This window comes from Oryctolagus cuniculus, chromosome 6 (genome assembly GCF_051225735.1).
Source record: "Oryctolagus cuniculus isolate XC-2025 breed Fujian yellow rabbit chromosome 6, ASM5122573v1, whole genome shotgun sequence".
Classification (NCBI taxonomy): Eukaryota; Metazoa; Chordata; class Mammalia; order Lagomorpha; family Leporidae; genus Oryctolagus; species Oryctolagus cuniculus.
The window spans coordinates 24,379,123-24,520,204 of record NC_142872.1 but is presented as its reverse complement, the minus strand read 5'-3'; the positions used below and the strand labels follow the sequence as shown (position 1 = coordinate 24,520,204).

Sequence of the window (141,082 nt, the reverse complement as noted above, 5' to 3'; positions counted from 1 at the left end):
GGAGCCTCACCTCTTCACGGGTTGCGTGGGCCTGGGGCTGTTGCAGGCAGGGGGCAGGGAACTCAAGGGACATTGTCCATGGCAATGAGCATCTTCTATGCCCCGGCTCTAAGCCGAAAGCAGGTGGCACGTGAGAAAACGTGGGGCGACAGGGTCCTCACCCTCAAACAACTGCAGCCCAACATGGGCCGTTCACAGCGGGCACACGACCTTAGGCAAGCCCCTCAGCCCCTAGCCTTAGCCCTCATCCCAACAGGGGGACGAGGACGTTCTGTTGAATGACAAGACAGCGGGCAAATGTTTCCAGATGCCACCTGTGAGAGCAGCCCGGCACGGCAGACTGCCTGGCTCCCGACGCAGCCCCACCCCTGGGGGCTGTCCATCCACACACAAGTGAGCCACTCACAGCCTGCTTCAGTGTGCCCGTGGCCCTGGGAACAGTAGCTGCCTGGCAGGGCTGCCCTGGGAAGAAAATCAGCAATCAAAGCAAGCAAGAAAACTCGCAGCCGAAGGCACGAGGCCGATGCCTCCCGGTACCGATGGTCACTGTTCTAGTGTAACAGCAAAGGCAGGCCTGGCCCGTCACCGAGGGAGGGGAGCTGCCTGCTGGCCTGTTCCATGCAGTGTGGTTCCTTCCCTGAGATCCCAGGGGAAGGGCCCTAGCTGGACCTGATGAGGATCTGAGACACCACCCCCTCCCCGGCCAGAAGAGACACCCCAGGTGGGCACTGACAGCCAAGCAGGCATCAGCCAGGCCAAGCCAAAGAGTGAGGATGGCTCTGGGCAGGCAGTGCAGGCAGAGAGAACGGCATGTGCAAAGGTGCAGAGGCTGGGGCGGGGGGGTGGGGGAGGCACTGTGATGAACAGAGCTTGCGCACCAAAAGGCACTGGGATGTCGGCTACTGTGCAAGGACCGGGATGATGGCATTTTGCTCTTTAGTAGACTAGACACAAGCATCGACTGAGACCCCCAAAGCAAGCCTGGTCTGAGCCCTGTGGGGCAATGGCCCAAGGAAGAGCCTGTGCCTGGCTCAGGGATCTTGGGGTCCCCACCCAGACCACAGAGCTCAGGTAGGTTCTGCCCGCTCCAGCCAAGGAGCTCACAGACGTAGCACCCAGTGCCCGTGGGCTCCCAGGGGCCTGCCCTGCACTTGTGGCGGCTCTTCTCTGAGACACACAGCAGCTCACAGACCTGCCCGTGTCCATGCTGACGGGACAGTGCTATCATCGGGCTTGGGGGCAGGCTGCCCACCACGCTGCAGGCGGAGCCCTGGGTGCTCTCTGCCAGGGTCAGGGAGAGCTGGGCCTGGCAGCCAGGTGGATTGCAAGGTGAACAGGGATCTGCTCGAGCCTACTTCCCAGAAGCAGCACCCATCCGGCAGATGGAGCCTGAGTGGCCAGAGTCCGACCCTGGGGCACGACCTACATGGCTGTGGGGAACCAGGACAAACCAGGTGAGCATGACAGCCGGCCCTTCCTTGAAGGCCCCACTTCCCACTCCTGGATCCTGGCCTGCTCCCTGTCACTAACACACTCCATGCCTCAGTTTCCCCACTGGTAAGCAGATTTCCCAACAGCTCCCTCCTCAAGGGGTTGTCTGAGGGTTAAAACACTGGACATCAGGGGCGCAGATGAGCCTAAGACAGCCAGCCCTCAGTAACAGTAACCCACTGGCTTAGCTACTCCAAGGCTTCCATGGAGGGCACGTGAACAGAGAAGCTGTCGTTGGCATCTCCAAGCAACACAGCACACCCAGGATGAACAGAAACAGCCCTGACTGGGCCAGCACTCTGGTGTGGAGGGAAAGCTGCTGCCTGCAGCGCTGGCATCCCATATGGGCATCGGTTCGAGTCCTTGCTGCTTCATTTCCAATCCAGTTTCCTGCTAATGCACCTGGGGGAACAGTAGAAGATGGCCCAAGTCTTTGGGCCCCTGCACCCACATGGGAGACTCAGAAGCAGCTCGTGGCTTCTGGCTTCAGATCAGCACAGCTCTACCCAATACAGCCTTTTGGGGAGTAAACCAGCAGGTGGAAGATTCTCTCTCTCCCTCCCTCCCTTTCTGTAACTCTGCCTTTTAAGTAAATAAATAAATCTAAAAAAAAAAACAAAAAAAAACGCACTGAATACCTACGGTTCACTGGGACTACTCCGAGAACAAGAAAAACAAAATTGCACTCAAAGTTTTGCAAATTTTTTTTTAAAGAGACCTGAGCCAGGCAAACCAGTTGCTCAAGTGCAGTCTGACACTGAAGGCACGTGAGGCAGCAGCAGCACACACAGTACTGCACGGGATGACTGATGACCCACTCGGCCCAGGGCTGGGCCCCCACGGAGTGGGTCCTGGCACACTGCATGCACTCAGCGTCCGGAGCTCCCACGGCTGCGGCTGTGGATCCCCTACGCACACCCACCTGCCCAGCAGGGCACGGGCTTCCCGCCTGTGATTCCCTAGGGCACAGCTTGGGCTCTACCATGACAGTGAGGCCAAAGCACCACCCTCACCCTCTCTGTACCTGTCTCAGGAACAGCAGGGACCCCCTGAGAGGCGAGAAAGAATCCCAGGACCATAGAGGCTGAGCAGCAGAAGCCACACAGCGCTTTGGGGACCACGCCCCCAACATGCACGTTCCTCTCCCCCACCAGGGAGCCTTTTCTTGTTTCTCCGTGGGCACAGGCGCCAGCCCCACCGGGCAGTGCTTGGGAAAATTCAGGTGTCTGCCCCACCCTGCTCCGTACTCCCATGTCCCTCCCCAGAGCAATCTCCAAGGGACTGTCTGCTGGTTGGTCAGACCAGAGCCATCCCCCAGGCCACCCCCAGCAGCTGGACAACGTCCCCTCCCAGGAGAGCCAGCACAGAGCGCCAGGACAGGCCTGCCTCAGTATAGCCAGCTGGGGCCGCTGAGCCACTGCACAGCCCTACGCATGGTCATTATGCCACAGCCCAGGCTGGGCACAGTGGCCAGGAAAAGCCAGCCAAGGGGATGCGTGCATGAAGCCCGGGCCTCCAGGCCAAGCCTGCGACTTGATTCACAGCCCAGGGACTGCGTTCTCTGGTGAACCCTCAGCCCAGGCAGCAGTGACACAGAGCAGGCATTAGAGACCTGTGCCACAGGCCCACAGAGCCAGGTCAGCCTCCTCAGAGCAGACGGGACACCTGCAGGAGGCGCTGGGGACTCAGCAGCCACAACCTGCTGAGACCCTGGGTCCATTTCAGCAACCCAGAGGCTCCTAACGACAGCCTTCCAGCATGGGAAGCCAGCAGCCCCTGGGGCCCCATGGCCCGGCCATGGCCACAGCCAATGCTGCCGTCCTCTCCACGGCCAGGGCCAGGTCATCTGGGCAGAACGAGCACCCTTTGGCTTGAGAGTCTCCACCCTGCAGAGCTGCGTCCCCACCCAGCATCCTCTAGGCTGAGGGTACAAACCCTTGTCATTGGCAAGCAATAGGGAACTGCACCCCGTTGGACAGGCGACTCGAGCCACAGGAAGCCCCCTGTGCAAAGAGCAGAGACCTCTCCCGGCTGCCAGAGCCCACACGGCCCTGAGATGATACTACCCCCTCCCCAACAGCGTGAGCAGAGCAGGCTCACCTAGGCTGACTGGCAGCAAGCCCTGCCCCCACCCCGCCCACGCAGGTCCAGGCCCTCCAGCACCGCATCTGAAATAACCCGTGGTCACCTCCGAAGGATGTCGTGCAGCGAGCCTCACAGAGACCCCCCCAGGCTACCTCTGCTGGGGCCCCCCATGGGGTGCGCTCGCTCTCGGGACTGGGCAAGTTGGCTAGAACGTCAGGCACTTAGCAGGAAGCACAGGGTCCCAGCCTTCAAGGATCGGGCCTGGTTTGCTCACAGCAACAGAAGCGCAAATCCAGCAGCTGGTTCCAAAGGCGTACAGGCAGGAGGGAGTGCACAAAGCCGGCCAAGGGTGCCATGAAGGGTCTGCCTGCCCCGCCCCCACCTGCCAGGGAGGAAGGCAGGTGCAGAGTCGCACATGCACGTGTGCTGCCCACCCCTCAGACATGGTGGGCCTGTACCCCCATAGCCCCCAGGAGGGACAGCAAGGAGCAAGAGGCCTCTGCACCCTGGACCCCTCAGCCCCCAAGCTCTCACCCAGTGTCCAGCCCCTGGCAGCCCTGCGCCCTGCTCTGCATTCCCAGACCCATGCTGTCTGTCACAGCAGCCATGGCCTGGCGGGCACCCCCAGGCTGGGGGCACCAGGGCCACACAGCCTACACTTCCCATTGCCCCCAACCCCAGTGTCCACAGGGCAGCTCTGCTGGGGGGCACCCCCCAGCCCTGGGAGCTCTCTGGGCTGTCACCTCTTGCCTGTGTCCAGGCCACTCCGAGAGCCCAGGCAGCTGCAGAGCCACTGATAGACCCTATTCACTGGAGGTGGCAGCAAAACACCACTGCTCTCTGTGGCCTTGGCAGTCAACGGACCTCCCCAGGGCCTGTGTCTTCTCATCGGTGAGACAATTCCCCCTGTAACCCCTCCACCCTGGACTCCCAACAGGCTCTGAGTTGGGCATGCTCACCTCCACTCTGTGGCCAAAAGTGAGTCGCATGATCTAGAGACAATTCCCCATTTCTGCAGAAGCAGAGCAGATTGAGAACAGCATCCCTTTCGTGGCTCCCAGGCTCAATTGCTCTCCTGAGAGGGAAGGAAAAGGCAGAGCGCTGGCCACGCCCGGGGAAGACCCAGACTCTGGAGCTACACTGCCAGGCACAGAGCAGTCTCTGTCTCACCCTGGCCCAGCAGCCAGCCCTGCGGTGAGGGGCCTGGGCTGCACCCCCTGTTCTAGTCCCACCAGAAGACAGCTGCTAGAACTCCTGGCCTCAGAGCTCACATCTCTAAAATGGGACCCACACCATCTCCTCCCTCCCAGGGCTGTGAGTGCACAGCCCATCCCAGGCCTGCAAGCCGTGCCTGACACCCCACGCCTTCCCGGCCGCATCAGCCCCCACTGCCCCCTCCAAGGGCCAGGGCAGGGGCAGCCACAGGAAGGCTGGCAGCCTCTAGTCCCCTCCCACGGCCAGGGTGAAGTTGCCGCCTCCATACCCAAACCCCACTCCCAGTCCTCATAGCTTTTCTGAGCGTCAGGGTGGACAGAAACAGGGAACTCAGAGGGCAGGGTCGACGCCAGAATTCTAAGTCCCAGAAGGAGCAGGTCTGGGGGCCGGGAGGGCTCCACAGAATGTACCTAGGGTCACCTGAGCTGCAGCAGCTCCCCGACAACAGCCGAGAGCCCTGAGACGGGGAGGGCTGGTCACCTGCCTGAGGTCACACAGCCGCTGAGTGGTAGAGGTGGGACCCCCGGCTCCACACCTGCCTGACTGCCCAGTGAGGCAGAGAGGTGCCAGGGAGCATGTGCACCCAGGGGGACCCCAGGCCCATCTCCAGGTCAGTGTCACCCACTACCACCGCCTGGGAGGAACGGCAGCCCCACTGGCAGGCCCATGCCCCCTGCCAGGGAGGGAGCCAGCCACCTCGCCGGCCTGCTGCCAGCCAAGAGGCTCAGAGCGATGCCACACAGAATCCGGCAGCGGGCAGGGCAGGGTGAAATCCCTCTTTATAGAGTTATTTTTGCTGTGGAATTTTCACTGGCCTGTAAAATATTTTTATATTTATTACACGTTTAACGGGAGCTCCTAGAACCAACAGGGTGTAAATAATGAAAACTAGGGCAGTAAAGGCCCCAATAAACCTCGCACCAGCCCTTTGATGCTCTCTGGCAGCTCCAGTTTCTCCTTCCTCCCAGACCCCGGCCCTGTGCCCTGCAGCAAACCCAGAGGCCCGGGGACCCCCGGAAAGCCCATCCTCAGCTCCCAGAAATCAGGCTCACCCACCGGCAGCTGGGACTGTGCCACTGGAAGAGCCTGCTGCTCATCATGACCAAAAAGCACCTACTGTGTGCTCAGCCGATGCCAGTGCTCATGGGAGGTGGGCCAGGAGAAGACCTCAGTGAGGGCCTCCACCTCCCCTCAAACCTCAGGGCTCCATGACCCCAAGGCAGCCCCACAGAAGAGACGTGCACTGGAACATTGCATTCTGGGTACCCAGAAGTCTTAGGAGGATGCGCTCCATCTGTCAGTACCGACCCTGCAGGCTCTGTGCACCTGCATCCTGGGCTGCACCTGGAATCCATGAGTTTCCCAGAGCCTCCTCCCACTCCCCACGCCCCCCCCCCCCCGGAGACGATCCCCAGGGGAAGCCAGACCTGTGATTCCAGGTGGAATCACAGAGGCACGGAGAGGGGAAGAGACCTGCCCTGATGACAGGTGCCAGCTAACGGCAGAGCCAGGACCAGCCCAGGGCCGAGGACCCTACGCCCAGCGGAAGACATCTGGCTTGAGGCAGGAATCATCTCACCACGTGTCCACAGCAGCTACCCTAACTCTGCCTGCCAAGGACCCCGGTGACCCAAGGCTCAGTCCCCAACAACCCACCCCTCTCCATGCTGGGTCATCTGTCAGCAGCCAAGTCCCAGGCTTCCTCCCCACAGCTGAGCCCAGCCGTCCACCAGCCTGCACACTCCCACACGCAAACCACCCCCAGCCCTGACAGCATCCCCAAGGGATGAGCAGCTCCAGGCTGCCCAGTGAGAGCCCCCTGCCCCTCACCCAACCAAGACACCGAATGGCGGGCCATGCATCTTGGGGGTGGACCGCATAGCGTGTGACTAGCTGTAGGCAAGCTCCCTGCTGTTGCATCTCATCTGTCCCACACAGCCTCCAGGGAACTGACTTCTTAGCTCAAGAGGCAAGACACTGCGTTTGTCCTGAGCAGAGCCCCTGGGGGCCGGCTGTGGCCACCACTGCAGCCCCCCCGCATCCCCCACCTCCAGGGCCGCCCTCCCCAGCACAGCCTCTACCATCCACGCGACCACACAAGGCGCCTGCCCCAGCGGCACTCCATTCCTGCCACCTCCATGCCCGTGCCCCACCCAGACAGGCCACGCAGGCTGAGCTCCAGGGCGGGGCAGGGGCGCTGCAGGCAGACAAGGGTGGGGGCGAAGGCATGAACCCCCACAGTTCTTCAGACACGAGGCTGATGGGAGCGCCTCCTCTCTGGGGACAGATCAGGCGGCAGCTCCTGCCCACAGCTGCTCTGAGGCCAGGAGACTCCTGTCTCTCAACTCCTGATAATTATAGTCCCTGGTGCTCGGTTAACACCCGTGTCATTGCAGGCTGTTGGAACAAGCCGCGTCTGAGCGCAGAAAATTAAACAACAGCCTTCGACAAGTGGCCTGTCCCCCGTGGCACCGCACTCAGCAGGCCAGGGGAGCCGGCACCCCAGGGCGCAGGCAGCAGGCTCCCAGTGGGGTGGGACAGCCCCTGGAAAGAGGGGTACAGAAACTCACAGGGGACACCGGGCAGGCCCCGCCTTCTGCCCTGGAGAGGGGCTTTCTGGATGTCCCCTCCCCTGAGACCACCCACCCAGAGGCAGAGTCTGCCGCTTGGCAAGGTGCGTTTTCAAAGAGGCCTGGGGCTCCAGCCCTGCCCACAGTGGGAGCCAGCACCTGCCCCCCACCCCCACCCCCACATCAGCCACTGCAGGAACCGGCAACAGAGCAAGGGGTGCGGGCCCCTTCTCAGCTTTCTGACCGGGGGAGATGCAGCCCAGGAGAGCAGTGCTGAGCCCCCCAGCGCAGCAGTGGCCAAGGGGACTTCGCCCAGTGCCCTGAGCCAAGCACCAGCCTCCATGGCCCACCCCACGGTCAGTCAACAAACAGTAAAGGTGCCAGCCTCACTGGAGTAACCTGTGGGTAACTCAGCCCCCACATCGAGGACCAGAGGCCGGGCTGACCGAGCCCTGGCACCTGCTCCAAGAGCTGCTGCAGCTCCCCACTTTGTAAGTGTGAAACCTGGGGAGGGAGGCTCTGAGGGGCTAAGAAACTTGTCCAAAGTGGCAGGTACAGGACCAAAAGCCAAGGCTGACTTTTGCAAATCGCAGAGGACATCTGAGGCCAGCGCAGCTCTCTCCGCAGGGCAGCTCCAGAAGCCGCTCAGCCCCTCCCTGTCCCGAGCTGCAGCTGTGGGGCGGGGCGGTAACAGCTCCCCTCAAAGACACGCACTGAGCGGCGTCGCCTCCCGGCAGGCACCAGCAGCAGACACATGGTTCCCACGCTCCCCCTCCGGGCTCCGGCACACTGGAGATATTATTATTATTTATTATTTGCTGAGTGCTGACAGCACGCTGAGCATCAGGCCCCGGACCTAGGCTCTGCCAACACAGCCGGCACGGCCCAGCTCTGCAAAGACCCAGATGCACACCAGGCTTCTCTCCCATCCTCAGCCCAGGAGCCCACAGCCCTCAGCCTCTCCTGAGCGCAGCCCGGGCAGCCCAAGCTCCAGAGGCAGTGCCCACCACCCCAGGAGGTGTACAGGAGGAGTACGGGAGCCACCCCACTGGGCCCTCACTCTCGCCTGCCTGTGTGGCTGCGGCAGGTTCTCCAAGACTCAGGACGGCCCTGCCACCGGCTTCTCCATGCTGGGGCACCTCGCTCACAGTCGTCTCTTCAGGAGAGAGGCCTGGAGGCCACAGCATGGAGGCCAGGGCGAGCAACGGAGGCACAAAGAGTAAAGGCAGCCCCAAAACTCACCTTTACAATAGACAGTGTTAGCAGGAAACGTTTCTAAAAACCAGAACTAATACAAAAACCAGTGACGAGCGGCTGGCCTTGTGGCGCAGTGGGTTAATCTGCTACCTGTAGCACCAGCATCCCATGTAGGCACTGGTTCAAGTCCCAGCTGTTCCTCTTCCTATCCAGTTCTCTGCTAGTATCCTGGGAAAAGCAGGAGGAGGTGGCCCAAGTGTATGGCCCCTGCACCTACACAGAAGACTCAGAAGAAGCTCCTGGCTTTGGTTTGGCCCAGCCCTGGCTGCTGTAGCCATCTGAGGAGCAAACCAGCAATTGGAAGATCTCTCTCTCTCTCTCTCTAAGAAAATAAATATTAAAAAAAAACAATGATGAACAAAATATCAAAATCCTAGATAAAAAAGAGATCGGGGGGCTGGTGCTGTGGCATAGCAGGTAAAGCCGCTGCTTGCAGTGCCAGAATCCCATATGGGCGCCAGTTCAAGTCCCAGCTGCTCCACTTCCCATCCAGCTCTCTGCTATGGCCTGGGAAAGCAGTGGAAGGTGGTCCAAGTCCTTGGGCCCCTGCACCCACGTGGGAGACCCGGAAGAAGCTCCTGACTCCTGGCTTCAGTTCAGCTCAGCTTTGGCCTTTGTGATCATCTGGGGAGTGAACCAGCAGATGGAAGACCCCTCTCTCTCTCTCTGCTTCTTTCTCTCTGTAACTGTGCTTTTCAAATAAATAAATAAATCTTGTTAAAAAAGAGAAGATCAGTGTTACTGATTGTTCCTTTGCCTCGGGCGGCAGTGAGACTGGACACGGCACCTGGGGAGGGCACTCAGAGCATCCTCCACTCCAGAAGCACCTCTTCAACCCTACAGCAATGTCATGGTCAACACCCTGACCCCTTGGTTCCTAGGGACAGGCACTGCCCACCTCGGGGGGCTTCCTGGAGGAGGATGAACACTGAGTTCCCTGGGCCTCTGCCTGCATGTAGGGATAGGACAGGGAGAGGATGTGCCTTCTGGGTGCTTGTGGGCCAAGTTGTTCAACTCCTCTCCCCCTTACTCAAGACTGGGGAACCCCAGGAGCCACTGTCCCCATGCCACCTCGGCCCAGCGCCCTCTGCTGTCATGTGCTCCCCTGGGTCTGCAGGGGACCCGGGACGTGATGTGAAGGGCACAGATAGGGATCTGGAACTCCACGGACCGAGAGTTCAGTGCCACAGCGGGGTCAGGAGACGGGGGCCGCCCTGGCACGGAGGGAAGAGGCACACGCAGGACAGCACAGCAGTGTCCCCGCCCCTCGCACCTCCTGCCCCCACGCAGCAGGGTGCCCTGTGAGGCCAGGGAGCACGTTCCCAGCTTGCAGCCCGGGTCAGACATGCTGAGGGCTCTCTAGAATGAACAGTGAGGGAGTAAACAAAAGCGAACACCCTCCTCCCTGCACACACTCCTGGTGTAGACCCTGGGGGAGCTCCACCTGCTGGGGCCCTCTCCCCACACCGGAATCCTCTGGCAAAGGGTGGAGAGAGAGGGCTCTCCCTCACCTCCGCCCCTCAGATCCACGGGGCCAGGGCTGGACCTGTCCGAGGTGCTGGCCATAGCCCCCAAGCTTTGGCCACCTCCATCAGCAGCGTAGGGGGTAGGGTGGGGGCCAGCACTCCCCAGGGTCCGCAAATCCTTCCTTGCCTTCCTGTCAGGGCTCCCTGCTGCCTGCCGCCTGACACAGCCCTCAGGGATCCAAGCACAGGGCACGGTCACTTCCAGCAGGAAGCTCAGATCTCCCCCGAGAACCACAGGCACCACGAGCGTCCAGGCAGAGGGTCCCCAGGAGCAGGCACGGAAAGCTGCTGGGAGGAGCAGCAAGAACACTGGGGGCTTGGGGCAAGGGGGCGCTCACGCACTGCTTGGTGTTGGGCTCTGAGGCTCCAACCCTGAGCCTTCTGTGCGCCCACTCAATGTTCACCAAACATCTAGCAGTGGCATTCAGCCTAGTGGGACACCCACACCCCACAGCAGGCACTACCCAGGGCTGGCTCCTGACTCCAGTTCCAGCCAACGCAGACCCAGGGAGGCAGCAGAGAGGGCTCAGGGAACAGCGTTCCTACCACGCATCGGGGAGACCTGGGTTGCATTCCTGGTACCTGGCTCTCACCCTGGCCCTGGTCATTGCAGGCATTTGGGAGTGAACATGGGGATGGGATCACTCTCTCTTAAAAACAAAAACCAACCACAGCAACACTTCCTGTGCCCAGGCATTCTCACCCCCATGCCCAGCAGAAGGCTCGCCCACAGTTCTGCAGCCTGCACCCCAGGAAACTTCCCCGGGCGAGGAGCTGCAGGCAGCATCCCAGAGAGAGGCGCAGCCGGGCTTCTCGCCGTGCGCACCCTCCTGCACCAGCGGGCTGCAGATAGCATCAGGAGACACCGGGACCTGTGTAGCACACAGTGATTCACAGCCAGAGACATCCCTCCCGGGGCTCCCGCCGATTATCAGCCCCGCCATCTTCAATTACCAGGCTTGTCACTCATCCCCAGCCATCAGAAGGAAGTGAGTGAGGAGATTAATGTCTTTTTAAAAACTGCTTCCATCCCTTAAAAGGATCCCTGCACGGATGCCATTTACATTTCTAAGAGGAAAGGCAGGAGGAGAAGCAACCGGCACACTCAGCTGCTGCCCAGCCCCTCATCCATCTCTGCCCGCTCCCGTCTCTCCCTAACCCGGGGAGGCCCTTCTGGCTGAGGCCTGGGTGGGCTCAAGACCAACACCTGCATCCCCAGGACCTCTGCAGAGAAAGGCCGTGGAGTCACACACCCAGCAATGCCACAGAGCAGGCTGCCCTGCGGAGAGTCCACTATGGGTTGAATGGTGTCTCCCTACCCCAAAGACAAGTTCAAGTCCTAACCCCACCCAGTACCTGAGAACGTGACCTTTTTGGAAGCAGGGTCATTGAAGATGTCATTATTTAGGAGGAAGTCACACTGGAGGCGGTTGTGCCCTTAACCCAAGGTGTTCAGGGTTTTCGGGAGAAAAAGGGAACTGGGGCACAGACATGCAGAGAAGACAGAGACCCAGGCACACGGGGGGCATCTAACGCTGAGAAAGGTCCCACAGGCTGCCGGTGGCACCCAGAGCAAGCACAGAGGCAGGGGACAGAGAAGCCGAGCCCAAGTCTGCTGCTGGACTCCGGGTCTCCCGAGTTGGACAAGAATCCCCCTGGGGGGTCAGGCCCCCAGGTGGCAGTGCTGATCACAGCAGCCACAGGAAACAAACACCCGGCCCATGGCTGCTCTGACTCCTCCATCCAAGGTGCCTACACTCCAGCCCCAGCGGCGAGCAGCACAGCGAACGGAGCACAGAGGGGCTCCCAGATGGGTCTCGAGACCCAGCCAGGTCCCTGCCTTCATGGAAGTGCTCCAAACGACCCAGGAAGGAATCACTGCCCCCAGTTTTGACCGCCGCCATTGCATCAAAGCGTACGCTGAATGTGTCACCAAGCCAGAAGTCTAACCTCCTGGGAGGGCTTTCCAGATACCACTCAACAGAGCCCTGGACAGGGGGGAGCTGAGGCAATGCCCCAGGGCCCCAGATAAATGCAGGCAGGAGCAGGCACACCCTGGGTCTGTGCCAGCACTGCTGTGTCGGAGCCAATGTGAAAACCAAACCAGTCGATTCGACCACGCCGCACCTGGGCAGGGGCCACCGCATGTCCAGTGCCTAGCAGGGGTCAGACAGGAGACATGGTTCAAACGCATAGAGATGAGTGCAGAGGAGACGCGTGACACCATGCCCCGCTGCCTCACCGGGACAAGCCAGGAAAACCTGTGCCCTCTGAGGGCTCCCCCACCATCCAGGCACCCCACCAGGGATGCCAACAGCCACCAGCACCAGGACAGCAGGTGCGAGGCTGCCTTTCACCTGCCAGGGAGCCATCGCCACCACCACACCTGGCTCGGAGCCTGGCAGCAGTGTGTGAGTAGGGAGCCGGGTGCACAGGCTGATTGCCCAGTGGGTCTGGCTCCCCGGCTGCGTGCGTCCAAACAAGCAATTGGCCTCTCCCGGGCCTCCTCTCCTCATCTGTAAAATGAGCAGGCAAGCTCACTCTTGGGGTGGGGAGAACTGGGTGGGTTAACACAGGGAAAGCGCCGGGTGCAGTGGCTGGCAAGGGTGCAAGCCGATGCTGTTCGCCGTCACTGCTCACGTCCTTCCAACCCCAGGGAAGACACCCTCTCGATGGCCTTGTGAGCGTTCACAGTGGCACTTCTCTGTTTTCAGAGAAGTGAGCCTGTGGCAGGAACACAGCGGAAAGTTCCCGAAGCCCAGCGGGAAAGCAGACACGGCGCACGGAGAAGATGAGCCATGAGACAGTGGCATCCGTGGAGAAGGCTCATCGAACCAAAAGGCATCTGGTGCTGGGGGCTGAATAGGAGTCTCCCAGGTGAGTCCCGCCCAGTCCATAAACCACGAGTGCTGGAATGAGGCAGACACGCATCCCAGGCGAAGGGTCCGAGAATCCAGGTAGGCTCAAGATCAGAGCAGGCAGTGTGCGGGCACTGGTGCAGGGAAGCAGGCCGAGACCACATCGGGGAAAGGTCTTGAACATCACCCCTGGAGGTCTCGGCTTCACGCACGGGCTCTACAAGGCCATGCTTGAGAGGGGGCGACCAGTGAGAGCTGGGTGTACGCAGATGGCTTCCCGCACACAGCAGCCAGGGAGGAGGCCACGGGGCCCCGTCTTCCTCACCAGCTGGGCCCTGCTCTTCGTCTGCCCTTAGATTTTCTCCCTCGGAGAGATGTTCTCAAGTTTGCACTCCCGGCACCCCCACACCCCAGCTATCCTGGTTAGGGACGTGGCGCCTGCAGCTGCCTGCTACCAGGACAGGCCCTTGGCCAAGGCCTTTTGGGAAACTGCTCGTGTCTCCTCGCAAGCCTCTGGCTGACAGATGGAATTAGGCTGAGAGACATTGGGAGCCCCCGATGGCAGGCTGGCTCCGGGAACGCCGCAGGCTCACACAGCAGCACTCAGAGCCCACGGCCCGCTCCTACCCACACCCCCGAGACACCCCCACCCCGCCGCTCTGTCGGTGGACACTGGCGGGGAGAGTTCTTTCCAAATGCAAGCTGCCATGTTCTGTGCCATGGACACTTGAGCTCCCCTCACGGCCCTGTGGCTTACCCAGATGGGCCCCAGGCTGCACTCTGACCTCACCAGCCTGGCACAGATGCTGCCCGCACCACCCTGCCCGTCTGCCTGGCAGCTGGGGCCACACTCGAGGCAGCTGCCCCAGCAGGCACTAAAATTAGGTGACCCATTAGCACCAGGACACAGTGATCATGGGCAGTCACCCACACTGCCTAGGTCATTTCTCTCAGCCCAGGGCTTGAGCCAGAGCAGAACAGGCGTCCCCTCTTGTGCCCAGAGAAGCCAAGTCCAGGAGAGAAGGCAGCGCCCACCGCCCAGAGGGAAAACCTCTGTTGTTTTCTGCACATTTAGTAATTCCTCCTGAGAATGAAAAGGAATACAAGGGCACTTGGAGAAGTTTGTGGGAAAATGGAATCAAAAGCAGGAGTTAATTTTGGTGCAAAAAACTCTTTTTGTGGGCCGGCACTGCAGCTCAATAGGCTAATCCTCCGCCTGCGGCGCCAGCACACCGGGTTCTAGTCCTGGTCGGGGTGCCGGATTCTGTCCCGGTTGCCCCTCTTCCAGGCCAGCTCTCTGCTGTGGCCCGGGAGCACAACGGAGGATGGCCCAAGTGCTTGGGCCCTGCACCCGCATGGGAGACCGGGAGAAGCACCTGGCTCCTGCCTTCGGATCAGCGTGGTGTGCTGGCCGCAGCGCACTAGCCACAGCGGCCATTGGGGGATGAACCAACGGCAAAGGAAGACCTTTCTGTCTCTCTCTCTCTCACTGTCCACTCTGCCTGTCAAAAAAAAAAAAAAAAACTCTTTTTGTAACACATGGAGAGTACATATTATGGAAAAACCATGTGTGCATCTCAGAATTCGGGTGCACCAAAATAAACACTTACTTTTAATTGCGTTTTCCGTGAACTTTTTGTAGCATCCTAGCACATAGCTCTGGTGGAAAATTGCAGCATTCTCTGAAGAGGTGAAAGACCAAGAAATCCCCATGCAACCCCAGAGCTCACCTCACGCACGTCTGATCTGATGCTTTCCCCTCCTTTGAAGAAAACACACCCCACAGACGATCTGTGAAATGCCCCTCTCCCCACGCAGGGTCAGGGTCAAAGCCTGAAACAGTCTTCGCTCACCTGAAATCCAACCGACGTTCCACAGTCCGTGTTACCCACAGGCCGTAATTAAAGCCCTGGAAGGAACACTTCGGCCACTTCCCCTCTGAGCCGGTCTACGTAACGGCGCAGTGAACATCCCAGCGCGTGGGCCCCTGTGATGATGTCTCAGGACGGGTCCCAGGCAGCGGAATGAGTGAGTCACAGGAGAAGCTCCGTGGACGGCCCTCGATACAGCCTGTCTGCTGCGTGCCAGGAAGCCAGGCCCCAGAGCAGCCACCCTGCGGACCTCACCCGCTCCGGCCAGGGCTCCTCGCGGCCACAGGATGCTCATTCTTGGGATAATTTCTCTCCTCGGGAATTTAGTGCCCATAAACCCCGCCTGCTTCGCACTGCAGCCACATGCCTCCCTCCGGTGCAAGGCTGGCCCGCGGTTCCTGTGCCTAAACTCAGCCACAGCATCCACCAGACGCAGCCAGCCCTCAAATCCCAGGCCCAGGGCCTCGGAGCTGCCGGGGCTCCAGTGTATACAGGTCTCAAATTAGGGGTCAAAGTGAAACCCATTGATCGGGGCCTGCAAACATCCCCAAGGACCTCTCCTGCCCCTGCCCCTGTGCCCCGGCTCACCCCGCTGCACACCCCCAGGAAGCAATCCCCTGAGTGGGGCTATCCAGCCCCGCAAGGTTAACTGATGACCCAAATTACAACACCAGGCCTAAGCCAGCAACCCATAAAGCGACTCGGCCAAGAATCAAATTGCCTCTGCATTTCCCTGTAGGCAGCCTCCACCCCAGGCGCAGCGTGCAGCGGCCGTCTCTGGCGTGGAGTCCGCGTCGCTCCCCCGCAAGGCCTGGATGGCACTGCCGTATCGCCCATCATAAATACAGCCCCTCGGCTAAACAAAGCCGACAGCTTTGTGCCAATAACCTTTGAACCACTCAAGCCCAGTGTCAATTGTATTTGTCTTCAGGCAGAGGTTTGCTCTAGACTGTTTGCTAAATCAGAGCTCATCTGCACAGATAACTCAAATATATTACAGGCGGCAGGCAGACACCAGGCAAGGCCTCCCCCGCAGGGCCTCACAGGGGTCTCCACCCCGGCACCTCCCTAGCCACTCAGCAGCTTTGATGAGAAGAGACACTGAGGCCGACGGTGTGGACCGTGCTCCGCGGCCTGCTCCGTGCCGCCCCAGCAAAGTCACCTGCCAGTGGGAAGGCTGTTTCCTTCTGAGCGAAAGGAGAACGGATTCTGACCTGATCTGGAGGGTCCTTCACAATCTAAGCAGGGCACAGGGCAGACCGCCCAGCAAGTGCAGAAATGCAGAATGACTTCCCAGCCTGTCCCAGAGACCAAACCTGAGAGAAGTTCCGCCGGGCGGAATAGCAGCCCCAGTGAGAACACTCACACTTGATTGGCAGGTGGGGGCTCCATACAGACCTGAGAGACTACACAGTCAGTTTTAATGAAATGATACAGCAGAGGCCAGGCCACTCTGTGCTCCAGCAGGGGAAGCCACCAAGCTGCACAAGGCTGGGCTAATTTGTGCCAGTTGCATTTCCTGAGTGCCTGCTGCACACCAAGCCTTGGGCAACAGCGAGAGGGCCCCGGAAGTCAGGGCAGCCGTGCGCTCCCACCGCCCCACCCCTGTCACAGGTTGAGGCCGTCTCAGCCGTGACCCGGAGGCCCCGGGGCCTCTCACTTTGCACTGCCCAACCAGCAGCCTCCTACCTGGCAGGAACCCGGGAACACGGGACGGAGGCTGGGAAGGACCTCTCTCTGCTCCGTCTCTGGGCCGACAGGAGGTATGAGATTTGCATTCAGCTCATGTCCCATGCGCCTCTTTGAAAACAAACGAGACGAACCTCAACAAGGAGAACTGAGGGGTGGAAGAGGGAAAAGCAGCTGCATCTGTGTTGATCTGGCCGGCAGAAGCCCCGGGCAGCGGTAAGACGCCAGGCGCCCAGCACCTGTGAGCACGCACGCCCCATGCCTTCGAAATGGGAACGGTCTGCTTTGCCCAGAGGGTCGACGCCGTGACAGACACCGTGGGGACCCTCACGGCCTTCTGCCTCCCAAACACACTCCACCTGCTGCCAGACTGCACACTGTGCTCCCTCCAGCTTCTGCCCCTGGTCCCCTTTCTACTTGGCTCAGGGACCCCACCAAAGTGCACCTCCTCCACCCCGCCCCGTGCTTGCACGAGGCCATCTCCCTCAAGTTCTGCCAGCTTGGACGTCACCTGGCTGACTGTGGGATGCACCCTCCAGGGCCAGCCCCCCCCCCAAGGTGCCCCATCCCCAGAGATCAGCTCAACCCCCGCCCCCAGCAAGAGGATGGGTGCCTGGGAGGACGCTGGCCAGACCAGGGCCAAGGATGTCACCGCCACTCACCTTCAGGAGCCTGACCCCGTGTGGGGAGGTGGGACGCCCCCGGGCCTCCCCTTCTCATCGGTGCTGGGGGAGGAGGCAGCCAGAGGCAGCCCCGCTCAGTGCCCCGGCCGAGCGGCTGCGCCTGTGCTGAGAAGCAGAGGCGGAAGACATTTATAAATGACCCTCTTAGCTGTTTACGAGACACCTTCTGAGAGAAAGCAGAGGAGGAGAAATAAACTTGAAGTAGGGAGCCCTGGCGGCGTCCGCACCCGGCTTTGATAAGCCCCGCGCCAGCATTGCTCTCCCGTCTTTATGGCCACCTTTACGGCCCTGTGTTTGGGTCTCCTTATCAGGGGCCGGAAGGAGAGAGTGAGCAAGACCCAAGGCGAAGACCCTGCCCCCACCATCCCACGAGTGAGCAGACCCCCACCTCGGCCGCCATCAAGATAACCCTGGTGGCCCTCTGGGCCAGGCAGCCGTCGCTCAGACCCCAGACCTGGGCCGGACCACAGACGCCTGGGCACGGTGGTAAACCTACTGATGTGGACCCTCCTGGGAGCCCTGCGGGGAAGGATGCCGTGTGGAGACAGGTCTGGGGCTGGGGCTGGGGCTGAGGCGCCCCTAAGCCCCGACAGCAGCCCCCACCAGGCCACCAAAGCAGGGGGGGCTAACTCAGGGCCCCTGCCCCAGCACAGCCCTCTGCTCTTCATGGGGGGCGGGGCGGGGGGGGGTGCCATGCCACTCCCTGAACTTGCCAGGATTCTGTGTTGTTAAAAATACATGGGAGGGGTCGGCACTGTGGCGTAGCAGGTAAAGCCGCCGCCTGCAGAGCCAGCATCCCATATGGGCGCCGGTTCAAGTCCCGGCTGCTCCACTTCCGATCCAGCTCTCTGCTGTGGCCTGGGAAAGCAGTAGAAGATGGCCCAAGGCCTTGGATCCCTGCACCCGTGTGGGAGACCCAGAAAAAGCTCCTGGCTCCTGACTTTGGATCGGCGCAGCTCCGCCCATTGCAACCATTTGGGAAGTGCCAGCAGATGGATGACCTCTCTCTCTCTCTCCCTCTCTCTCTCTGCCTCTGCCTCTCTATAGCTCTGCCTTTCAAATAAATAAATAAATATTTTTTTAAAAAGCACATGGGAGGAGCAGGTGTTTTGTGCAGCTGTTAAGATGCCTACGTCCCATACCAGCATGCCTGGGTTCAAGTCCCAGCTCTGCTCCTAATTCCAGATTCCTGCTAATGTGCTCCCTGAGAGGCAACAGGCAATGTCTTAAGTAGGTGGATCCCTGCCACCCACCTGGGAGACCTGGATGGAGCTCCCAAGTCCCAGCTTGAGCGTGGCCCAATCCCGACCATTGAGGGTATTTGGGGAGTAAACCAGTAAGTGGGATCTCCCTCTCTCTCTCTCTTTCTCTCTCTCTCTCTCTCCCTCCCTCCATCCTTCCTCTCCTTCTTCCCTGTCAAATAAATAATGTTTAATTAAAAAAAGAAACCACAGGTGGAGAAGCTCGTGTGCCAGGCAACCCAGCTCTGAATTGCAGCTCTCCTCACTGCCGGAGGCAGCGACTCCCTCCCTCCAAGCCTTGGCTCCGTCATTTGTAAAACGGCCACACACGCATCCCGATCCTGCAAGATGGGACATGCAGAAGGAGCTCAGCACACAGCAGGTGCTTGGACACCGGATGACCGGGAAACAAAGCCGAGAGGCCAAGTGCATTTCCCCGGCCTGGCCATGTCCTGGGAGCCTCAGCCCTGCCCTACACGTGCGGCAAACCCTCCTGGCCTTCTAGCACAGGTCGCTGAGTGTGGGTGAAGACAGTACTCAGAGGCAGAGAAAGGCACAGAGCAGCCCCCGAGGACCTCTCAGTCTACGGCCAAAACCACCCTCCGAATTCAGGCCGCTGTAAGGGCAAAGCTCAGGGACTGTGCCCAGGAAGCAGGGGTGGCCACGGGGAAGGGCAGGGCAGGAAGCTCGAGAAGCTTCTGAGGAGAGGAGTCTCTGGGCTGGGCCTAGAAGAGTATGAGTTTGGGACCTGTGCTGTGGTGCAGTGGGGTAAGCCGCTGCCTGCCGTGAACCCCATATGGGCGCCGGTTCAAGTCCCAGCTGCTCTACTTCTGATCCAGCTCTCTCCTAATGCGCCTGGGAAAGCAGTGGAAGGTGGTCCAAGTACTTGGGCCCCTGTACCTGCCTGAGAGATCCAGATGAATATCCTAGCTCCTGACTTCGGAGCGGCCCAGCTCCAGCCGTTGCGGCCATAGCGGGGCATGAAGAAGCAGACAGAAGACCTCCCTCTCTCTGTGTAACTCTGCCTGTCAAATAAACAAAAAGAACAAGGGGAAGAAGAGGGAGAGGAAGAAGAAGTCTGAGTTGGCCCACTCCCTGCAGAGCCTGTTGGGCAGACAGAATGTCCTCAGTGAGCCCCAGGGAGGGGAGGCAGAGGCGGCCGGCAGCACAGAGCAGAGGCATCAGCTCGCAAGAGCCCGCAGCGCAGGCCGGACGGCCCCAGCCAACGCGGCGGTGCTGGGCACGGGACTGAGGGCCGGTGGAGACGTGGTGCACGGTGCTGGCATGGGGCATCAGCCGAGACGACGGCTGTGGGGAGCTCCTTCTGGTCGACCCAACGAGGGTGGCAGACAGGCAGCTCGGCTGGAAGGCACCCTCGCAGTCTCCTGGGCTGTCCTCCATGAGACCAGGAAGTCTGCCTTCTGCAGCTTGACCGTCCCTGTGGCTGGGCACTGCCCACACTGCCTGTGCTTCCTGCCGTGGGAGCTTCTCAAGGGTAACCAGGGGTAGCACAGTGGACCCCACAGGCGTCATCTTGGGCCTAGACATAGCACCTGCTGCGAGGCGCCCCTGTCCCCTCAGAGGAAGGGGGCAGCTTGGACACGGCCTGTGCTGTCTCTCTCAGACTGCCTCATTCCCCGGCACTTCCGCCCTGCTGCCCCCTGGAACCCCCGATCCTGGCCTGGGGTCTCCCGGGAAGGGCTCCATCTGACTCACAACCCACACCCCCTCTGGCCCCAGGCATGCTTGAACCCCCCTTCAGTGCCAGAGACCTCCCCTTCCTAGGGTCCCCCTAACAGCTCCTGTTGTGCTGCGGGGGGGCCTGTCTTTGACCCCTTCAGGCAGAACTTCAAAGTAGCCATTTTAAATTTCAGTTTTATTCAACGTTTATTTTGAAATAACACAGGCTTGTCGGATAGCACCAGCAAGCCCCCGCGTAGGCCTCACCCCAGGTGCCCCCCGCTGGCTGTGCCTTTGCCGCCTGGCACTCGCACAACACGTGGGGGGCTCTGTCCCTGATCACGTGTACCTGCACCAACCAGCAGCTCGCTCTGCCTCCCGCCACCCTCACAACCACAGCCTCCCCTTCCCACCGTCCCCACCTCCCAACAGCCATGTACCATTCTCTGTGTTTAAATTCTGGCCATTCTGAGCCTGGCCTACAATGGAATCCAGAATATGGCCTTATGGGATGGGCCACGACGCCCTCGAGTGCAGCGAGAAGACGTTGGTGGCCGGTTCCTGCTGGCTGCTCAGCCGCGTGTGGCTCCCGTGGGCCACCCTTTGTCTAAGGTCTCACCTCCATGACAAATAAACCTGCAACAAACACACACGGACAGCGAAGAAGTCACGCGCTTGCCCCGCTGTTAAAGCGACCAGCACACGTCTCGTCCAATGTCGCTGTGTGCACGACCTCACGGTATCTGCATATTTATACCTACTTCCTCCCAAACAGCTTGGATGCAGCTTTTTCTTTCTTTTTTTAGTACTCACAATGACTTTTTTTTTAAATTTTTTTTTGACAGGCAGAGTGGACAGTGAGAGAGAGAGAGAGACAGAGAGAAAGGTCTTCCTTTGCCATTGATTCACCCCCCAATGCAGCTGGCGCAATGCACTGATCTGAAGCCAAGAGTCAGGTGCCTCTCCTGGAAGCCAAGAGTCAGGTGCCTCTCCTGGTCTCCCATGCGGGTGCAGGGCCCAAGCACTTGGGCCATCCTCCACTGCACTCCCAGGCCACAGCAGAGAGCTGGCCTGGAAGAGGGGCAACTGGGACAGAATCCGGCGCCCCAACCAGGACTAGAACCCGGTGTGCCGGCGCCGCAAGGCGGAGGATTAGCCTAGTGAGCCGCAGTGCCGGCCTCAAATCGATCCTTAATTCATTATTATATTTTGATTTTTTTTGAAAAAAGCATATTTGGAATATACCGGGACAGAATCTGGCTCCCCGACCGGGACTAGAACCCAGTGTGCCTGCGCCACAGGCGGAGGATTAGCCTATTGAGCCACAGCGCCAGCCCTCACAATGACTTTTTAACAAGTCAAATCAAGAAGGGAAATGGAGACTGAACTCTAGAGATTTTGCTGTGCAGCTCAAGGGCCACACTGAGCCGAGACAGGGGTCACGGGGCCTTGCCTGCCCCCTTCCTATCCTCCCAGCACCAGCCCCAGTCCAGGCCCCGGAAGAGGGCAGAGCGAAATGGAAGCGTGAGCAGAAAGGGGGGACCCACAGTCTACTCTGTCCCCTCCCCAACAGCTCTGGAGGAAATTTTGCCAGTGTAAAAGTCACCTCCTCCAGGAAGCCTGCTCTGATCCCCAGACCCCACAGTACCACACCTGACACAGGTGAGGTCTGGCAGCCTCCTCACCTCCCTGGAAGAAGTGAGCAGCCATATTTGTCTGGGCTATGGCATCGAGGGAGAGGGGTCGCCTTGTGCCCACAGTGGGAGGCAGCATTGGGCCTGGCTCACCCGGGACCTGCAAATCCAGGTTCCGAAGCCCAGGCCCCAGTGGCCACGCAGCGCTGCCTCCCACAAACTTTGCCCCTGTTGACTTTGGCCAAACTTCCCGGCCCCTAGAGGAAGAGGAAGCTCGGGATGCACAGGCCACATGGATCCCCACCCCCGCCCCGGGCCTGCCCACGGCCCTGCAGGTGACCTGCGCCGGGGGCTAGGAAGGCTGCCAACGGCGTGGTCCAGGCTTAGCCCAGGGGAGGGAACGGGAACGTGCTCTGGCAGAGGCGAGCCGAGGACGAGGCCGGCGCAGCCTTCACGCCCGGGCCGCTCCTCCTTCCTCACTATTTATGGGCCCTTGGAGGCTGCGCTTCCCTTTGTTCTGCCAAACAAGCTTGCTCCTGACTCCCGAGTCAGCCGGGGACTTGGCAAACATTTGTCAAGACTCGTCCCCTCGCTGTGTTTGTCTTCCCGGCAGAGATCTGGGCTCTGTGCACAGACAAGCTTGGCCCCGACCGACCACAGCCCCCGCCCATGGGGCCCCAGGGCCCCACCTGCAGGCATCCCAAGGCGGGGGTGCCCAGCTACCCAGCAGAGGTGCGGCCCCTCCACCTGGCTGAAATGCCACCACCGTCCTCCAAGTCCCACAAGAATCCCTCCCAAGAGCAAGCCGTTTGAGCGTGTTGGGGGGGGGGGTGCTGTGCGGACTCAGATTTGGGGGTGGGGGACGCAGAGAGGACTCAAGGGGAGGTGGGCATGTCCACCGCCAGCTCAGGCCTCAGCGCCAGCCTCAGTGGCAGGGACCGGCCCCACCCTGGGGATCGGACCTGCCCGGATGGTCCCGCCCAGCCCGCAGAGGTCAGCATGCCCTGATCAACGCCGCCAGACAGGTGCCCCCAGAGAGGCACATTCCCCCGGGAGACGCCAGACTCTGTCTTCACTGTGCCAGACAGGAGGCGGACAGGGGCCCGGGACAGAGCAAGGCCCCAGAGGGCAGAGACGGAGCAGAGAGGGCCGAGTCCCTGGGCCTCAGTTTCCCTGTGGACATGGTAGGAACCCAGAGGGGAGTCGCTCACCTTTGGAGGCCACGGATGGGGCTGACCCAGATGCCACAGTGCAGGGGTCAGAGGGCAGGGGCGACCCCAGACTCACAGCCAGGAGCCCAGGCAGAGACCCATCACCTCCGGGGGCCTAACTCTGATCCGATGAGGGTAGGGACAGTCCTCACTTTGCAGATGTGCCGTGAGAACTAAAGGAGCGGATGCACAGGGGTTAGCGAGGCCCAGCGCACACCGGGGAGCCTCATCCTGGCGCTCCGATGCCCTTGCTAACGCTTCTCAAGATCTGGGACTTGTCACTCACCTGGGAAATGGGTGACTCCCACCTCCGGGGGCAAACAGCTGGAGAGGCAAATGCTCAAACAGCAGTGTGCCCTGAGGCCGGCCAGACAGCCAGGTGGTGCTGCCTGCCGATTCCCAAGGCCTGGGCTGGGCATGGGGGTCCCTTCTCAAGGCACCCAACCTACACAGACACCTGGCAGCCCAGTGACGCCCTCCAAGCATGAATATTTATTTAGGGTTTGCAGAGAAGAGGCACATGGAGCACTTGAAGGCACTCTGCAGAGAGAAAGGGACCACAACACCTTGCAGATCCAGGAGGGGCTCCCCCAGCCAGCCCGGGGCTGACCCAGGCTCTGCCAACGGCTGCTGCTGGCACCTGAACATCAGGCCCCCCCACGCACAGCCATCCCAACACCCCAGGGCCCTGCCAGCCAAGCGCTCTTAGAAGGAGGCAGAACTGGGATTCACACCCAGCCTCATGGGTGGTGAGAGCCTTGAGCTTCGGGGAGAATGAGGGCCAGACCCAAGTGCACACAGCACACACCAGGCCTGGTAGTGAGACAGTGCTGGGCGCACGTTCCCAAACCAACCCCACAACTCTGCACCAGAGCCCAGGACTGGCAGCCAGGCAAGCCCTTTGGAAACATGGCCCCGTGCAGCCAGCGTCCCCGGGCTGAAGGGGAGCAGCCCCGCCACGCCGAGGATGCGTGAATATTTCATGGGCAGCTCCCTGCTGGTCTCCAATCATGGTTTCAATTGTCACGAGACAATTCAGAATTTCCAGCTCGGGCTGCCGGGCTGCCATGGGCCAGACAGCCAGCTTGGGCAGAGCAATTACTTTAAAAGCTTCCACCAGAGCTGCTCACGACACCGGCTCCCCCAATTGTGTGTCTGCAGCAGTGGCCACACCCTTCAGCCCCGGAGCGCCCGTCTCCCTACACAGGAAGCAGACATCCTGAGGGCTGCTGGGCACAAGGAGCGGAAAGTGCAGGAGACGGACGAGGGCTACCGGTGGGTGGGTAAACTGAGGCCCCCCCAAGGGAGCAGCTCCACAAAGGCAGGGGTCGTAGCTTCTCCCCTTCACATTTCCTGCGCCTGACTCACGGTGCACGCGTGGACAGGCAGATGGCCTGACGGATGGAGACACTGAGTGACACTGCAGGAACCTCTCACCTCACCTGCTCGGATCCATGGCCAGACCGCCCGCTGGTCTACCTCTGCATCAGCTCCTCTGCCTTTGGGCCACACTCCCGCTCTCCTCCCAATCTCCCCCTCTGGTATCTGGTTCCAACTTTACTCCCCAGCTTTCTCAGCCTCCATGCTCTGTCTTCTCACTTGCCCCCAGTAGCCACCCTGCCTTGCTGTGTCAAGTACACCTGTTCGGGTGACCTCAGGGCCTTTACACATGCTCTTCTTTGAAGGATGGGTTCCCGGAGGGTAGAAAAACTTCTCCAGGAGATCCCTCAGTCTCTTACTCAAGACCCTTCAACGCAAGGGCGCAGGTGCCCTTTTCAGCACTGTGTTCCAAATATAGCTATGGTGTGTGTGTGTGTGCGTGTGTGTGCGTGTCTGCCTAATTGGTTCAGCCAAAACGGGCAGGAGCCGTCCATCTCTGCACCTCTGCAATCACAGGCACAAAACATGCACTCTGTAAACTAAGAGGCCGGCAGACGAGGGTCCCAGGCCAGGGCTCTTTTCACTATTCTGTGCAGATGGTAACAGGACCACAATAATAAAAATAATAATAAAATTCTTGTGATGCCCACAGGGCTTCTCATTTTGCTTCGGCTGCCAGGAATCCCAGAGTGCAACAGAACACTTCTCAAAGATCTTACTTGATCCTACGGGGTCCTCTCAACTGTTAGAGCTTCCACCTCCCTCCTCCTGGCAGATGGAAAAGGGAGTGCAGCCAGTCGCTCCCCTGCCACGCGGGTCCCCCTAAGAGCACGGCCTCCCTCAGAGCTTCTGGGAGCTGCTGGGAGCCCTCCAGCTGGCCCAGCAGAGGCCTGAGGAGCAACCCTCGGGGGCTTCATCCACCCCCAGCAAAGCCAACGCTTCCCCTCATCATCGGGGGTGTCGTCCACACCATCAGCACCCTCCTGCACGCCGAGCACCCAGCCCTCAGCCTCACGCCTTCATGGGGGGGTGCTTCAGAAACCAGCCTGCACCCCGCCTCAGAGACCTTGCTCCAGCGGCCCCTGGGATTCTTGGGGCAGTGTGGCCACTCTTCTGTCCCATGACTGTGACCAGTGATCCTGCCCCATGCTTGTGGGGTGGAGCCGGTGACCCCAGCCAACCACAGCCCTAAGCACTCTTCTCCACAAAGGGGTTGTCCAGGAATGGGAGTGTAAGTTGTACCCAGCCAATCAGCACAGGCAAATCCCCCTGCCCACTCTAGGTAGAGTCCTGCGCTAGGCAAGACAAGGGTCAGCTCTGCTCTCAAGGAGCTTAACCATTGGTCAGCACAACAGGTTTAATCAATCACCATATAAATATTCATTTTAGTAAGAACAATGGGAAAGGACTCTCCTCACTTGCACTGGGTATTGGTATCAGAAACACTGCTTAGAGAATTGTCTGGGTTTTCTGCATCCATGTGGCTGAAGATACATGCCCAATAGGTTCACTGTGAACCTGTGTGACAAGTGCATTTGTCCCAGAGAGTAAAGCTCCTATTAGAAGAAGCCTTTCCCAGGAGCAGTCCGTCGCTTCCCTTCCTGGTGGACGCGACCCCAGCCGTCCTCTCTGATTCCTGATCCCCCTGCCCTCACAGTGAAAATGCTTGTGACCCGAGGTGTCAATACCTAAAGGAGAACCGCGAAATGTTCTTTTTGGAAGATGCAAAAGTAAGGTCGTAAAAGGCATGTTTTGGCCCATACCAGTCACCGAACACCTTCCCGCCTCCCTGATCACGCCCTGCCTACATAGCTCTCCCGCACAGACGCTCCCTAGCAGTACAGCAGGGGAAGGAGACAAGTCCATTCCATCAGAAGAGGGGTCCCTTCCTACCTGACCAGCCAGCACAGCCACCCTGGGGAAGAAGGAAGCAAAAACAAGAGTCAAGCCACCTGGCAGGTGCCTGTGCCCCTTAGCCCAGCTCCACCTGGGGCCAGCCCCTCGGTTCCGTCATCTTGTCTGTGTCTCAAAGAAGGGGATCCCCTGCTCGCCCCATTTACAGATGAGGAAGCTGAGGCTGGGTGAGGCTCTCTGACTTGCCCAGAGCCACACAGCCAGTCCAAGACGCAAAGATCCCAGCTCAGGCCATCAGGTGCCAGAGGCAGGATTTCTTTGCAACCACAGAAGATTCCTTGGGAACAAGAGCAGGCAGAGAATCTCTCTCTTTCTTTCTCTCTCTCTCTCTCTCTCTCTCTCTTTCTCTCTCTCTCTCTCTCTCACACACACACACACACACACAGACAGAGGCACCCGCTGGAAACAAAACCTGGAAAACTGTTAGTGTGCAGGGGTGGGTGAGTCAAAGCCAACCCAGCCAGGCGCCTGTGCAGCCCTCTGTAGGGGGGCACCAGTGGTTGCCTCCATTAAGCCCAAAGATGCCCGAAAGCTCCAGGTCAGAAGCGCCCTGGCTTAGCAGCTCTGGGCAGGGCCACCACCAGGCCACTTTCACTCATAAAACATGGGGGGAGGGGGGTAAGAGAAGGGGGAGGCTGGAATCCCCATGGCGCAGGGCGGTCAGCAGGCTGCACGTGCGCGGGGCAGTCCCTGGGCCAGGTCTGCAAGAAAGGCGCCAGAGACTGGTCCCTTAACCCTTAACGACCCTGTGTGCCCCGAAAGCCCACTGGCTTCCTAAAGCGGTCCCCACTGTTGAGGGTTGCCGGGAGGGACAACGCCACTCCCCTCCAACGGCACGACAGGCTGCAGGGACCCAGGCGAGCTCGGGTCGGCTTTCACCTTCGGAGGTCGGGGCGCGGGTCCTGGGTCTGCTGCCCGGGCCAGGCTGCCCCGGAGGCGCGGATGAGCAAGGAGCCAGGGCGGGCGCGGGGCCGTGCGGTCTCTCTCGCGGCAGCTGTCGGCGAGCACCAGGCGGCGGGGAGGCGCCGCCGCGGACTGCACCTCATGAAACATTCATGCCCGCCGCCTCGCTGCCCTCTCCCGGAACCTTGCGCCCTGGCCGCGGCCCCGGAGCCCGCGGCCGTCGGCGGGCAGGCTGGCCGCTCTGCTCCCCGAGAGTGGCAGGCCACAGCCCGCCTCGCTGTCCCATCCCACAGCCCCCCGCAGCTGCAGGCGCAGACTCGGCGCTTTAGGGAAGCAGGTTCGGCCAACTGGTTTCCCCAACGAGGCTCCGGATGAGTGGCGACGCGGGGGAAGCCGGTGGTCGCGAATGTGAGAAGGGTCGGCTCCCACTTCCCGCTCGGTCCTGCCCATCTCCCAGCGGCCGCCAGCCAGGAACAGGCCTAGGGACCACATGGGTCGAGGCCTCCCGGCCCAAGGATGATCGCTAGAGGGTGTGCAGGCGCGGGCACTGGACAAGAGGCCATGAGCGCCTGAACTCGTGCACTCGGCGCCTTCTTTCCTCCACAGCCCAGGCCCTGAGGAGGGGGCCGGCTGCCCCTCCCCGCACCCCCGTCACACACACCGAAAGCCTGATCTGTCCTCAAACCTCGGTGGCCAACAAGCTCTGCGCAGCGACTCTTCGCTGCCAATAACTTGCAAACCCAGCTGGACCCGCAGGCTGGGCAGAAAGGGGCAAGGTCGACTCTCCAAACCCCAGCTTGGCTGGAACCTGGCCGGACCCCGGGAAACTCCAGCCGGACCCACGCTAGGCCCAGCCCCTCACGTGCCAGGTGGGAAACTGAGCCCCGGAGAGAATGCGCGTCGGGGCTGGGCTGGGATCCACAGCGGCCTCGTCCGCCTGAGGCCGGGCCTCTCCGCAGCGCGCGCAGTCCCCCGGCGCTCCTCGGACTGCTGCCCCGGCCGGCCGCTAGCCGCACGGACCTCAGCCCGCGCCCGGAGGGAGGCCGGGACCCCTGGCCCGTGGGACAGCGCGCCGCCCCCTCCCCGCCGGTCCCGGCCGGCGCCTTCCCCTCCCCCCCCCATTCCCGCCTCCCCGGCCCGTGTCCCCGCCTTCCCCGCAGGCGACGGGCGGCGGCGGCAGGAGGAGCGGGTCGAGCCGAGGCAGCCCCGACCTTGCGCGCTGGGATGTAGCGAACCAGCCGGGGCCGAGGCAGCGCGCACAGCTGGAGACAGAGCTGGATCCGGGGCCCCGGCCGGAGCCGAAACCTGAGCCAGAGTCCGCGGCGGGCGAGCCCAGAGCCGCTGAGCCGCCGACGCAGCGCTGCCCGGGTTGGGTAAGAAACGCCGGGCTCTAGGGGCGCGGGGTCTCCGCGGTGGAGGGGCGTGCGGAGGTGGCGGCCGAGTCCTGCGCTCTTTGATCCCGGCGAGCACGGGGTGCAGCCGGCGGTGCGGAAGGTGCGCGACGCTCGGAAGGTCGGGCGCCCTCGAGGCAGCGCGGGGAGCGCGTTCCTAGCCCGGTGCATGGCCGCAGCTGCCGTCACCCGGAGCCACCTCACCTAAGCAGGGAGCTCACCTTGCGCCTCGGCCCCGGGGCATCCCAAGAGGGCAGCAGCCTCGGGGGCGCGGGCCCGGGCCCCACGACGGGCGCAGCCCTGGAATCCTTCGCAGTCCTTTGCGGCGGCGCGGCGCATAGGGGGCCTCGGGGAGCCGAGGGCAGGCGAGAGGGCGGCCCGGCACTCCGGCTGCGTCCGGGGATGGGGGCCCCAACAGCGGCGGAAGTGCTGGCCCCTCTGCGCGGCTCGGGACTTCTGCCGCGGCTTCGCGTCAAGAGGGTATTTGTCCTAAACGAAACCGCTTCGTTCGTTCGCTCGTTCGGGCAGCGATGCCGCACAACAGCAGCAGACCTCGGCCAGAGCCCGGCTCTCTTCGCCCCGGACCCCGACGCCCGCCGCAGCGCGGGACGGTGCGCCCAGCCCACGGCGGCCTGCCCTCGCCCGCTCGGGTCGGGCTTCACTCTCCCCTGGGAACCCCAGATGCCCTTCACAGAGTCTAATAAAGACATTCCCGCGGCTTCTCCCGGGCTTCGTGGTTAAGGCAAGGTCCCCGCATACCCAGCTGCTGCTCTCGAACGGGGTCTCCGCACGCTGACGGAGACCAGCCCCCGAACAACTCCGCGGCGGCCACACAGAGCCCTGAGGCCGGGAGCGCGGCATTGGGCGCCCCAGGCTGAAACTGCAGCCCCAGAATTTTCTGATTTAGGAATTCTCTGAATCTAAAAATATGCGAGCCCCTTTTTCGGAGAAAACGAAGGCTTGGGTGTTCTCTTGGATTCCCAGTGGGTTCTGAGATCCCACAGGGCCAGAGGGAGGAAACCAGTTTGCTGTCTAGTTGCTGAAAAGGCAGCGCTAGGGCAATGGCGAGGTCCAGCCAGAGCGCAAAGCTGCAGGCAGGAGAGGCACTGGAGAGAACCTGCCCTGTCCCCTGTCCTTTCCCCCTGGCTGCTGGGGGGCTTGGGAGAGAAACAGAGGTGGGCTGGGGCGGGGAGATGCAGAGGCCACAAGGGCTGACCCGGGAGGAGGAGACCCTCCAAGGGCCCTTCTCCCAGGAAAGAAGCTGCCTGTCGTGTGACCCTGGGCTGCCACCCTCCTGGGCTCTCTCCCCTCCAGCACCGCCATTCTCAGGAACCAGATAGTGTCCTGTGGACATGGGGTGAGCAGTGGACCAGGAAGACCTATGGGCCCTGCCAGCGGCTCACAGAGCAGGGGAAAGCACAGAGTCCCCAGCTCCCAGCCCTCGGGCTGTGCCCTGTGGCAGTCACCCTGCTGGAGCCCAGACTGGGAACCCCGAGGGGCGCGAAGCCTCGGACTGGGGCCCTCAGCAGCCTGAAGAGCCCGCTGGGGTTATTCCAGCATCTGCCAGAGCACCCCTGCTCCCCGTCGCCCGGTAACAGCTTGTATTCTGGAAACAAGAGCTTTTATTGGGGAGGGGGCGTTAGATCAGGCACAAGGAGGTAGGTGGTCCCCGCTGTACTCCCAAAACTGGGTTTTCTAGTTTGAACTTCTCCACGGCCTAAGAGGCTTAGGACTGGAATGTCCCGGAGAGTCATGGATGGCCCCGGGGGCAGGCCATGGCACATTCCTTCCTTTTTCCTAAAATCCCTTGGTCCTGGGAGCAAGGATTAGAGTAGGTACCCCCATGGGTGGGGAGCAGGGTGCCCCCATGAGGACCTTCCAATGATCCTTCCCAAATTAAATGACTAAGCCACACTTAGGCACCGCGTCCATTTTCGAGCGAGCCCAGCTTTTCAGAATGGGCCCCTGTGACTCCCTGAACCCCAACGATGGCCCTGGCCCCTCTGCTGAGCCCGGCCAGGACCGTAAACCCCAACCTTCTTGAAAGCGACAGCCATTCCTGGTTTCGTGTGGCCGGAATGGAATGGGCAACATGGTTCCCGCTCCAGTAAGCCCCCTCCTCTCCTCTCCTCTCCTCGTGTCCCCACTGGAGGCCTTAACATCAGGCACAAAGTCTCATGTCAGACAGAGCAACTGAGGCACAGTGCAGGTGAAGCCATGCTTAGGGTCACATGGCAGAGGGGGGACACTGGGCCTCTGCTCTTACTCCTGTGTGTGTGTGTGTTTGTGTGTGTGTGTGTGTGTGAGAGAGAGAGAGAGAGAGAGAGAAAGCACCTACTCTGGGACAGTAGGTGGTGGGTGGATGTAGCTAGGGAAGAAGAGAGAGTCCGGCCAGGTCCCCTCTCCAGCCAAGCCCAGGACCATGCCACAGCCTCCATCAACCATTTCCTTGCCCCTTGGTCCTTCAAGGTTGCCCAAGCCCAGCCGCACAGACACCGCCCACCCCACCCCCACAGGCAGTCTTCACTAGCCTCAACTCTTCTCTGGGGTGCAGGGCCCAGGCCATACAGGGCTTCACCCACAAAGAGCTGAGGGCCTGTCCATCCACACAGGCGGGCATCGAGATTTCCAAATAAAGAGAGTGTTATGCCTGCTTGGAGCACTGCCCAGAAGGCACACAGCAGGTGCTCAATAGCTGCATTAAATTGTACCCACAGTGCCAGAAGCGAGCCCCTCAGACAGAGTAGCTGGAGCTGTTGGGTGTAAGATCCCAGGAGGACTCGCCTCTGTGGGGCCCCTGGGAGTGGAGAGGCTGTGACCCCCACCTCTGGATGCCCAAGGGCGAGCATTTGTGTCTCTGCCGCTGTCCAGAGATGCCCGATGCTCAGCTGGCTTGGAGCACACTGCCTTCCCTGCCAGCCAGCTGTCAGACCAAGTGCACACAAGTGAATGTGTGTGTGCATGGCACACCTGTGTGGGTATGCAGTACCAGTGTGTGCGCCTTCTCTTGGGCACTGCATCCAGGCTGTTCTGCACAGCGCATAAAGGGGCGCTCCCTAACACCTAGATGTAGGGGGCATCTACGGCCAAGAAACGTGGTCAAAGGTTGAGCGGAGGGCAAATGCCTGGCAACCGCGATTGCCCACGTCCTTCTCTCCCTGGCGCAGACTAACTTCACCCTGGGGGTCTCAACTTGCTAGGACAGGGGCCTTCACTGACTCAGACCAGTGGCCAGTGTCCTCCTTCGGAACTCAGCCTTGGAACCTGCCTCCCACGGTTACAGACACTGGGTGACAGTGGGGCAGGCCGTAGGGAGGTGCGCGTGGGGCTAAGGCCTGATTCCACGCTGCCTGCCTGCCTGCCCGTGCCTGCCAGAGGAACTCAGCCTGGTGGCCCGGGGGGCCTCCCTCTGATGGGGGTGGGGACAGGGGGAGGGCTGGAAGGCAGAGCCTGGGGAGCACCCCAGGCGCAGGCACCCACAATCAGCCCCAAGCAGAGGCCCCAGGAGGAAATGCAGACGCCAGGGGCCCTGGGCCCTCAGGGGGGAGCAGTGCCTCCCTACCAGGCTGCTGTCCTGCTTAGCTTCTGCTCCCCTGGGCGACTAGGTCCCGCGGAGCTGCTCAGCAGGTGAGGGGCAGAGGGCAGCCTGGGGTCTGCCTGGGGTCCGAGGAGCGGGGGTCAGGGACGTGCCCTACAACCGAGGCTATGGCCTGTTTGCTCAAGGCGCAGAGGCCTCAGGGCCAGTTAACAATTGTTCAGCGAAATCCTTCGACAAACCTCACTGAGGACACAGGCAGGGAATGCCTCTTGGGAGGTGGGGAGGGTGCGGTCTTTGCCTGTCCCAGAGCCGGCTCCTAGCGCGCTGCTCAGCTCCCACTGTAGGTAAGGAGAGAGAGTCCGGAAGACGCAGGGCTGGGGGATGGCAGTCACCTGGCCTAGCCATCCTGTGCCCCAAGCCTTGGGAAGCACCCTAAGAAGGGCAGAGGCTGCCTGGGCCAAACCGGCAGCTGCCAAGGCCAGGGCCTGGCCCACAAAGGGGCAAAACAAGGGGAGAGGCCAGGAGAGGCTGCCGGGCGCGCCGCGCTCCCGGGGTCTCCTGCCGCACTCTCTGGGCGCCAAGAGCCAACCGAAAACGTTGCGTCTGATTAGAAGCCATCATTTCTATCCCAATCCCGGAAAATTGACTGCGGTGCAGGGAGGGAGGCCGGAGGAGCAGCCTTGGGGGAGAGGGTCCGAGCTAATTAGGAGGCAGCATCCGGGGGCCCATTAGCGCGCAGGCTGCTGTCACTCAGCCGGCTGGGTCCCCCGGAGGAGAGGACCGGGAAGGAGGGGCCGGCGGCCCCCGACGAGGACCCCGCTGGGAGCGGCCCCCCGCCCTGGCGCTGGCTCCGCGGCGCCCGCTCCGCGAGATTCCGCTCGGCGAACACTCACTCGTCCCGGGCTGTGCTCGCCGGGGGCGGGGAACCTCGCGGCGGCCCAGACGGGGGTGGATTCTGTGCCCAGCAGGCCACTGGGGGCCCGAGGTGCGCCCGAGCCGCGCGGGACTGCCAGGCCAGATGCGTCTCTTTTGTGCGGCCGAGGGAGAGCGCGGTGTGTCACCGCGGAAGCAGGGAGAGGCGCGGCGAGGCCGCGGGGGGCGGGGAGCGGCGGGAAGGTGGCTGCGGAGGGAGGGCGCGGACGAGGCAGGGCGGGCGGGAGGGCGCGGCGGCGGGGCGGCTCGGGGCTGGATTCCGCCCGCGCGCCCTCGCCCGCTCGCTCGCGCCCTCCCTCCCCAGCCCCCTCCCACCCGGGCCCACCCCACCCACCACCCCTGGCGCAGGGACTGCTGGAACCTGGCGGTGCGCGCTGTCGCTTTAAGACAGACTCTGCTGGCGCCGTCCGGAGCCTTAGAAACCGGCCCCGGATCGGGAGCCGGAGCCGGAGCCGGAGCCGGGGCCGGGCTGGCGGCGGAGGCCCGAGCGGCGGGAGCGCAGAGCGGAGCGCGGAGCCAGGCGCCCGGTCGCTAGAAGCCGCCGCCGCTGCCGCCGCCGCCTGCCCGGCCCCGCAGTCCCGGGCGGTCCATGGGGCGGGCGCGGCGTCGCTGCGGGCCCGGGCAGCCCTGGGGGGCAGCCGCTTAGGAGCTGCACTCTTGTCCCCGCAGGTCGCAGCCAGGGCGACCGGGCGCACCGAGCCCCGGCCCCTGGAGCGCCCGCCGCGGTCCCCACCTCCATGGACGCCTTCAAGGGGGGTATGAGCCTGGAGCGGCTGCCGGAGGGGCTTCGGCCACCGCCGCCACCGCCGCATGACATGGGACCCGCCTTCCACCTGGCCCGTGCCGCTGACCCCCGCGAGCCGCTCGAGAACTCAGCCAGCGAATCGTCCGACACGGAGCTGCCAGGTAAGCACGGTGCCCACGCGGCGCGCACGGAGCAGCCCGGGCGCGGGGCTCGGGGCGCGGGGCCCGGGGCCTGGCGCCTGACGCCCGCTCCGCACGACCTGGCTCGCTCTCCCCCCCAGGAGCGCCGGGAACTTTCTTTTTTCCTTTTCTCGAGCTGGCCGGGAACGCGGAAATTTACACGCACGCACAGGAAGGTGCTCCCACACGGGAGGCCGACAGATGCGCTAGCCCGTGGTGGAGGGTTTGCGCTGAGCCCCCGAACGCACGGAGAGGGAGGCAGTTGGGTTTGCTCAGAAGAGCGCCGTGGGGTCGCTCGCACTCCGGGAGGCTAGCAGACCGAGGGCACACCCTGGGGGTGACGGACGAGAGAAAGTGCCTGGAGGGGCGGGAAGGGGCAGCCGACGAGAAAGGGCGGGTGGGGAGCACAGTGTGGGCCGGGGCGGGGGGTAGGGGGCACCACCGAAGGAAAGGCACCGAGCGCGGGCCAAGGGGCGAACCCCGAGGAAGGGATCCCTGCCCACGTGTGCGGCCGGGGCCCGGCCTTGGCTCGGGCGCCTCTCCCTGCGCGCCGCTCTTCTGTCCGAGAGCTCGACCTGCGGTCCCAGCCGGGAGCCGGCCGGGCGGGTGTCCGGCGCGGGCAGTGGCTCGGCCAGTCCGCGGTGGATGCCGGCTGCCGGGCGGTCCCCTCTGGCCGGCCCCGCGGGTCGTGGGCACCGCCTCCGCGCTCACGCGTTGCTCCAGGCCGAGGGTCTCCAATCTCTCTTTGCTCCCGCTCTGCATCCCGAAGCGACTCTGCGGGAGGCTCTGTTCTCTTGGCCGAAATGCAGCCCGCGCCGGACGGTGTTTTTTGTGCTCCCGAATTGTGAACGTGGTCTGCGGCTGGCTTTTCTTTTTAAAGTCCAGAGAAACGCGTAGCTAGAGGTTGATTTTTAAAGTCAAATCTATGAGGATGAATGAACTATTCTAACTGTACAGGCGTTTTTTCGATCTTGAAAGAATGAATGCACGAAGTGTAGTTGTCTGGAATTTAAAAGTCTCCACGCAACATTCATCTTGGTGAGATTTTAAAAAGTTTGTCCAAAATGGCGCGTTTCTCCAGGATTTTCTCAAAATCGATTTCAAGCGATATTATTTGGGGATTTTAAATTTTCGAACTAGAATGCTTCTCCGGGATTTAAAATTTATCACTACAAGGGCGTTATTGGGAAGGGCTTAAAAAATCTATCTACAGCAGCACACTGATCAACAGCAACAATAAAAACATCCTCGAGAAACAAACGGTGCGTGCGCCCGCACAGCTCTGCGCTCGGTGGGCGGCGTGTGTGCGCGGGGGCCCGGGCTTCCTCGGCGCGCTCTCTCGGCCCCGTACCTGCCTGTTCTGGAGAACGTGCGGCCCTGTCCACGTTTCCAGGCACAGCGCCATCAGCTTTTCTGCGCTTCTGTGCTTGGGTTTTAAATTCTTTTTCTTTCTGTGCCACCGTTCCTGTGGAGACGGAGAGGCTACAGCCCGAAGTCGCCCGCACAAGAATGTGTCCGGACAGCGGGCTCTGCAGGCCCCGCGGCCGAGGCCTGCGAGTCAGGCCGCTTCCGTGCCCAGCGCGGGCTCCCATGCAGTCCCGGGAGGAAGAGAGCGGCCGGCCTTGAGGCCGCTGCCCCCACTGCTTTCAGACTGGAAAGATCTGCTTCACGAAAGCAGGACTCCCTCAGAGTTAGACCCCCAGAAGCTCTGGGGAAAGAAAGCGCAAATGTTTGCTGCTGACAGCGGCTGCAGGGCCGGCGCCGGGCCGAGCCGCAGGAGCAGGCCCCGCGCGCCGGGAACGCAGGCCCGAGGCTCCGGCGCTCTGAGCCCCGGCGCGCCAGGCCGGACGTGCCTGCTGACGGCCAGCACCCAGCCGGCCCTCTGCTTGGGCACGATTTCCAGGGCCCCCGGCGGGAGGGCGGGCTCGTGGCCGGCGCTTCGGTGGAGCCGGGAACGCGTGCGACCGGGCGTGAGCCTGAGCTGACGCGCGCCCCGTCCTGCCCGCTGCAGAGAAGGAGCGCGGCGGCGAAGCCAAGGGGCCCGCGGACGGCGGTGCGGGCGGCGCGGGCTGCGGCGGCGCGGAGGACCCGGCCAAAAAGAAGAAGCAGCGGCGGCAGCGCACGCACTTCACCAGCCAGCAGCTGCAGGAGCTAGAGGCCACGTTCCAGAGGAACCGCTACCCCGACATGAGCATGCGGGAGGAGATCGCCGTGTGGACCAACCTCACGGAGCCGCGCGTGCGGGTGAGGCGGGGAGCGCGCCGAGGGTGCCGGGCTGCACGGGCGCAGCACCGGAGAGCGCAGGCCCGCACCGGATGCGCACGCTCTCCGCTCCCGAGACCCCACCTTGGGCCCCGGGTCCACCGGCATCTGCCGGGCTCCAGGGCCGCTGGTGGCCCCTCACCACCCACCCCCGGGCTTTACGGCGGCCCCAGGAAGCCCGCCCATGCCCCGTAGGGCCCCGGCCCCGCTGGGATGTTGGGATACCCCGGGCCAGACACTGTGCAGAGGACTCCCTGCCGCTGGGGACCTTGGGAGCCGCTGGCTTCCCCCTTGGAAAACGAAAGGGAAAGGCAGGTCCTGCCTGGCTGCCTCTCGGAGGTTGAAGGAATGTTGCTAGGGTTCAGGGTCTCAAAACAGGGGTCCCATTCTGCACCCAACTTGTCCAACATCGGGATATTATCCTCCTTCCGGGCCGTTCAGCCAGTCCACCGCTGGAGCCTCTGGCCAGTGCCCTCCCGGGGTCAGGTGGCGGAGGCCGCTCTGCGGGCAAAGTAGCCCTCAGAGCCCTTTTGGGCTGGAAGGTGCCGTCCAAGGCCGCACTGTCTCCTCTCTTTTTACCCTTTGGGTTCCCAGTCAATGCCAGGCAGGCTTTCCTGCCGCGGCAGGAAGAGAATCCTTAGAATCATTTCTTCCTGGACGCACAAAGATTGAACCAGATCCCAGGAGCTGGGTTCTAGCCAGACCGGAGTCCCACCTGGCCCCCAGACACCGGGCCACCCCTCCCCTCCGCAGGCCGCGGTGACTCTACAAGTTTATGGAGGAAGAGCTGGGCTGGGACCAGGGAGAGCAGAGGCGCAGGGGTGCTGCAGGCTGGGGGTGGGGGGACTCTGCCCAGGGCTGGACAGGGGCCAGGAGGGCCCGGGCATTCGGTGGGCAGCTGGATGGGTGCGGACCTGGAGAACCGAGCACTGAGAGGTCCTTACCAAACTTCGCAGGAGAAAAGGGGGAGGAGGGATTAGGGCAAAACTGGTAAGAAGCAAAAGGAAATTAAATATTTGCAGAGAAACATATTTGGCATATATTTAGGCAGCAGGAAAGAAATTAAATATTTAAGGGCAAAGCATAAGGATCGAGTATTCAAGAAAAAGAAAGAATCAACTATTTAAGCGTAACACTGAGGGTCAGACATTTGGAAAGAAGGGGAAAAAACTAAATATTTGGAGAAGAATCAAAAGGATCAAAAATGGGGGTACAGCAGAAAATAGACCGTTTGAGTGCATAGAAGGGGGTTCAGATAGGGCGCAGACCGGAGGGAAATCAACATTTGGGAAACGAAAATATCAGAAATTGTCCTTCAAGATGGAAACAGACGGTGTGAGCGAGGAGACATCTAGGGGAGTCGGGGAGCCCTACGTTTCAGTAAGAAAACAACGCCGTTTGCGTTTGCAGGGGAAGAGAATGGATGGCGCATTCGAAGGCACCCAGGGACCCGTTTAGGGGAGAAGGCGGGAGGCGGACTGGCTGGGAGCAAGAGAAGGGTACCGAGTATTTGTTAAAAACAAAAACAAAACCCAGAATGCTCGTTAGGAGGAGAAAATGGACTTAATTCGGGAAAGAGGCTAAAGATCAGGGGGAAAAAAAGAAAAATTTAAAATAAAAAACAAAAACATGTTTTCTCGGGACAGGAAGGAGACCGTCAGGGCGAACAGGCAGGGTGGCGGGTGGAGGCGCGGGGCCCTGACCTGTCTCCCGCCCCTTCCCCAGGTCTGGTTCAAGAACCGGCGAGCCAAGTGGCGGAAGCGCGAGCGCAACCAGCAGCTGGACCTGTGCAAGGGCGGCTACGTGCCGCAGTTCAGCGGCCTGGTGCAGCCCTACGAGGACGTGTACGCCGCCGGCTACTCCTACAACAACTGGGCGGCCAAGAGCCTGGCGCCCGCTCCGCTCTCCACAAAGAGCTTCACGTTCTTCAACTCCATGAGCCCACTGTCGTCGCAGTCCATGTTCTCGGCCCCCAGCTCCATCTCCTCCATGACCATGCCGTCCAGCATGGGCCCCGGCGCCGTGCCCGGCATGCCCAACTCGGGCCTCAACAACATCAACAACCTCACGGGCTCCTCGCTCAACTCGGCCATGTCCCCTGGCGCCTGCCCCTACGGCACCCCCGCCTCGCCCTACAGCGTCTACCGGGACACGTGCAACTCGAGCCTGGCCAGCCTGCGGCTCAAGTCCAAGCAGCACTCGTCGTTCGGCTACGGCGGCCTGCAGGGCCCGGCCTCGGGCCTCAACGCGTGCCAGTACAACAGCTGACCGCCCGGCCGGCCACGCGGGGCGGGCCCGCGCAGGACGCACGCGGGGCCCCGGCCGCCGCCCGCGGACCCCGCACGAGCGCAGCCGCTCCCCACCTGCCCGCCTTCGGGCTGGTTTTGTGTTTGCTTTTCCGGACCCCACTCCGCCCTCCACAAAGAAACAAAAACGAACCAAAAAGACGTCGGAGAAAAGCGCCGCGGAAAAAAAAAAAAAAGAAAAAAATGGATGAGTTGCAATTTCCCTCGGGATGGCGCGGGTGGAGTGCGTTCGTTCACACGGGCCCCGGCGGCCCTCTCCGCGGAGGTAACGCGGCCCGGCAAGCGAACGCGGAGGCCCGGCGGCCAGGAGAGGACGCCCGCGTAGCCCGCGTCCCCGCCGCGCCGGACCCGGACTGAGCGGCTGCGCCCGCGTCTGAGCCCGCGGACTGGACGTGCGGAGCCCGGACACGCCTGAGATCCCCCGGCCGCGCACGAACCAGACGTCCTCTCCGAGCTGGCCGGGCCGAGCGCACCTTAGCTCGATTCGGATCCGAGTTGGAGGGGGCGTTGGGCCGGGGATGACGGTGCCCAGCCCGGGATCGCGCGCTCGCCGCTCAGCTGCTCGCACACGGCCTCGGCGCCCCGCGCGGAACCCTCGCCGGCTGCGCGCTCCGGAGCCGTGTTTTAAGGCCACCAAGCCGCGGCGGGAGGCGAGGGAGGGCTCGTTGCGGAGCGCCCCAGCCCCGAGCTCAGCCGCTGGCCCAGGCCCTCTGCCCCGCTCCCGTGCCTGGAGGTGCCCCCTGTCCCGGCGAACAGCCCCCTCCTCACCGCCCGCCGTGCAAGAGTGGAGCCGGAAGAGCGCGGGGCGCGGCCCCAGGGCCCCGCGCCCACTTTGCACACCCGCTCTCCGGCCCGCGCCCCTGTTTACAGCGCCCCTGTGTATGTCGGACTGACTATAGAATTATAAATCTGTCTATATCGACTTGTCCATGTACGTCTATTAAAACCATAGTCCGAGCGTGCTAAGCACTGCCGAGCCCTGACTGCTTCATTCGGCCGAGGAGGGAGGAAGTGCACAGAAAGGGCACGGGGCCGCCCCCACCCCAAGGGATGGAAATGCCGAGGCAGCCTCCTCTGGAGTCCCCCTACCCCAACTCCCCACCACCGTCCCCGACCTGCTCAGCCCCGGCCCCACCGAGGGCGCCTTGGGCCGCTCAGAGCTCGCTTTGCCCGGTGGGCACCGGCTGAGCCGCTCAGCCTCCCGGCTCTGCGCAGTGCCGCCCCGGCCAGGGCGCCTTCCCCGCCACCCCCAGGCCACGGCACCCTGCACAGGCTGTTGGCGGCGACCCTCAGGGTTCCCAGGGTGCTAGAGCCCTTGCTTGCTGGGAGCACTGGGGTGGGGGTGGGGGTGAGGGACACTGAGAGCCTCCTGAGGCGCGGGGTTGCTCTGTCTCCCGTGGGCGCGCGGCCCTGACAGCTGCGGGGGATATTGGGATATGCCTCTTCCCTTAATGTCCCAGCACGCCGAGATCCCACCCAGGGGCGTGGGACTGTGCCGGGGGAGAGTGTCCGTCACACAGGGCTCACTTCTCACTTCCCTTCCACCCCGGCTCAAGGGGGCGGCTTCGGGCTGCCTCCACCCTCCCTTGGCTTTTGGAAACTACTGAACAAGACCAGCCTGTAAACTGCCTGTAAAATTCTGCTTCCCTTAAGTAAGTCACTTCTAATGGCAAAACAAAATGTTTGCAGCTGCAGTGGGTGAGCAAGGAGGGGCTGGCGTCCTGCTTTAGGATCACCTTGTGATGCGGACTGGCACTGCCCTGAGCCAGCCCCGGGCGGGCGAGCCCTGGCTGGGAGGAGGGCACGGCCACAGGCTCAGTCAGGAGCTAATAGCTGCAGAGCCCTGTGCACACACTCTCCAGCCAGGGCAACACGGCCTCAGAGGTCAGGAGTGTCAGCCCCATTTTGCACAGGGAACTGGGGTCCCCGACTCTTGAACTGAGCCAAGGTCACACGGAGCCCAAGGACTGGAGACTGCAAAGCTCTTCTCACCCCTAGCTGAGGAATGAGGAGGGGTCCTCGCTGCAGGATGGCCCAGACTGTGGGGTTCTGACACGGACAGGGCCAGATACAGACTGGGGGGTGGGGGGGAGGCTGGGCAGGGGGCTGGAGCCAGACCGCCCCTCCCCCCACCGGCTCCAGTCCAGAGCTCCGACCCCTCACTCTCTGGAAACATAAACACAATCACATCTGGACTCAGAGTGCCTCCCCCAGCCTCACACATCTGCCTGGGGGCCCTGGTCTCAGTCGAGGGCAGGAGGCTGGGGAGACCAAGAGGGAAGCGGAGCTGGAAGAGAGTGGGCAGCAGGGAGGCAGCCTCTCCCCAGGGGAAGCGCGGCCGGCCGAGGAGGGGGTTGTACAGTGGAGATGCAGTGTGGCTACAGACAAGTGGAGGGGCAGAAGCAGTCCACAGCAACCCCACCACCCGTCCAGGGCTGTGACCAAGCAGGTGAGTGCAGGATCCAGCCTGCTATCCCCGCCCCCAGCTGCCCCGCGGTTGGCATGCAACACCGCACCCAGGAGGGCTGCGTGGCTGCAGGGTTGGAGCTGGAGGATCCCGAGGGGCTGGGAGGCGGTGGATTCTGCAAGTCCTAGCTGCTGTGCCTGAGAGGGATTAGGGGAGGGGGCCGTTGTTCATTCATCAACAGGGACTCTGCTGCTGCGGGTGGGGCTGGGGATGGAGCAGGGGGGAGAGACCCAGTCCTGGTCCCAGCCGCCGCCGCCGCCGCCGCCGCCGCCGCTGCCGTGGGCGAGGAAGCCAGCAGGCACGAAGGTCACTACAGACCAGAATGAGGACAGGCAATGGGGTGCTGTGCACAGAGGAAGAACAGGGGAGCCCTGCTTAACAAAGAGGGCGTTCAGGCATGGCAGCTCTGGGGAAGTGGCTCCGTCTTGTCTTCAGGGCAGGCACAAGCACTCACGGCACACCCCCACACTGGGAGCCCCCCCCCCCCCGCCGTGCCTGCATGGCACCCATTGCTCTGACGAGGAGCCCGACACTCTGAGATGATGGCAGGGCACTGGCCCAAGGCCACACAGCAGGAAGTGATGGGGCCGATTCAAGCCCAGTCAGTGCCCACGCTCTGTCCCCTGCAACCGGGCTGCCCCATACCCAGCACTGTGAACAAAACACAGGGTGGTTCCTGGCATTGCAGAGATGGAAGTTCTCGCCCCAGACACAGCCAGCAGCTCTGTCCTTACCTGGTCCTGACAAAGAAAGCCTCAGAGGGGGCTGCAGCTGCAGAGAGGCCACAACTTGGGGACAGGGTGCGGGGAGGGCGGTGCCCAGGCACTGTGGGCACCAGAGGAAGTGGCACTCGGCTGAGTCGTCACCAAGGGAGAGGAACAGTCACTTTGGCTTGTGTGGCCCCCACTGGATGCCATACCGCTGTGCCCAGATGCCAGAGTTGTCCAGAAGGGAAGGGGAAGCCTCACCTGTGAGATGTGCTTTGGAGGGGGCACTGCCCCAGGGCGCCAGCCTGGGAGGTGCCTGTGTGCCCTGCCCTGCCCAGGTAAGATAGCAGCAGGGCCTGGGCCACCAGGATGCAGGTGTGGGACGTGAGCGAGGGAGGGGTTGCAGCCCATTGCCCTCCCGGGCTTCTGGGCCAGTGTCTTGGCCTGGGTACATGGGAACGGAGTTTGGGCTCCACCTCTGAGTCGCCTTGGGCAAGAGACTTAATCAGCATCTCTGAGCCTCTCCTCTTCCATAAAAGGAAATAACAATCATTTCGCACAGTTGCTGAAAGCGGGAGGCGAGACGCTGCACGCAGAGCCCGCGTGTGGTGGTCTGTGGAGTAAACACTTGGTGGTCACTGCGGAGGGCTCCTCACTATGCTTCTCCATATTATTAAGACGCAGTGTCCTGGCTGTCCTCTGGAGGGCCCTGTTCCACACTCTCCGCATTAAGAAGGCTTCTCGGTCCAAGTCACAACAGGCCGTTTCTGAAAACCAGCTTGCGCCCCCCGCCCCGCCCCCGTCCCATTTCTGTCTCCCATGTGAGTCATGACTGACAGTCCTGTCGAGCACCCCGTCGGGCCCTCAGTAACAGCCTGGGGTCCTGCGCCCTGTCTTCCTACTGTCCTTTGTGGGCCAAGCCTGAAGGAGCAGATCCAGAGGCCAGCAGTCTGCAAGATGAGCCGTGGGGACAGCTCGGGGCTCCCTGCAGTGTGGGTGAAGATGCCAGGAGGCTTGCTGGCTCCCCATCACGTTAGGCGATGCTAACATAGGGCCCTGTGCACGCACTGACAGCCACAGCGTGTGTGCCAGGCAGCGACCCTGAACAGCGAGGCTTGCCCTCCTATGCGGCACAGGGGAAATTCAGAACTTGTCCAGGATGGCTCAGTTAACAAGGGTGGGGGGGACAGCACCTGACCTGGGCTCCAGGATCCTACCCCCTGCTCTAGGCAGGGCCTGCCATGAACACGGCTCTATTTGAGGGGTAAAGAGGAAATGAAAACATCCTGTCACTCTAAGAGGCTGGGCTCAGCTGGGCCAGGCCGAGGGTGCAAGCAGCAGAGGGCATGGGGCCCCGGGGTGGTGGGCAGGGGTGCAGACAAGCTTTCAGGTGTAGAGGGGGCGCTGGAGTGCCAGCCGTGACATCTAAACACCCACAGCTTTTCCTTCCCTGGGCTTGGGTTTTGCGGTCTCTGCCTCCCCAGAATCCTCCTGGGCCTCTCCCAGCCCTGCTGGCCCTCTCCTCATAGGAAGCCCACTCCTCACAACATGTGGGGCCCTACCAGGGCCCCAGATCTTGCCTTCCACTGACTGGGTGGCCCAGGGCAGCTGTTCACCTGCCAAGGGGCTACAGTGTGCCCTGGAGATGCTGCCACTGGAGCCCGCGGTGCTGCATCTGGAGGAGGGGAAAGGGGAGGGCAGGGTGGCCGTCCTGGAGGAGCAAGACTGCTCTGGCCAACATGGGCACAGGTCTCCGTGATGTCCTGTGCTGTCGCTCCACACGCTTCGTTTCTCTTATCAGCTTCCTTTTATAGATGGGGACGGTGAGGTTCGGGGAGGCCATGTACCTGTCCAAAGGCACTCAGACCCCAGTCCGTCTGACCACAGAGCCCATGGACTCAACTACTGCCCCACTGCCTCCTGGAGGCTGCCCAGGCAGCTGGAGACAGGGTCAGAGGCCAGCACAGGGCCTGAGTCCAACAGGCGTGGACAGTGAGAGCTGGAACAGGGTCTGCACACAGTAGGTGCTCAATAAACACTTGCTGCATACACCTCAGTGCACCCATGAGACATCCTGCCCCTTCCCCTTCTCTCTCGCCTCCTTCCTTCCTCACTAGCTCAGCCCTCCGTGAGTAGCCCCTGGCACTGCTCTCGTCACTGCTTCTAAAAGTGAGTCTGAGCAATTTTTTAAAAAAAGAAGAGTTCAACTTAAAACTGGGCAAAGGAAAGGAATCGGCATGTCTCAAAAGAAGATAGTACAAATGGCCGACCAGCACGTGACAGGGTGCCCGACATCACTCATCATCAGACAAAGGCAGATCAAAACCACTACGAGATAGCACCTCACACCCATCGGGATGGCTATTTAAAAAAAAGAAAGAAAGAAACCAGGAAAGAACAAGCGATCGTGGATCATGAGGATGTCGAGAAACTGAGTCTCGGTGCACTGCTGGGTAGGAACAAAAAATGGAGCAGCTGCCAGAGAAAATGGAACAGTTCCCCCGAAATCCACACACACAACGGCCACACAATGCAGCAGTCCCACTGCTGGGTGTGCACTTACGCGAGAGCAAGGACTTGGAGAGACTTGCGTTCACCTATGCTCACAGCACGAGCTGAATCTTGCTCATCACAGCAGCCACAATGTGCAGACACCACAAGGCTCCATCAACAAACGGTGGACAGAGGATGGACATACATACACTGGAGTATATTCAGCCTCAAAAAGGAGGGGGATTCTGACACAGGCCACAGTGTGGACAGACCCTGAGGACGTGGACTGAGATAAGCAGGACTCAACAGGCTGGATGTGACTGCAGCTCTGAGAGGGGCTGAAAAGAGGCAAGTTCAGGGTCCGATTGCAGAACCGTGGCCGAAGGAGGTGCTGCGGGGAGCTGTGTTTAAAGGCACAGAGTTTAGGTGAGAAAGATGAGAAAGTTCTAGAGATGGGTGGTACTGATGGATGTACAAAGAGCTAAATATGCTTTTTGTCACGGAAATACACACATCTTAAAAAGGCTAAAAGGGCAAATTACATATATCTTACCACTTTTTCAAAGTGGGATAGATGGGACTCGAACCAGCACTCTGACATGGGATGCAGGAACCTGGGTGGCAGCTTAGCCCACTGCACCACAACGCCTGCCCCTACCTTATCCAGGGGGCATGGAGAGGCTGGTGCCCAAGACTCCCGGGGCTGCGGCCACTACCAGAGCAGGTTCACTGCTCATTGGCAAGTCTTGTCCCTACAACCCTCGGCCCTCACAGAGTGGAGGGACCCCATCAGGGACAACTTCTTTACTGGATGTCTGCCTTTTCTTAATGGAACTTTCTGTCAAAAAACAAAACCATGACAAGCTACAAAGTGGTCTGTACACACAGTAACATCCTTGCTCCTAACAATGAACAGACATTTCTGAATGTGTACGAAGTATTAACATTAGCTACTTCAGGGAGCAAGGAAATGAGGTTTTTTAAGTTTGTCCTTTGCAGGTTTTCTTCTCTTTTTTTTTTTTTTTTTTTTTTTTGAGCGTATATCGCTTTTGTCATTAAACAATATTATTTTAAAAATGTAAACAGCTGTGATCCCCAGAACAGGGAGTAATCTGCCCCCAGCAGCCCTGTCCTGAGCCCCGGGCCTCAGCCATCGCGTACCAGGGATGCACCCACCCTGACCATCCTGCCTCCTCTAGGGCGAGCCAGCGTGACAGGTGTGGAGAAAGCCTTTACAGATTTTGACAGACACGAACCTTTCCTTTTCAAATACATTCCTCTTTGAACGGAAGTCAAGCCAATAAGAGTGTCCAGAGAGGAGAGTAATTTGTCACGATCTTGGACTGCTAAGCGGAGAGAGCTCAGCGTCTGTAAAAGGGGCGCCCGGCCCTGCCCCCCGTTCCTTACTTCACCTCCTTCTCCCTGCCCTCCTGCTCCCCAGCTCCTGTACTCACCCACCTTGCCCTGGCACACATGCAGCACACACACACACACACACACACCATAGTGCACACACACCTGTGCACACACATACACTCAGGCAAACACACGCACTGCGTGCCTGCCAGCCAGCGTGTTCATGGAATCTTTATTGAAGACGTCCAAATTACCAGGGTTTTACTACACTACTAAAAATAGTCACGCTTGCTTCGCCTCTTTAATAAGCACACCGTTTCTAATTTTTCTGCCTGAGTAAACCGGAGCATCGTTCCAGAAACACGTTTTCACTGAAACGAGGCTGGTGTTTTCTGCCTCGTGTACCCCTGGCTCTCCGCCTTCCCCCCACCCTCCGCCAGTGTCCCCCTCGTCCCCCTCGGCGCCCAGGCCCCACCCTCCGGCACGTTCCATACACAAAGGGGAACGCAACAGTAATTTGGACTTGGCTTTCACACAAAATGGACCAATTTTTTTTAAGTGTTGGTAATTTGTCCTGAAAGTGGATCTAGGGAGTTGGGCAGGAGCGGCTTTGAAGAACGGGGTTTATGAGTGGAAAATGGGGCCTGGGCGTGTGGAATGCGCACGCCGCCCCTCCGTGCCTGGACAGTGCCGCACGTGTGATAATCACCGCTGAGAGCGCCATCATTGCCATTATCACATTATATCATTAGTGCTCATCAACATCAGACAAAGCTTATTAACCCAGTTCACTGCGCGGAGGGTTTAACGTCCCAGTGACTTCACGGAAAATGCTTGGCAACCCCTCCAAGGCACCGCGGCTACAGAGTGCTGGCCACGCCGTCGCCTGCCAGGCCGTGGCAGCCGGCAAGGGTTTCCCCGGAGCGTTCCCGCCTGTGGCCTAGCTGGGCACTTTCCAGGACACACTGGGATGGAGGCTTGTCCCCACCCGGGCTCCGGCCTCTCCCGGCACAACTTCTATGGGCGCACACCCTCAGCCTAGGAAAGGCGACTGAAGGAGGAGCTCATGCGCAGTGGGGCTGGGGACCCCCGGAGACACCCTGGCCAGGGGCTGGCATTGAGCTGGGTGTCACCACTGACCCTCCCACAGGCTGGCAGGGGGCGGCTGAGACCCACCCAGGCCCCCGGGTTCCCAGAGACTCCCCTAGTCCCCCATGCCAGGGAAACGGCTGAGCCAAGGCTGGTGCAGGGGCCAAGAGAGCTGGATTGCAGCCCTGGGCTGGGCTCCTCCCCAGGGCCTGACCTTTCCTCCCAGAGTCCAGGCCTCCCTGGGTGAGTCAGCCTGGCCTGCGCCCACGGGTTTCTGGGGCCGGTGCTGGGGTTCCAGGAGCGCTACGTGACGAGCACACATGGCCCTCAAGAGGCACAAACTCCGTGCTCATCTCAACCTCCTGCCTTCTGGGAGCATCTCCGAGTCTCGGAGGGTCCCTGTGGCCAGCCTCCTGCCCCTCCACACTCCCCCACACCTCCGGGAAGCACCTGCACTCCCAGACACTCACGGGTCAGGAGCTACCACTTGGGTGAGATGCAGTCCCCGCGCTCTGAAGTCACGGAGTCCTGGGCTCCCACCAGCCACCTCCAGGGCGCTGAGGACCACGGACGAGATCACACAGGTTACAAGCACGAGCTTCCGACAGAACCTGACTCCACTCCTGGTGTCACTTCTTACTCGCTGCCACATAAGCTCTGAGCCTCAGCTTCCTCACCTGTGACGTGGGGAAAACAGGGACCAGGGCTGTGGCACAGTTGGGGTAAGCCACACGGTGCCGTACCAGCATCCCATCTAGGCGCTGAATGGAGAGCTGGCTGCTCCACTTCCGACCCAGCTCCCTGCTAATGCACCTGGGAAAGCAGCAGCAGATGGCCCAAGTCCTTGTGCCCCTGCACCCACGTGGGAGCTCCTGGTGAAGCTCCTGGCTCCTGGCTGTGGATCGGCCCAGCTCCAGTCACTGGAGCCGTTTGGGGAGTGAATCAGCAGATGGAAGATCCCCCCCCCCCAAATCTAGCTCTCTGTCCCTCTAACTCTGCGTTTAATAAATGAATAAATAAGGGGAACATGTGAAACGTTGCATGAGCCTGCTGCACTGAAGCCCAGGGGAGTGACATCGTAGCTGCACCGCTGTGTGCCCAGGAGTCTGGGATGTGCCTGCGACACTGGGTCCTCCTGCTGCTCACCACCTCCTTCCCTCCAGAGCGTCAGAACCGGCTCATCCCAGGCAGCGGGGTCACTGGCATCCAGGCATTAGGCTGAGCGCACAGTCCACGGCCTCGCCACCTGGAATCACGGGTGTCCACAGCGGAGAATGAGGGTCTGACTCCAGGTGGCGTCTGAAAGGTCCGAGGTGGGGGGGGGGAACGAGAAGCCAAAGCTGACAGGAGCAATCTGGAGCAACTGCTGTGGAAGAGACCTGGTCCCCAGCCCGGAAGGGCAGGCAGGAGTGGGATGGGTGGGCAGGAGCAGAGGGGAGACAGAGCCAGGCAGTGGGGAACTCTGGGAGATGTGGGGAGACAAAGCAAAGGAGCTTTAGGAGCCGGGGGAGGGGACAGAGCCACCCTTAGGAAGGCAGTGGCAATCAGCTCTGGCCAAGTCACTAGCTGCTGACAGTCCACACTGCCCAACTCACTCAAGCCCTTGGGACGCTGCTCCAGTCTACTTCCCCACCCTGCAGCCCCCCACAGCCCTGCTTAGAATACACACACACACACACACACACATCAGTACATGTGCAACACATTGGTACACGTGCACACACACACGTGCACACACACCGGTACACATGCACAAACACAAGTGCACACACACCGGTACATGTGCACACACACTGGTACATGTGTATACACATACAAATGCATGCTCACACACACTGGTACACATGCACACACACATACAAGTGCGCACTCACTCAAGTTTGCACACACACTGGTACACGTGCACAAACACAAGTGCGCACACACACACCAGTACATATGCACACACACAGGTACACATGTGTACACACACAAGTGCATGCACATATACAGGTACACGTGCACACACATACAAGTGCACAGACACAAACACACAGGTTGCTTAACTTTTTTTCAAGGTGAAAACTGTGTTGCTTTTCCTGATCATAAGATACGTATTTGTACTAAAAATTGAAATAATTCAGGAAGGTGGGAGAACAGAACAGAGGTGAAGACCACTTGCACCATTACTGTTTACGATTCCCTTCCAGACACGAACGTACACTAGACAGGGGCACCTCAGAAAGTTCCAGAAAGGGAATTACAAGAGACAGGGGCAGGTGCTGTGATGCAGGTCGCACGGAGGCTTGCAGCCTGCACCGGGTACTGCAGCGCCGGCTCCAGTCCCAGCTTCCTAGGAGGCAGCACGTGACGGCCCCTGCCACCCACGTGGAAGACGCAGACGCGGTTCCAGCTCAGCCCTGACTGCTGTTGGCATCTGGAGAAGAAACCCACAGTTGGAAGATGGCTCTCCGTCTGTCCCCCTCGCTAGAGGTCAAGGACGCCTCTCCTGCATACGCAGGTCACTGCCTGGTTCTATCATCTTTGACGTCTGAGAGAGGAGAAACAGCCCCTACCACTTCATAGGTGTGGCCTTACTTCTCCATTCTTTTGGATACAGATGTTGTCACACCTGTACAGCCCTGAAGTTGCCTTTTCCCATCTAATCCTTCTCTGCTTCTTTCAAGTGCCAGATAAAAAAAACACCATCACAGCTGCAAGGCTCCCCAGGGGCCCCCTCCTGGTGTCCTTAGCCCCGGGCCCCACAGGTGAGTTATCCACAGCTGTAGGAGCAGGAAGGGGACCACAAAAGACTGACCAGCTACCACCAAGAGGCCAGCCTCCGGGACCCCTGCGTGGCCCTGGCGGGGCTGGGCGTCCTGCTGGGGAGCCCGCTCACGCCGGCCGGGCAGCTCCCGTCTGCGGCCGAGCCTCCACGTGGGCCGGTTGTACCGGAGCCCAGGCGGCGGCGACGTCCAAGCCAAACCGCGCTCTCTGCCCAGGCTGTAATTTCCTGATTAGGCGCCGCAGTCACCACCCTTTCTGCACACACTGATTGCTTCCTGCCGTCCTCTCAATCTTGGGGGCTCCCAGGGCTCCCCGGGCCAGCAGACTTCAGAGCTCTGACCAGGCAGGGAGAAGGTGCCAAGAAACTGGGCAACCAAGGCCTCCTCCCACAGCCAGGCCCTGCTCAGGAGGGAATCGTGGCTGGGTTTCTAAAGTTCAAGAAACAGCTTTAACAAGAACGAGCAAGGCTGCTGTGAGCCAGGAAGCACAGGGGTACGTGTGTGGCCTGCGTTCAAACGCCGACGCCGCCCCTCGCGAGGAGCGCAGCCAAGCAGGGCTCTCCGAGGGCCAGCCTGCCCACCTACCAAACCAGTCACAGCACCTCAGAGGGCTGGGAGTCCATGGGCAGTCATGTCACCTCTGAACCTCAGTGTGGCCACCTGGCTAACAGGAAGGACAGCAATACCTACGCACGGCTGTCATGCCATTGCATGATCTTTCAATGGGACACAGGCAAAGTAGCAACTGTAGTTCCACCATCGCCAAGGCCTGCCCTTGGCCAGGAAGCCTCCTCCTCCAGCCCAGCGGCCCGTTCCAAAGACATCTCTTTATCTTGGGCCCTGGTCCCAGGCACCACCATCGCAGTGGGGAGGCAGGAAGGGAGTCTGGGCAGCGGGCCTCACGGACGCAGAATTGCGGGCCAGGAACGCCATGGCGCTACCACCCCAGTGTGCACGCCTCCAGGTCCGTCCTGTCTCCCGAGAGCGTTAGAGCAGACTCTTCACGCCCCAGGGGTCTCCTGCACACCTCCCTTGTGAGACTTTTATAAAAAGTCAGTAGCGCTTGGTGCCACCACGCTCTGGGGTGCTTCACCCAGAGGCCCTGAAGCCCTCTTATGGGGTCCTGCCTTAGCCCGAGACATCTTGTCTCTACAGGGTGGGTCTTTAAAAGACTTAAGTATTTATTTATTTATTTGAGTGGCAGAGAAAGAGGGACACACACACATACACACAGAGACAGACACAGAGAGAAATCTTTCATCTGCTGACTCTTCCCCCAAATGCCCTCAACAGTCAGGTCTGGGCCAGGCCAAAGCCAAGAGCTCCAGCCAGCGACCCTCATGGGTGGCAGGGGCCCAAGTTGGACCATGATCCACCACTTTCCCAGGAGCAATCAGGGAGACAGGTCAGAAGCAGAACAGCAAGACCCAGTCTGGTGCTCTGACATGGGATGCTGGTGTCGGCCGTGGTGGCGTTCCTTGCTGCACCACAACGCCGGCCCCTACAGGGGTATTTTTTGTGTAACCTGAATAAAATCCTGCCTCCACGTGTTGCTAAGTATCCATGGGGCTCCACTCTTAAAAGGTACAATACAGCAACTCAGAGTCATCTTTCAGGAAGTCCAACCATGACTTGCCTATGCTGGCGAGCACGTGTGGGGATCCGACTCCTGACTCACTGGACCCCCCCCCCCAGGTGTCCATGCTGGCTGCGTCACAGCCGCTGCCCAAAAGCCCCGGATGCCCAGCCCCCAGCGTTTACTTCCTGGCCGCTTCTTTGCCCCAACTCCCATGCGCACTGCTGCGTGCGGGGCTCTGTTTTGCCCAGCGCCTTGCCCCTCCACGGAGGAGGAGCACCAGGAGTCGGCCGGGACGTGAGAACACGGCCACTCCCCACCAGAGCCCACGACACGACCCAAGCCAAGATGCGACTCTGGGTAGGGAGGTGGGGGACACTTTACCCCATCTGTCTCCTGCCCTTCACTTCCCGACCTCCAAGAATCAGATCAGCAATGGCCTCTCCCAAGGAGCCTGGCTGGGGACTCCCTGCAGGGGCTGCGGGACACAGGAGCAGCCCTAATGGGGCGCCAGGACAGCCAGGACAGGGCCAGGGGCACACGGCCCGAGGGCAGAGCTGACCTGTGGAAGGCCCCTCTGCCTTGGGAGGCAGCAAGGTGCAGTTTCCAACATCCTGGTGTCGGATTTCCAGGGGCTGCCGGAATAAACCACTGCCTTCCCCGCCACTCTACAGGGACTGCTTCCTGCTGATGGAATCCACAGTTTAAAAAACAAAGTCACCTTCCAACACCCCCTGCACTGGATCCTTCCCACAGGAGCTGCGAGTGACCCAGGTGCCCTGCATCCCACTGCAGCCCCCAAACAACCACGCTGGTGGGCTGGCGACGAACAGCCCAGTGAGTAGAGCCGTGTGGAGTCCCAGCACTGGGACGTCGGGTGGAGGGTCCTGCTTTCCACAGCCAGGCCTGGGCAGGCAGAGCCACTTCTGCCCCCAGCAAATCAACTGCAAGTCTTGGCCAAGCCTGTTTGAGTTGGTGAAGGCCCAAGTGGGAATTCCAGTCCGCCAGTGTTTGCTCTGCAGGCACACAGAGCCAAACACAAATGCTGCTTTGGGCCCCGGCGCCAAACATCCTTCGGCTTGTGCCGCCCGCAGCGCTGGGCCAGCCCCGTGCACATTACCCCGCCCCCCCTCTCTGGGCTCAAAGCCTTCTTCTTGTGCCCTGCAAGGTGGCTTGCCCAGCCTTGTGGCACCCCTGTGGCCTGGGATGCAGGCCTGCCGGGTTGGACACGCCATCTGCCCACCATAACCAGCCCCATCAGAAGCCAGGTCCCCACCACCCTGTCCTCCCTGCCCCCTCGCCGATGGCCCAGTCATTCTCAGGCCCTGGACAGCACAGCTGCCGGGCGTGTCCTCTGGCCAGGGCGAGCCTTGAGTTCCCGTCTCCCCAGTCCCAGGTCTGCTACGTCCGGGGGGAGTCGGACCTCAGGGCCACCTACCCAGGCCCAGGTCCCGAGGACGGGGAAGCAGCACTGTCGCAGCAACTCCGGAGACGCCGACTCAGAAGCTGTGTTTAATGGGGCTCAGCACAGCCTGCGAGGCCCTCCGAGCCGGGGCCCGCGCCAGCTACTTATCATGGGACTTCTGCGAGGACTGCGACTTCGGGGGCAGGTCTTCGAGCATCAGGCTCAGCACATGTGCGATCTCATAGTACAGCCCTTGAAGCCTGAAGTGGAGCAGGAGAGGGCGCCTGAGGTCAGGGCAGGCTCGGGGCCACCCTGGCCCCATCCACCACACCCCTGCACCGGCACCTGCACCACACCCGGCCCACGTGGGGCTGGGGGAGGGCCAGGTCTGCTGAGGGCCAGGTCAGGCTGGGCTGGAATCCCGAGTTTGCCCCTTGGTGTGAGTTCTGTCACCTCATGGCCCTGAGAAGGGTATCACGTGGAGGCGCCAGTCAGCACTTGGTCCACTTCTGAGCCCAAATGGGCCTTGCGTGAGCCCTCCTTTTTAGCTCTGCTGGTCTCTGAAACCCCCAGGGGCTTTTCAGCGAGAACTGGGTTCATCGTGCCTGTCCTTGCTTGAGAGCCCACTGTGGCTCCCTAGTGCCCGCGGCTCTCTGTTAGATGCTCAGTAGTGGCAGGTCACCGCCCCAGAACTGGGCCAGCCTGAGCACAGGGCTTTACATGCATGCTTTTTTTTTTTATTTTTTAAGATTTATTCATTTAAAAGAGGGAAAGACAGAGGGAGAAATCTTCAATCCGCTGGTTCACTCCCCAAATGGCCGCAACAGCCAGTGCTGGGCCAGGCCAAAGCCAGAAGCCAGAAGCTTCTTCCAGGTCTCCCACATGGGTAGCAGGGGCCCAAACACTTGGGCCATCTTCTGCTGCTTTTCCCAGGTCATCAGCAGGGAGCTGGATCAGAAGTGGAGCAACTGGGACTTGAAACAGCACCCATATGGGATGCTGGTTACAGGCAGTAGTTCTACCTGCTACACCACAATGCCAGCCCCTCTTTTTTTTTTTAAATTTATTTATTTGTTTGCAATGCAGAGGTGAGAGAGACATAGAGATAGAGATAGAGGCCGGCGCCGCGGCTCACTAGGCTAATCCTCTGCCTTGCGGCGCCGGCACACCGGGTTCTAGTCCCGGTTGGGGCGCCGGATTCTGTCCCGGTTGCCCCTCTTCCAGGCCAGCTCTCTGCTGTGGCCCAGGAGTGCAGTGGAGGATGGCCCAAGTCCATGGGCCCTGCAACCCATGGGAGACCAGGAGAAGTACCTGGCTCCTGCCATCGGATCAGCGCGGTGCGCCAGCCACAGCGCACCGGCCGCAGCGGCCATTGGAGGGTGAACCAATGGTAAAGGAAGACCTGTCTCTCTCTCTCTCTCTCACTGTCCACTCTGCCAAAAAAAAAAAAAAAAGAGAGAGAGAGAGAGAGAGAATGAACATGGAAGAATGCTACCATATGCTGGTTAACTCCCCAAATGGGTGCAGTGGCCTGGGCCGCTCTAGGAGAAGGGCAGAGCCTGGAGGTCCACCCTGGTCTCCCTGTGTGGGTGGCAGAGACTCAGGTAGTGGCCCATCTCCCACTGCTTTCCCAGTTGCATAGCAGGGTCAGAAGCAGGGCAGCTGCCACACAGGACACCAGAGCCACGAGTGGCAGGTGGACTTGCTGTGCCGCAACACCGACCCTGCATGTTCTCACCAGATCAGCCAGCAGCACCCTGTGTGACAGGCAGGAAAGGGGGAGGGACCTGCCCGAGGCCACACAGGAAGCACCAGCAGACCCAGGACAGGAGCCTCAGCTCCTGACTTGCACCCAGTGTTCTTTCCTCTCCCCGGAAAAGCAGTAAGGAGCAGCCTGGAGAGCCAAGCAGCTGGCATCCGGGTCAGAGTGGCAGGGGCAGGCTGGGGCGCAGCTCCCTCAGCCACAGGCCAGGGGCACGGGTGCAGCCCTGCGCCCCCAAGGAGGCCTGCTCCACCGGCCCACCCTGCACGCCAGCCTCCATCCCCCTCGTCCTCCTGGGGCATTGCGGCGGGGACTGACTTGGTGACCGTGGCGTCCTGGTTGTCCAGAGTGGACAGGTAGATGTCAATGAAGGGCAGGCTCGTGCCGAAGTCATCCAAGACCATGGGGTCCGTGTGCCGCAAGGTTTTCTTGAAGTTCTCCACCAGCTCGCTGAAGCTCTTGTAGTCGACGCTTTTCTGGAGAGAGACGTGGCCGAGAAGGCCATGGTGAGCAGGAGGGACCCCCCTGCCAGTGAGTGTGGATGAGCTGGGGGTCAAGAGTGCAAAGTGGAAGACGTGGCACCTGAGCCACCACTTCTGACATGAGGATGGGAGGCATGCGAAGGAACCCGTGAGAGGCTGAGCACGGCTCAGCGTCACCTGCTGCAGCCCTGGACAAATCCTGGGCACAGTCATGACAGGCAAATGACCCACCTCAGAGAAGAGCCTGAGGAGGGACGTGGGGACACAGCACAGCACCCCGGCTCAGCCATGGGCACTCAGGGCACCAACACAGAAAACAGAGGCCCTCCAGCCCTCAGCCCTGGGTCAGAAAATGCCCTTGCGGTGGTCTCAGAAACACAGGAAGGCCCAGCACATGCGCTCACACCCTTATCCTCCATGGCCTGGGCCGCCTGGCACCCAGACACTTCAGCAGGGACAGTCCTGCCACACAAGACCTGGTTCTGCTCAGGGCGCATGCTGCAGCCACAGCCCTCTACACCCCCAATTCAGTAGAACGCAGACAAGCCACCTGCCTCACCTAAGGCCATCTGCTCTCCGGAGCCAGGCCCCACCCCCGGCCACTCCTTCCTCCCTGCCCGTGCTCCTCTGTCCGCCTGCACACGGCCGGCCGGCACCCACCTGCTTCCGCATCAGCCTGCTGACCTCCTCCTGCTGCCGCTTCAGGATCACCTGCTTCTCTTCCATGAGGGTCACGTGCCGCTCCAACATCAGCTCTCGCTCAAACTTCTTGATGGAGTCCTGGAGTCAGAAGACAGAGGCTGGGGCAGGCTTTCACTGCCCACCAGCCCCAGGCGCTTCCTTCCCAGCCTGCTCACCCTCTCCCCCGGCCCCCAGCACACACAGGGCTCAAGCTGCCCATGCAGGGCAGGGGCAGCGCCTCCCTGGTCCCCCTGTGCTGTTGGCCACTACCGTGAGGCAAGGCAAACGCACTGGCTCGGTGGCAAGAGTCAGGCTGGGCAAGGGAAGGACCCACCTCCCCACCTCCACTCCCGCTCAGCAGGGACACACGCTTGGGACTCTCCCCAGAGACCTGGCCCGCACCAAACCTGACTCGGCATGCCTGCAGGTGCAGCTCACCTCAGTGTGCATGATCATCACACCCACAAACATGCTGAGGAAGATGAAGGAGGCGATCAAGATGAAGGTGATGGTGAACGCCCGACTCAGAACAAAATTCCGGTTGTCCAGCTGCTGCTGCAGGTTTGTCCAGCCATCAACCTGCTCGGGCAGGGAGGGTTCACTGTCACGGTCGGCAGGGTGGGTGGGCCTCCCCGCGTGGGTGGGCCTCCCCAGCTCAGCTAAGGGAGCTCCAGCCCCAGTGTACTTCCTGGCCCCGTCCCTCAACACTTGAAGTTCTCCACAACCTGGCTCCAGTCTATCCGCGGTGGCCCAGGGACGCAGGGCTCGCTGCGTGTGGACACTGCTGGTCAGCACGCCAGGCCCACCTCTGCAGAGCACACACGCTTTTGGGAGTCCAACAGGGTCCAGGGTGGGCTGTGCGTCCTCGCTCCAGGCAGGTTTGTGCCCGCCCCTTCCCAGAAGGCCAAGGGGTGTGCGTTCACTTGTAAATTAATCTTAATCCAAGTGAGCCGGCATTTGCGAGCTTTTTCTAAAATGTCGTGTGACCCTGTGGGACACCCAGAGTCTCTCTAAGGACTCGAGAGTCTACAGGCAGAGCTGGACCCCCGTCTAGGGCTGCCCCCAGCTTCCCCAGGCCCACCTGCGCTCCAGAACACGGGGAGGCCCCGTGCGAGACCCAGTATGTCCACATGCTCCCGTCACCTCCATGGTCACTTCTCAAAACCCAGCCCTCGCCCCGCTCCAGAACACAGTACCGTGGCCAAGCTGAAGAGAGTGAAGAAAGCCACAGCCAGGTTCCCCCAGTTATTCAGGTCGCCTTTCTCCGAAGCACCAAACAGGCAGAAACCCAGGATGGCGAAGATGTACATGAGGACGAAGAACAGGGTGAGCACGGAGGCCACGGTGTACACGGTCTGCCCCACGGCCGTGATGAGGGTCTGCAGGGCAGGGGCACACGGCTCAGGCGAGGGCGCCCCGCTCACAGCCAGCCCCCGCCACCCGTGCTCGGGAAGTGTCAGGACAACGAATCAAGTGAATAGGAGCTGTGCCCAGGCTAAGGGCTGGATCAATCTAGCTGGGCGTTATGGGTGTCTGATACACACCTGCTTCTCAGCCAAGAGCCAACCCTGGCCCTCTCAGCCCCAGGCCACCCTAGGAGTGAGGATGGAGCAGCCCAGAGCAACACAGCTCCCCATCCCTTCCTGAGTCTTCTCCCTGTGGAGCGGGCGTGTCTTATCTCCCTACTACAGCACCCACTCCTGCAGAGCACAGCGTGCAGCCAGCTTGCCCCCCTCCCTTGTACGTGTGCAGACTTCATTTCATGAGGGCCGCAGCCAGGGTCCCATTCCTGGACACTGCAGAGCTGTGCCCACTCCCAAGCCCTCCGCTCCAGGCCACCACCCCCAACCACTAGTAGCCCAAGCACCAGGAAAGGAGGCATCGAGAGCAGGTCACCTGCTGCCCCGACTGCTATGGCAGCTGCCTGCAGGGGGCAGTGGGCCAATGCCGCCCTCCTCCCCAGGGAAGCAAACCTGTGTTTGGGGACAGAGCACAAGAGCTGAGAGATGAAAGAACTGCCTCCCTCCCTACTACACGCACAACGTCCTTCCCGAGAGCCAGTGAGACAAAACCCTCCAAGACCACTGTGGATTGGGCTCAGAGGCCGGGAGGAGGAGCCTGGGGGGGAGAAGGGTCTGATGCACTTGCAGAGAGTGGGGAGGGGTCCCGTTGGGTCTCGCACCTCCGGGCCAGCCCAAGGGCCAGCACCAGCAACCGCTTGGCTCGGTCAGAAGGAAGCAACTTAGAGAGTGCCCCCCAGCCCCAAGAGCTGGTCTTGGCAATGGTTCTTCAATGCACAAGCCCATCAGTGCACAGCACAGGAAGAGACGGGGGGGAGTCCAGGCCCCTGGGGGCAGATGCCGGGACCCCCAGAGGCTGGCAGCTCCTTCCCTAGAGTCCGGGGCTCCAGAGGTCCCCAGCCCCGCCAGGTCTCCAGGGGACATCTCATTTTGCCTTCCCAAATTCTTTGGAGATGCAATTCCTAGAGCCCAGTTCAGCCTTCCAGGGCTCTGGGTCAAGCCACACTGTCCTCCTGGCTTGGGACATCGTGGGTGTGGAAAAGGCTGGCAGAAAGGGCAGCCCCAGGCACAGGTTCAGGGCGGGGAATGATTCGGCCTGAGGAAGAGGAGCCCATGCTCAGGCCGGCGCTGCAGCTCACTAGGCTAATCCTCCGCCTTGCGGCGCCAGCACACCGGGTTCTAGTCCCGGTGGGGACGCCGGATTCTGTCCCAGTTGCCCCTCTTCCAGGCCAGCTCTCTGCTGTGGCCCGGGAGTGCAGTGGAGGATGGCCCAAGTCCTTGGGCCCTGCACCCCATGGGAGACCAGGAGAAGCACCTGGTTCCTGCCATCGAATAAGCGTGGTGCACCCATTGGAGGGTAAACCAATGGCAAAAGGAAGACCTTTCTCTGTCTCTCTCCCTCTCTCACTGTCCACTCTGCCGTCAAAAAAAAAAAAAAAAAAAGAGAGAGAGAGAGAGAGAGAGAGAGAGAGAGAGAGAGAGCCCATGCTCACGCAGCCCAGCCTCTGAAGGCCGCGTGCACACTGAAAAGCAGAGTGATGGGGCCATGTGGCCCTGGAGAGCCCAACAAACAGAGCTGCTCTGTGTGCAAGACAGGGACTCCCGCCTTGTGATGCAGGTTCACTGGTGCCGGCTGAACTGGACTTCCTTGTAATTAAGCAGGGCCAGAGACCCCGTCTGGGCACCAGGACTGCCACTTCTTCAAGGGCTCTTTCTGGACTTCAGTCAAGACACACAGGTGGGGCCACTGCACCAGCATCATAAAAGGGCACTGGTCTGGGTTCAAGTCCTGGCTGCTCCATTTCCAATCCAGCTCCCTGCTGATGCACCTGGGAAATCAGCAGATGACCCAAGTGCTTGGGCCCCTGCACCCACATGGGAGACCCAGAAGAAGCTCCTGGTTTCAGTCTGGCCCGTCCTGATCATTGCGGCTATTTTGTGAGTGAACCAGTGGATGAAACATCTAACTGTGCCTTTCAAATAAATACCATAAAAATAAAAAGACAAACAGGCATAGATGTGCAGTTCTGGCCCTCAGCAGCTCCAGCTCCCCAGCCAGCCGGCCACAGGGGCCGTGTCACCACAGGTCATTACTATGATATCCCCAAGGCCACCACACAGCCACAGCCTGCCTGGCTGGTGACCCCCAGGGCCCGTGTGGGATACAGGATCAGCTTAATACAGAAAAACCCTGAGGCCCAACAGGAGGCATCTGTATTCACAAGGACGTAGGTGGCGCGGACCTGCCCGGCCCGTGGCCCCAGGCACATTCAGGCCTTGGCCTTCTGGCCCAGCCCCGCAGGTGCCGCTGTCTCCCTGCCTTTCTGCTCGCTGCTCCTTGCACCGCCCGACCATCCGTTCCTGCAGCCCAACGCCCATCACCCCCTTCTGCACGTGACTCCCGCGTGTCTCTGCACCCTCATTTTCAGGGCAGCCTCTCTCCTGTCCTCAGCCAAAGAGCCACTCTTAGCCAAGGACCTCACTCCCAGCAGCTCTCTCCCAGGGGGCTGCCTGCCCCCTGCTGGCCTCAGGTTCAGGGGCCACCCTGTGCCTTCTGGGAGCCCCTGCCTCCACGGGCAGAGCCTCTGCTCTGGGCAGGATCGGCCTCTCGGCTACCCACACCCTCACGTCATGACACCTCTGCCTCTAGCTGCACCTGCTCCTTCTCTATGCCACCCTGCTCGCAGCCTGGGGGCTGGCACCATCTTCATGGGCCACCCACCATCCCCGAGCAACCAGTGACAGGGACGGCAAGGGAAGTGGCCGCTGGGCCAGGTGACAGAGGACAAGAAGCCAGGGCATCAGTGGCAGGCCAGGGAGTGGGGCCCAGAAACAGAGACCCCTTTCTCCACAAGCCTGGCCATGAAGGGTGGGGAGGGGACGCACAAAGGCATGCAGCCCCTGAGGGCCACCAATGAGTGCGTGTGGGTGTGGTGCAGGCAGCCGACAGTTCGCCTCCCTTCTCCAGGGCTGGGGCCATCGCTCGGCAGGCTGGGCGGGCACCTGCTACGAGGCCCAAACGCCCCTTGCTGGAGAAGCACAGATGGTGGAGGCAGAGCCAGGGCAGGCACACTGTGCCCAGGATGACCGCCTGAGGGCCTGGCATGGGCAGGGGTCAGTCCTGAGGCTCATTCTGAAGCCTTCTGACTCAAGGGAAGACTCCATGACTTCAGCAACCCAGGAAGACGGCTTGGTGGAAGCTGCACTTCCAGGGCTGCCTCAACAAAGTAAGGAGACTGTTCCCACCGAGCAAAGTGGCAGAATCACAAATGTGTGGCCCAGCAGCTGGAGAGAGGCACAGGCCACCGGAAGCCGGAGCCCGGGGCATGCACAGCAAAGGGTCCACAACACGCAGCACAGGACGGGGAAGGCCCGATGCCGCTGGGGCCGGGCACACTTTTCCAGCTCAGCTCTGCCACTTAACGGCTGCGTGACCTCAGGCCTCTGTTTCCTCTGCACGATGGAGCTAGTAATTCCTTTCTTACAACTGCTTTAAGATCAAATGCAATGGCCGGCGCCGCGGCTCACTAGGCTAATCCTCCGCCTAGCGGCGCCGGCACACCGGGTTCTAGTCCCGGTCGGGGCGCCGGATTCTGTCCCGGTTGCCCTTCTTCCAGGCCAGCCCTCTGCTGTGGCCAGGGAGTGCAGTGGAGGATGGCCCAGGTGCTTGGGCCCTGCACCCCATGGGAGACCAGGAAAAGCACCTGGCTCCTGGCTCCTGCCATCGGATCAGCGCGGTGCGCCGGCCGCAGCGCGCCGGCCGCGGCGGCCATTGGAGGGTGAACCAACGGCAAAAGGAAGACCTTTCTCTCTGTCTCTCTCTCTCACTGTCCACTCTGCCTGTCAAAAAAAAAAAAAAAAAAAAAAAGATCAAATGCAATGGTACCGGTAAGAGCAGCCTGCCACTCCTCAGGACTCATTAGCTGGAAGACAGCAGGAGCACTGTGGCTCCCCGCTCCCCGGGGGCTGCTGGGCAGATGGGCCCCCTCCCCGGGCTCCTCACACCGGGGAGACACTCACCCGGATGCCCCGGCTGTAAGTGATGAACTTGAGGATGCGCAGCGACTGGATGCCATCGGCGATGTTGAAGTAGGGGTAGTGCTTGTCCTTGATCTTTCGGAGGAAGTGGGGGATGACGATAATGATGATAATGACCACATCCAGCAGGTTGTAGCCGTCCTTCCAGTAGTCGATGGGGTCCACATAGACCTTCATGGAGAACTCGGAGGCATAGATGGACACAAAGATGACCTCTGAGATCTGCAGAGTGGCAAGGCTCGGAGGATCAGCAAGCTGCAAGGCCCATGGCCCTCTTCCTGCCTGGGCCACCCAGTCAGAGAGGGTGCACCTAAGTCCCCCACGTGGGCAAGAACCCGGGCGGCCACTCAGTGTACCTGTCTCCGTTCCCTTTCCCACAGCCCTATGCCTGGGGCTAGGTCTGACCCAGGGTGCTTGGGGAAACTGACGGATGGACAGAATGACTGCATTGGTCCCATTCAGTGCACGGCAACTCAACGCATCAGCAACCTGAACTCAAGGTTTCCCAAGAGAAGGTCCCAAGAGCTTGCTGCCCACCCAAATATACAAACTTATAGGAATACTCGAGACTGTTCAAATACCAGCTTACATCTATTAACTTAATCATATGTACTTAAAATCAGTTAACTAAGTCATTTCTCTCTGAACCAATCTTTTCAATCTTTTTCAAATTCTTCCCATACATCTGTAACACCAATGGCTTTGTTCTGCCAAAAAGCACCTTTATTTAAAAAAAAAATTTTTTTTTGAGGCAGAGAGGGAGGTAGAGAGACTGAGAGAGTCAGAGAGCTCCCAGCCACTGGCTCACTTCTTAGATACTTACAACAGCCAGAGGTGAGCTAGGGCTGAAGCCAGAAACCAGGAACCAAAACCAGGTCTCCCACACAGGCGGCAGGTACACAGTCCCTTGAGCCATCACTGCAGGCTTCCAGGGTTTGCATTAGCAGGAGGTGGGACAGTAGCTGGTGCCAGGACTGAAATGCAGGCACTCTGACGTGGGACGAGGTGTGTTAACCACTAGGCCAGACCCCTGAAGGGGTACTTTTTGAGTCATCCACTTCCTTGTCATCTAGTTTGATGCATTGGTCTGTGTATCATCCAAATCAATTCATGCATTCATAGTAAAAGCTCTGATTTGAACACCTTTCCTGTGCAATGTTTCAGGCTCTGGGAAATAAGCAGTAAGACAGAATGCCCAGCCCGCAGGAAGCTTACCATCTACTGAGGGGCAGAAAGAAAGGCTTAACAAACACATACGGATTCTAGCAAATACACCAGCCAAAGGAGACGGAGGGACTGGTCCTGTGGGGGAGGCACTGTCCCAGCCACCTGGTGAGCAAAGATGTCAATGGACAGGGGAATGGCAAGCACAAGGCAGGGTGAAAGGCAGGCCATTCGAGGACCTGCAGGGTCAGGAGAGCCAGGGCCCGCAGAGGGCGCCCAGAGCAGGAGCGCAGTGGGAGGGGCGAGCTCAGGTTGACCCTCTGCCTGAGGATTCTGAGCAAGGCAGTGAGCTGAACTGAGCACGGAAGACTCGCTGCGGCTGCTCCATGGAGCCAGCAGGAGAAGCAGCTGGGAGGGAACTCCCAGCAGCCACCCAGGTGACAGACGAGGTCACACAGGAGGGGCCAAGGAGCATGGCAGGGAAGGAGAGAGGGAACGCCTTCCAGGCACAGGGCAGAGGGAGCGACCACGGAGGACAGCAGGACAGAGAGGGGCTACTCCAACAAGTTCACAGAGAATGAACAAGAGGATAAAGTGCATGTTTCCGGGAGCTTTCTGAAGATCCCTGTGTGTGTCAGGTGCATCCCAGGAAAAGCCCTGCAGCCGCAATCACCCCTTGGGCTGGCGTTTGAGCAACCAGTGCTTTCATCAGTCCCGCGTGCATCATACTCGTGGTCTCCACGTGGCCACCGCGTACTATTTCAGATTCACAATTATTCTAGAACAATACAATGACGAGCCATTTACTTGGCACCCAGAAAAAAGAACATTACAGGTGGTCTCTTGCAGGTCTCTCATGGACCAAATCTCTCCTGTACCACGGTGGTGACCAACCATATCCTAAATTTGAAGCTCGCCATGCATAAGTTAATATTTTTTTCAAGGTCAAAGTCACAGAGAGAGGGACATTCGCTGGTTCACTCCACAGATGGCTGCAATGGCCAGGGCTCGGCCAGGCTGAAATGAGGAGTTAGGAGCTTCATCAAGGTCTCCGGCGACGCAGGTGGCAGGGGCCAAGCACTAGGGCCATCTGTTGCTCTTCCTGGGCTCATTAGCTGGGCGCGGGATCAGAAGTGGAGCAGTTGGGGCAGGACCCGGTGCCCACACGGGATGCCAGCATCACAGGCAGCGGTTTTACCTGCTACACCACAATGCCAGCCCCACGCACACATGATCTTACCAGAGCTGTCCCTACTAATATATTATTTTGGATTCTTCAGACATTACACAAATAGCATACACACTCACATATTTTTCAGCGATTTGCTTTTTTCATTTAAAATTATGCTTGTGGGAGTCACGTTGATTTCTATAAAACAAATTAACTTTCATCACTACTTGGCAATTCCACTTAAATTACTGCAGTTTGTCTAGGTATCTGCAGAATGTTTATTTGCATTTTTTCACAAAACAGTGCAACAGTACAAGGTCTGAACAAATTTTGTACGCCCTAGTGCACACGTGTGTAAAGTCTCTCTTACACACCCAGGAGTGGAAATACTGAGCTGTAGGCTATTTTCAACTGCACTAAATTTTGACAAACTGTTTCCTGAAGTTGCTGAATGAATTTACTTGAACGTCAGCAATGTTGCTAGTTTTCTACACCCATGCCAACACTTGCGACAGCCATGCTTGCTCATGTGTGTGAGTCGGATGAGTGTGAAGTCGCATCCTTTTAGTTTTCATTTCTCTCATTAATGAGGTTGGGCGTCTTTTTCTGTTTAAATCGTGGACTGTTTCTGATCTTTGCCACATCTCCTGTTGGGTGGTTTTGCCATTTTCTGGTTAACATGGGAGACGTCTTGTACATCTCTTGGATCCTAACCTTCAGCCTGTTACAGGCTCCTCGCTGGCTTTTCAGCTTTTCTGATCTATTAATTGCAAGAAATTTAAAGTTTTAACGAAACAAAAGTTATCAAACTTTCTCTTCATCTGCATGTTTTTTATCTTGGGAAACAGCTCCCTTGTGAGATCACATGCCTATTCTTCTCTGTTTTCTCTCTGCTTTTCCAGTTGGGTCTCTAATCCATCCAGGTGCGCCGTGAGAGAAGCAAACATGTTCTTCTCCATGTGGGTACCCAGTCATTATAGCATCATAGTAGCACTTCATGCAACTTCCACCATCGCGGGGCACCTGCATCCTATCCACCACATGCCGGGCTCCACATGAGCCAGGTGTCTCCAGGGGCCAGGTCTCTCCGAGAATCAGGTCTCTCTGGGAGTCAGGTCTCTCCAGAAGTCAGGTCCCTCTGGGAGCCAGGTCTCTTTGGGGGTCAGACCCCTCTGGGGGCCAGGTCTCTCCGGGAGCACACCACTCCATTGTGTTTGCCTGTCCGTCTACCCCTGCATCATGGCCTTGCCTCAATTATTGTGGCTTTACAAAAAACCATGTTATCTGGTAGTCAAACCCCCTCAGTCTTGGTTTTTCTTTCATCTTTCATTCTTACATCCACATTTTAGAATTATCTTTGACACAGAAAAATCAATGCCAGACTTTATTGGAATTGCAGTAATTTTACTGAATGATTGGAAGAGATGGTATCTTTAAGAAAATTTGCCTTTTTATCCATGATTGGTATGTGATTCCATTTCCCTACTTCTTTTTGCTTTTTTAAAAATATTCTTGTTTTGAAAGACAGAGAAACAGAGAGAAGGAGAAACACAGATATTCTATCTGCTGATTCACTCTCCAAATGGCCACACCAGCCAGGGCTGGGTCAGGTGGAAGCCAGGAGCCAGAAATTCCATCTGATTTCACATATAGGTGACAGGGGCCCAAATACTTGAGCCATTTCCTATTTGCCTTCCCAGGCACATCAACAGGAAGCTGGATTGGAAGTGGAGTAGTTGGGACTCAAAATGACACTCCAATATGGGATACTGGCACTATACCCTTCTGTGGCTGTCTTATCTCACTTAGTGTGATGTTTTCAAGGTTTATCCACGCAGTAGCATGTACCAGAGTTCCATTCCCTTTAGAAGCTGAGTGATAGCCCGTTGTATGCATATGCCATGGTTTGTTTATCCATTCCTCTACTGGTGGGCATTTGGGGTGTTTCCACCTTTTGTGCATTGTGAATACAGGAGCCATAAACATGGATGTACAAGAGCCTAAATGCTGGGGCTGGCGCTGTGGCGTAGCAGGTAAAGCTGCTGCCTGCAGTGCTGGCATCCCATATGGACGCCAGTTCAAGTCCTGGCAGCTCCACTTCCAATGCAGCTCTCTGCTATGGCCTGGGAAAGCAGTGGAAGATGGCCCAAGTCCTTGGGATCCTGCACCCGCATGAGAGATCTGGAGGAAGCTCCTGGCTCCTGGCTTTGGATCAGAACAGCTCTGGCTACTGCGGCCATCTGGCGAGTGATCCAGTAGATGGAAGACCTCTCTCTCTCCCTCCCTCTCTCTCTCTTTCTGATTCTGCTCTTGGTAACTGCCTTTCAAATAAAAATAAATAAAACCTATTAAAAAAAAAGAAGCTAAGTGCCTACTTACCAGGATTTCTGGGTCATGTGGTAATTCTGTTTAACTTGTTACAGGACTGCCACGCTCCTTTTCCACAGTGGTTGTACCATTTTACCTGCTCACAAACAGTGCACAAAAACTCTGATCTCCACAAGGGCTAACAAGGACACTCGCCACTTTCCATTTGCTTTCTTCTGTTTATAAAAGCCATCTTAATGGGTACAACGTAATGTAATAATACCTCCCTGCGGTCCTGATGCGTATTTCCCTATGAACCAGTAATGCTATTTCTTCATTTGCTTACCAGTCATTTATAATTTCTTCTTCACTCACGTCTTTTGTCCACTGATGGTTGTTACGGTTGGCAAGTCGTGGAGGTTCACTGTATACCCTGGGTATTAATCCCTTACCTAATGCCAGATACATGGCTTGCAAACATTCCTCTCATTCTGTGGGTTGTCTTTTTATCTCTTAACAGTGCCCAATGATGCACAAACGTGCTTAATTTTCATGAAGCCAAATTCATGTTTTTTTGTTGTTGCCTGTTTCATACCTAAGAATCAATTACCAAACCCAAGGTCATGAAGATTTGTTTCTCTGTTCTTCTAATATTCTTAGCTCTTATATATAGATCATCACTGCAGATTCAGTTCACTTGTATACTGGGCATGAGGTGGGGGGTCCAGCTCCATTCTTCTGCATGTTGCTATCAAGTTGTCCCAGCGCCATTTCTGGAGGGCTCATTCTCTCCATTGACTGTGTTTGACATCTTTGACAAAAAGTCAGTTGTGGGGTGGGCATTTGGCCTAGTGGTTAAGACACTGGTTAAGCGACCCATGTCCCATCTTGGAGCATCTAAGTTCAATAGCCGGCTCCAGCTCCTGACTCCAGCTTCCTGCTAATGTAGACCCTGTGAGTTAAGAGTGACAGTTCAACTAACTGGGCCCTTTCAACCCATGCGAGAAGCCTAGATTGAGTTCCTGTCTCCCAGAGTTGGCACAGGTTATCGTGGGCATTTGGGGGTGAACCAGTGGATGGGAGTGTTCTTTTAAATATTTTTAAAAAGAGAGAAATATTACACTTGTCACAATGACACTTAGAAAAACCAATCAGCTAGAGATATGTAGGTTTATTTCCATCCTCCAGTTTCGCTCCATTGGACTGTGCATCTGTCTATACCAGTCCTGCACTGTCTTGATTGCCATGTAGTAAGTTCTGAAGTCTGTAAGTACAAGCCATTCAGCTTTACTTTGATTTTCAAACACCGTTTTGTGGGGCCGCTGCTGTGGCATAGCAAAGGAAGCCACTGCCTGCAGTGCCGGCATCCCACATGGGCGTCTGTTCAAGGCCCGGCTGCTCCACTTCTGATCCAGCTCTCTGCAATGGCCTGGGAAAACAGCAGAAGATGGCCCAGGTGCTTGGACCCCTGCACCCGCGTGGGAGACCAGGAAGAAGCTCCTGGCTCCTGGCTGCAGATCAGCACAGCTCCAGCCATTGTGGCCAACTGGGGACCCAGTGGATGGAAGACACACACCCGCACTTCTCTCTGTGTAACTCTGACTTTCAAACAAACAAATAAATCTTTAAAAAATTAGTAAATACTGTTTTGGCTAACTGGGGTCTCGTACACAGCATATGAATCTGAGGATTCTCTTTCCACCTTTGTAAAAAGGGAGGGAGGGAGGGAGGGAGGGGCTGCTGGAATTCTGACAGGGACTGAATGACATCTGCAGATCACTTCGCAGAGCACTGCCACCTTAGCAAGATTGTCTTCTAACCCTTGACCAAACACAAAGGTCCACGTATTCAGGCCTTCATTTCTTTTAACAGTGTTTTGTAATTTTCAGTGTTTACACCTCTCAACTCATCCTTACGTCCTTTATTCTTCTGAGATGCCATTGTGAAAGGAATTGTCATACTCTCCTTCCCAGACTGTTAACTGCTACCATATTGGAACACAGCTGATGTTTGCTGTTGATCTTGCACCTTGCAGCTTTGCTGAGTTGGTTTAATAAATCTAATAGTTTCTTTGTGTATGTACAGAATTCTTTAAGACTTTGTACATGTAAGATCAAGTCACCTGGAAATAGAGATAATCTTAATTCCTCCTTTTCAATTGACATGCCTTTTTTTTTCCTTGCATAATGCCTCTGGTAAGAACTTACAGTACAATTTCAAATAGTAGCTAAAGCAGGGATCCTTGTCTTGTTCCTGATCTTAGGGGAAAGACTCATGCTTTCACCATTGAGTATAATGTTATCTGTGTTTTTTTTTTTTTTTTTAAATAAACGTCATTCATCAAAGTTAAGGAATTTCACTCCTATTTTGTTGGTTTGTTTTTTGGACTTTTTAAACCTTGGCAGGGTACTGGGTTTCATCAAATGCTTTCTCTGAATCAACTGAGATGACCATGTGTATTTTTGCTTTTATTTTACTATTTTTTTATTGTTTGACTTTTGCATTTATCACTTTTGTACTTCTGGGATAAATCCAACTTGGTTATGGCACATCACCCTTTTAGACATGCTGCTGAATCCAGCTTTCTCAGTAAGTATTTCTGAACCAATATCCACAAGAGGTATCTGTCCCTGGTTTTTCCTGTGCCGTCTTTGGTGTCAGGGTGACGGTGGCCTCACAGGATGAGCTCAGAAGGGTCCTCTCCTCTTCCGTTTTTGGTAGAGTTTAAGAAGGATTGGTATTATTCCTTTGTTAAAAGATTAGAATTCATCAGTGAAGCCATCTGGTCCTGGGCTTTTCTTTTTTGGAAGGTTTTTTGTTACTGATTAATCTTTTGTTATAAGACTGTTCCATTCAGTCTGTTCTCTACTTCTTGAGTCAGTTTGGTATTTTGGGTGTTGCCCATTTCATTTGGCATAAAATTTTTTCCAGTATTCCCCAAATAATCCTGTCATTTCTGATATTAATAATTTGAGTCTTACTTTTCTCAATGTAGCTAAATATTTATTAATCTTTTTAAAGATCAACTGTTTCCCACTGTGTATTTTTTAAAGATTTATTTTCTTATTTGAAAAATAGAGTTACAGAAAGGGAGAGAGAAAGAGAGAGAGAGTGAGCAAGTGAGCTGGTTCACTCCCCAAATGGCCGCAAAGGCTGGGGCTTGGGCAGGCCAAAGCCAGAAGCCAAGAGCTTCACCCAGATCCCCCACATGGCTAACAAGGGACCAAGCACTTGGACCATCTTCTGCTGATTTCCCAGGGACACTAGCAGGGAGCTGGGTCAGAAATGGAACAGCCGGGACTCGAACCGGCATGTGTACAGGATACCTGGGTCGCCATCACCCGTTTTTCCTGCTACGTCACAACAGCAGCCCCATCCATTGTGTATTTTTGAAAGTTACTTGAGAGGCAGGGAGACAGATTAGGGAGATTGTCTGTGCTGGTTCACTGCCCAAATGCCAGCAACGCCGGACCAGCTAGGCAGTGCAATGTGTCCACAATGAAGCGTGCACTAATAAAGGACATTCTTCTGCCATTTCGCTACTTGTTTTCTGCAGGTCATTTATTGCTGCTCCTTAATTCCTCACTACTATTTTATTGATCTCTTTGTACTTACAATTTTGATTTCTCATTTCCTTTTCTGTTTAGCTTTTGGCTATTTCTTAGTGGTTGGCCCTGGAATTACAATTAACTTCTTAAACTTAAATCAATACTACCTTAGCTTCACTAACATAGAACAATTCTGTTCCCATATAGCTCCATCCCCCTATCTTTATGCGTTTGTGTCAAAAATCCCATCTTTATACACTGTGTGCCCACTAACCGTAACCACCTGATTTACGTAGTTATTTTAAAAAGAGAGCTGCACACCTTGCGGCGCCGGCACACCGGGTTCTAGTCCCGGTCGGGGCGCCGGATTCTGTCCCGGTTGCCCCTCTTCCAGGCCAGCTCTCTGCTATGGCCAGGGAGTGCAGTGGAGGATGGCCCAGGTGCTTGGGCCCTGCACCCCATGGGAGACCAGGAAAAGCACCTGGATCCTGGCTCCTGCCATCGGATCAGCGCGGTGCGCCGGCTGTAGCGGCGGCCATTGGAGGGTGAACCAACGGCAAAGGAAGACCTTTCTCTCTCTGTCTCTCTCTCTCACTGTCCACTCTGCCTATCAAAAATAAAAAAAAAATAAAAATAAAAAATAAAAAAAAAAGAGAGAGCTGCAGGGCCAGCGCTGTGGCTTAGTGGGTAAACCCACCTCCAGCAGTGCCGGCATCCCATATGGGCGCTGGTTCAAATCCTGGCTGCTCTACTTCCAATCCAGCTCTCTGCTATGGCCTGGGAAAAGAGTAGAAGATAGCCCAAGTGCTTGGGCCCCTGTATCCATGTGGGAGACCCAGAAGAAGCTCCTGACTCCTGGCTCCAGATTGGCACAGCTCCAGCCATTGCAGCCATGTGGGGAGTGAAGCAGCAGATGGAAGACTCACCACCCCACCGCCTCTCCTCCTCTGTGTAACTCTTTCACATAAATAAATAAATATTTAAAAAGAAAAAAAAAAAGAGCTGCAAACTAAAGTGCAGTACTGACTACCTAACTAGTCGCCGTGACCAGAGTTCTCCTTCTTCATATGGCTTGCTGTCCTGGTTCACCTCCACCTAAGACTTCCTGTAGTCTCTTTTAGCACAGGTCTACCAGCAACCAAGTCCTTCATTTTGTGGACCTGGAACGTCTTCACTGCCCTTTCATTTCTGAAGAACGGTTTTGGCTACTCTAGAACCCCTGGTTGACTGTATTTTTTTTTTAAGCATGTCATTTCACCGACCTCTGGCCTCTGAGTTTCGCGAGGAGGAACTTCTTGCCTGGTGAGATGCAGGCCTTTGGCAGCCTCCAAGATCTTCCATTCCTCTGTTTTGACAGGGTAATTACAATGTGTCTCAGCATTTTCCTTCCTGAAATTCACTGAGATTCGCTCATGTACACACTCACGTGTTTCATAGAATCTGTCCACTTCTGCTTCCCAGAATTCTCTGTCCATCACACGCACGCTGGCACGCGTGACGGTGTCCCACGGTTCTCTCAGCCGTTTGTCCTCGAGCTCTGTCCTTCTGCTCCTCACCCGGGGTGGGTTCCGCTGCCCTGTCCCCGGGTCCGAGGCTTCCCTCTGCCCGCTGCGTCTGCCGCTGGATCCCTGTGACCAACGCTGCACTTCAGCTGCGGCACTGCGGAGCCCCGGAACTTCGATTCCTTCTCACGATTTCTGTTTACCGATGTTCTCTATTCGCTGAGACAGACAGCGTTCACCTGGCTACCTGAGCTCTCGGCCCAGGATTTCCTTGAGATCCTAAGCACACTTGACACCACTGACGTAAGGCCTTCCTTCCAGTGTCCGTGCTTCCTCACGGAGTTCCTGCTGAGCCGTCCATTCCAGGCTCTTTACATGCTTCACGGCATTTTGCCGAAACCGGGTATTTCAAATATTACAATGCGCTCACTCACCATACCAGACTTCCCCTGCTCATGGTTCGTTCTTTCTGTGGGCCGTCGCTGTTGAGCGACTCTTCCAAACTGTTTCTGTAAAGGACTGTATTCACATCATGCCTGGTCTCTGAAGTCTCTTTTTCTTTATTTTCTGGTCAGCTAATCTTTGGACATAAAGTTTCTTAGATGCCTTGAGAAGAAGGGAGGCAGGGAGGGGAGAGGGAGAGAATAAGACAAGGAGAGAAGAAAGAAACAGGCTCTCCGAGAATTTCCACACAGGCTGTTTGGAGAAGCTTGAAGCTTAGCCGGCCACTCACCAGCTGCCTTCACCTCCCCTTCTGCATGTGCTGAGCCTAACGATCAGCTAGAGACAAACGCGTGGGATCTCCCAGGTCTCTCGTAAACACTGTCCGGCCCTGGGTGTGTGTGGCATCCTAAGTCCACCCTATAGTGGGAACTGTCCAGTGCTTCCATGTCCAAACCATCTCCCTCCCGGGCCTTTCACATCAGGCTTCCGCCCTGCCTGCTGCTGGCCTCTTCTGGGACCATCCGGCCCCAGGCAGCAGCGGGCTGCCCTCCATGTGTGTTACACACACCCTCCGCTTAGCCACCCCTCTGTCCTGACGAAGTTCCAGGTTCCTCAGGTGCAAACAGACCAAGCCAGTTCTGTAAGAACAAGGTCTGCTCGGCTGCCCCGGGACCAGGGAGCAGCGTCCCACACAGGGACCACGAGTTGCTCACCTGAGGACGGTGACCACGCTGGAGACTGGGACAGGACGGGAGCAGCGTGCACTGGCTGCTGCAAACCTCTGCCCGTCTCCCAGCACTCTGCTGGTTCTCAGGTGTCTCTCGGGTGGAAGGATGCTGTGACATTTTCACTTTCTTTCATTTTTCTTAGTTTTTAAACATTTCATTTATTTGAAAGGCAGAGGGACACAGAGACAGAGAAGAAAGACAAAGAAATTCCATCCACTGTGTCACTGCCCCAAATGCCCCCAACAGCCAAGGCTGGGCCAGGCCAAAGCTGAGAGCCAGGAACTCCACCTGGGTCTCCCTCATGGCTGGCAGGGACCCGAGAGCTTGAGTTACCACCTGCCGCCTCCCGAGTGCACTTGAGCAGGAAGCGGGAAGCAGAGGAGTCCGGGCTCAAAGCAGCCTCTCCAACAGGGCACAGGGCACCCCAAGCAGCATCCTCACAGCTGGGCCACTCCCCCCACCCCCCGAGTTCTGAAGCACGGTTTTCCTGGATGTACAGTTTCTGGTGGACAGCCCCTTCCTCTCAGTGTGAGTGTGACACCCAATGCCTCCTGCCGTTTTCTGGTGAGCTGCTCGTCTACTGAGGATTGCTTTCATGTGATGAGCTGCCTCTCTGCTGTGCTCTCCAATTCTATGCCATCATCTTTCAACAGTCTGACTGCTATGTGTCTAGCTGTGGATTTCTTTTTCTTTTTTAAAGATTCACTTATTTACTTATTTATTTGAAAGGCAGAAATACAAAGGGAGAGAGGGGGGCCAGCACCGTGGCTTAGCAGATAAAGCTGGGGCCTGCAGTGCCAGCATCCTCTATGGATGCCAGTTCGAGTCCCGGCTGCTCCATTTCCGATCCAGCTCTCTGCTATGGCTGGGAAAGCAGGAGAAGATGGCCCAAGTCCTTGGGCCCCTGCACCCATGAGGGAGACCTGTAGGAAGCCCCTGGCTCCTGGCTTCAAATCAGCGCAGCTTCAGCCATTGCAGCCATCTGGGGAGTGAACCAGCAGATGGAAGACCTCTCTCTCTCTGTCTCTGCTTCTCTGTAACCCTGCCTTTTAAATAACTAATCAGAAAAAGAGAAAGAGAGAGAGGAAAAAAAAGGAAGGAAGGAAGGAGGGAAGGAAGGAAGGAAAGGAAAGGTGGGAGGGAGGGAGGGAGGACCATTTTCCACTGCTTTCTCAGGCACGGTAGCAAGGAGCTGGATCACAAGTGGAGCAGCCAGGACTCGAACTGGCATCCACATGGGATGCCAGCATCACTCAACAGCACCAGCCCCTGAGCCATGGATTTCTGAGTTTACTGATATTCTGGATGTGCAGATCAATGTCTTCCGTCAGATCTGGGACGTTTCTATACATTATGTCTTCACATATTTTTTTCTTCCTTTCCTCTTCTCTCTGAGGCTCCTATTACATTCACGTTTCCATGTCTGACGGTGCCCAAAGGTCTCTACTCATTTTATTTCTCAGGCTGGAGACTCTCAATTGACCTATTTTCCTGTTCCCTGATTCTTTCTCTATCAGCTGTTGAGTTCCTCCAGTGATTTTTTATTGCAATTATTTCATCTCATTTCTACTAAATAATTCCTATTAATTTATATTCTCTATTTCATTTGACACTGTTTTCACACTGTCCTTTAATTCTTTTTAAATTATTTATTAATTTATTATAGAGACAGAGATACAAAGACAGAGAACTCCAATCTTCTAGTTCACTTCCCAAATGTCCACGACAGCCCCAGGCCCAGCCAGGGGCCACAGCTGGAGCTGGGAACTCATCCAGGTCTGCCCTGGGCGGCGGGAACGTCGGTCACGTGAGCCACCACTACGGCTCTGGCAGCAAACCGGAGTCAGGATCCGGGGCCGGGAATCAAACCCAGACACCCCAATATGGGACCTGAGCCCACTACCTGTGACGACGAGCACCCGCACCATCCTTCAGTTGCTTAGCTATGAGTCCTTCCGTGGCTGGAACCACCTGCAAGTCTTTGTCTGCCAAGTCCAGCAGGGGAGCTTCCCGCAGCCAGCTTTCCTCTTGGCACAGACTCTTTTACATACATAACTTCCCTCTTTATTTTTAATGTTTATCCCACATACTTGAAAGGCAGAGTGACAGAGTGAGAGTGAGCAACAGAGATAGGTACCTTCTATCCGCTGATTCACTCTCCAAATGCCCCAAGATCCAGAAATGAGCCATGCTAAAGCCAGGAGCCCAGAACTCAACGCATGTCTCCCACACGCGGGGCAGAGGCCCGAGCACTTGAGCCACCACCCGCTGCCTCCCAGGACGCGTTAGCAGCAACAGGGATGAGGAGGAGAGTAGCGAGGAAACAAATCAGCTCTCTGACTGGGATGGGGGCACGCCGCACGGTGGTTCAAGCTGCTGCCCCATGACACCAGCCCCGAGGTGTATAATTGACACATAACTGCACACGTAGATGGGGCACAGCAGGAGAACTCGTGATGATCAAGGAAGAACACTTAGCATATTCATTTTCTATCGCTTCCTCGTGTCTGCAGCCTTCCAGCTCCTCCCCTCGGGTCCTTCTGGAAACATCCGTCACCCCGGTGAGCCACCAGCAGTGGCTCCAGGCCCTCCCTCCTGCGCTGTGGGAGGCGTGAGCCAGTCTCTGCAGGCGCCCTCCTGCTCCCCTTCGCAACTGCTAACGATCATTTTACTACTCCCTTTTCCTTCGAGATAAACTTCTTAGCTCATCCCATTTCTCTATCTCATTACTGTGTTGTTGTTACGGAGAACATGACATTTAAAATAACATGCTGCAACTCTGGGAGCCAGATTCCCTGCTCCTCTACAGGTTTGTTACTAAGCGACTTTGCGGAATTAATTCTATAAAGTCTATATTTTTAATCATGTGTGGGCACCAAAGCCTCTGCTCCGTGAGCTTAACGGCCTTCTAATGAACGGACTGAGATGTCCTTGAGCGCCTGGAGCCACCATCTCCCAGTGTCTGCCAAAGGGGCCTGCATCTGGGGCACACAGCCAGTGCCGCAGCAGGTTCCCACTCTTCCTGAGACCCCACCTCCATCTGCCAGAGGTGAGAGACCAGGGCCTTCACAGGTCCTCCTTGTTACCCTCCCTGAGGCCTCCCAAAACGTTCATCAGGTCTCAGGCCTATGTGTTATTTTCAGCAGCCGCTCAGCCACTCTGCAAAATGTATTTTGACAACATCAGTTTACAGATGTAGCAACTGAATTACAGAGCTTGAGTAATTTGCACAAACTCTCACAGCTAGTTGTAAGGCAGAACTGGGACTTGAACACAAATCGGTTATCACCCCAAAGTCAATATCCTTCCCTCAACACAAAATATCCCCTAGGCTTGCCAGCCAGGCTCTCCGGCCTCTGGAGACCATTCCAAGATTCACATCACTCAACTCATCTCTTCCCCTGACTCCCACCAAGTCACGTGTAACACGTTCTACAGTCCCTGGCCAGACTCTGGAGGGTGGTGTGGGATTCACTGCCAGTCCACGCACTCACGGAAGTACTGCTATGGAGCAGACCCAGCACGTTCCGCATGCTAACGGGGGTTCTACCACCCCCACTGCCACTGGCACCACATGACCTCAGCAGGGAAGTACGCTACTCCCCCTAAATGAAAACAAAGTGCATTTTAACCTTTGACTGTAAAACAAAGTGCACACACAGACCGCATGCAGCCTAATGAACTATTACCTGGCCGGCATCCCCATAACGACCACCTTGGTCAGGAAGGAGAACTCTGCCAACTAACCCAGAAGCTCCTCCGTGTGCTCCATCAACCCCAACTCTCACCCTCCCCCAAATCATCCAGATTTCTATAATCACTTCCTTGCATTTCTCTAGAGATGGAAGCCAATATACACACCCCTAGAATTAATAACTTAGTCTGTCCCTTTTACATAGTGTTAAAATGTGGTCTTTTGAATCTCTTTTTTTTTTTTTTTTGACAGGCAGAGTGGACAGTGAGAGAGAGAGACAGAGAGAAAGGTCTTCCTTTTCCATTGGTTCATCCCACAATGGCCACTGCAGCTGACGCACTGCGCTGATCCGAAGGCAGGAGCCAGGTGCTTCTCCTGGTCTCCCATGTGGGTGCAGGGCCCAAGCACTTGGGCCATCCTCCACTGCACTCCCTGGCCACAGCAGAGAGCTGGCCTGGAAGAGGGGCAACCGGACAGAATCCGGCGCCCCAACCGGGACTAGAACCCGGTGCCCCAACCGGGACTAGAACCCGGTGTGCCAGCGCCGCAAGGCGGAGGATTAGCCTATTGAGCCGCAGCGCCGGCCTGTTCTCTTGCCTTACAGTTTGCTGCCTAAAGGACCCAGAAGTTTGACTTCTACATCCTCCCAGTCTGGATTGTGCTGAATGCACACCTGTGGTGCTTTTCACCTGCTCCTCCCTCTTCATGTAATGAAAACAGGAGGCTGGACCCAGCGGCTGCTCAGACGCAGGCCTGAGCGCTACAGCTGCTCTTGCACAGCGGGTATACAAGGTCTCATTGCCTCTGTTATAAAAGGACAGCAGCTAGGGCCGGTGCTGTGGCACAGCAGGTAAAGCCTCTGCCTGTGGAGCCGGCATCCCATATGGGTGCTGGTTCTAGTCTCGGCTGCTCCACTCTGATCCAGCTCTCTGCTAACGGCCTTGGAAAGCAGTAGAAGATGGCCCAAGTGCTTGGGCCCCTGCACCTGTGTGCAAGAACCAGAAGAAGCTGCAGGTTCCTGGCTTCTAATGATCCCAGCCCTGGTCATTGCAGCCATTTGGGGAGTGAACCAGCAGATGGAAGACACCTCTCTGCCTCTCAAATAAATAAATCTTTAAAATAAAATTAAAAAAAAAAAAAAGATAGCAGCCACTAATGCTCATTGCCTAGATCCAATACTTCACTGGGAGTTAGGAAACAGTGATGTTCTAGCATTTCTTTTTTATTTACTAACTGGGACACTTGTATTGGAAAATGTTTTCCCTCATCTGCTATGTGCTTAGCCACTATTACATTCATTCAAGAGAGGCCGGCACCAGCACTGTAGCATAGCATGTTGAGCTGCTGCCTGCAGTGCCAGCATCCCATAGGGGCACCAGTTTGAGATCCGGCAACTCTGTTTCCAATCCGGCTCCCTGATAATGCACCTGGGAAAACAGAAGATGGCCCAAGTGCTTGGGCTCCTGCACCCACATGGAAGACTGAGATGAAGCTCATGGCTCCTGCCTTTGGGCCAGCCCAGTCCTGACCATTGTGGCTATCTGGGGAGTAAACCATCGATCAGAGATCTATCAATCTCTGTCCTTCCCTCTTCCCCTATTCCTTCTTCCCTTTCAAATAAACAAAATTTTTTTTGAAAAAATAATTTTAAAATACATCTCACCACTGCAGTTCCTGACACAATCTCCCCACACCTTGGTGCATATTTTAAAAGTCCTTAGCGTGGCCGGCGCCGTGGCTCACTTGGCTAATCCTCCACCTGTGGCGCCGGCACCCCAGGTTCTAGTCCCAGTCGGGGCGCCGGATTCTGTCCCAGTTGCCCCTCTTCCAGGCCAGCTCTCTGCTGTGGCCCGGGAAAGCAATGGAGGATGGCCCAGGTCCTTGGGCCCTGCACCCCATGGGAGACCAGGAGGAGGCACCTGGCTCCTGGCTTCGAATCGGTGCAGCATGCCAGCCGTAGCGGCCATTTTGGGGGTGAACCAATGGAAAAGGAAGACCTTTCTCTCTGTCTCTCTCTCTCACTAACTCTGCCTGTCAAAAAAAAAAAAAAAGTCCTGAGCATTTTTTTCAGATAAAAATTCTGGGAACAAAAAGCTTTAAAAATCTTACCACTTTCTGGAATGAAATAGGTGGAAAGAAGAGAAGACAGCTATGTTCTCCGCTTACCTCAAGCACTCTGAACAACTGGTATCTGATTTTGTAACTGGTCCACAAGACCATGAAAAAAGCATTCAGCGAGACGGTGCTGATCATAACGATCTGAAAGAGGCGACTCGTCACAACTCTCTTGACAAACGCGCGACACTGATCGTCTTTCCTCCTGGCAGGACGGTGGGAAGAGGCACAGTTACCACACAGCACAGCCAGACCCCACACAAGGCACCCCTGAGGGTCAGGAAGAGGGTCTGCTTTTCCCTCCCCCATGAACACAAGCCAGGTACACAGTCACCCTGGGGTAGCTCGGGGGTCACTGATCACCCACCCACCCGCCCATCAGTCCACGGACAACTCAGACTCTGCCACGCAGTGACCACAGCCGGCTGGCACTCCAGGTGTCTCTGGGTGGCTGTGATTACCTGCACTCCCCTTCTTCCCAACCGCAAAAGGCACTGAGGACAGCCTCAGGCCTGTGTCTGGGTCTCCATAAATGGTAACTTCCTATAATAGATCTGTGTGCATTTCATAGCATAACTATAAGCCAGTCTATTTGCTACATATAGTTTATGGGTTCATGAGTTATCTATTTTTTTAGCTATTTCTACGCTATGTAGTTATTCTGTGAGTTTTCTCAAATTGCCACTAATTTCAAAAGAGGAATTCCCATAACAGTGGACTCATGTAGTTGAAACCCATGTTGTCCAAGGGTTGAGTTTACTGCTTTGAGATTTATTTATTCATTTACTTATTTGAAAGACATAGTTACAAGAAAGAGAGAGAGAAGTCCTCTATCCACTGGTTCACTCCCCAGATGGCTGCAACTGCCAGAGCTGAGCTGATCCGAAGCCAGGAGCCAGGAGTGAGGAGCTTCCTCTGGGTCTCCCACATGGGTGCAGGGACCCAAACACTGGAGCCATCCTCCACTGCTCTCCCAGATGCGTTATCAGGGAGCTGGATTGGAAGTGGAGCCGCCAAGACTCGAACTGGCACCTGTCTGGATGCTGGAGCCACAGTGCTGGCCCCTTGAGTGTACTTCTAAATAGCAATGACATGCAGAGTAAGTGACTACTGAGATGTGCAGTGACCATCAACAATCTGCCCTCACTCAGTCACTCAGGTCCCTCTGCTGGACCTCGGGGGTGGGGGGCAAAAAAAGTCACCACTCCTCAAGCAAAACAAAGCAGCTTCTTCATTTACACTCAACAAAGCTCCAAGTGACTTCAACATGCCAGGCGACACAGTGACCCAAACCAAACACGGCCAGTCCAGGAGGAAAAGCTGACCAAAAATAATCACCCACACAAATGCTTGTAAGTCAATCATTAAGAAAAAAAAAAAAGGTAAACAGTCAATTCAAGAAAGAAATACAAACGGCCAATGAACGCCCCCCTGCCATGCAGTTAACAATATTAATCTGGGGACATGCAACACAGACTCATCATTCTTGCTTACGCAATGCGCAGACAAACATGGTCCCCATCAGTGATGGCCTGCGTGTGGCTGGGGCGGGGGCAGGGGCGGGGGGGGGGGGCTACCAGCACCAGCCAGGGATGGAAGCTGCCCAGCTTTTTTGAAAAGCCTCAGAACTGCCCACAGCCTCTTCCCCAGAGAGCCCACCTTGAGGGCACACAACCCAGCACGCAGTGAGGCTGCATGAAGATGGTTATCCCAGCACGATTTACAGCGGGGACTTGGAAACAATGCAAAAGTCTAACCAAAATGCCTGGTGAAGGAAATGGTGGCATCTCCACTTCATTAGACACAGACACCAAAATAAACCTGTACGCTGATCATGATTCAGTTTATGACCCACTGGAGAGGAAAACACAAAACAAGACACAAGATTCTCTGTTCAGGGCCATTGCCGGCAACACCAGCACCCCACATGGGTGTCAGTTTCAGTCCCGGTTGATCCACTTCTGATCCAGCTTCCTGCTAACTCACCTGGGAAAGCAGCCAAAGATGGCCTGAGTGATTGGGCTCTTGCACCCATGTGCAAGACCTGATTGAAGCTCCTGGCTCTGGCTTCACCCTGGCCCAGCACTGACTGTTGCAGCCACTTGGGTAGTGAACCAGCAGAAAGATCCCTCTCTCTGTCTCTTGTTCCTTCTCTATAACTCTGACTTTCAAATAAATAAATAATCTTAAAAAAAATTTCTCGGGCCGGTGCCACGGCTCAATAGGCTAATCCTCCGCCTGTGGCGCCGGCAAACCGGGTTCTAGTCCCAGTTGGGGCACCAGATTCTGTCCCGGTTGCTCCTCTTCCAGTCCAGCTCTATGCTGTGGCCTGGGAAGGCAGTGGAGGATGGCCCAAGTGCCTGGGCCCTGCACCTGCATGGGAGACCAGGAGAAGCACCTGGCTCCTGGCCATTGGGGGTGAACCAACGGAAAAGGAAGACCTTTCTCTCTGTCTCTCTCACTGTCCACTCTGCCTGTCAAAAATAAAATAAAATAAAAATTTCTCTCTTCAGGGGGTCGGCACTTTGGCATGGTAGATTAAGCCTTCACCTGCACTGTCACCATTCTATACAAGCACTGGTTCTAGTCCCGGCTGTTCCACTTCCAATCCAGCTCCCCGCTCATGCCTGGGAAAGCAGTGGAGGATAGCCCAAGTGCTTGGGGCCCTGTTTCCACGTGGGAGACCCAGAAGAAGCTCCTGGCTTCGGTCTAGGCAGCCCCAGCTGCTGGGATCACCTGGGGAGTGAACCAGCCGATGGAAGATATCTCTCTGTCTCTCTATTTCTCTATCTCTTCCTCTCTCCTTTTCAAATAAATCTTTTTAAAAATTCTCTGCTCAAAATCATCTCACTTATATAAAAATGTCAAGGAAAAACTCAGCAGGAAACAGGCCAAAATGCTGACATGTCTGCCTATGGATGGCGAAGCTCCAGGTGATCATTTTTCCTACGTGTTTATATTTATCTGCACTTGGCAATTTTTCTCAAAGAAGATGTTATTTTTCCTAATATATCTAAGAAATGAATATAGTCTCATTACAATTAAAAATACAAAACATACATTGACCATGAATACAATGTAATTTTCATGTTCTAAGATGAGGTCTATTGCCAAACACACACAAACGGCTTCAAATTATCTAACACAGTAGCTAATACAAAAGGATAAAACTGAACCAAAGCAGCCACTGGGTGTCCAGGTCGAGCAACAGTGGTCACCGCGTTGGGAAGGGGTGAGAGGTCAACGCCGCTCTGCCTCCACGGCCATCTGCAGCTCTCTTAGCAAGCGGGGAAACAGAAAGATATTTACTTAAACTTCCTGAACCGCGTATAAAACGCCAGCGACGCAGTGTCCAGCAGCGAACTAGAGACGACCCGCAAATGGTTCCGGCGAAAGACTTGAGACATTGTCCCAATTTGCCGTTTTTATTCCTCGCTTTTATAATCCAGCAGAAATTCTGCTTAGAGATTCCCTCTGCGTCTGGATTCCGGGAGGCAGCAGAGAGGAATCATGCTTTATGAGGTCACTCTCGGCCATTCCAGCAGGTGATGGGGCCTGGAGATGGAGCGCCGGGCCCCAGAGCTAGGAAACACCACAGAGAGGCCACACAGAGGCCCTCTCTTCTTCAAGTGCCCCCATCTCACAGCCAGAGGCCTAGAGGTCACTGGGGCCAGTGCTGTGGCACAGCAGGTAAAGCTGCCGCCCGCAATGTCAACATCCCGTATGGGTGCCGGTTCGAGTCCCAGCTGCTCCACTTCCAATCCAGCTCTCTGCTATGGCCTGGGAAAGTATAAGTTGGTCCAAGTCCTTAGGCCCCTGCACCCATGTGGGAGACCCAGAAGAAGCTCCTGGCTCTTGGCTTCTGGCCGTTGCGGCCAACTACGGAGTGAACCAGCGGATGGAAGACCTCTCTCTCTCTCTCTCTCTCTCTCTCTCTCTCTCTCTCTTTCTGCTTCTGCCTCTGCCTCTGCCTCTCCTTCTCTCTGTGTGTAACTCTGACTTTCAAATAAATAAATCATAAAAAAAAAAAAGTCAAGGCGTCATGTAAGAGCGAAAGGCAACAGGCCCCAAATCCAGGGCACAGCAATGGAAGCGCCGTGAAGCACAAGGAAAGATCACAGTGGGTTTGGGGCTCGAAAAAAGCAAGAGGAGGAGCAGAGAAGCGACATTCACATGTGCTCGCCCTGGGTGACCAGGTCCTGGCTGTGTGCACAGCACCACCAAAACAGACAGCAAGGCAGCGTCTGGAAGCAAGCAGGTGCTTCCGAGTAAGGGCCAGAGGGTTACGTGAGCAACTTAAACCTGTAAAACTTGTAAGTTGTATTACTCTTTGGCTGTGTTTTTATTATATTCTCCTCTTTCTTCCTAACCTCTTTGGTTTTCAAGGCAAATCAAGACAGAGAAAGCGGGCGACAGTGCTGTGGCAGAGTGGGTTAGGCTGCCACCTGCAGTGCAGGCATCCCACATGGGAGCTGGATAGAGTCCTGGCTGCTCCATTTCCAATCCAGCTCCCTGCTAATGCACCTGGGAGAGCAGTGGAGGATGTCCCAAGTGCCTGGGCCCCAGCACCAACATGGAGAACCAGAAACTCCTGGCTCCTGGCTTCAGGCACAGACCTGGCTGTTCCAGCCATCTGGGGAGTGTAGCAGTGGATGGAAGATCTATCTCTTCTATGTATCTCTGTAACTCTGCCTTTCTAATAAACACATAAATAAATCTTTAAAAAATAAAGGTAGGGGGGGTGGCCGGGCAGCCCTGTGCTGTGGTAAAGGTTTCGCTGAGTTGGTCAGCATTCTGGAAACCAACGTGTCGGGTCCCAAGAGGAACAGCTAACCACGCTCTCACCTCTGCTCTTCCTCATGTTCTAAAACCAGCCACGCGGCCATTTCCCGAACACAACCAACACACACCGCACGGGGATCTGATGATCAACAGCAAACTATCAATCACTTGGATTAACACCCCCAGACCCAAACCTGGACCCTATCTTCTCCCTCTTCCTTCTCTCCCTTGGAGCAGCTTGCGCTCCCAAGGCCTGCGTCGCTCACACGGCCCCTGAGGTTTCTGGACCTCCTGCCCCACATGCCCAGACTGGCCTCCCACAGCAGCTGCTCGCCAAGAGCCTGGACCAGCTCGCACCTCCCATCCCGCCTGCCCCACAGCAGGCACGTGGATGAGGTCCTGAGTACGGGTGTGCTCTACAGATTCCCACGTGCCTGGCCCCAGGGACGGTCCCACAACCCCAGGGGGCTGAGCAAGGTGGGACAGCATCTCCGGGAAGCCCAGTGGTCAGCTCCCGGATCTTCCCTCTTCCAGCGAAGCACAGCTACAGGGAAACACAGGGGCGATGAGAATCATCAGGCACTGCTTCCCGATGACCGCAGGCTGAAGGGGGACAGCAGGGAGGAGCCCAGCAGCTCTCAGCCACGGCAGCACGGCCAGCTACTGTGGACTTCGGTTTCCGAGGGCCCTGAGCCACACGTGCAGTCTGGGCCTGGAGCTGCAGCTGGGTGAGCAGGCAGGAATCAGAGGCGACAGCCTATCCAGGGTCCACTGCAATCACCCGCGTCTCCTCACAACAGTGGGAGAAGCCCAGGGCTACGCTCCTGCCCCTCCAGCAGCGATGCCCACTGTGCCCGCCCGGGCTGCAGCACCTGAGCCACGGCCAGGGGAAGGCGGCAGGCACGGCAGGATGGTCTTCCAGTCTCAGTCACTGCTTCACAGCCCCAAGTCGCTGCCTTGGAGACACGTGTTACAGCAAACCCTATCACAGCGGCTACTTTGCTGCTGATCAAGAGGCAACCTTGGTTCCTACGTCTTACCGACGTCAGAAAGAACCATCGCGGCGAGAACGTGCACCGGCTTCATTTCAGGAAAGGACGCCGCCCAGCACGGGTCATGCTGCAGTCAGCGGAGGTCGCGCAGAGTCCCAGGTCGCGTCTGCTTAGTTCCTCTCTACTCAGGCGGTCGCTTAGGAAGAAACTGGAGGGAAAAGAAAGTTTACCACACCAGAGACGCCACCGTCATCGCCCAGAGATTCGGAACAGACGGGAACATCGGGGCCCCCAACTCTGACGACGTCTCTCTGAGGACGAAAAGGCAGTCACGAGAAGCAAGTCTGGGGCCGCCTTCTGTGGGAAGGTACCACAGCGTGTACTTCTGCGGGCTTCTGATATGCCATCTCTGACTCTGCTGGGATGCGTGTGAACCCCAGCACGTGCATCCCCCTCCACACGACCCAGCGTCAAACCCTCATGGAGACGCTAAGCAGTCACCGCGCTTCCAGTCCTCTGCGTGGGTGATGAGCCACATCCTGCAGTCTCCATTGAGCACACATGAGACACCTGTTAACGCCATCAAGTATAGTCAGACCAACATTCAAAATGGGGAGGAGGGCTGTACTCAGGGTTCAGCGACCACTGAAATAACAACACAGGGGAGCCAACAAGCACACGCAGAAGGGGACCAGCACCCCAGGTCTCCCAGCAAGCCAGCTCCGTGTTAAGGTAACCTGGCTTCTCCAGACTGAGCGGGCGTGAAGGGGCAGTGTGACCAGATGGACAGGCGGACGTCACAGGAAACCCGATGACAACAAGACCACCGCCCAGACGCGGTCCTGACCCAGAGGCAACCTGGTTTCGCCACAGTATCAGGTGGTACCGAAGAATCGTGGTTTCTGTTGTTAGGTGGGATAACGGCATGGCGGTTTACACAGGAAAATGACCGTGCCTTTTAGAGAGAAGACATGCTGTCGGGTTTGCTTTTAAATACATTTGCAAGGAAAAGTGAAAACAGGGGGACTATAGGAAGCAACCGGGGCAAACATCCTGGCAATTATTCCACTGATCGGGGCGATCAGTCCGGAGGGCTCAGTGCACTACTCACCCTGCTTCTGAGTACATCCACATTCTTTCATGTTTAAAACGATTCATATCTTTGGAAATAAAATGTGAAATTTCCAGATCCAAGGACACGGAGCTTTGCCTTTCCTTTGACAAAAATTCTGAGAAACAGAACTTGGAGTGTTGGGCTCCAAGCCCCGGGCTGCCCGAGGGCCCGGGGCTTTTCTCCCTTGTCCACTGCAGTCTGAGGACCCTGGACACAAGCCGACTGGGCCCGCCCCTCTCGGCTAACAGAAGCAGCCCCCGCGTCACGTTCCCACCTGGTGGCTCCGGATTGGGGCAGGGCAGGCTGGGTTGGGAAGGCTTGCTTCTGGTCCCTCAAGAGGGGTGTACTACAAAGATGACCCCTGTTCCGTTCTGAGGCTGCAGACTCTCAATCCAGGGGTCACAACATGCACATAATGAAAACCGACGGCCCGCAGCTCCTCCCCTCAGCGTGTGCAGAGACGGCCTGGTGAGCGCTGCCAGGGCACTGGGTCCTTCTGCACAACTCCCAGAGCCAAGGGCGAGAGCGCTGTCTTCCCCTTCACCCCCGCCTTGCAAGTCAAAGTCACACACTGGGATGGCTCAGCTGACATTGACTTTTGTGATCTAATTAATTACTTAAGTAGAAACAGCAGCTACCATTCAAACGTGAGCTTCACGAGAACTGTTGTATACAAAGTTAAAACCCACCATCTGCAGAGTTAATTCTTTGCCCACCTTCCAGCTGTGCTCCAACACCATGCATTTGTACAGTCTTGATCAATTTGAATTTCCAAGTTACAAAATGTGTGACTACTTCCCTATCTCAGTTTCATACCTTAAAGGATGCCACTTCTCTTTATGAATATTACTAATATAATCACCTGGGTTAGTTTTTCTTCTGTATGTGATCAGAGAGGGTGAAAAATGCCTCAGGATCAGGTTTCAATTATTTTGTATTTAGGCACTGATTTTTCAAATGTTGTATACAGGCAGGGAGTTTACAATTTAATTTGTTGGCATAAGCTGTCTCTGAAACACGGCAGCTAAGACGTGCATCAGACTGCACACACGCTCTGGAAGAAATCACACGGAAGCAGCTGCTTTCTCAATGAACTTGGCCAGCTTCACATCTCTTCGGGTGAGTCCCCCACGGTCATGCGAGGTGAGAGTTATCTGCACCTAGGAAAGAAGAAGGTAGTTTTTAAAGCCCTGAGCGGCAGTCCTTGGGTGGCTCAGAGGTCAATCTATTACTCAACATTCATGTCTGAGAACTGAGAGGATTCAATGCTTTAGAAAAGACTACACCATGAAATGGAACTTCATGAAGAATGGGATGGGAGAGGGAGCAGGAGGTGGGTGGTTTGGGGGTGGGAGGGTGGGTATTAGGGGAAGAACTGCTATAATCTACAAGTTGTACTTATGAAATTTGTATTTATTAAATAAAAGCTTTATATTAAAAAAAAAGAAAATACTACATCATGAGTACACACAGCATTTCTTTTTTTTTTTTTTTTTTTTTTGACAGGCAGAGTGGATAGTGAGAGAGAGAGAGAGAAAGGTCTTCCTTTACTGTTGGTTCACCCTCCAATGGCCGCCACGGCTGGTGCGCTGTGGCTGGCGCACCGCGCTGATCCAAAGGCAGGAGCCAGGTGCTTCTCCTGGTCTCCCATGGGGTGCAGGGCCCAAGCACTTGGGCCATCCTCCACTGCCTTCCCTGGCCACAGCAGAGAGCTGGCCTGGAAGAGGGGCAGCCGGGAAAGAATCCGGCGCCCCGAGCAGGACTAGAACCCGGTGTGCTGGCGCTGCTAGGTGGAGGATTAGCCTATTGAGCCGTGGCGCCAGTCCTACACAGCATTTCTAGAATGTGGCAGACTCCAAGGACACAGCAGGTACCCAGGGATAAAAAGGCTAAGAGAAAACTCAGCTGCCAGAACCTCAACTGCTGTCTTGTAGAAAATGGGGTGCGGGGGTGGGGGAGACTGAGATTCTGTTTTAATTCCCATTATTTTAATTATACCAACAATTTTCAGGCTGCAAAGGAAAACCAGACTATCAACTAGAGTATCTTAGCAGTGATGTTAAAAAGGCACATTTCCAAATGGGGGGGGGGGAGTTGGCAAGGAGCACAATGCTGCAGGTTGACAAGTCAGCTACAAGAAAAGAAAACCTTGGGGCCTGCAATGTGGCACAGCAGGTAGAGCCACCGCCTGCAGTGCCGGCATCCCATAAGGGCAGGCGCAGTTTGAGTCCCAGCTGCTCCACTTCCAATCCAGTGCTCTGCAACAGCCAGGGTGTGGGGAGCAACCCGGACTAGACTGAGTTACTGGAATTAAGACTTATTCTATGCATCTGCTCTCCCACAATATGGCGCTGGGAGAGAAGAAAACAGCTTCTACACAGCTGCCTCCAGTTTAGCCAATAAACTGTAGGACTTGCTCCTGATTGGAGGAGAGCAGCGTACTCGGCGTGTGGCCAGCCGAGTTAGGATTGGCGGAGGAGGACTATAAAGGAGGAGAGAGACGGCATGCACCAGGAACATCTACGGGGAACATCTACGGGGAACACCTGTGCAGCCCCCGAGAGAGCCGGCCGGCGGTGTGCCGCTCCCCCGCGGAAGTGGGGAAGGTGGCAGGGGGAACCGCCCTTCCACGGAGGTGGAAGGGACGGTAGCCAACCCGGGAAGAACCAGCAGCAAACCCGGGGAGGGCCGAGCAGACAAAAGAACAGCACAGGGTCCTGTGTCGTTCCTCCACGAAGACGGGGAGCGACATAATGGTGCCGTGACTCGGATATGAAGCCTAGGCAGGGTTTAGTGTCGTTCCTCCACGAAGACGGGGAGCGACACCAGGGAAAGCAGCAGAAGTCCTTGGGCCCCGGCACCTGCTTGGGAGACCTGAAAGAAGCCTAGCTTCAGATCAGCCCAGCTCCAGCCATTGCAGCCACTTAGGGAGTGAATTAGTGGATGGAAGACTGACTGACTGACTGACTGACACTCTCTCTCTCTCTCTCTCCCTTTGCCTCTCTGTAACTTAGCCTTTCAAATAAACAAATAAATCTTTAAAAGAAAAAAAAAAAAGGAAACTATGTGCCGAGAGAAGCATCTGGGAAAGAAGTTCACCCCGTACCAGGGTGCTCTGAATTATGCCAATAAATCACGAGACCATCATGAAATCTCTCATTTTCCAAGAGGACTACCAGCGAGAAAACAGAAACTCAGGGAAGCTGGGATGCTCAGACGCACCACGTGGCGTGACCGTCACAGCAGGGACACTCTGGGGTCACGATGCTTCCCCCCAGGTCCCCTCCAACTCCTCAGTCCGCCCTTTTTTCTTAAGAAAGGAGGCCAGCTCCTGCTGAGGATCAGAATTTAACGGCTGCTATTCAAGGTTCTGAAGCAGATTCGTCTCATTGCGATCCACAGGGCCACGCTGACTCTATCTGCTACCACTTCTTTCAACAGTTTACCTGAAGTTTGAAACCTTGTCTGCGTAACTGATGTTCCGGCTCCATTCAAGAGCCTGACTAGGCTCAGCATCCTCCTGTCACTGCCAGCGGGGGACGAGCACGGCAACACAGAGCTTCTGCATCGTCCTTATGAGCGGGCGTCAGAGGAGGAGCGAAGCACACGTTCTCAGGCACAGCGACTCAGCTGCACACGGAGACAAGCGAGCAGCAAGTTTCCTAAGAGCCCTAATTCAGGTGATCCCAGAAGGCGATGGAGTTACCTTGTTGTACACATTGAACCACTCCGGGTGATGGTTCATCTTCTCTGCCTGCAGGGCCACTCGGGCCATGAAGCCGAACGCCTGGAGAAGAACAAGCCAGGGTAAGCACCGCCAGCGCCCCCGCCCGCCAGGGCCGGCCGCGCCAGGGGCCTTGGGAGCCTGGGGGAAGCCACCTAGGGAAGCACTGCTCGCTGCAGGCCCAGAGGCACCGCGTAGCAGGGCTCTGACCTGCTGCTCCGCGGTGAAAAACAGTCGGGCTCAAATAAACAAACCAGGAAATTGGTCTCACCCACTGACCTGTCTGGGCTGCTTAATTGTCCTCAGGACGGGAGTCTCCTAAACAGCACGGGAACAATTTCCCCTCAGCTCAGAGCCCTGGGTCTCAGCACCCGGCCCCGAAGCCTGAGAGCCGCTCTCCTTGTAGCCTTCTTCCTTTTGTTTTCAGTGATGGGGTGGATGGCCAAGGCGTCAGCCAGAGGACCATGGCAAAGGCCTGCTGGGTGCACCCGGAGCGCGAGCCCTGGGGAGTGGGCACCGCCCCAGCCCTCCTCTCCAGGTGCCTTCACCGCCACACGGAGAGCAACACAGAAGCCAACCTGCCCCTCAGGGTCTCCTTGCTGCTGCCCTGCTTTGCTGGAGGGGTGACAGTGACCCGGAGCAGGACCCGGGAGAGTGGGAGCATGCTCTCGTCAGGCAGAAGGCAAACTCACTCTGCCAGGGAGAAAAGTTTTTTTAAGTTTTTTTCCCTTTCTTTCCAATTTGAATGAGTGTTGAGTTGCCAACAGGAACATCTGTGTCCTGCGTCCAGAAGGCAGAATTACTCGGTGGGACTCCAGGCTGACGGCACACTCACGACAAAGCTCCAGGGGCACTCAAGGAAGTACCTATGACGTTCACAAAAATAAATATTTAGCTCGTGATACCCATCCAGCAAAAGCAGCACGATGCTAGCTGGGCTATGCTTTCTGGACCACCAGCCGTCAAGAGGGAACACTCCCTGGTCCACACGAGAAACGGGGGAGGTATCACTTAAAATAATTCTGCGTCTGTCGTTACGGTTCCTGTGTCTGGGCCAGCTGTACTTGGGATGAAGACTTCCATTTTGACATTTAAGGCCTGAAGGTGTTCCCTCTTAGGAAAAGGAGCAAAATACACTTAACCACGCATGGAATCATCTGTGGAAAAACAGCATTCACTCTCCCAGGCCTTTTCCACTGGACAATCTGATGCTACAAATTATGTGAAAGGAAGGACAGGTCAGATACGAAAGTCTGCTTTAGTTATTCAAACACGGAGTCAGGGCACGAAATGATGCAGAATGAGCATTTCTGCTCTGCCTGCAACACCCTGCGAGTCTCAGCGCCATCACACGGTCATCAGGGCAGGGCCTCTTCAGCCAGCAGTCCTGGACTCAAATCCTGTCTCTACCACGTAACTGCCATGTGACTTTACTCTGAGCCTCAGTGTTCCTATCATAAATGGGAGTGGTACCGAGCAACCCACGTGATCATTCTGCTAAAAGACGAGGGAGGCAAGCGTGTGGGTGCCTGGCACAGCTAAGAGGCCACGGCGCTTCTGGCTGAGCTGCACAGGGTAGTGCTAATGAGGCACGCTCAGAGGTAAGCCCTCCCACAGGTGAGAGCATCTAACACGCCGCCGGCTGCCTTCCCTGTTCCGGTTCTGCCGTGGACAGAAAGAAACCCACACATACGTGCCACACACACCGGTGATGTGCTGTGGGTAACACCCCGATGCACACTGGGGAAAACGGTTTCCCACTGGCAAGAAATCACGTGGGCACAGTCACTGCCCGAGTTCCCCAGCCCTGCAGCCACAAGGTCTTTGCACATGTCACACCGAAAGTCCAGAGCAGTGCCTAGAATCCTTCCCACTTCCCAGAAGTCAAATGGAGCAGGGAACAACTTGAACACAGCCAGCAGTGCTCCTGCAGCCTCTAACCACCAGCACACATGCTGCCAACACAGCAGCAGAATCTCCTCCACTGCAGCAGGCACAGTGTTCAAAGGAAAGGCATTACCATAGCCACACACAATCCACCAAACGCACGTATCCAAATCCGGATGCCCCCCAGCTCTGTGGACCCCCCTTCGGCTGCTACCCAACATTCACATCTAACAAAATATCACGAACCCTGATAAACCATGTTCACGGGATTCACTCCTAATTTTTCCTCAGGGAAAAGAACACTCCATCTGCTCTGGGAGCAGAGACAATTCCATAATCCTCCTTCTATTTAATGGAACCAGATAATCCCCAAAATATTTATTTTTAAATTTACAAATTAAAAACATCCATAACTATACACGTTCAAATTAAAGTAGAAGAACCACTGCAAGGAATACAGATGAAAGGAGAAGAGCGAAGCTTCAAAGGGAATTCTGATTTCTGGAAGACAATGCAGAAGGAACAGGGCCAACTGGCTGACCCAGCGGATGATGAAAGCATTTGTCCTTTCCTTCTAAGATTTATGTTTATGGCCCTAACCACTTGCTCACTAGGATGCCAGTTGGAATCTAAAGGCCTTGAGGCAGGCCCGGCGTTATGGACAGGGGCTTAAGCTACCGCCTGGAGGCCAGCATCCTATGGGCACCACCAGTTTTTGTCCCAGCTGCTCCACACTTACAATCCAGCTCCCTGCTGAAGGTGGGCCCCTGCCACTGACATGGAGACCAGGATGAGGTTCCTGTCTCCTGGTTCTTGGCTTCAGCCTGGCCCAGCTGTCAAGGCCACACAGGGAGTGAACCAACGGAGAGAAGTTCTCTCTGTCTCTCTCCCTCTGTGTGTGTGTGACTCTTTCAAACAAATAAATATTTTTTAACAAAAACAAAGAAAAAGGGGTTGGCACTGTAACACAGTAGGTTAATCCTCTGCCTGCGGTGCTGGCATCCCATATGGGCACCGGTTCTAGTCCCAGCTGCTCCTCTTCCCATCCAGCTCTCTGCTATGGCCTGGGAAAGCAGTAGAAGATGGCCCAAGTCCTTGGGCCCCTGCACCCACGTGGGAGACCCAGAAGAAGCTCCTGGCTCCTGGCCGTGGATCAGTGCAACTCCAGCCATTGTGGCCACCTGGGGAGTAAACCAGCAGACAGAAGAACTTTCTGTCTCTCCCTCTTACTATCTGTAACTCTACCTCTCAAATAAATTAATTAATTAATTTAAAAAAAGAAGAAAAAGGCCTGAGGTAGCTAAAAGTGCAGGCTTTCGAAAACCATTCATGGAAGCAAGCTGGAAATAGTCCTCGGCAAAATATCCCTGACAAGCCAGCAGTGGCTCGGAGGACAGGCTAGAGAACATGTGCACAATGAAACAGAGATCAACACTCCAGAACAATTCAAAGACAACAAATGCACAGGAGAAACAAGGAGGTCTAACACAGAGAGAACTGCTGTCAGTATAAAGAACAAAAAAGACGGACCAGGAAAACCTGGAGCTTCAACCAAAGAAGAACTTCCAGAAACAAAACACTTAAGTCTACAGGTTGTAAGAATGCAACCACATTTACACATCACAGGAAGAGGGTGATGCCAGAATCCTTTCTGGATCTGGTCCCAAAGACCAAGTCACCTACCAGGATGACCAAGAACCCGTCAACTTCAAACTTCCACCTGCCAACAACCAACACGAAGTCAGAAGAGCAATACCAACCAAGACTTCAGGAATGTGGCCAGTGCTCTGGCAAAGCAGGCTAAGCCTCTGCCTGTAGCACCAGCATCCCATACGGGTGCCAGTTCATGTCCCGGCTGCTCCTCTTCCTATCCAACTCTGCTGTGGCCTGGGAAAGCAGTGGAGGATGGCTCAGGTGCTTGGGTCCCTGCACCCACGTGGGAGACCTGGAGAAAACTCCTGACTCCTGGCTTCAGATCGGCCCAGCTCCAGCCACTGGGGAGTTAGCCAACGTAATTCTGCCTCTCAAATGAATAAATCAAATCTTAAAAAAAAAAAAGCTTCAGAAAAAAAAAAAAAAACAGAATTTTATACCCAGCTAAAAAAAATTGTTCACAATTAAATGTAACACACAGACATTTCGGAAATCCATGGAATGATTCCCATTCTTCCTTTTTGAGAAAACTACTAAGAGATGAACTGTAAATACTAAGAGATGAATGGAGAAACTATACAAAAGAATCTATGGTGAGCAGTAAGCCCATTCAGCTCCAGGAGTACATTTAAAACAACTGCGGGGATTACAGCTACGGAATGGAATGTAAATGTTATCAATACCAAAGGAGTGGAAAGAAAGAGAGATAGAAATATAGAAGGCAGATGAAAGTAAAACACAATCTTTGAAAGCTGAAAGATCTAGGTTTAGACATAAAAGTTTATTTAAAGGTACAAAACATAAGCACTAGAATTAAAAAAGAACGTACACTACAATGAAACAGTGACAGAGATGTAGAATAAAGTAGGAGTATAATCTGGATGCTGCTCATAGGAGATCACAAATGCTATCTAAGAAACAGGACTAAATCTAAAACTGCAGGTTCAACAGTATTTATGAGAACCAAAATAAAAATATAAGCACTACCAGTTACATATAGGGAAACACAGTGAAAATGTAACAAAGAAAACACAACCCACATCGTGACCTCCAACACGGGAGAGGGACAGGCATTTAGAGTGGTTAAGACACGGGCTAGGATGCCCACATCAGAGCACCTGGGTTCCATCCCTGGCTGTAGCTCCTATTCCAGCTGATGCACACCCTGGGAGGCAGTGACGGCTCAAGTAATTAGGTTCCTGCTACCTACCTGGGAGACCTGGACTGCATGCCTAGCTCCTGGCTTCAAATGTTCCAGCTACTGCAGGCATTTGGGAAATGGAACCAGTTGATGGGAGGTCCCTTTCTCTCTGTCTCTCTGACTCTCAAATACATGAAAACATAGTATTAAAATAAAGAAAAAAGGCCTGCGCTGTGGCTCACTAGGCTAATCCTCCCCCTTGCGGCGCCGGCACACCGGGTTCTAGTCCCGGTCGGGGCGCTGGATTCTGTCCCGGTTGCCCCTCCTCCAGGCTAGCTCGTGCAGTGGAGGATGGCCCAAGTGCTTGGGCCCTGCACCCCATGGGAGACCAGGAGAAGCACCTGGCTCCTGCCATCGGATCAGCGCGGTGCACCGGCTGCAGCGCGCCGGCCGCGGCGGCCATTGGAGGGTGAACCAACGGCAAAGGAAGACCTTTCTCTCTGTCTCTCTCACTGTCCACTCTGCCTGTCAAAAAATAAAAATTAAAAAAATAAAATAAAATAAAAAATAAAGAAAAAAAGGATGCTGGTTCTATCATGCTTTCTAAGCTCAAACACATTTATCACTCCATAAAAACTGAGAATCCAGCCTTTAAAACATCCACTGAACAGTCACAGAAATTGAACACCCATCAAGCCACAGAAACATCTCAATCGATTCCAAAGAGTAATAAAGTACTGACAACATTCTCAAAACAAAAAACTCAGCCATAGAACCAACAAAAAATATCATGTAGAAACTTCTTAAAATCCTTCCTTAATAATCCCTGAATCAGAGCTGGCAATGTAGCACCGCAGATTCAGCCACAGCCTGTGACAACACCGTCCCGTAAGGGAGTCCCGCTGTTACACCACTGACACAGCTCCCTGTTAATGTGCCTGGGAAAGCAGTGCAAGATGGCCCAAATGCCCGGACCCCTGTCACTGCTATCAGAGAGCCAGCTGAAGCCTCTGGCTTCTGGTTTCAACTCGGCCTAAGCCCCATCCCCTCAGCCATCCCCTGGTGAGTGAACCAGCAGACAGAAGATCTCTGTCTCTCCTTCTCACTAGCAGCTTTTCAAATCAATCAATCAATAAACATTTCCTTAAAGTTCCTGGATAAATGTGAAATAATGAAAGCATAGTATCTGATGATGGCCAGCATTGTGGTGCAACAGGCTAAGCCACCACGTGCAACACCGGCATCCCATCTGCCAGCCAATGCACCTGGGCAGGCAGCGGATAATGGGACAAGTGCTTGGGTATCAGCTACCCATGTGGGAGACCTGGATGAAGTTTCTGGCTCCTGGCTTTCATCTGGCCCCACCTGGCTGTTTCGGGGAGTGAACCAGGGGATGTATCTCTCTCTGTCACTCTGCCTTTCATATAAATAAATATGTAATTCTTTTAAAAAAGAAGATATCTAGGATAAAACAGTAATCAGAGTAAACAATATTTAAATTAACAAAATTACAAGAATAAAAATAAATTAAGCAACCAATCCAAGAAAATAAAAAACAATAACACTTTAGGGATGGGGCCAGCATGGCATAGTGGGTAAGGCTGCTGCCTACAGTGTTGGCATCCCATATGGGCGCCAGTTTGAGTCCCGGTTGCTCCACTTCTGATCTAGCTACCTGCTATGGCCTGGGAAAGCAGTGGAAGATGGCCCAAGTCCTTGAGCCCCTGCGCCCACATGGGAGATCCGGAAGAGGCTCCTGCCTCCTGGCTTCAGATTGGCGCAGCTCCGGCCATTGTGGCCAACTGGGGAGTGAACCAGTGCATAGAAAATCTCTCTCTCTCTTTCTCTCTCTCTCTCTCTCTCTCTCTGCTTCTCCTTCTCTCTCTGTAACTCTGACTTTCAAAAGAATAAATAAATCTTTTTAAAAAATACACTTAGGGAGAAGAGCAGGAATGAAAGCAAATAATGAGAAAAGCAGATGTAGATGTATTAGGAAACAAAAATATAGTAGAACTAGTAAATGCAAAAGCTGGTTACCTGAAAAAATATATAGATAATAGGGAATTGGCTACTTCAACTAAAAACAGGAAAACAAGACAGGAAGACAGCAAAAATAAAACAAGAAGTGAGGTGGGGAATTACAGATACAAAGACAATTTTTAAATATACAAAAAATACATCTTACACAAAACTTTAACAAATGCATATCAAAACACAAGTAAAATAGTTTTCTGAGTAAAATATTTAAAACTGACTCAGAAAGATGGAAATACCTAAAAAATTCAACTACAATAAAAGAAATGTGTTAAGAGTATCACCAAAATGGGACATATCCAGCCCACGTCACAGACCGGATTCTGTGAATCCACAGGGACTCTACCTGACCCTCCCAGGGCCGTGAACTCCAACACAAACCAAACCGCTCCAGGGCACAGAACTAGAAGGAATATTTCCAAATTATTTTTATAACCCATCCTAACATTGTCTCCAAGACCCCACAGACAGTACATACAATGAAACCATAGACTGATCCCCTATTGTTGAAATCTTAAAGAAAACCAAGCAACACAGCAAAAGAACAGAATGTCATGACCAAGTAGGATGCATTCTCAGAATGAAAGGATAGTTCAGTATCAGGGAATATACTAACATAACTTACCATAGTAATAATCAAAAGAGAAAAATCATGTCATGACTTTCACAGATTCCAAAGATATCATTCAATATCTATTGTTTATAAAGCCTTTAATTAAAGAGGACTAGATGAAGCCTTCCTTAATATGACAGAATGTATTCTCAGTCTAAAAACAGCATCACTGTTAACAGGAAAATACTAGAATTCCCATTAAAGAATAAGACCAAAAAAAAAAGTAATCTTCACATACAAACAACAACTAATTAAAAAGAAAATATACTGAAAGAAAAGATCCCATCTAAAATAGCACCAAGAATGATCTGAGAACAAACTTAAAATACATAAATTCTGTATGCACAAAACTTTAAACCAGTATCAAAAAGTAGATCTTACCACCATTAAAAAGTTTTTTCTGGGACAGGCATCTGTCACGGCAGCTAAATCACTACATGAGACACCTGCATCCCAGAACATAGTATCTGAGTTTGAGTCCTGGCTCCACCCCCAACTCCAGCTTCCTGAAAATGTGTAACCTGTGAGGCAAATAAATAAATGAACAATCTTTTTTTTAAATTTTATTCTTTTTTAAAAATTTATTTATTTGAGAGGCAGGGTTACAGACAGAGAGGGAGAGACAGAGAGAGAGAGATCTTCCATCCACTGGTTCACTCTCCAAATGACTACAATGGCTGGAGCTGGGCTGATCCAAAGGCAGGAGCCAGGAGCTTGTTCTAGGTCTCTGACATAGGCACAGGGACCCTAGCACTCGGGCCATTTTCTGTTACTTTCCTAGGCATGTTAGCAGGGAGCTGGACCAGAAGGGGAGCAGCCAGGACTTGAATCAGCACCCACAAGGGATGTCGCTGCTGCAGGCAGAGGCTTAACCTACTACCCCCTAGCCTCAGCCCCAAAAACCTTTGAAAAATAGTATTTTCTATACAGCAGTCAAAAACAACTAACAAAATAAAAGGACGAATAATAGTGTTTGCAGTATACTTGTGCATTCCCTTAGCAGATAAAGAGTTTCATGTATTAACAACAAACAGGCCAACCATCCAATTTTTAAAATGGATTAAGGACATAACACACAGAAAATTGAAAGGAAATCCAAAGGGCTCTGAAATATAGCAACTAATCACCTTCATTCATTATTAAAAAAAAAAAAAAAAAGCACAAATCTTGGGCTGGTGTTGTGGCACAGAGGGTAAAGCTGCCACCTGCAGCACCGGCATCCCACGTGGGTGCTGATTCGAGTCCCGGCTGCTTCATTTCCATTCCAGCTCTCTTCCAATGTGCCTGGGAAAGCAGCGGCAGATGGGCCAAATGCCTGCACCCATCCGCGTGGGAGACCCGTGAGAAGCTCCTGGTTTCTGCCGTTGGTCTAGCCCAGCCCTGCCTGCTGCAGCCATTTGGGGAGTGAACCAGCGGATGGACGATTTCTGTCTCTCCCTCTCTCTCTGTAACTCTGCATTTATTTGGGGAGTGAACCAGCGGATGGACGATTTCTCTCTGTCTCTCCCTCTCTCTCTGTAACTCTGCATTTCTATTAAATACATAAATCTAAAAAAAAAAAAAAGCACAAATTTAGACTAAGAAAACCTAATGGTCTGGCAAAGATCTTGGTGAAAATACAGATGAATGGGGACTCTCTTTCACTGTTGATGAATAATGAATATAAATCGATAAAAATTACCATGGAAGGCTATCTGACCATAGTTATCACCATTTACAATGCTCATGCCCTTAAGGTAAAAAATGTCCATAGCTTAAGGCTAGAAAATTCCACTTCCAAGCATCTACCCTGCAGACACCCTGAAACACACAAGGAGCACTGCAGCATTGGCTGTATGGCTGCAGACAAGAAACAGCCAAATGCCAGCAACAGAGAGCTGAGGAAACAGAAGGCGGTACCTGTGCACGATGGGGTACCAGGCAGTCGCTAAGCAGCATGAGCAAACCACTCATCCTCTGACACGGGCACACAACCAAGACGTGCTACTAAATGGACAAAAAAGAAGCCTCGCAGTGGTCTAGGAACCATACAGAATGGAAAGCAAAGAAGTCACGTGGACACAGTATCTCTGGGACACTACACCACGATAAGGGGGCAATGGTAATGATGAGGGAGGAAGCGGGAACTGGGCCACAGGAAAAGATGTACTACACTCCTGGTACCTCGCGACTCCACACCACATAGATAACTAATTTTTAACAATTAGTTTGTTTCTGGAAAAAGGAACAAGTCATGCAAATGAAGCTCCCACTGCAAAGGGAGCTGGGCGTCTGCAGTGCACGTAACCTGGTTCATATTAAAATATTTTGGCTCAGGTTAACTTCTTAACATACGCCTACCTGTTTAGGTGGGTTTTTAGTGCCAATTTACAGCATAGTTTGTCTATGAGCCATGTTCTGTTGAGCCACGGCCATTTCAAACAAACATATGGCCAACAAATAACATATAATGGCTGATAATAGTTTCAGTCTTTCCTCTATTGCAAATTACAAACATTTTATGAACAAGTCAATGAATGCATGATGAAGTATGACTTTTTAAGTCACTCTGCCATTCTAAGGAATGTAAGCATTACAATCACTGTAAATTGGGCCAATGAAGTTTGTCATTTGGAAATCTCCAAACCATCAGCAATTAAAGATTTTTCCATGAACCCCAAATCAAGTATTCTTTGGTAACGTTAATTTTTCTTAAAGTTTCTTTTGTTTCCTTTTATTCCATGAAACTATGAAAGACTATCAGATGCGCAAAACCAAAACAAAAATCCTGTATCAATCTGTGAAATGTTTAGCAGCACCCTGAGCTTGAGATGCAGCTCCAGTCCAAACAGCATGTATGATTTATTAAAGTTCTGAGACTTGACTTCTAGCACATATTTACAGTATGAACCTTTCATTACTCAGAGCAGTTCTCTTTGATATATGTCCTTTAAATCAGCTGCCTTTCATATTTTGATTATAGACTATTTTAATTATGCACTAAAAAAGAACATATCTCCCACTAAGAAAATGAGCACCAGCTACTCCAAAGTAATTTCCCCGGTACAATCTCCATTAAGCCACTAAATACTTCCTTTACTAATTCAATGAATTAGAACTCTATTGTTTATGAATCACCTTTATGTTTGCAGGCCTATAACCCTTCTTTTACAAAACACAATTGCTATGGAAGGAAATGGTATTTGTGTCTGATTGGAAATGAAAACACTATTACAGAAATCAGTTTGAGCATTTCTTCACGTCTTGAAACATGATCGGCAATTTACTCTAATTGGTGATCAAGGAAACTATCTTGTGATCAATTAAAGTAATTACCAGATTCCGGCAACACAACCTACCTTAATTTCAGCTAGAGTCTGCACTTCTTCAACTTTAATTAAAAATAATGAAAATTATTAAGCAAAAAGCAAGCCAAGACCACTGCCAAGCACGCACATGTCACAGGACAGGACCTTCTCCTGGTGTTGGGGACTTATCAATCACATAAACCTCGCTTGGTACCCTAAGGAAAGGCGTTCTTCGCCTCCAAATATGAGTGCGTGCCTCACCGCGAGTTCCACAAGGAACACGCTGTTCACTGTTCCAGCCACTGCAAAGGAAACGCCAGATCTTAATCTGCAAGCAACACAAAAATATGCTGTGCAAGGAATAGACCCGACCAAAGCCGTACCCGATCCATGCTGTCACGGGCACTTTGAGCACAGTGGTCAACTGCAAAGACTCTGGGGTCAGAGATCTGGGTTCAGGTCCTCACTCTGCCACTCACTAGCTATGTGATCTCAGAAAAAGTTACTTAACCTTTGAAATGAGCTTCAGTTTCCTCAAAGGTAACGAGGGGTAATTCACGTAAAACCCCTTCACAGAATGCCTGGTCATCCGCTCGGTGACAGCGGACACCGGTGGCTGCCAGCGTCACCAACAGCGCTTTATTATCACAGTGCCTGCGGCCACAAAGCAAGGACTCATTTCCGAAGCTGGCAGAAGACCGACATGAAGGCCACAGACATTTACCTTCGCAAGTCTGAGCAAATCGAAAGCACCTTTACAACTGTTTCTCAAGCGGATGTCAGCACACGAAGAGTCGGGCCATCTATCAGGGAGCACCTAAGCCACGTGGTGAGCAAGTGGCACCGCGCGCCGTGCTCCTGAGGCCACACCTGGGCAGTCCAGTGTTTCACTTCTGGGGCAGAAACCACACCCACTGATCTACCGACCCTCTGCTTCATCCGCTACAGAATTCACCATTTCCAATAACTCAGGCCAAGAACAGTCAACTCAGAAATTAAAATGGACTTTCTCGGGCACTGAGGACAAAGTCCACAAGCTACTGACAGAGCAGCCTGCGCTGGAGCCATATCCCAGGTTAAAACCGTACTCATCTAGCCAGAGGTACCAAGCACACCATCTGCGAGGCGGCACACTCACTTCTAAACACTGCCTTCAAAACCTGTGTTCACCGTGACATTCTGCAGCCTCTCCCAAAAAAGCACTTCAGTCATCATTTTTGGTAAACACCATAATATCCTAGATAGCCAACTGGAAAAATAAGGCAGCTCTCTAATGCCATGCCACCAGCTTCAACATATACCACCACATGAAAAAGCAAGGTGACAAACAGCTTTCCTTTGCAGAACTAGACTCATCGCTGGAAGAGGGAATTCCTCCTGCATTCCCAGGCTGGGAAAACTCCTCTCTGACAGGGTTCTAGCAATGCGAGTCCCGTGTCCTCCAGGCAGCAGGGCAGCAGGCTTTCATCAAAACAAAGACCGCCATACAGAGTCTCACGAAGGGCCCTTCACTCGACTCCACTTGCAGTGCAAGCTCTCACCCTGGATGGACTCACACAGCAGGGGCATGCCAACCAGCCAGAAGCAGGAAGATTTCAGCAGGAGGGTCACAAGCTCAGAGTATCTGTCCCCTACACAGACACCAGGCACTTGCACAGTCTTCTGCACACAAGTGTCACTCACACTGCCCGCATTCTCAAAGGCTACTACTGGGCAGACCAACTGCCCAACTGATCAGCACCCTCCCCATCTCTCACGGTCCCTCAGCTTCGCTGTCCTGGGAGTCAGGACATTTCACCAGTTTTCTACCCTCTCTGGCCCTGACAGTAGATCAGAACGCCATCCCAAAAGGAATGCCCCAGAAAAGGACCTCACTCAGTCCCCTCATGTCAACCAACTTCGGTGCCCTGCTGTGCCCTGGCTGTCAAGGCACAGTCCCACTGGAGGTGTTCTCCCCTAATCTGGGGACAATCCAAATTTGTCAGCTTTCAGGATGTAATGAGGTTGCAAAGACTACCAAAGTCTGCAGTTTATTTTAGCCACTCCTTTCAGAACTAGAGTTTAAGCAGCATAATTACAAAATGTTTAATACTTCAGATTGACATATAGAAATATCCTTGGGCTTCAACTTCATGTACCCAAACAACTAAGGTAGATATGTAAAAAAATCGGGCCAAATGCTTTTTAAAAAGGAGAGGGGGGAGAGTTGGCAAAATGGCAAAGCTGACTCCCTTTTCTTCTATATCATCAATCAGCTCCTTTCAAGGAGCCACCAACGCTCTACAGTTTCGGTTTATGTTGGACACAATGCTGCCTTGCCCCATTATCACAGCAGGATTTTCTATGCACCTACTTCAGAAAGAAAGAAAAAGAATGCAGAAATGCATCTGCTGATACTTGAACATGTTACAGGAAACCTAGAAAGTCGAGATCCTCCATAATAACCAAAAGGGCGGAGGAAGAGAAGCCAGGGCTCAAGGCAGAGTGAGCACCCGGTGCCCCGCATCTGCACAGCAGCAGGAAGAGCTCAGGACACTTCCAAGGGAAACAAAGCACACCTAATGTGTCCCCCTGGTAAGCGCACCGTCTACACTCAGTGCGTACCGTCTACACTCAGTGCACAGTCTCTGCTGTGGTGAAGAGGCCTGCGCTGCACCCGTGGGTCCACATTCATCCCCTCCTCTCCCGATTTTTAATGGGGAGTCAATTCCCCTTTTAAGAGCTTTTAGGCACAGTTTCTACAACATTTGCTGCTATTTTCTGTGAGAAACAATTTAAAAACTGGAGCCTGAAGGGACACCCTACTAACTCCACAGAGGACCCAGGAACAGAGCCCCAGAAGACAAGAGCCTGCCAGACCCACGTTTCAGAAAACAACGCCAAGCAAGAAGCCCAGGAAACAAACCACCCCGCAAGCTGTCTCCATTTATTTGTTTCAAAGATCATGCAGGTTGTGAACTTGGAAAGGTCTCTGAACCTATCAGAATCTTCAGACAGCAAGCTGAAGCAAACCACAAACACATTCAGAATTCATCCTCAACCTGTTACGGTGAGGCTTACAGAGAGACAAACTCTGTCCCTACAGACTGAAAGTAGGGACTTCGTTGTGTTTTAAACAAGTATTACTAAATAAGTAAAGGAAAAGCTTAGCACTGATGCTATTTTTGGTATGAAAGACTCACAAGGTCTGGTAGGTGGTGTCACTGTATCTGGGAAAATCACAATAATCTCGGTCACGGCTCCTCCATGGCCTCACGGGAACCCCAGCCTCTGTAAGTCCAAGGCGCTCCTCCGTCTCAACAGAGCCACGAAGCCCAGCAGCCGTCCTCCTGGGCAATGGGGAAGGCTCTGGTTTGTGGAATCATGCACAAAGTACCACTGTGCCTTTTTTTTTAATTTACAAATTTTGTTCTGTGTGGCCAAATAAACTAAGCCACCTCCGGAACGCAAATGAAAAATTACAAGCCTGGCCATCAAACACTCGGAAATAATGCTAGTAACTCAGAAAACAGCAATGAGCAAAGAACAAATGCTTAGGTCTTTTTAAAAACTATATTCCTATATCAACTATCTGAACTTCAGCTGTTGATCTAGTAGGTTGATTCTGGGTGGATTTTTGGGGGAGAGAAGGTGGGTTTTTTGGTTTTTGTTTTTTTATAACTCACAATATCCTGGGGTAGGAGGAGAATGGTTTGTTTTCCTGAATGTATACAAACCTACACTGGTTTCTGCTGTCCCAGCACAGAGCAATGCCCTGTGCGTGCAGGCGAGGCTGGCGGCAGACATCACACAGCAAGCTCCGGCTCCGCACCAGGCCGTGCAGCGGCACACAAGGCCGAGAGGACAGCGCCAAGGCCAGCTCTGAACACCAGGGCAAAGGCGCCGACTGACGGGGCCGGAGTGCTCTGCCACTCGATGCGACTGCCGCAGAGAAACCGCTCCCTTTCGCTTTTTAAAGTTTATTATTTCATACTTTATGCAAATCATATTTTATATATTAGGCAATAATATTTGAGAAATACTATAGTCAAATTAAAGGCTTCAATAGCCTTGCCAAAAGCACTGTGATTTTCCTATAAAAAAATTATTCCAATTTGTTGATCTTACATAGGATGAAACATACTGTAACAATCTTCATAATTTATGTCCTGTTGGGACACAATGATTTAAAGTAACATAATACAGAGCCGCATCACAGCTAATCTAAACCACCTGACCAGATAAACACCAGCTTCCCTTCTCTCTTCAGCAAGGGCATTTCTGTTTATTGTCATATCATTTCCTCATTCTAGGAACATGCAGAACCAAGGCAGCCAACCTGCATCTCAGGGGGAGGGGGAGCCGCCTCTCCCATGTCGGCTCTGGGAGCACACAGGTACCAGCACAGTGTCAAGGGCTTCCAAGACAGACAACAGTCCAGGAATTCCACCCTCAAAGCCGTCCACAGCAGAGCAGGCGTGGGCTCCCGCAGCAGTCGGGACCAGGTGCCCTGCAGTAGACCGGGCTCTGGGGCTGCTTGCAGTGTTGTTGCTGTGGCTGTTGTTCAATACTCCTCACCACAGACGAGCGCCCTGTGAGCCCCTTCCTGCAAATGCTCCAAGCACGCCTCTGGCCGGGCCCACAGGCACCAGCGATCCGACCGCCCCGAGCAGACCGGCCAGATGAGCCCTCGCTTTTCAGGAACCTTGGCAGAACAAACAGCACTGGCCACGCTCCGCTCTGGCCGACAACGGTCCAGGCAGGTTTCAGGCGCAAGGCTTCTCCAAGACCCAAATCCTGCCACCCTCCTCACACATGCAAAGCCTCACTAGGCACGGGCAGGGCTCTCGGAGGTTTGGGGCGGGGGGGGGGGGGGGACTGAAAGGAAGGGTTTAAAGTTTCAGTCTTGAAAGAAAAAGTGCAGGAACACATGTGCGTTCGGCAGATAACAATTCACTGAAAATATTTTAAATCAAAACAAAACGCCTGTCTCACCAAATTTTTATAAACTTGGTTGGGGAAGAGGAAAACAAACAATTGTTTAAGGGTGGTTTCAAATATTACTTTCTGCTGTTACCGAGAAATTTCAAAGCTCTTCATGCTCCATTGGAGACGGCTCTGCTTCACAAGCTGTTCTGGTCGGTCCTGCCAAAGAAATGGTCTGATACACTTTATTACAACTTTATCAATCTGCTTACCCAGGCAAACATATATAATTATCTTTGCCCATAAAGACCAGCGTAAAAGAGGATCCCTCCACTGAAAGCAGTGAGACTACTAAAGCATAGAGGATCAAACAGGACCAGTGTACACCAGCCACTGGCTCTCTGACCCAGCTTCCCTGCCGTCCACAAGGCAAAATCCTACCCGATTCCAGCCGGCCCAAACGCACAGACCCTAGCCACCTTGACCCACGCCATTTTCCAGCCTCTCACGGGCATCTGTACAGCAATGGAGGCAGCAAGCAGTGACGTTTCTGTCACAGCCTGGAGCCTTTGATTTGAGAAATTAAAGGGAAAATATATTTGCAGAGTATCCTTTTTCAAACAACAGATATTCGGTAACTTGTGTTTGAACTTGATACCAGGCAGGTTTGTGAAAACATAAAGGACCAGATAGATTATAAATCCGCAGTACTGTGACAATCCAAGTTAGTGCCACCAACAGTGGATTTTTGTTAAAGGTGGGTCTTTTGGTCCGGTGTCACAGCTCAATAGGCTAATCCTCCACCTGCGGCACTGGCACACCAGGTTCTAGTCCCGGTCAGGGTGCCGGATTCTGTCCCGGTTGCTCCTCTTCCAGTCCAGCTCTCTGCTGTGGCCTGTGAATGCAGTGGAGGATGGCCCAAGTCCTTGGGCCCTGCACCCGCATGGGAGACCGGGAGAAGTACCTGGCTCCTGGCCAGGATCAGTGCGGTGCACTGGCTGCAGCGGCCATTGTGGGGTGAACCAACGGCAAAGGAAGACCTTTCTCTCTCTCTCTCTCACTGTCCACTCTGCCTGTCCAAAAAAAAAAAAAAAAAAAGTGGGTCTTTTGGCCAACGCCACGGCCCACTCGGCTAATCCTCCGCCTGCGGCTCCAGCACCCTGGGTTCTAGTTCCCGTTGGGGCACCAGATTCTGTCCCGGTTGCTCTTCTTCCAGCCCAGCTCTCTGCTGTGGCCTGGGAAGGCAATGGAGGATGGCCCAAGTGCTTGGGCCCTGCACCCACATGGGAGACCAGGAGGAAGCACCTGGCTCCTGGCTTCGCGTCGGCACGGCGCGCCAGCTGTAACAGCCATTTGGGGGGTGAACCAACGGCAGAAAGGAAGACCTTTATCTCTGTCTCTCTCTCTAACTCTGCCTGTCAAAGTGGGTCTTTTTTGCCCTAACACATCCATAACCCGGACTGAGGCCCCATGATCTCTGTGGTGACGCACGCACACCCAGGCTTTTAGAATCACTTCCAAATCAGCAGTGCTGTTCTGAAATCACAAGGGCTAAGGCCAACCACACTCTACACACGGGAAGGAGGTCTCCCAGGGCAAGGAGCTGTCACCAAGCCCTGACTTCCTCACAGTCCAGAAGCTTCATTCATTTCCATTAACATGTATATCAACGGTCATCCCAGCAACTCCATTTCCCCATTCACATCCCAGGGAGAGCCTCACACCTGCACGTGAAGAAACACCGGACACTTGCTACAGACCTGTCAGCAACAACACACACGAGGAAGAATCTAAATACCCATCAAAAGCAAAATGGATAAACTGTATTTAATTTATTTAAATATCTCACTTGCAGAGAAATAGAACATTCCAAAAACTACTTATCAGACACAGTGCAATACAAGGGGAAGAAGATCAGCCCAGGAATCCAAAACCTGGCTCTAGACCCAGACTTCAGGATGTGTACCTAACACATGGCACAGTGCCCCCCGCACACACACAGTTACCTGCAGTTTAAAAACCCTACCGAGGCCCACTGTGGACACGCCTCCCACCTCCATATACTGGAGGTCAACTACCTCCACACACACATGGTCATGGACATGCATCCCCTTCCACACATGTGACTGTGGACATGCCACCCACCTCCACACTCAGCCCCTCTTTGCTCAGAGGGCCGCTGGCTCAGGGCTGGAGAAAGCCAAGGAAGAAGAAAGCGACAGAGCTTTCTGTGTTTCCGACTTCAGTGCTCAGAGAACACGGAGCACCACTCTGAAAAGACCCACGCTCTGTTCTCACAACCCTGATGTTTAAAGAACTCCACAGTGAAGTCAAACTCCCCCGCTACCCTCCTGGGCAGCCTCATCTTATTGCAAACACCCTCCTTAAATGTGGGGACAACTCCAACCCTGGAGTTCTGAGATCTAATCCTCACTGAAACCTTGGAAGCTACAATCAGCTGCAAGTATATGGAGGTGGCATCCCATATGGTCACCAGTTCTAGTGCTGGCTGCTCCATTTCCAATCCAGTTCTCTGTCATGGTTTGGGAAAGCAGCAGCATATGGCCCAAGGGCTTGGGCCCTCGCACCCATGTGGGAGACCTGGACGAAGCTCCAGGCTACTTGCTTCGGATCGGCCCAGCTCCACCTGCCGGGACCATCTGGGGAGTGAACCAGCAGATGGAAGATCTCTTTCTCTCTCTCCACCTCTATCTCTGTAACTCTGCCTTTCAAATAAATAAATCTTAAAAAAAAAAAAAAAAAAAAAAACCTATAGCAAGCCGGACTGGTGCTGTGGTATAGCAGGTTAAGCCCCCGCCTGTATGCTGCCATCCCATATGGGTGCCAGTTCAAGACCTGGCTGTTCAGCTTCCACTCCAGCTCCCTATTAATGTACCTGGGATAGCAGCGGAATATGGCCCAAGTGCTTCGGCCCCTGCACCCACATGGGAGCCCTGGAAAAAGCTTCAAGCTGCTGGTTTCAGCCAGGGCCCAGCCCCAGCTGTTAAGGCCATTTGGGGAATGAAGCAGTGGGTGGAATATCTCTCTCTGTAACTCTCTGAAATAAATAAAAAATAAATCTTAAAGAAAAAAAACTAGTATGCACAAAGAACAGGATGCCTCTCATTACCATCTGATTACTCCAGTATTAAACATTAATAAAATAAAAAAGCTTTTCATTTTTGGCACTGCCATGGAAACTCCTGAATGAAGACGCTCTCTGGTCACAACATGTTCTTGGATCCTAGCGTCTGTCCACAGCATCTCACTGCTCAGCGCAGGGGCAGAGGAGAGAAGGGGAAGTCGCAAGCACTCAGGGAACAACTCCTCTGGGCCACGCCCACCACGGCTGCCATGGACAGCCCAGGGCAGGGCGGCTCTGGCAGGCTGCAGACTCACGCCCCTCCTCAAACTCCGGCTGGGACTCAAATTCAAGTCCACCCCGAAGGCCCCTTGCTTGCCAGTCTAAGTACAAATCCCAGCTGCCAGGTCATACTTTCTCCATTTTTCTCTTTTATCTGAAAGTGGATTATAGCAAAACAAGTAAATTCTAGCAAAATTTCTGTATTCTACCCCCTTTCTGTGTTTCCCACAGCTGTGACTTTCACTGAACTGCATATCCTGAACCAAACTGCTATTTACAGCGAAGCGCCCGACTCACTTTCCACAGCTTGTGGTCTTCTTCACCCACTCTCAGGAGCCGCCGTCTCCACAGAGGGGGCCACTCTCTCAGAAACCACTCCGTGTGAATGCTCCATCATGTCACAGACGGACTGGGCACCAGTGCACCTGCTGAAGCCCAACCTCTGGCCATGAGTACTCTGAGTGTGCCACACGGTGCAGCCTCAGGAACATACAAGGAGAGTCGTTATAATGGAGGGACTATAATAAAATAAAAAGCCTTTTTAAATCCTTCCCAGTGCCTAGTGAAAACATCAGTGTGAAAAAGTTCTCTTCAGCTGAGCACCTATTAAGCAACCAATTGTTTCAAGAATAAATGATGAAATTAAACTTGATAGAATAATTGACCCACCAAGCTGGAAATGATAGGCACACTGTCACAAAATCCTTAGATGCAGGCAGCATGAGCCATAGAAAGATCCCTACAGCAAATTTCTCAGGGAACTAAGTTCTTACACTCAAAATATGACCAACAGCTATACCTGTGACTGTGGACACATCTCCCACCTCCACACATACACAACTGTGGACACGCCTCCCACCTCCACACATACACAACTGTGGACAGGCCTCCCACGTCCATATACACACACAAACTCACACAACTGTGGACACGCCTCCCACCTCCATATACACACACAACTGTGGACACGCCTCCCACCTCCATATACACACACAACTATGGACACGCCTCCCACCTCCATATACACACACAAACTCACACAACTGTGGACACGCCTCCCACCTCCACACACACACACATGACTGTGGACAGGCCTCCTACCTCCATATACACACACAACTGTGGACACGCCTCCCACCTCCATATACACACACAAACTCACACGACTGTGGACATGCCTCCCACCTCCACACACACACACACACACAACTGTGGACAGGCCTCCTACTTCCATATACACACAACTGTGGACACGCCTCCCACCTCCATATACACACACATGACTGTGGACACGCCTCCCACCTCCATATACACACACATGACTGTGGACACGCCTCCCACCTCCATATACACACACATGACTGTGGACACGCCTCCCACCTCCATATACACACACATGACTGTGGACACGCCTCCCACCTCCATATACACACACATGACTGTGGACACGCCTCCCACCTCCATATACACACACAAACTCACACGACTGTGGACATGCCTCCACCTCCGTATACACATGGTTATGGACATGTCTTTACCTCCACACATGTAACTAAACACGTCAACTACCTCCACACACACATGGTCATGGACATGCATCCCCTTCCACACATGTGACTGTGGACATGCCACCCACCTCCACACTCAGCCCCTCTTTGCTCAGAGGGCCGCTGGCTCAGGGCTGGAGAAAGCCAAGGAAGAAGAAAGCGACAGAGCTTTCTGTGTTTCCGACTTCAGTGCTCAGAGAACACGGAGCACCACTCTGAAAAGACCCACGCTCTGTTCTCACAACCCTGATGTTTAAAGAACTCCACAGTGAAGTCAAACTCCCCCGCTACCCTCCTGGGCAGCCTCATCTTATTGCAAACACCCTCCTTAAATGTGGGGACAACTCCAACCCTGGAGTTCTGAGATCTAATCCTCACTGAAACCTTGGAAGCTACAATCAGCTGCAAATCCAGAGTTAGAGGAAACAAGGGCCAGTGCTGTGGCGTAGTAGGTTAAGCATCCGCCTGTGGTGCCTGCATCCCATATGGGAGCCAGTTTGAGTCCCAGGTGCTCCACTTCCAATCCAGCTCCCTGCTGATGGCCTAGGAAAGCAGCAAAAGACAGCCCAAGTATTTGGGCCCTTGCTCCCACGCTGGAGACCCAGAAGAAGCTCCTGACTCCTGGCTTCAGATCAGCCCAGCTCTGGCCATTGCGACCATTTGGGGAGTGAATTGGCGAATGGAAGATCTCTCAGTCTCCCTCTCTCCATCTGTAACTCTACCTCTTAAGTAATAAATAAATATTAAAAAAAAAAAAAGAACCAAACAAAAAAAAATATAGGCTGTGACCATGCGGGAGTGGCATGGGCACAGAGACACTGGGTGGTTCTGAAGAAAGCACATGGCTCTGAGAGCCACGGGTCACGACACCAACAGGGCCAGCGTGGCAGGCACCTGCCCTCAAACCCGAGGATAAGAAGAGCGTACTTCACAATCTTTTTTTTTTTTTTTTTTTTTTTTTTTTTTTTTTTTTTTTTGACAGGCAGAGTGGACAGTGAGAGAGAGAGAGACAGAGAGAAAGGTCTTCCTTTGCCGTTGGTTCACCCTCCAATGGCCGCTGCGACTGGTGCGCTGCGGCCGGCGCACCGCGCTGATCCGAAGCCAGGAGCCAGGTGCCTCTCCTGGTTTCCCATGCGGGATTAGCCTATTGAGCCACAGCGCCAGCCCCACAATCTTTAGCATTTGAATTCATTTCATTTACAGAAGTGGCATTCTTTACCTTAACATGTTCCTGATTTTTTTTTTTCTTAACTTTACTTGAAAAGCTAAGAGCCAGAGCCAGACAGACAGAAAGCTTCCATACTCTCCAAATGCCCACACAGCCAGGATTGGGCCAGGCCAAAACAGGAGGCAGTGAATCAACCTGGTTCTCCCATGCGGGTGGCAAGGATCCCAGCACCTGAGCCATTCCCGCTGCCTCCCAGGGTGCCCAGGAGCAGGAAGCAGAAGTTGGAAGTGGAGCCCGGATTTAAGCCCAGGAACTCTGATACGGGATGCAGACGTCTCAAGCAGTGTTTAAGCTGCTCACCCCCACTCATGCAAAACCTGACAGAAAAGCACCCAGAGTTTCATGACAGCTAATCGTGGACCGAGAAGCAAAGATGGGCTCAGGGTGCAGACCCAGCCCCTCTCCCTAGACGTCTCTTCTGCTCAGCCTCAGCTTTCCGACCGTGGGAAGGAGGAGGCAGACCAGTGACCCACTGTGTAACGTATCAACCAACACGAGGAGAAAACTGCTGTGTTCTCAAGTGGTTTAGAAGGAAAAAAAAGTAACTCATAGCACCAGTCAGCCTCTTAGGGCAGCAATCGTCGTGTTTAGGAAGTGAGGGCTTGTGTCTACGGCCAGACCACCGTGGACGCACCCGCTCTCGTCTGACCTCGAAAGGAAGTGAGGGCTTGTTCTTCCTGGTAGTGGCAGAGAACAAGTGTGCTCTGTCTGGCACACAGGGCCTACCCAGGAGCGGAGAAGTATCTTACAGGCTCCAGGAGAACTTAACAGTCCAGCTTCTCTCAGTTTCAGAGACTGTGAGGCAGGCCAAGTCACAGCCGTCAGCCTCAGCCCTTCCACGACGCACCTTCTTGGACCTCCCCTGTGAAGCTGTGCCTTCCCCAGCCGCTGTGCAGGCCTCAGGCCCGCACGCTGCACGCAACCCCTCCGGCCTCTGTGTCTGCAGATTGGGGCTCCCTGCACCATTCCTTCTCCCTGCCTCAGGTTTCCACTAAGACTCCCTCCAAAGATGACGAAGTCTCCTGCCAGGAACCAGCTCACACCCAGGCCCACTACACAGGCTCAACAGCTTAAGAACACAGACTTCCAGAGAGTTCAAAATGTCAAAAAAAAAATTCAACAAAACTTGAAAACGAGAAAATAAGTACATTAACACAGGCTTGTAATAAAACTGTAAGTCCCGCCTGTCCACCTGCTAAGAAGTCGGCAGTCCTCCGTGACAGGTACCACACTGAACTGTTTTAAGCTATTTTTGCAAAGTCTCTGGCGATTTCTCTTAAAATTTAATGCTATTCTGTATTTTCTTTACATATATTTCCTTTCAACATTAAACACAATCAGGTATATTCCAAATATGCTTTTTTCAAAAACAATCAAAATATAATAATGAATTAAGGATCGATCTGAAGCTGGCGCCGCGGCTCAATAGGCTAATCCCCCGCCTTGTGGCGCCGGCACACAGGGTTTTAGTCCCAGTCGGGCGCCGGATTCTTTCCCGGTTGCCCCTCTTCCAGGCCAGCTCTCTGCTGTGGCCAGGGAGTGCAGTGGAGGATGGCCCAAGTCCTTGGGCCCTGCACCCCATGGGAGACCAGGAGAAGCACCTGGCTCCTGCCTTTGGATCAGTGCAGTGCACCAGCCGTGGCAGCCATTGGAGGGTGAACCAATGGCAAAGGAAGACCTTTCTCTCTGCCTCTCTCTCTCACTGTCCACTATGTAAAAAAAAAAAAAAAAAAAGGATCGATCTGTCGATCTGTTCACAAACCTGACAATAGGGAAAATGAAACACACATATGTCTTTCATTCATATTTATACTTGGGCAACTTCATTTAAGCAAAACCTTCAGATTCTAGATCTGCAACCAGGCCCCACTTTATTGAAATGCTTTAAAAAGTACAGCTAAGGCTGGCATTGTGATGTAGTGGACAAAGCCACCCCTTGTGACACCGGCATCCTATCTGAGCACCAGTTCAAGTCCCAGCAGCTCTAACTTTCTTATAATGGACTGGGAAAACAGCGGAAGATGGTCCAAGTGCTTAGGCCCCTGCCAACCACATGGGAGACCTGGATGAAGCTCCTGGCTTCAGCCTGGCCTGGTCCTGACTGCTGCACCCATCAGTGGGTGGAATACCTCTTTCTCTCTCTCTCACCCTCTCTGTAACTCTCTTCAAATAAATAAATAAGTCTTAAAAAGAAAAAAGCCTAGCTGAAGAGTTTGTTGGTGCAGTGCCATTCTTCTGCGACTTGTAGTTTTACAAGTAGTCAGTAAGTCTAGTTATATGAAAACAAATGGGGAATGGTTTGGGTTTTAATGTAATATTTTAAAGCCATGTAATGAACTCCCTTACTTACCTCTAAATGCATATTTATTAAAAGTAATTAAATGTGCTAAACCTCTCCAACAGTACTCGGTGTCCTAATTCCACTCCTCACTCTCCTGCCTCTCCCAGCACCAGCTCCCCGGCCTCTACTCTCACACAACCTAAGTCAAAGGTAAATTTCCATTCCAAGTCAAACTCTACTCAAATATCCCACCCAACACACAAAAACTACCAAACAGAGGCTTCCGGAAAATGGGAGAAGTCGCTAAGAGTGACACGAGACACCTCCCAGGACACTGGAAACCGGCTATGAAATTCCACAGCCCCACTGACACCCACGTCCCCTCTGTAGACAGAAGACAGTCGGTGAGAAGGCTCCTTCAGTCTAGGTCGGACTCCACTGCTCAGAGAGAAGGCAGGCAGCGCGACCAAGCCAACGCTGGTTTTGCCTGACACCCCCGTCCAGGGCAGCAGTGACGGATTCGAGATGCGCGTGATCAACACCGACAAGGGCGGCGTGCTGGCCGTAGGGACGTCGGGAAATCAGACTCTCGGACCCCCACGCTGCAGAGCTCAAACGTTTCCTTCTGTGAGCAATACAACCAGCACTGACAACTTTTGGAAATAAGGTTTGATTCTTGGCTCCCAACCGGACAATTTCGTTCTGCACCAGAAACACTTCCATGCAAGTTCCCGAAGACTTCGGGCGGCTTCGTACTGATTTCAAGACACAGTTTCCTTCCAAACCCAGCGAAATGAAAGGCAGAAACCAGCAAATCAAATAACATACATACGCTGGTTTGCCGTTTTATGAAAAACAAATGAAGAATTACGCTCACATCACGCTGATGCACCGAGAGGCTGCCAGCGGTTCTCAGGGCAGATGTAACATTTTAGCAAATGTGATTGTTTGTGAACGAAATAATTCTGATCAAAAACTTAATTGCAGCCCCAGCGAGCCCTGGACTGTGTCACCCTAATCCGCTCTGACAGGAAGCAGTGAGTGGAGATTCCTACTGTGAACGCAGCACATGTGAAAGGTCAGCTCTGGCCTGGGACTTCAAACCCGTTAACGTGTAAAACAGTGTGCATTAGAGCCCGGAACGGCCGGCCGCGGGATTAGCGGATGTCCGCTGTGTGGGTCTGATGTGCTCTGGGCAGGTAACGGTTAATTGGCAAACAGGCAAAGGAGCGTGGCTTTCTTCTTCTCTGCTCTTCCCAAGGCTAACCAGCAGAGCCCAGCCTTAATTACAGCCCGGAACACCGCCGTACTAGATTTGCTACGCGGCCTCAGTGTCGCTTCTCACATACAGCTCATCCCTAACACTCCAGTGAATGCACAGTTGCATGCGTCTAAGAAATAAATGTACAGATAAAACGAGTGAAAACAAAGCTCACGTAAAATGGGCATATTTGTTCATCTAACAGCAACTATTGTAGCCAGACTTTGTCAAAGGAGGATTTCATTAGGAGAAATATGTACTTTACTCATACAATGATCTGAAAAGTCAATTACCCAGTACTATTTTGTAGAGATTAAAAAAAATTCTAAATGAAAATGCAGTTAATACCAGTTTGCATTTTTCAACATGGAACATTATTTATGAAAGAACCAAGCTAAATATTGCCTTATAAGTCAAAGCATGCAAAAGTACTTTATACCTATTTAGTGCTATAAAATTGGTCCAATTGGCTTTAAATTACAGCCATTTCTCCTCTATCTGAACCACTTACAGCAATGAGGCATTAATGAGTGATAAAAGCCGGCCCCGCAGGCCGCAGCGACTATTTTAGGATTTAACTCATTTCTGAGCTGAGGGGAAATAACGCTCCTCTCTGAAAATCAGCAGGTCTTCTAAATAAGTTTCATTTCTAGTCTCAAAAGCGGCTTTGGAAGGTGTGTCTTTGGCCCCGGGACACACACAGCCTCCGGTTCTTTACAGATGAAACTGGAGACCCTGAAGGTGGCGCCACGGTGAGGTGGCCTCATCACGCAGCTCCCTTCGCAGCACCCATGACGCCTTCACTAACAAAACCAGACACTGCTCCCAGCTGCCGCGGACGACTGGGGAACCACCAATTTCTCAGGTTTCTGCGCACAGCTCAAGATCTGAAAACATGAGTGGATCTGAAGACTCCAGCATCTTCCTGATAGCTGTGCTACACACACCTGTCAGTCTGCTGCTCTGTGCCAAGCGCCATCCTGGGCTCTGGGTCACAGTCCCTACCCACCCAGCTCACAGTGTGGTGCAGAGGGCAGAAGGGTCAATGCTGAGGAACCATTAGGAAATGAGGGAGACAGAGGCGAAAACCACCAAGAAAGGGCGAGAGAGACCAGAGTTGAGCACCTCCATGTCATGTCTCTCCCCGGACATCCAAGCAGAAACTGTAGCAGCCACAGAGGCACCAGGAAGGCACCTCAGTTACCCATGGAGCCCAGCTTACCCGGGGCGCTCAAAGAACAGGCATCGTAATTCACCAGAAAAAATAGCTAACAAGGTTCCAGACCGGTCACCAGCAGTGTTGCTTTATACTGCTAAGTGATGAACTATACCTGCTAACACACTAAATTAGAATTTTAGCCCACTCTGAATCATTTCCTTTCATCACAACTATTCCAGCCTATTAACTCTTGTCTGCCATTCCACTTCCCTGATAAGACTCAAAAAAGCGTACAAGCTTCCCTCCACTTCGAAGGGAAATCAACAGAGCAGAAAGTAGTTCCCAGCTCTAAACAGGCATACGGCGGCAGGCGCTGTGGCACAGCAGGCTAAACAGCCAACTGGGATAACCACATCCCATATCAGAGTACCTGGGATCAAGTCCCCCCTCTACTTGCAATCCAGTTTCCTGGTAATGCACCTGAGAGGTGGCAGATATCTGTCCAAGCACTTGGGTTCCTGCCATCCACATGGGAGACCCAGATGGAGTTCTGGTTTCTAACTTAGGCCTGGCCTGGCCCTGGTTGTTGCAGCCATTTGCGGAGTGAACCATGGATGGAAGATGTCTCTCCCCTCCCCCCCACTCCAATGTCATTCTGTCGTTCAAATAAATAAATAAATAAACACCTAGAATTGTGTTTCAAAAGTAAACAAATAAAGCAGGCGCACACAGGCACCCAGGGTCAGGGTCTGTGCTGAGGAGCCTGAGGTGCCCTCATCTCCGCCCCCAGCACTCACAGGAACCCTGGTCCTGCTCACAACCAAGATTACTACCCGAGGTAACCACAACTACCAGCTAAGAAACAGACCTGGCTTATTTCTTCACTGGTGTATATTTGTTTGCATGGTTTAAAACATACAACGTCCAGAAGGCTGAGTGTACACGTTAATTCGGTTCTGGATGGTGAATTAATTTCTGCAAATACTAAGAAACGTGTTAGCAGGTTTCTCTTTCAGGAGCCCTGTCAAATGGAAGGACACCAAGGAAAGTCATCATTCAATGCCCATTTGTGGGAGCAGATTCTCTGTAACTTGTAAATTACACTGATTTATGGTGAATCATATTGTATTCACAAATGCTGGAAAGCTAGTGAACAACATGATGTAATGACACCCCAAAATAATTTTATAACTGCAGGTGTGCAGGCCACAACATGTGGGAGATGACTCAAAGGATAACGGGGAATAAGCGGTTTAGGAAGGGTCGTGCCAAGGAGGGAAAGGGGTGAGGGCATGCACCCTCGTTCTCCGAGAGGCCTCTAAAGCAGTCTACTCCTGTGCGGGCAGCGGCGCACTGCAGCAGCGCCAACGGCCACATTTAAACAAGCAAAGGCAAAATGCTCCGTAATTTACAGCAACCCAATCACACTGCTCATTCTTTTGAGGTTAAATGCTACTGACATAAGCTACACCTGAATCCAATCAGTGCAGAGACGTTGAGAAGATTCACACGAAAGGACTAAATTTGTCACAAATGGGTTGGTTTCCGATCTCAATGTAGCCAAGTTGCTCGACTCTGACCTCCATTGAACAAATCAACTTAATGGGCACTAGGAGTGCTATAAAACTTAACAATGGAGTGATTTTTAACTTTTAAAATATAGTTATGAAACAAAATGTTGGATAGCTTCTACAATACTGGAAATCAAATTAAATCTAGATGTTTTTTAACAGTCTTGACAGATATAATCCTAGTTACCATGTAAATTTATGGTAAGCTGCTGTGATATTAGCCACAGGTGCTACTTTTAATATATGAGCCGCATCTGGCTGGGAATAGAATTTCTCAGAGGACTGAAAATGACCTCACTATCAGACAATGGAAGGGAAAAAAAAACAAGACCACTGTGGCATATAAAATGCTGAAGATGTGGCCCACAACTAAATATTTCACATAAAATTCATTTTAACTCTGCAGTTGTAGGTTAAAGGATATTATGCTTTCAATATTTAAGAGGCGTAGATATATTTCAACCAAATAGCCAAAAGATTAAGAATGGAAGACAGTTATGAATACCCTGGCTATGTATATAATACTAGTTTTCCAACCTTTGATCAATGTCGGAAAAAATGATGCACTCAGACTTGAAAAGAACATTTTTTTCATGGTTCCCAAGTACAAGACATGATTAGACACTGCCGAGCAGACCAGACCAGTGTAACGATTACTGAGCTGCAAGCAGCAGCAGTCTCCAGGGCCTGGCCAGCTTCACTGGGTGTGCTTTTAACGTTCTTTGGAGTCATTCATCACACCCACGAGAACATTCTCACCAAGAGAAACTGTTTCTAAAAATCCAAACAAGTAATTATCATGCTGAGTCTGAAGACTGGCACTGTCACTCATAAGCAAACACACGTCTCCTACCTACCCAGCTCAGAAACAAGAAGATGAACGTGCAACAGAACTCAACGGTTTGCTTCTAAGAACCCTTCCTGAACCATTCGAAAGCCATCATTTGCCCGAGAACTGGCAAGTGTGGAAATGTGACAGAGGATTTACAAAGATTTAATTTCCTATGAAATAACTCTTCCTGAATTAAACAAGCCTTCTTTATCTGGGAAAAAAAAAAAGGTCTCTAAAAGAGAAACATTTCTCTGAAAATGTTCCCTACACCATTGCATTAAGCTGTGAGAACAGTGGTTACAAAGCCCTGTAGCATAACATTTTCCTTCTGGGCTTCTCAAGTCACTTGAAGGGCTTGATTTCTTAGCTTCGGCAGATCAGCTTTATCCAGGTGATGATTTCCATTTGCTTTGTTAACAAGTGACTGCTCTAAGCCTGACCCCAGGGGCATCGAGGTCCTGAGCATCCCCAGGACGGTCCCCTCGTGCCTCTGTGCTCAACTGACAGCAAGAACACACACAGCACTCAGGAAAGGCAGCTCGCAAGCTTCGCCGAGAAGATGGTCACTGCATAAAGGCAATGGCTAGCTTACAAACGGCCTTTCCATTCAGCCCAACAGTGCAGAGAACCTGCAACAAAAAATCACAGGGTGTTAAGCCACTGCTTGCAACACCAGCAGCCCACGTGGGAGTGCGGGTTCAAGTCCAGGCTCCTCTGCTTCCGATCTAGCCTCCTGCTTATGCATCTGGGAAGGCAGAAGACGGCCCATGCACTCGGGCCTCTGCCACCCATGTAGGAGACCAGAATGGGCTTCAGGGCTTCCACCTTTGACCGGGCCTAGCCTTGGCTGTTGTGGCCATTCGGGAAGTAAAACAATGGATGAAAGATCTTTCTCTTTCTTCGTCACTTTGCCTTGCAAATAAATCTTTTTAAAGAAATAAAAATCAGGAGGCAAAAATATTTTACTGTCATGGAAAATGCTTACCATGCACAAAAATAAAAAGAGCAATTGACCAAAAAGCACATACAGTATGACCCCAAATACACATACGTACACATAAACACAAACAAGTTATTCTTTAGTGGGCAGAAGGATTACAGGTCTATTTCCTTCTTTGTGTTTTTTAAATTATAAAACATATGATACAGTTAGAAACAAAACACATTCTATTTCTGAAACAGCTGAACACACCACACAAGCCTAACAGGATGGTTCCAGCCTGCTAAAAGAGGAGGGGCTCATGTCAGTGGAGTTGGCAAAATCCACATATGTAAAAACCTCTTCTTGAATCTTGAAGTTTAAAACAGAAAAAAAGGGGAGACAGACTTTCAAGCTTACCTAACACCCAGAATCTAGGGCCAGCACCGTGGCACAGTGGAAAAAGGCTGCTATTTGTGATGCCGGCACGCCACACCAGGGTGCCAGCTCATGCCCCATCTGCTCCACTTCCGACCCAGCTCCCTGCCAAAGTGGCCTGGAAGGGCAGCAGAGGATGGCTCAGGTGCTCAGGCCCCTGTCACCCACCTGGGAGGCCAGGGTGGAGTTCCTGTCTCCTGACTTGAGCCTGGCCCGGCCACAGCCTTTGTAGCCTTTAAGGGACTTAAGGGAATGAACCAGCAGATAGAAAAGAATGCTTTCTCTCTCTTTCTCTTTCTCTTTCTCTCTCTCTCTCTCCCCTTTCTCACCCCTCTCTCTCTCTCTCCCCTCTCTTTGTCATTCTTTCAAATAAATAAAAAATAAATATTAAAAAAGTGGGGGGGTGTTGTGGCACAGTGGGTAATGCCACCACCTGAAATGCTAGTATCCCATATGGAAACTGGTTCATGTCCCAGCTGCTCCACTTCTGATCCAGCTCCCTACTAATGGCCAGAGAAAAGCAGTGGAAGACAGCCCAAGTGCTTGGGCCCTTGCTATCCATGTGGAAGACTGGGAAGAAGCTCCTGGCTTCAGTCTGGCCCAGCCTGGGCTGTTGTGGCCATCTGGGGGATGAACCAGAGGACGGAAGATGTCTCAGTATCTCTCTGACTTTCCTTCTCTGTCACTTGCCTTTCAAATAAATACATAAATCTTTGATGTGTGTGCATATATACACATACACACGCACACAGACTGATGCCTAGGGTTGGAATGAGAGCCCCATCACCCTCCTCCTCTAAGTCTGAGCAGTTAACTTCCCCAAGTTTTCCACCACTTGGAAAATGGGGACAGCAACACCTGACCTTACGAGGCAGCTGGGCAATTATCATACAACAACCTGTGTCACTTCAGAGATCACCTAGCAATGAGCAACTACAGTGAGACACTCAGCAGTGCATACAGTAACTCTGGGATTCTCCAAACTGCCACAGAGACAGCCAGCACAGCTGTCTTTGAAGTCAAGGATGCGACATAAATAGTGACCACTGGGGCCGGCACTGTGGTGCAGAAGGTTAACACTCGCCTGAAGCGCCCGCATCCCATATGGGCACCAGTTCTAGTCCCGGCTGCTCCACTTCCCATATAGCTCTCTTCTATGGCCTGGGAAAGCAGTGGAGGATGGCCCAAGTCCTTGGGCCCCTGCACCCACATGGGAGACCAGGAAGAAGCTCCTGGATCCTGGCTTCGGATTGGCACAGCTCTGGCCACTGCAGCCAACTGGGAAGTGAACCAGCAGATGGAAGACTTTCTCTCTCTCTCTCTCTCTCTGCCTCTCCTCTGAGTAACTCTGACTTTCAAGTAAAATTAATAAATCTTAAAAAAAAAAAAAAAGAGTTACCACTACACAGAATGATCTTAAAGCAGTTATTTTACATCAAAATTTCCAAAACTAACTCCTAAAAATATATCTAATCTATGTATAACTTTTGTATGGTCATAGACACAAGAAAGGAAAATAAGGGTTTGAGATTAAAAGAGCTGTCTGGAAACACAAATCCACGTCTGGAGGCTAGCAGGTGAGCAGGCCTGTGGCAGCTCCTGGGCGGTGCATCGTGGGGACCTGGAGCAGCTGCCATGGGCCCTCAGGACAGCAGTATTCACAGCAGACTGTGGCTGTGGGTGGCTGAGGCCGTGGCGCCACCATCCTGAGCGAGCTCCAGCCTCAGTCGCTCAACACTGCAGGCCACAGGCAGCCACGTCCTTCCACGGCTTTCAAAAGCACGGGCAGTACAAGGGCACACCCAGCAGTGCTCTCCAGCGAAGATCAGCCTTCTCACCCCCCATCACAGCAACTGAGCAGCCAGCGACACTGAGCACAACTAGGAACCACAGGTGTCCAGGAGTACAGAGGCGCAGGAGAGAAAGGTCCCTGGTGAAAGTGGATTTAGATAAAAGCCTGCTGGAGACAAAAAGGTGGAAAACATCGAATTCCCCTGCGGCTAAGGGCATGGCCCACAGTGAACCAGATTATGGGATCCCGTGTGTTCAAAACAAGCAACGTAATGCAGGACTGAGACCTGAGGTGGGGGGGCCACGTATGGCTGGCCCAAGGCACCTCAGACCTTAGCTGGAGAGACACGCAGGACCCCACTGCACGACCTCAACCGCACTTCCTCTAACTCTGCCACTGGACTGTCACCCTAGGCAAACCACTTCACCCCCAGGCCTAGTCACCGTCTCCTTTCTGACTCTGCCATTCACAATTTCAATATCAAAGCTCTAAGATGCACAGGTTCAAGATCAAAACCAGGCTGAATAAACCCCCAGAATCAGGTAACTCAAGGATCGAATTCCAGAAGGAAAGAACAGACAAGCCAGGGGATCTGCATGAAGCACAGGAGCACAGCGCCTCCCCACTCCAGGCTGGCCTGCGCCCCTGCCCACCCCACAGAAGCACCCTGCTGTGCTCACCCACAGCCCAGCTGCTTGCTCCAGCAGCAGCCCTGGGTCCTCCCCTTACGTGGTGTCTCCACAGAACTCGCCCTTGCTTCCTTGCTAACGTTATCCTCCTGCCTCCCCTCCTATTGCTCGGCTGTCTTCTGCCAGCTCCTCTTCTGTCCAAGCCCTACACAGCCTCTGTAGTCTGCACCTGAGCGAGCTCATCTACTACTTGGGCTTTTTCCTTTATATACATAAGACCCCCCAGTAACCTGCAACCCCGGCTGGGAGGTCCTCACTCAGACATAAACCTACCTTCTTCAAGTCACTCTGTCCATGTCTCACAGCAGGTCACACTGTGTCTACACCAATCCTGCTCCTCTCCCACACTTCCACAGCTCAGTTAAGGTCCCTTCCAACCGCCTGGTCCCTCCAGGCTGAGAGCTGCCTGCCATTCTTTTTTTTTTTTTTTTTTTTTAATTTGACAGGCAGAGTTAGACTGAGAGAGAGAGAGAAGTCTTCCTTCCGTTGGTTCACTCCCCAAATGGCCACTACGGCTGGCACTGCGCCGATCTGAAGCCAGGAGCCAGGAGCTTCTTCCTGGTTTCCCATGAGGGTGCAGGGCCCAAGCACCTGGGCCATCCTCCACTGCCCTCCCAGGCCACAACAGAGAGCTGGACTGGAAGAGTAGCAACCGGGACTAGAACCCGGTGCCCATATGGGATGCCAGCGCCACAAGCAGAGGATTAACCAAGTTAGCCATACCGGCCCCTGCCTGCCATTCTTAACACCCTCTGCTTCTCCTCCTTAGCTCCCACCGCCACCTTCCCAAATCAGAGGAACCTGGCCCTTTTCTTCACATCTGCATTTTCTCTGAGAGTTCCATGTGCCACCACTGGCTTTTGATCAGGCCGACTCCTCAACACAGCTCTGCCCACCGCACTTGTGCTTCTCTGCTTCTCCCCTGAGGCAGCTCCAGTCCACTCTCTCCTGCTGTGTCCACCCCAGAGCATGTCTCGCCTGGATGAATTCAACAGCCTCCTTTCAGGCTGTTCCCTCCACTCCAGCCTCTACATCCGCAGAATGACTTTTTTCAAATGCATCAGTTCGCTGCTTGAGTACTGAGGCCTTCCCTACCACACTCCTCAAACAGAACCGGATCTCCCAGCACCCACACCGTCTCCGTCCGTGCTGCCTCAAGATGTGTCAGCCAGTCTCTCAGTATAGGCCTCAGTTTCCTCGTCTGTAACATGAAGAAAACACTATTTACTCCACCAGGTTTTATGTACCTGCCCCACAGTTTAAGTGTTCAGCAAACACCAGCTGTTAGGACCGTTCATAGCACTACTCATAGCCTATGGTTAAAAATTCACTTTTCTGGGGCTGGCGCTACGGCATAGTAGGTTAAGTGTGGGCACCACATATGGGTGTCAGTTCGAGTCCCAGCTCCCCACTTCCAATCCAGCTCCCTGCTAATGCACCTGGAAAAGCAGCTGGGCATGGCCCAAGTCCTTGGGCTCTTGCACCTGCATGGGAAACCTGGAAGAAGCTCCTGGCTCCTGGCTTCAGATTGGCCGAGCTCCAGTAGTTGTGGCCATTTGGGGAGTGAACCAGCAGATGGAAGACCTTTCTCTCAGAATCTCCCTCTTACTGTCTATAACTCTGCCTCTCAAATTAGTAAATAAATATTTAAATAAAAGAAATTCACTTTTCTTTACTCTGAGTTCGATGAAGATGGGAACAGAACTTGTATGTGTACTCACTCAGCATCCCACAGACTGTCTGGTTCACAGTAAGTGCTCAGTAATGGTTTACTACTGTCAAAGATGCGAAAACACTCTGCAAATGGATAGGATGTGGCTAGACGAGGGCAGGGCTGGGGGATGGGAGAAAGGAAGGAAGATGTCACGGTTGCTCCAGCACGGCCATCGATGGGGGAGCCTCGGCCAAGGTGCTGTCCAGGCCATGGCTTACCCACTTCTCCTGTGAAGGGATGACCAGGAAGCCTCTCAGGCGCCTGGCAGTTCCATTATCTGAGCAAAGGGGCTCCTTGCAGAGGCGCAGAGGAAGCACTGACAGGCGGTTCCAGAGACCCTCTGGTAAGATGATGGGCATCTTGGACGACACAGAGGAAGGCGCTGGGCTTTTATGAGCAGAGACCAACTTGGCCACAACAAGCAGCCAGTGGAGACAGGAGAGCCTACAGGTGACAGGTGTCAGTAAGCTCCTAGCACAACTCTAGGAGGAAGGCAGTGCACCCAGACCAGCAGCACAGTCCTGGTGAGAGACGCTAGAGGCCTGGACCAGTTCTGACAACTGAGATCACTCTCCAGAGTCAGGTCTGAGTGCTGCTGCTGGGACAAACAAGCTGAAGGGAAGACAGAACGATGGGAGTTTTCTTTCAGGAAGCTCCAACCCTGGGAAACACTGTGTCAACAATTCTTTGGAGGAGGCCAAGGATTTGCCCTGGACCCCACAAACCAAACCAATATGGAGTTTAACTGTAGAAACCAAGCTGTGGCTGGTCACAGACGACTCTGTACCCAGTTAACTGATTAGATGCAAACAGTAACTCATTAACCTGTAACCAACTGACTGGCGGCTCAGACTGAAGCCAATTAAGGGTGTTCTGTGTCTTGCTTCTGCCTTCTTACAAACGCTATCTGACCGTGTTGCTGGTAGAAGTTCTAAGAACCTAATCTGGCTGGGAACGGCCTCTCTCATGAATCAGTTTTTATTCTGCTTAGCTCAAACTTAACTAACGTAATATGCCTTTGGAATTTTCTTCTTTTAAAAAAAGTTCACTTGTTTCTTTTCATCTATCTGAAAGGCAGAGAAAGAGAGAGCTTCTAGCTACTGGTTAACTCCCCAAATGCCCACGACAGCCAGGACTGGGCCAGGCCAAAGGCAGAATCTCAGAACTCAATCTGGGTCTCCCACATGGGTGGCTGGGTCTCAAGTCCTTGAGCCATCCTTGCTCCCTCCCAGGGTGCATTAGCAGGAAGCTGGTTCAGCAGTGGAGCAGCCAGGACTCGAACTGATAGAGGATGCAGGGTGGCCCAAGCAGCACTGGCTTAATCCACTGCGCTAGATCATGCCTGCCATAAAGAACGTTTCTTTTAACATGCTAAACCTGGAGACCAGCATTGTGGCGTACCAGATAAAGGCACTGCCTACATCGCCAGCATCCCATGTAGGTTCCGGTTCGAGTCCTGGTTGCTCCACTTCTGATCCAGCTCCTTGCTATGGCCTGGGAAAGCAGTAGATGGCCCACATCCTTGGACCCCTGCATGCACGTGGGAGACATGGAAGAAGTGCCTGGCTTCAGATTGGCCCAGCTCCAGCCATTGCAGCCATTTGGGGAGAGAACCAGCAGATGGAAGGCTTCTCTCTCTCTCTGCCTCTGCCTCTCTGTAACTCTGCCTTTCAAATAAATAAATTAATTTTTAAAAAAATGGTAAACCTGGAGGAGAGTCCACCACAAGGACTGCCCCACCCTCAGCCAATCGCAGTCCAGCTTGCGGAGCACAAATCAGGGTCCTTATTTCCCCCAACACAAGGAAAACTAGATGTGCCCTCTCTTCCTCTCCCTGACCGACGCCCCCCGCTCACCTCTCCCTCGGCTCCCTCCTTCACAGAAACCTGCCGGGTCTTCAAGGACCAACTCAAGGCTCCCCTTCCCCAGCAGCCATCCTGGAGGGCACTCCGCTCAGCTCTGAGTGAGTGGGCACTCACTCAGACTCACGTGGCAGTCTGAGTCAACCACCGTGGAGCTGCCACTGTGGCACAGAAGGTTAAGCCACCACCTGCAGCGGCAGCCGCCCATATGGGCGCCAGTTCAAGTCCAGCTACCCCACTTCCAACCCAGCTCCATGCTAATGCACCTGAGAAAACAGCAGAAGATGGCCCAAGTGCTTGGTCCCCTGAACCCACCTAGAAGACCCACAAGAAACTCCTGGCTCCTGGCTTCAGCCTGGCTCAGCCCAGCCATTGTGTCCATTTGGGGAGTGAACCAGCAGATGGAAGATCTCTCTCTCTCCCTCTCTCTCTCCCTCTCCCTCTCTCTCTCCCTCTGTCCCTCTCCACACCAACACTGGGCACCACTTCTGTTCCACCCTCCTGTTTGCGACCTGGGCCCAGGGAGGTACAAGCCACTCTACGGTTGCCAACTCAAGTGCCTCACTGCACGCACTGAGCTCCACAGAGCCAGACCCTGCGGCTCCTGGACCAGGCCGACCGGGGCTGCTCCAGGCCTCTGGTACACATGCACAACCAGGGCTACAATGGCAGGAAAGGGCATCTAAAACCAGGCTGATGAAGGATACTGCAGAAGGCTACCGTCTCACCCAGCTGGCTGAGAGCACACAGCAAGCAGATGCATTATTGGCACTTGCTGTTTTGATAGGATTGATTCCAACAATACAATTAAACAACCTCTGACTGCTCAAGACTGATACCTGGGTTATTCCCCAACAAGCACAGCTTGGTAAATATTCACCGCCTTAGAGGAGCACGATGAAACCCACATAAGGAAAAATAAGATCTCTCCTGGGGAAAAAAAAAAGTCCCTTCTTTTTCTAGATCACAACAGGATCTAGAAATGCTGCTACAGGAACCAGGGATGTGAGTCTGCAGCCTACTACCTGCGACTTGACCCAGCGTGGCCACAAACAATTCCATGATCCCAGTCTGGTTCAGGGTCCTGTAAAATCTAGTGGACGAGGCAGAACGCCCCATGCTAGGCGGGAGCTCATCTATTTGTAGACCTGGGAGCGGGTCTACACCCAGCTGCGGCTTTTCTCCACAGCTGCCTGCTGATGGCAGGCCTGGGAGGCAGCAGGGAAGGCACAAGTAATTGGGCTCCCACCACCCAGCTGAGGGACTGGGACTGAGCCGGCAGCTCCCAGCTTCAGACCAGCTCAGTCCCAGTCTCTGACAGCATGTGGGGAATGAGCCAGCAGAGGAGGGCTCTGTCTCCATCTTTCTCTCTCTCTCTCCCTCTCTCTCACTCTCTGCCTGCCTCACAAATGAATTAATTTTTCTTTTAAAAATGCCCCATTCCAACACAGACCGGAAGGACTAGATGATAGTAAATTATCACCTGCTGCACAGAGAAGAGGATGCAGGAAAAGGAGAACAGACGGCTCGGAGCCAGGGAAGAAGACCCTCACTCACCTGTCTGCACTGTGGGCCTGAAGTCCCTGGAGGGCCCACAGCCATTGGCCACCGCCCAGCCACGCAAGGCTGTATGTGCTGCTGAGGGTCAAGCAGATGACACGGCCACGTGACATCCATGCTCCGAAACATGTGAATCACATGTCAGTGTCACAGCCTACAGCACCCAAATCCTGCCAACCAAACTCACTGAGCAACCCCAACACCGCTGATAATGGCCACGCTGGAGCAGTGGGCAGGCTACCAAAGAAAAACAGAACCAGAATGGGCAAAAGCAAGACTGCAACACTTCTAAGTTATTATTGAAGGTCTCCTTTCAATTATTTTCCGCCGGTATTGAACCAGCAGTCCATTATTATTAATTCATCTTCAGCCTATTTAAGGGGCACCAGCAAGGCAGGCTGAGAACGAACGCCTCGGTAATTTTCTCTAACTCTTGAGTGTTATTTTCTTGTCAGTTAAATTTAAAGCAACCCATTTGTGACCACTTTATACCAAGTTAATCTCATCTAAAGTGCTTCACAAACTCTAACAGCTACACTAAGGTTTTATACTAATGAGAGCAATTTACATAAATGAAATTTATGTCAATGCATTTCATGACAAATTTTTTATTTTATAATAATTATAGTACTTATATGATAACATCTGTTGATATTCACAGTCTAAACCTGGCAAAGATTTAAACCACAACATTTTCCATGCATCATGTACATTATCTGTGAAAAGCAATAAAAAAAGCAATGAATGCATTAATCATACCAATATCATCTGCAAAGCATAAATCTGAAATACCTTTCACGTCAGCCCAAAATGCCTTTTTATTTTTTTACACACCTGATTTTACGCCATCTGTAAAAAGGCAAGACAAAGACTGTTGAGGAAATGATATTTCTTGGCTGTTTGACTTTTACAAAATACTGGGGCTAAGTTCTGTAAACAGAAGATTTACTACATGACTAAGAAAAACTGATGCAGTTAAAAGTCCATTTTTATTAAAGGACGGCATAATGACCGCAGTGTTTGCACGCCGCCGCGCGCACTCGCACTCGCACTCGCACTGGTGACACCTGTTTCGCATTTCTTGACTATCTGCTGCACGTGCTTCCGCAACATGTGTCGGGTCCGCACCTATTACACGACACAAACAGTGAAGCAAGACGCTCAGTGATAACACTTTAGCCTCGCATTTCCCCACCTTCATGGACACTGAGACCCAAGCTCAAGCCACCACCTGACAGCACCCACACAGCCCTGCCCAGGGCTCCCCGGGACTCCGAAGTGAGCACCCACACGACCCCACACAGACATGCGCCTTCACACCTCAACTGTGAGCGAACCTTTGCTAAAATACGAGCACCCTTTCTCAGAGTCCCAGTCCACTACGGTTACAAAGCCCTCAGTGGGCGCGACTCAAACCCAAGCTATCATGTGTGACAGCCACACACGTTTTCTCTGCACCTGGCCCCAGACCCACAAACTAAGTCTATCCTTCAGAGGCAAAACGACACTTTCTGACCTATACAATGCCCACCATTAGGAACATCCTCTCTGGGGGTGCTTCCCACCTCAGCAGGCAAAATGGCTTCTTTGAGAACAGCTCAGATGGGGGTGGGCGCCTGGCTTGGCGGTTAGGGTTAGGAATGTGCTTTGGCAGGGCCAGGGTCATGGCAAAGCAAGTTAAGCCGCTGCCTGTGACGCGGGCATCCCTGTTGAGTGCCAGCTCAAGTCCCAGCTGCTCGGGGTCTGATTCAGCTCCCTAGTCATGCCCCAGAGGAGGCAGCAGAAGATGCTTCCAGTACTTGGGCTCCTGCCGCCCACGTAAGAGACCCAAATGGAGCTCCAGGACCCTGGTTTCAGCCTGCCCCAGCCTAGGCTGCTGCAGCCATTTGGGAAGGAAATCCATGGATGGAAGATCTCTCTCTCTCTCTCCCCTTCTCTCTGCAACTCCACCTTTCAAATAAATACCTAAACCTTACACATTTTTTAAAAAAATGGCTTGGAATGCCTGCATCCCATAACAGTGTGCTGGGTTCAAGTCCCAGATCTGCTTCTGATTCCAGCATCCTGCTAATGTGCACCCTGGGAGGCAGCAGTGATGGCATGAGTGCTTGAGTTCCTACCACAAATGGCAAAGACCTAAACTAAAAGACCTAAACTGGCTTCAGGGAGGCATTTGGGGAGTGGACTAACAGATGGGAGTTTTCCCTCTGTCTGTCTATCTGTCTCTTTCTTCTTCCCAAAAAAATAAATAAATGCGGCAGCATTGTAGCACAGCAGGAAAAGCCAGCGCCTATGACACCGGCATCCCATATGGACACCAGTTCAAACCCCAGCTGCTCCACTTCTGATCCAGCTCTCTGCTAATGGCCTGGGAAAAGCAGAGGCAGATGAACCAAGCACTTGGGTCCCTGCCACCCATGTGAGACACCCAGAAGAAGCTCTTGGCTTCAACCTGTCCCAGCCTCCACCATTAAGGCCATCTGGAAAGTGAACCAGCAGACAGAAGCTCACTCACTCGCTCTCTCTCCCTATAACCCCTTCAAATAAATAAAAATAATAAAATGCAAAAAGAAACTGACAAACATTTGTTTAAAGATTGATTGATTGATTTGAAAGCCAGAGTTACACAGAGAGAGAAGGAGAGGCGGGGGGGGGTGGGGGGTCTTCCATCCGCTAGTTTACTTCCCAATTGGCTACAATAGCTGGAGCTGTGCCGATCTGAAGCCAGGAGACAGACACTTCCTCCAGGTCTCCAATGCGGGTCCAGGGGCCCAAGGACTTGGGCCATCCTCCACTGCTTTTCCAGACCATAGCAGAGCGCTGGATCAGAAGCAGAGCAGCCAGGACTAGAACCGGCACCCACATGGGATGCCAGCACTACAGGCGGCAGCTTTACCTATTACACCACAGCACCAGCCCCCAAACATTTTTAAAACAATTTAAATATTTTATAAAATATTTAATCTTTCAACAGATGCATTACTGATACATAACTATGTTATGCACAACCAAAAAAAAAAAAAACAAAGCTCGACTAACCATCTGCAATGACAGCTGCTGCGACGGCCACCACTGCCCTTGCAAAGGACCCTAGAGACTCTGGCCAACAGCTCTCCTCTTCCTATGTCACCACGCCTCTGACTCCAGTAAGTGCTTCCAATGTCAACCAGAAGCCCAAAGTCAGACTCCTCAACCAAACATTTTTGTAAAGTCCGTCCGTATCGGTTAACTTTCAACTGTTCTGCAGCAGCAGTCTCTCCGGGCACACCAAGAGAGGCATTCCGCAAACCCCCAAGTCACACATGGTGCTACCGAGGCCAGATGCATGGAACTGCCCCTCCTCCATGCCCATTCCAGCTCCAGAGGGCTTCCAGCAGCAGCAGTCACAACAACCAAAATGTGAATGAGATGGACACAGCAGAGAACGAATGAGCTTGGACTTTGCCAAGCAAAAGTTCCTAAACTTTGACAAGACACTAGACTGACTACATGAAGGTGCCGTTTTTTTCCAAAGATCTATTTTATTTATTTGAAAGGCAGAGTTAGAGAGAGAGACAGGGAAAGGTAGAGAGAGAGAGATCTTCCACTCACTCGTTCACTCACTGAATGGCTGCAAGTGCAGGAGCCGGGAGCCAGGATCTTAATCTGCTGCTCCCACATGGGTACAAGGGCCCAAGGACTTGGGCTATCTTCCACAGACTTCCCAGGCACATGAGCAAGGACCTGGAATGAGCACCCAGGGGTTTAACCGGAACCCATGTGGGATGCCAGCATTGCAGGCAGTGGCTTAATCCGTTATGCCACCATGTCAGTCCCAGAAGGTGCCGTTTTTGAAAGTCAAAACCAGCTGAGTGGGGCTGATTTTGTGGTGCAGCAGGTTAGGCCACCCCCTGCAACACCAGCATGCCACACAAACACTGCTTTGAGTCCCAGCTACACAACTTCTGACCCAGCTCCCTGCTAACGCGCCTGGGAAAGCAGCACAGAATAGTCCAAGTAGTTGGGTCCCTGCACCCACTGGGGAGACTCAGATGGAGTTCTGAGTTCCCAGCTTCGGCCTGGCCCAACTCTGGCCCTTGCAGCCATTTGGAAATGAACCACAGAATGGAAGATTTTTTCTGTGTCTCCCTCTAACTCTGCCTTTCAAATAAATAAATAAATCTTGAAACAAAAAAATGAATAAGCCAGCTGAGCACCAGCTGTGGGCATGATCCAGGGCAACACGACTGGGTGCTCTGCTGGGCAAGGCACGGGAGCGCCTCCTCCGGGAACGCAGGGATGGCAGCACGGTCCCTTTCTTGAGGATGCAGCCCCCATCACCAGTGAGAAACTCCTTCTATCACCTAGAACCTTCAGGCCCCACGTCACACGCCTGCTCCTGGTTTCCACACTGAGCAGGGACGACAGCCCCAGGTACCCGGCAGTGAAGGGACGGAGACAGTTCTCCCAGGGGGGCTGCGTTGCTGCTGGGCCATTCTGGGCTCCTGCCTTGGAGGGCTCCACCTGCTGGCATCCGGAGCAGCTGTTTCCTGGGCTCCACAGCCTCGTCTTCCGCACCTCCTTCTAAAGCTCAAACATCTTGATTTTCTAAGCTTCCCATTGACCCCCAGACATGACAACGTGTGACCAAATGCACCTTTACGGAATACCTGCACACGCATTTCCAACAGGCATCTCCCTCTTTCAAAGTGCACACCCTGCAGCTTGCAAACCTAGGAATGAGTTCACTTGCAGACCTCTCCCTCCTTCCGCACAAATGCCACCACCCCCACCCAGTCTGAGCCCAAGCACTCCCAATGTGTAAAGTCCCAGCATCAAGCCCTGGAACTCACACACTGTCTGCTCACAGAGCCTCACTGTCACCGTGGAACTGCCCACCAACCCAGGGCAACCGCACACCTGTGCGCAATGCCCCAGGGGAATCTCACATTCAAAATTCATAAATAAATCTTTTTTTTTTAATATTCTTAAAGAGACAGAGAGAGATGTTCCATCCGCCAGTTTACTCCCACAATGGTTAGGGCTGGGCCAGGCCAAAACCAGGAGCCAGGAGATTCTTCCAGGTTTCCCACGTGTGTGCAGGGGCCCAAAGACTTGAGCCATCCTCCACTGGTTTCCCAGGGGCACTAGCAGGGAACTGGATCAGAAGTGGAGCAGCCGTGTCTCGAACCAGCACCCATATGGGATGCCAGCATTGCAGGTGGAGGCTTAACCTGCTATGCCACAACACTGGCCCCTATCTCCAAATATTTCTAACCACCAGAGCTATCAAACAAATTCGGAATATTTGCAACTGACTGTATCCTAGAAGAAAGCCTCTGAGAGAAAAGATGCTCAGATGCATTCTGCGGCCTATTTGCTACTACAGGGAAAACCTAGAATGACACGAAGCTTTGAGAAATCGGTTTTTCCTCCAGGGTCACTGCAACTGTTCCTAAAATGTAGTCACGTTTTCACAGTAATAAAGACTGAAATAAAGCTGTGACGCCACTGCACACACTACGTAAGCAAATCATTTTTTAAAAAGTTACACCCAGGCCGGCGCCGCGGCTCACTAGGCTAATCCTCTGCCTTGCGGCACCGGCACACTGGGTTCTAGTCCCAGTCGGGGCACCGGATTCTGTCCTGGTTGCCCCTCTTCCAGGCCAGCTCTCTGCTGTGGCCTGGGAAGGCAGTGGAGGATGGCCCAGGTGTTTGGGCCCTGCACCCCATGGGAGACCAGGAGAAGCACCTGGCTCCTGCCTTCGGATCAGCGTGGTGCACCAGCCGTGGCGGCCATTGGAGAGTGAACCAACGGTAAAAGGAAGACCTTTCTCTCTGTCTCTCTCTCTCACTATCCACTCTGCCTGTCAAAATAAATAAATAAATAAATAAATAAATAGTTAGTTACACCCAAACCCTGAGGGCAACCGTACTCCTAAGTCTCTTACTGCAATAAAATGAACACTATGAGGGATAGAAAATGAAGCAGAATGTTTTTATACCCCTCCCTCCAGTAAGAGTTAAAAAGCGCACAATAGGGGTCGGCATTGTGGCATAACCACCATAATGCCAAAGAAGACATGGAAACCCATCAGCAAAGAATATCTATCATTATAAAACCTATTTACAGGGGCCGGCACTGTGGCGTAGCAGGTAAAGCCACTGCCTGCAGTGCCGGCATTCCATATGGTCGCTGGTTTAAATCTCGGCTGCTCCACTTTTGATCCAGCTCTCTGCTATGGCCTGGGAAAGCAGTAGAAAATGCCTCAAGTCTTTGGGCCCCTGCACCCACGTGGGAGACCTGCAAGAAGCTCCTGGTTTCAGATCAGCACAGCTCCGGCAGTTGCAGCCATCTGGGGAGTAAACCAGCAGATAGAAGACCTCTCTCTCTCTCTCCCTCTCTCTCTCTCTCTAACTCTGCCTTTCAAACAAATAAATAAACCTTAAAAAAAAAAAAAAAAAAAAAAACCTTATTTACAAAAGCAGGCCAGGGTTGGGGGGAAGCCAGCGATGTGTTGTGATAGGTTAAGCCTCTGCCTGCAGCGCCAGCAATCCATCTGGACACCAGCTTGAGTCCAGGCTGTTCCACTTCTGATCCAGGTCTCTGCTGATACACCTGGGAAAGCAGTGCAAGATGGCTCAAGTCCTTGGGACTCTGCACCTACATGGGAGACATAGAAGAGGTTCCTGGCTTCGGCCACTGCAGCCATTTGGGGAGTGAACCAGCAGATGGAAGATCTCTCCCTCTCTCTCTGTCTTTCCCTCTCTTTGTAACTCTGTCTTTTGAATAAGTCATTTTTTAGAAAAAACACATGGTAGCACCCAGCATGGGACGCATGGAACGGACAGGAACCCTGGTCTGGCCGTGGCTCCCAGAGTTTGCAGAGCCAAGGCCAAGAAAGGTGTTGCTGCCCAAGCTTGTGGAGCACAGCGGGTGTGATCTGACCATGGTGCCACCTGTACATGGAAGTGCCTGCTCCTAATAAACCACTGTAGGCACAAAGGGCAATGATGGACATCCACGCACATCTAATTTGCATACACGGAGGGCTGTATCTAGAAAATAAGTGTCCAGGTTAGGACAGCAGGTGTGTGGATTTTAAAAGTCAACAGGCATTGCCAAACGTCTCCCAAAAAGATCAAGCAGCTTTTCACCGTCACAGCTGCACATCCCCTAAGGCCCAGGACCACGTTTGAGCCCTTCCTGGCACACACACCCTTGTTCCCTTCACCCTCTGTTCCTCCCTGCACTCATCTGGCCGAAGCACAGCCCTATTAAGCCTGCCTGCACCACTGGCAGCCTCTGCCCCCTCGACCACAGCCGGACAACACGCGCACCTTCACTTGAAACCTTCGACCACAAATCTGTACTGACACCAACAGCTCCGCAAGCAGCCACGTCTCCCTCGAGACAGTTATCTTAGTAGCCAAGGCGACAATCCCACTCGGTCTGCAGCCCCTGACCTCTAACGCTCTGCTCCTCCCTCCCGCCCTTCCTTGCTCTCATCATGGACATCACTGAACAACTAGGAGCGGTAAGAGAATTCGCTCTTCTTCCCGGGATGCGCGTAGCAATCTACCTCCATCTCGGCTCACACTCCACTGCCTTTCCCGTCACGGTGACCAAACCTCTCCTGCACCGCCCCTGCCATCTGTACCCTGTCCTCTCTTGCCCAGCCAGGACTGTGCTCCCTCACCAGTGCCCCCTCTTGGATGCACCTGCTAACCCGGGATCTCAGACCTGACACGGCCAAAATACTCTCCCACCCCACGGGGTCTTTCCCAGCTCAGTACCTGGAACCAACGGCATCTTCACCCTTCAGCTTGAAACAAAACAGTGGGGTCATCCTTGTCCCTCTCCTTGTACACAACAACGCATCAGCAAGTCTCTGTCTTATCTTGAAACTACATGAGACATCTTCCATTTCTCCTCACCTCCTCTGCCAGCTCCAGCACCTCCTGTCAACCCCGGCCCAGGCCACTGCAGCAAGCTCTTACAGGGCCGGGCGGCTCCCCCCCACCCCTCCCGGCAGAGTGAGGGTGATCTTTTAGAACAGAAGCAAATAACAACACGTTCCTAACCGAAATCCTCCAACAGCTTCACTTCACAGCAGGCGGGGAACCTTCTCCACCAAAGGCCATTTGGATATTTACAAGATCATTCACGGGCCACACCATACAACCAACTTAAAACTTACAGCCTGCTATAGATTTACTGAATTCCAAGTCCCATCTGCGGTGGGTCGCCTTGGCAGGACCAGACTAGGCCTTATTTGGCCCATGGGACCAGATGTTCCCCACCCCTGCTTTACAGAGTAAGATACAAATTTCATACCACGCCAACAAGGCCCCGTGCTCCTACCCCTCCCCTCCGTCCTTCCATTCTGCAACACTGGCCTCTGGCTTCTGCCCAGTCCTACCAAGGCCATGGGCCTCAGAAACCCTGCACCTGCTGGCCTCTCCACCCAGAAGGCTGTTCCCCCAGACCTCACACACTGAGCCCTTCCATGTTACGGGGGGCCTCGGGCGTCCCCTTCCCACAGAGGCCTTTCCAGCCCATCCCACCTTAAGCCATGCCCCACCCCCGATCGCTCTCCACCCCAGCACCCCACTTCATCCTCCTGCACTGCACTCATCCCCACCGGAAACCACAACAGCTATTCACAAGCTGACCGCCATCTTCGCCAGGAAAACGGGAGCTCCATGTGCTTAGAATAGTTTCTGGCACAGAAAAAATGCTTAATGAAAGTTTGTTGAATCAATGAATAATAAACATGTATGGTAAACATTAAACCCATATTTTACCAATTTAACTGCGTGTACAATTGCCACACTGAGAAAACTAGACCTACAGAGAAAGAACCAAGAAAAAAGCAGTAGCAGTGGGAAGTTATTTTATTCATATCATCCTATTTTATGTTGCTGTTACAACAAAAAACAATGGTTTTTCTGTCTGAGATGAAAGATGTGTGAGGGTCGCTCAGTGCCAGAGGGTCACGGCTCGCGAGCCCGAGAAAAGCAGCTCCCCGCACGTGGGAGCTGGCGTGGTCCCGTGTCAGACAAAGGCCCTCTGTGACTGCGGTGGCTGCGACACAAACAGGACACGGAGAAAGGTCGCTGCCCGACCCACACCCTCTCCCAGCTGCTGGGCGACTCACTGCCCCATCCTCTGCTCCCAGCTGCAGCCCTGCCCCGCCCCACGCTCAACTGAAACGCTGAGTCACACAGCTACCCACTGCCTGACAGCATCCAATCTGGAACTAAGTCCCGATTCCTTAAAAATCTCCCAAAGTCACTGGCGCCAGCCCCAGCCCTAACGAATCTTCCCAACCTCCTGTCCCTCCCTGGGACGCCCTGCGGCTCCGCCAGGCCGTGCACGCTCCCTCCCTGCAGGGAGCACGGCGTCCAGTTTAGCCAGCTGGGGACCTGGCTCTGGTTGTCTGTGGCCGCAGGGCCCTGACAGTGGTCACGACACCAGTGGACACTGTACGTGCAGAAGTCACAGGAGCCAGGCTGAAAACCAAACAGACCCCAGGGTATCTGCTCGAGGCTGGCTCTCTGAACACCTCCCCGGACACCAGCCGAAGCTCTTGTCATCTGCCTCTTTCTCCCAACACTGGGTGAAGCGAAGGAAGACGTCTCGGTGAGGAGCATGACAATGCATCAGCCACCCGAGCACAGGGCGGCGTGGTGCTGGGGGACTGACTCATGGGCAGAGCCCGAGGCAGCACCACTCAAGTACTTTAAGCCACATGTTCAAGCCCAATAAATTAGCCCAGGCTTAAAGAAGTCAAGCTGTACGCATGTAAGAATTTTAATAAGCTTGGAAAATGCTACCTAGAGCTTATGCACAAGCTTACTGTACCAATGGGATTCCCTGCCACCAGCCACAGAGTGCTAAGCCCCTGACAAGAGCTGTCGAGCACGTGGGGCAGCAGGGACAGGCAGTCTGCCTGGCCCAGGTTTCCCCCGGAGCCGGGACTCAGCAGAAGCTGGCCGCCAGATGGACGGAGAACAGAACAGGGCAGCGGCTCAGTGGAGCCAACGGCACTCGCTAGGAAAACACAGCGAGGGCTTCACTGGTGCAATTCTGCTGCTCACACACCCTTCTAGAAGTGAGCAAACACTGTCATCAATGTCTGCATTTATCAAATGCCTGTTTGTACCCAGAACCGTGTTGGGTACAAAAGAGAGTTATTTAAGCAAACACGGTCTCTGACTTCTAGAAGCTGACACCTAATATAAATAAAAACAATAAATCTGTCCAAAGGATTACTGAACTAACTGAACAAACACGAAACGGTCAGAGTCAGTTCCCTGCTATAGGCGCAGCGGGGCAAGACCCAAAGGGCAGTCACGGGAGATGACTTTGTAAGCGGGGCGCGGCCCACATGGAAGCTACCTTGCTGAGGCCGACTCTCCAAGAGGAAGGACGAGTTTTACGAAAAGCCTGGGGTGGGGGTGGGGGATGGCAACAGCTTGGGAGACGGCTGAGTGGCAGAAACACAACCACAGGAAGAAGGGAAACTTCACGAGGGCACGGGGAGAGGGAAGCACATGCTCCCACGGGTGTGCGTTTCCCAGTTTCACTCGAGGCCCCTTCGCATAAACAACAAAGCTCTCGCACCCTCTTCAAGCGTTATTCAAAATTCTCAGACACGAAATATCCTCATGAACACCCAATCAAAGAAACGGTGGCTTCAGAATTCGACGCTCAAACCACTAAGCAAAGTAGCAACGACTGTCACCCAGGAAGTCAGCAGTCACTGAGTTCCCAGGGGAGGGAGGGAGCTGGGATCCTGGTCCACGTGGGACCAGACAGCCAGCAAAGTCAGAGCGGGTTACAGCCTAGGCTAACAAAAAAGAGCCAAGTAACTAGCAAGCATTCACAGTAAGTACCTGATTAAAGTTTTTGAAGGAGAACTCTTTGTAGATGGCATCTCTCTCGCTTAGTTCCGCCCATCCTGCTGCTTTGAGGTCAAGCACAGCTTCTCTCCTCTCCTCCGCCGTCAGCCACTGAGCATCCGCCGACTGCCAAGAAAACACATCGCACTTCTGAGAGCACAGAGGTTTACTTGAACTCAGCTGAACTTGTAGCTCTTCACCTTAACGCAAGATGCAGAATAAGGTCCCAGGGTAACAAATTCCAACCATCTTTCACCCCACTGTTCTCGAAAGATGGACAAAACCGAGGTCAGCTCCGCATGGACCATGTGCCCTCCACGATACAGGGTCCCCAGTCCCACACTGCTGCCTCTCACTTCACAACTCAGCTTCCCTGGTGGTTAAGGGTACAAGCGGACCAGGAATGCACCCCGGGGCTCCAAACCCCCCGTCCGCTGCTCTCTGCATGGGCACAGACCACCTCGGTAGCCTGTGCTGCCCATTGACACGGGCTTTCACCATGCGGGATTCCTGTTCCTTTTCATGTATGATGAAAATCAGTCCCACCTACATGGGACTCTATATAATAACTACCGGGGGGCCACAGAGCCCCTGAGCCACAGGCTCCAAGCCCCTGAGCCACAGGCTCCAAGTCTGTTCCCTGACGGAGTGAGTTCGCGACACGCTCCTAGCACAGGCTGGCCAGGGCACTGTCCAGTCCGAAGCCCTCCTGTGCCCGGTCCAGCCTCTCCCTCCTCCCTGGTGACAACATCCCAATCCCAGGCTCTGCTGCTTAGCGGGACCACACGTCTTCAGCCACTCTGTTTCTAAACATCACAGCCAGCGAGCGGAGAACTCTCCACCAGAACTCAGGAATCTGGGTTCACATCCCAGCATCAGCGCCAGCCAAGACCCCCTGCCTCATCCGCCTGCAGGCCCACCACAGGCTCAGGTGAGAGAGAAACCACCGCCCAGAAAACGCAAACTCCTAGACCTGGGGCTGAGCAGGGTTCTCCAGGCTCTGCACTCTGCCGCTCCAGGATCCCACGCACCTGTCACGGATACCGACACAAGTTTATTCCATGAAAAGGAAAGAGGGTGCTGAAGAACCACTTTTCTAGCTTCTCCTCCTTGCTATGTCACCTACCTTTCCCCAAAACTGACAAAAGGGAAAATGAGAATGTTTGTTACTTAAAACACGTAAAGGATTATTATGAAAAACAATGCACCCTTAAGAACCAAACGAGTGGTTTGGTTTATTCCACTTCTGCAGGAAGTGGAATAAACTGTGCCCACTGCCAAAAAAAAAAATAAAAATAAAACAAGAACCATAAGAGGGGCCAGCGCTGTGGCACTGTGCTGCAGCGCCAGCATCCCTTCTGGGCTCAAGTTTCAGCCCCCACTGCTCCTCTTCGAATCCAGCTCCTTGTCGATGGCCTGGGAAAGCAGGGGAAGACGGCTCAAGTGCTTGGGCCCCTGCACCCACGTGGGAGACATGGAAAAGGCTCCTGGTGACAGTTTGGCCCAGCCCTGGTTGTTGCGGCCAATTGGTGAGTGAACCAGCAGATGTCAGATCTGTCTCCCCCGCCCCGCCCCCCGCAACTCTGCCTTCCAAATAAATACAATAAAAATCTTTATAAAGAGCCCTGAATGTGAAGGCACGCAGCCAGGCACGTGACAACCACCGGACCCCATGGGCTCACTGCTGCCTTCCCAAGACATCACCATTGCACCTGGTCGCCAGCACCCTGGGCAGAGGTATGCCCTGAGACACGCCTAGGTGACAGCACTCCAGTCGCGCCGTGGACTTCGCTATGGTCCATTTCTGTTCCTCCCGCAGCGCCCAATGGAGCAACCGAGGGAACGCGCGGGCGAGTTGAATGCTGCACTGGTCCACCAGGTGGTGCTGCGCGGCCAACCAGGACAGGCTGCCGACGCCCCTCGCCAGAGGGAAGCAGAAATCCAGGTGCCGCCCCTCAGTAGATCATTGCGAGCCGCTGAGAGGCTAGGCAACTCCCGGACCACTGAGAAGCCGCTGGCGCGAGCGCGCCGGCCCGCGGGTCACGGAGCCCCTCGGGTGCCCCTCGCAGCGTCCCCACCACCTTCCCTCTAAACAGAATGCGTGCTCGTTTGTTTCCGGAGACCGCAGCAGAAAGTTTCGGCCGAGGACCACGTGACAGATGCTGCGGGCGCGCCTTGAGTCCCGACGCGCGCGTCGGGCAGGTGCCGGGTCCCGAGCCGGAAGGCCCAGCCCCCCTCAGGGTCGGCCCGGCCGCTGCCGCCCCTCAGCCCGCGGCGCCGGGCCGCGCGCTCCTCCCGCACGCGCGGCCGCTGGGCACTCACCATGGCCGCGAGGCTCGGGCTCCGGCGCCACAGCGCGGCCAGCAAGCGCCGCGTCGCCCCCCGCGCCCGGAGGGCCGCCGCCATGGCCTCCCGCCGAGGCTGTCCGGCGCGCTGCCTGTCCGGGCTCTGCGCCGGCCGCCGCGACTCCTCCCCGCGCGCGCCGCCGGGAGCCGAGGGCTCCGCACACAGCAAGCAGCCGCGAGCGTGGCCGCCCGCACGGCAGGACCCGCCGCGCAGGCCCAGGTGCGGCCCAGGCCCCGAAGGCCCCCAGGAGCTTCAATGGACGCCGAGCGAGTTGGCCCCGCAGCCCGGCGGCTGGGGGTGTGCGGCGGCGCTGGTCGCCCGAGGCACGGGGCCGCCCTCCGGTCGGGCTCCTCGGGCCTGGGCCTTGACTCAGTCTCGTGCGGGGCGGTGTGCGGGCGGTGCGCGCCGGCGGGAGGCTCGGGAGGGCCGGGGCCTGCGGGGATGAGCGACAGGTGCGCGGGGACCGTCCCGCTGCGGTTAATTCGGTACTGGCGAGGGCGGCGACCCCTACGGAAAGCCGTGGATTCGAACCCCAACTGTGCTCAGTGGTGAGGGCGTAGCCGCCGGACCCCTGAGCACACTGGCGCGTGAGCCCCTGCTCGGCTGGCTCGCCTGCGCTCTGAAAAGCATGGAGCGCCGCACCTGCACAGACCCCAGAGAACAGGTGTGGCCAGGTTTGCAGATTTTCTCTGGAATCCTTTTTAGGGAGGTGTTCTTTCTCACTTATGTATGTGTGTAGCTGTTTTTAATACCTTTTCTCTTCTTTTTTCGAGATGTAGTTGACACACTGAAATTCACCCGTATATTGTAGTTTTTAGTAGGTTCCCCTGTATTTTTTTTTTTCACTGAATCGCTTAAGCAAATTAATATAAGCACCTTAAAAAGAGGATATAGGAAAAGTTTAAATATCCAGAGACAGCCCATATAAATTCAACTTACTGGTTATTAGCAGTTATGTATCTCATATAGACTTGGTAAAAATAAAGCCGTTTGCCACAAAATAGCCTAAAATTCATGGACTTCTGGCCTGGCCTACCTACTTTGCCTTTTACCCATGTAACAAGATGTCAGGTATTTCAAAAGCAAACCTGGGGGAGGAATCACTCAGGACCCTGGTCAAATGCCCCTGGTCTGAGGCATTTATCCAAGACACGGTTTCTTTTGCCTGATGCTGGAAGACAGGCCGGGGTGGAATTACAAGCTGCATCACCAGTGTTTACATAGGGTGTTTTATGGTCATGAAAAATACTCTTCATATTTGCTTATTAATGTGAATACTTGGGGCCAGTGCTGTGGCATAGCGGGTGGAACCACCACCTGCCGTCCTGGCATCCCATGTGGGCACCGGTTCAAGTCTCCGCTGCTCCACTTCTGATCCAGATCTCTGCTATGGGCTGGGGGAGCAGTGGAGAAAGATGGCCCAAGTGCTGGGGCCCCTGCACCCACGTAGGAGACCAGGAACTCCTGGCTCCTAGCTTTGGATCAGCGCAACTCCGACTGTTACGGCCAACTGGGGAGTAAACTAGCAGATGCAAGAATTCTCTCTGCCTCTGCTTCTCTGTGTAACTCTTTCAAATAAATAAATAAATCCTTAAAAAAAAAAAAAGTAAATACTAGAGACCAGTGTTGTGACATGAAGGTAAAGCTGCCACCTGCATTGCCAGCATCCCATTTGATGGTTCATATTCCAGTTGCTCGTCTTCTGATCCATCTCCCTGCTGATGTGCCTGGGAAAGCAGCAGAAGGGGGCCCAAGTCCTTGGGCCCCTGCACTCAAGTGGGAGATCAGATGAAGCTCCTAACTCCTGGCTTCAGCCTGGCCTAACCCTGGTAGTTGTGGCCATTTGGGAGTGAACCAGGAGATGGACAATCTCTGTGTCTTCCCCCACCAACTCTGCCTTTCCAATAAATAAATTGTTTAAAGT

The 141,082-nt window shown here is 54.6% G+C and overlaps 3 protein-coding genes across 19 annotated transcripts; 1 reads left to right on the top strand and 2 right to left on the bottom strand.

Annotated features, from left to right (window-relative positions):
• Nucleotides 1-28,379: 28,379 nt before the first annotated feature.
• On the top strand, nucleotides 28,380-39,531 carry PITX1 (paired like homeodomain 1). The gene is made up of 4 exons (XM_051843401.3): nucleotides 28,380-28,581; nucleotides 33,740-33,976; nucleotides 36,006-36,238; nucleotides 37,982-39,531. Exons 2-4 carry the CDS (start codon nucleotides 33,808-33,810, stop codon nucleotides 38,522-38,524), a joined length of 945 nt encoding a protein of 314 aa, XP_051699361.1. The 5' UTR covers nucleotides 28,380-28,581; nucleotides 33,740-33,807; the 3' UTR covers nucleotides 38,525-39,531.
• An 11,092-nt stretch (nucleotides 39,532-50,623) lies between these two features.
• On the bottom strand, nucleotides 50,624-85,235 carry CATSPER3 (cation channel sperm associated 3). Of its 6 annotated transcripts, none has more exons than XM_002710102.6 (8): nucleotides 80,886-85,235; nucleotides 77,628-77,781; nucleotides 60,886-61,125; nucleotides 56,542-56,724; nucleotides 55,784-55,924; nucleotides 55,325-55,444; nucleotides 54,501-54,658; nucleotides 50,624-52,680 (listed from the first exon to the last, which is right to left on the bottom strand). In XM_002710102.6, the coding sequence occupies exons 1-8, from the start codon at nucleotides 80,981-80,983 to the stop codon at nucleotides 52,581-52,583; spliced, it is 1,194 nt and encodes a 397-aa protein (XP_002710148.3). In that variant the 5' UTR covers nucleotides 80,984-85,235; the 3' UTR covers nucleotides 50,624-52,580. The 6 variants fall into 6 exon arrangements, with proteins under 6 accessions (XP_002710148.3, XP_089192005.1, XP_089192003.1 ...); XM_089335879.1 differs by having other exon boundaries at nucleotides 83,399-85,235; XM_089335877.1 differs by lacking the exon at nucleotides 80,886-85,235 and having other exon boundaries at nucleotides 77,628-77,918.
• Nucleotides 85,236-85,380: 145 nt separating this feature from the next.
• On the bottom strand, nucleotides 85,381-140,759 carry PCBD2 (pterin-4 alpha-carbinolamine dehydratase 2). 12 transcript variants are annotated; one of them, XM_070076111.2, is made up of 6 exons: nucleotides 138,517-138,991; nucleotides 137,786-137,843; nucleotides 136,807-136,938; nucleotides 132,386-132,568; nucleotides 88,171-88,251; nucleotides 85,381-85,624 (listed from the first exon to the last, which is right to left on the bottom strand). In XM_070076111.2, the coding sequence occupies exons 1-6, from the start codon at nucleotides 138,612-138,614 to the stop codon at nucleotides 85,529-85,531; spliced, it is 648 nt and encodes a 215-aa protein (XP_069932212.2). In that variant the 5' UTR covers nucleotides 138,615-138,991; the 3' UTR covers nucleotides 85,381-85,528. The 12 variants fall into 12 exon arrangements, with proteins under 12 accessions (XP_069932212.2, XP_089192006.1, XP_089192013.1 ...); XM_089335880.1 differs by having other exon boundaries at nucleotides 136,807-137,012; nucleotides 138,525-138,991; XM_089335887.1 differs by having other exon boundaries at nucleotides 138,525-138,747.
• Between the last annotated feature and the right edge of the window lie 323 nt (nucleotides 140,760-141,082).

Bases quoted from the DNA above. Each gene is read 5' to 3' on its own strand.
- PITX1 (XM_051843401.3), top strand. From the start codon at position 33,808: ATGGACGCCTTCAAGGGGGGTATGAGCCTGGAGCGGCTGCCGGAGGGG. The intron at 33,977-36,005 runs GTAAGCACGGTG...TGCCCGCTGCAG, and splicing joins GTCCGACACGGAGCTGCCAG to AGAAGGAGCGCGGCGGCGAA. The intron at 36,239-37,981 runs GTGAGGCGGGGA...CCCCTTCCCCAG, and splicing joins TCACGGAGCCGCGCGTGCGG to GTCTGGTTCAAGAACCGGCG.
- CATSPER3 (XM_089335875.1), bottom strand. From the start codon at position 77,885: ATGGGGGAGGGAAAAGCAGACCCTCTTCCTGACCCTCAGGGGTGCCTT. The intron at 55,445-55,783 runs GTGAGCTGCACC...TTCTGACTCCAG, and splicing joins TGATGATCATGCACACTGAG to GACTCCATCAAGAAGTTTGA. The intron at 54,659-55,324 runs GTGGGTGCCGGC...GTCTCTCTCCAG, and splicing joins GCAGGCTGATGCGGAAGCAG to AAAAGCGTCGACTACAAGAG.
- PCBD2 (XM_089335880.1), bottom strand. From the start codon at position 138,614: ATGGACCATAGCGAAGTCCACGGCGCGACTGGAGTGCTGTCACCTAGG. The intron at 137,013-137,785 runs GTCTAGGAGTTT...TCTTGCGTTAAG, and splicing joins AGAACCCTGCTCAGCCCCAG to GTGAAGAGCTACAAGTTCAG. The intron at 85,625-88,170 runs GTAACTCCATCG...CTTCTTTCCTAG, and splicing joins GGTTCAATGTGTACAACAAG to GTGCAGATAACTCTCACCTC.